Source organism: Bombina bombina, chromosome 3, assembly GCF_027579735.1.
Source record: "Bombina bombina isolate aBomBom1 chromosome 3, aBomBom1.pri, whole genome shotgun sequence".
NCBI classification, from domain to species: Eukaryota; Metazoa; Chordata; class Amphibia; order Anura; family Bombinatoridae; genus Bombina; species Bombina bombina.
The window spans coordinates 1,086,109,320-1,086,253,498 of record NC_069501.1 but is presented as its reverse complement, the minus strand read 5'-3'; the positions used below and the strand labels follow the sequence as shown (position 1 = coordinate 1,086,253,498).

General features: G+C 38.5%; 1 protein-coding gene across 3 annotated transcripts; it reads left to right on the top strand.

Moving 5' to 3' along the window:
* Positions 1–48,037: 48,037 nt before the first annotated feature.
* Positions 48,038–131,157, top strand: LOC128654468 (fibrinogen-like protein 1). 3 transcript variants are annotated; one of them, XM_053708391.1, is made up of 9 exons: positions 48,044–48,090; positions 75,359–75,509; positions 78,092–78,177; positions 81,971–82,187; positions 100,147–100,306; positions 117,861–117,958; positions 118,912–119,000; positions 126,051–126,241; positions 126,733–131,157. In XM_053708391.1, exons 3-9 carry the CDS (start codon positions 78,115–78,117, stop codon positions 126,911–126,913), a joined length of 999 nt encoding a protein of 332 aa, XP_053564366.1. In that variant the 5' UTR covers positions 48,044–48,090; positions 75,359–75,509; positions 78,092–78,114; the 3' UTR covers positions 126,914–131,157. The 3 variants fall into 3 exon arrangements, with proteins under 3 accessions (XP_053564368.1, XP_053564366.1, XP_053564369.1); XM_053708394.1 differs by having other exon boundaries at positions 75,359–75,521; XM_053708393.1 differs by lacking the exon at positions 75,359–75,509 and having other exon boundaries at positions 48,038–48,090.
* The last annotated feature ends 13,022 nt before the right edge of the window (positions 131,158–144,179 follow it).

Genomic DNA, 144,179 nt, shown 5'->3' with positions numbered 1-144,179 from the left:
TGCAGGTTATCATCTGAACTGCTTTAGGGTAAGAGCCTTAGCTTTGTTTATCTTTGTTTTTAAAAAAATCTAATGTAAACTGCTGCTTATCTCACAGTTTAAAAACAAGGCTCTGCTAATTGCAATAACGTTTTAGGGAACAACTTGAACACTGCTTTAAAGTTGCTCCTATAAACAAATGCAGGCTAGTTCCAGATTTCTGTCATGCATTGGTACAATATTTTTTTCTGCTTTGCAGGGGTTAAAGTTAAGCATTTTGTATGAGGGGGCCAATAAATAGGGCAGCACCAGTAGTTTCACAGCTCACTAAGTAAAGTTCCACATGGACCATCACTGCAAAGTACTTTGCCTATGATTGATGCTATCTCACAGAGAAGAGAAGGCAGATTCTTTCATCTAAATAGACAGAGGGCTGACTACAGCTGGCTTGTAAGACACAAAAGTCCTTTTAATCTTTCATCTCTTTTAGCATGATTGTTATAACTTTTATCACACACTTGATTCAGGGCTTTAACCCCTACTTGCTTGCCTCTGTCTACTTTTGGAAAAGTACCTATAAAATAGGACAAACAAATTAAATAAATAAGTAATTTAGGATGATGCAGAGTATGGATCTTGTTCTGTAGTCAAATATCTGTTTCAGTGCATGTAGGGTAATGTTTGTGTGGTGTGTGTGTGTTGCAGTGTTTGGTGTGTGATTCAGGTGTGTGTAGTGTTTGTGTGGGGGGTGTTACAGAGTTTGTGGTGTGTGAGACAGATGTGTATGTGCGCAGTGTTTGTGTGAGTCAGATGTGTGTGCAGTGTGTGAGTGAGATGTGTGTGTGCGCGCAGTGTTTGTGTGCGCAGTGTTTGTGTGAATCAGATGTGTTTGTGTGAGTCAGGTGTGTGTGTGAGTCAGATGTGTGTGTGTGTGCAGTGTTTGTGTGAATCAGATGTGTGTGTGTGAGTCAGGTGTGTGTGTGAGTCAGGTGTGTGTGTGTGTGTGCAGTGTTTGTGTGAATCAGATGTGTTTGTGTGAGTCAGATGTGTGTTTGTGTGCAGTGTTTGTGAGTCAGATGTGTGTGTGCAGCGTTTGTGAGTCAGATGTGTGTGTGTGCGTGCAGCGTTTGTAAGTCAGAAGTGTGTGTGCAGTGTTTGTGTGAGTCAGGTGTGTGCGCAGTGTTTGTGTGAGTCAGGTGTGTGCGCAGTGTTTGTGTGAGTCAGGTGTGTGTGCAGTGTTTGTGTGAGTCAGATGTGTTTGTGTGAGACAGATGTGTGTGTGTGCAGTGTTTGTGTGAGTTAGATGTGTGTGTGTGTAGTGTTTGTGTGAGTCAGATGTGTGTGTGTGCAGTGTTTGTGTGAGTCAGATGTGTGTGTGTGCAGTGTTTGTGTGAGTCAGATGAGTGTGTGTGCAGTGTTTGTGTGAGTCAGATGTGTGTGTGTGTGCAGTGTTTGTGTGAGTCAGATGAGTGTGTGTGCAGTGTTTGTGTGAGTCAGATGTGTGTGTGTGTGCAGTGTTTGTGTGAGTCAGATGTGTTTGTGCTCGTGCAGTGTTTGTGTGAGTCAGATATGTGTGTGTGCAGTGTTTGTGTGAGTCAGATATGTGTGTGTAGGTGCAGTGTTTGTGAGTCAGATATGTGTGTGTGGGTGCAGTGCTTGTGTGAGTCAGGTATGTGTGTGTGTGTAGTGTTTGTGTGAGTCAGGTGTGTGTGTGCAGTGTTTGTGAGTCAGGTGTGTGTGTGCAGTGTTTGTGTGAGTCAGATGTGTGTGTTCAGTGTTTGTGTGAGTTAGATGTGTGTGTGTAGTGTTTGTGTGAGTCAGATGTGTGTGTGTGTGTGCAGTGTTTGTGTGAGTCAGATGTGTGTGTGTGCAGTGTTTGTGTGAGTCAGATGAGTGTGTGTGCAGTGTTTGTGTGAGTCAGATGTGTGTGTGTGCAGTGTTTGTGTGAGTCAGATGAGTGTGTGTGCAGTGTTTGTGTGAGTCAGATGAGTGTGTGTGCAGTGTTTGTGTGAGTCAGATGAGTGTGTGTGCAGTGTTTGTGTGAGTCAGATGTGTGCAGTGTTTGTGTGAGTCAGATATGTGTGTGTGTGCAGTGTTTGTGTGAGTCAGATATGTGTGTGTAGGTGCAGTGTTTGTGAGTCAGATATGTGTGTGTGTATAGTGTTTGTGTGAGTCAGATGTGTGTGTGGGTGCAGTGCTTGTGTGAGTCAGATATGTGTGTGTGTGTGCAGTGGTTGTGTGAGTCAGGTGTGTGTGTGTGTAGTGTTTGTGTGAGTCAGGTGTGTGTGTGCAGTGTTTGTGAGTCAGGTGTGTGTGTGAGTTAGATGTGTGTGTGTGCAGTGTTTGTGTGAGTCAGGTGTGTGTGTGTGCAGTGTTTGTGTGAGTCAGATATGTGTGTGCACAGTGTTTGTGCGAGTCAGATGTGTGTGTGGGTGCAGTGTTTGTCTGAGTCAGATGTGTGTGCGCAGTGTTTGTGTGAGTCAGGTGTGTGTGTGTGCCGTGCTTGTGTGAGTCAGGTGTATGTGTAATGACTTTAAGGAAAAAATTGTCTCTTTATATGGCAAGTAAAAACATGATGGGGAGGGGCATATGAGGTGGGAGGGGCACCGGAAATGGGAGGGGCAATAGGGTAGGAGGTGGAGATGAGGAGGTAGGTAGGTGGAGCAAAGGGGAGGTGGGGGGCCCTGCCACACTTTTGCCCGGGGGCCCTTGTTGGTCTCAGTCCGTCCCTGTTGCAAACATATCAGTTTAGTGCTGATGCTGGAGTCACACATAGACGCATTCATAGGCAATAGGAAACACATAAATTGCCTTTGGTACTGTGCAGAAGGGGATCATGGGACATCTGTGTAAACCAGCCTCTTACGGAAGCTGGAATAAGCATAAGGTAATCTTAAAAACGAATTGAGCTTACACTTTATAGGAATTAACGTCACTATTGAAGGACCTATGGTTCTTATCTACTATCAAAATCTATATATGTTTCTATGTTAAATGGAATTGCAAGTCAAAATGTAACTTCCATGATTCATATAGAGCATGCAATTAAAACAATGCTTTCCAGTTTATTTCTATTATCAAATTTACTTTCTTATTGTGTCATTTAAAGAACATTCTTCCAAAGAAGGCGCGTGCACATTTCTTGAGCACTGTATGGCAGCTGTATTTATAACAATGTGTATACATATATTGCTCAAGGCACGTGCAAGCTTCTAAGTCTAACTAGCTAGTCTGTCATGGGCAGAAGCTAAGTTTCAACTAAGGATACTAAGACAAACAGGTACATTTGTACAAATAAATACATTGGAAAGCTTGTTTTCTTCAATTGCACACTCTGACTTATGAATGAATGTTTACTTTTGACTTCTGTGTCCCTTTAATGACAGTTGTAATTACATAAATTCAGAACTTTCTATGCCCCTTTAATATACATTTGCAGTGCTTTTGGGCCACTCACTTAACATGTCAGAACATTGGCCACTCTCCAGCCCCTAATCATAGTGGTGTATTTAGTTTGTGTACTGTGATAGGCGGTGCTCGGACAAAATTCCGACGGACAAAATGCCGAAACACATTCGTCCGTCAGACATATGTCCGAAATACACTGCTTCCGACTGCACGCCGAACAGCACAATCACGCAATCACGTAATTGCGTAATTGTCAACAGTAAAAAAGCGGAAAATTTAAATATATATTGTGGCTACTGAGGTAAAAAAACAACACAAACACTTAAATAAATAAATTTAAAAAAACATCAAATTAAAAAAATGGAGTTCATAAAGACGTGTAAAGGAGGAAGAAAAATGTTATATGAAGGTTATGCATACATTGTAGACAAAAAAAAAGAAAATGTCACATATTGGAGATGTGAAAAAAAAGGTTTTTGTGGAGGAAGGCTAAAAACCATTAATGATATAATTGAAAAAGATGCATCAAATCATTCACATCCCCCTAATGCAGCAAGAATTTTATCTATGAAAACAATTGAAAAAATAAAAGAAGTTGCTAAAAATTCAGAAGAAGTAACATCAAGCATAATACAAAATTGCACATCTAATTTCCCCCTTGAAGCAGCAGGAGCTCTACCTAAAAAAGAAACTCTTGCCAGAATGGTACATCGACATCGAACAACACCAAATGGAAACATTTTAAATGATGATTTAAGAAAAACAACCAGAGGAGAAGATTTCATCATGTACGAAAGTGAAAATTTAATCATTCTGTCTACTAAAAAAAATGTAGATCTTCTTTCAAAAAAACAACACTGGCTCTGTGACGGAACATTTGACTCAGCTCCTTTAGGTTTTCAGTTATATACAATACATGTTTTAATAGAAGATAACCATACCATACCATTAGTATACTGCATATCAAAAAATAAAAATCAGGAAACTTATAATTTAATTTTTAGTATTATAAAAGAAAAAAATCCAGATATCAATCCTATATCAATTACTGTAGATTTTGAAAGAGCAGCAATAAATTGCATGACAAATTTTTTACAAAATACAATAATTTATGGATGCTTTTTCCATTTTTCCCAATGCCTGTGGAGAAAAATACAATCTTTGGGCTTAAAAATATGGTATAATAATGAAGAAAATGCTCTGATCATAAAATGCTTAGAAGCATTAGCATTTGTGCCAGTGGAAGATGTAGTTGAAACATTTAATGACTGTAAAATCAATAGAAAAACAAAACCGTAACATTTTATCTGAATTTTTAAATTATTTTGAAAAAACCTGGATTGGCGAACTACAACAAGGTACAAGAAGAAAACCTACTTTCGATATTACGATGTGGAACACTTTTGAAAGAACAAAACTAGGGTTACCTAGAACAAACAACTCTCTAGAAGGATGGCACAGAGCATTTGACCAACGAATGTCTATAACCCACCCAAGCATTTGCAGACTAGTTTCAAAAATAAGAAAAGAACAAGCAGAATGGGAGTTAACAATTGAAAAAATTAATTCTGGAGTTGAACTGAGAAAACCAAAAAAAAAATATGAAATCATAAACAACAGGATAATGAAAGTTTTAGAAAAATACAGTGAATACTCAAGATTAGACTTTTTAAAGGCAATAGCACATAATATATAAGATTTACTTAAATAAATCAAGATACATTCGGCCGAGGGCAGATACGATCCAAAATTTTCTGTTACAATCAGTGACTCGGGCACCGCAACCGCCTCTGGGAACCTATCCATGGGTCCCTACCCTCACAATGTACTTTTAACACATAATATAATTATTATAATTATAATATTATAATTAATATGTTATATATAAATTGATTTAATTGTCTTTTGTCAGTCCACTATTAAAAATGTTATAAATGTTATATATAAGTTGATTTAATTGTCTTTTGTCAGTCCACTATTAAAAATGTTATAAAACCGTGATTTTTAAGCTTCATTCCCACCCAGCAGCCGGATAAATGTCTTTCGGAATATTGTCCGTCGGACAAATGTCCGTCGGACAAGCGTCAGTCGGATAACAGTCCGGCCACGGTGATAGGCACTGTTGCCTCCCATCTACCAACCAAAAACCTGTAGAACATATCTGCCTCATATATTTATTTTAACTTTAAGCTAGGGCTGCCTGGAGGAACACTAAACAGCTAGAGATCATTATTTTGTAATAAAACCAATAAATACAAAATTCAAAAAGCATATAAGAGAAAAGGAATAATACCATAACAGTAGCGGACTTACTCAACAAAGGGCCCTGGTGCAATTTTTTTGGGCCCCCCAAAAGTCACTCAGTAGTTAGTAATAGTAATTATATACATGCTGCCCTGTATAATCATATTGAGGATAGATAGATGTAGGGTTGCCAGCTTGACCATGTTTTCCTGGACACCTATGAGTTACACATGCTGCAGGGTGTGCAGAGGAGAACATGAATTGCACCCTTGGACAGCACACAAATAGTGATCCTGGACAGCACTATTCATGTTCCTCCCTGCACACTCTGCAGCATGTGTAACTCATACGTGTCCAGGAAAACATGGCTGAGGTGGCAACTCTAGATAGATGGACCTGCAACCTGCACTAATTTAAGGTTCCCTTGCATTAGGATTGTATACAGACCAGATGCTATGGCCCCCCTAGAACTTGGGCCCTGGTGCCACTGCACCTGCTGCACCAATGGTAGTTCAGCCCCTGCATTGGCCTGCACATACCTAGCTGGCTTTGGTTAAAATATGCCCCCTATGTATTCTAATCCATCTAAAAGCTATAACATAGAATTTGTAGCATCCAGTAAGGCCCATTTAAAAAACAAACAAACATGCAAATATCTAGAAAATATATTCTGTATTATCAGACAGCTACGCACAGTTGTTTGGCAACCAAAAACATAATATATATATATTTATTTATTTTTTACCTACTTAGATCTGAACAAATAATTTCTTTGAACATTATACATTGTCATAAAACTAAACTATACTGTATATTACAATCTCAAAATAATAACTGTCCCTTTAAATGATGTATTGAATTGATTGGTACTAGAAAGAAAAAAAGTGTATGAAATCTCTTCAGAAAGAAATGCTAAAAGCAGAAAAGTGTAAACAGAGGATCCCTCTCCCTCATAAAACAATGTTACACAATGGAAAATCCTAAAAGGAAAGATCCAAAAAGGAAAAAACACTGTAGCGCTGTACATGACAGAAATAAGTATATAATAAAAATGCAGTTAATCAGAGAGATCATAAAAAACAAAGCTAAAAAATCTCCTGGGATGAGGAGACCATAAATAAAACAACTAATTATGTAGTATTAAAAAAATAATACAATAAAATGAAACAGAAATTGGGGGCGGAGTAAGCCAGGCGTCTGAGCGGTCGCACATTGAGAGAGTTCTGCTCATATATTATCTTTAATTATTAACTAGACTGCTCAGTTTCGCCCAAGAATTTACAAAATTGTTCTCTAATGCTATGGAGATCAGTCCTACAAGACCCGAAGGAGAAGAAGGGATTTAAACTTGCCTATACGGAGCTTTCTTCTACCACCCACAACTCCCACACAACCCATCTAAGTTGCGGACATTTTGCAGACCGCGTGGAGCTCAGTGACCTAAGCGGACAGATTGTGACTGAAGGCTGCAGCAAATTTACTCTGCCTACTCCCTGGTCCCCAAGGATACCGGGATATACATACTACATGAATAGCGATCATTAAAGCTGAACACCCGAGTCTTACAGTGGAGCAACACATTTAATTGGCAACCAGGGTGTCCAGTCGTATCTCATGATGGCTGTCACAGTAGTGGACTTGCTACGACTATTGGCCAACAAAATGGAGAGACAGTTTGACTCTCTTGCGACAATCCTCAACGATAAACAGAGCGCTATACCCGCAGGAGACACAGAATATTTGTTGGCACAGGCTTCCTCCAGATTGCGTGATGCCATAGCAAGAGACAACCCACCAGCGAGAGTCCTGGAGGAACTAACTCCCACAGCTAAACAACATGTTAGTCTTACCTTGCAGGACCGGGTGAAGAAGTGTCAAGGCTGCAAATCAGAGTCAAGGGCTAGTAGTGACTTTTCAATGGATTCAATTAAACTGTCATCTGGTCTTCCGGCTATGCGGCCGATCGCTGGGGGACACCAGATTCAGTCTGAAAGTGAGCTGAATCCCGAAGCTAATGTATCCCTAGATATAGCCCATGTGTTCTCTAGCGCCTACTCAGATGCTTTGGCCGGTCGAGACAATAGATGGATCACAACTGCAGAATCCGGTCTGATACATCGCAGGTTTTCAGCCTTAACTCCTACCGACTCAACTATACTAGTCCTGTTGCCATACGAGAGCTGCCTAATATCGATGCAGTTGCGGTGTCCCCTGAACCTCCTGACAATCATACACTACATAAGATCCTCTATAGTTCCAAGAAGATGGAAACAACTACCTGTTCTAGGTGTGAGAGTCTCTGGTGCCATTCTGACCGTGTTCTGCTGTAGGTTGAGCATCAGGTAAAATTCCCAGCAACATCCCATCTCTCAGAAGAAGATCTAAGACTGAGACTCTATCTTTCCCTTTTTTCCAGGTTTTAAAAGTCCCTGTAGTAGCTCTATCCCATTTGGTGTTAAAGAAAAAATTCAGTTTGAAACAGTTAGATGATCTTGTTATTTCATTTTTTAGTTTTTAACTAATCATCTCTCTAGATGTTATAAGGCCTTATTAAATCTGTTAGACGAGATTTATTACACACAATATATAGCTGGTTTAATAAGAGCTAATTGAGATGGCTGATTTATTACTTCATTCCCCTGTTATATGATAAAGAGTGGTGTAAAGGTTCCCAAATATGCAATGAGGACTACTGTTACAATACGTAAATAGGGTTGTTTTCGCTGCACATTACTATGTATAAATTATATTTGTATAACTGCTTATGACTCTGATTGTGTCCCATTGTAAGTGCACACGTAGGGTCCAATATAGTTATTGGCAAGTTGAACGTGTATGTCACTGCGGCTGCAGCTCTAATGTCTTCGTACTAAGTGCCCTAATGTATTATAGCTGCTATAATGCTAGTTCAGAACACTCAGGCACCACTCGAACCCTTAGCGCTGCATATAGCTCTGATTCTTGTTTTTTTCTGCCAAATTTCAATTACAGCACAATAACTGGGGACTATTAGTCCTGTAAGCTTTAGGTAACCTCACCTCCTATATAATACAGATCTTCGGGACATGTTCTACACTACAATGTACCAACACAGTCTCTATAGCACCCTCTGGAATGATCATATAGGGTTACTTTCTTTTCACATCTGTCAGTATATTTATGAAAATCTTAGCAGTGCTATCCAAATAATATATATAAGTTTATGGCAGGGTTATAAACACAATACAAAGAAATAGAAACCCTTATCAACCATGCACCTACTAGACCATACAATTAATATAAATATCTGAATTCTTTTATTTAGTTAATATCCATAAACATATTGAACTATATTTGCAATAAAAGGAAACTAAATAAAAGTTTATATGCGTTAGAACCAACTCTTAAGATATGCTATTCTTCTTACAAAACCCAGAACAATATACCTTCACAATTCAGCCTTATTTATTTAACACAATGGGACTAAAAACCTTTAACATCCAAGCAATACAATTCTAAACAGTGTTTATAAAACAATAGGATAAAATATATATTCTGCTATTTAACTGCAATTTATCCTAATACAAAATTAACCGACAATATCAGAACTTGTATAGATGAGTTACTTAGCCAATTCAGACACAGATTTGAACAAAACCTAGGCTTATAACTACCAATTTAAAATACAATATACTTCACCAATTTTGAACCAATTCGTAGCGGTCTTTAGGTCATCTCATTTGAAAGAAGGTTTTTGCACAAATCAAGGATAAGTTTTAAGCTCCTTGCTGAAGTGAACTTTTTTTTTTTCAGGTATATCGCAGCCAAAATCAGATCACTAATTTTCAACAAGTTACAGACAACTCTCCCTTGTGCATTCAACACTCCCATTATATAATCATTGATGACATCATGTGGGTGGCACTACGGGAGCTGACCTTCCCATTGGTTATCTGGGAAGTCTAAATCGGATTGGCCCTTGGAAATTTCATTTTTAACAGCCAGAAAGAACCTTCTGGCTGTAGTTCTCGCAACATAACACCAGGTGGCAGCATACAGTACAACATAGCAATACAATACAGCATTTCTGACATTTTTAAGCAAGTTAATTTTTTTTTTATAAAATGGTTATTTAATCAGATCACACTCTCTGCATTAATCATATATAACCCCAATTACAGATGGTTAATATTAGGTTATTTTTTTCTGATTATTCTGATACCAAATATGTTATATTATTAACATTTTATTTTATTTAGGTAATTTAATACTGCTAATTATTAGTTTAAAATGCATTACAATTTTATCAGTATTCTGGCATTTCTTTGCAAATAACAGCTTATTTTTATATCTCCAGATTGGTAGTATTTAAAACTCCTGATATTTGCATTCACCCAGATATAGTATGTGACATTTCTGTGTATTTCTTCCTGAATACATAAATCCTGTTTATGTCGATCTGAAATAAAAATAAATGTTAATAATCACTTCTCTTCAGGTCCATAAACATCTATTCATGTTCTTAAACACACAGAGGCTAAGATATTCATGCCTTCAAAATATACATATATATATATATATATATATATCATTCAATCTTTTACTTTCCATATATATATATATTTAGATGTTAATATTTGATATCACATAAATATACATCTCATATCCATTAAAATATATATATTTTCCTGGCATTATATTTTATTTGAACTCTAAATACAGTTACTTTGAAATCATAATGTAAGTCATTTGTCTTCACTGTGTTATTCTAACCCCCGACACAACGTCTGTGTTATGTGTATTCTGATGTTATCATCCAAACAGCCTGAGTCACTCAACAAGTCTGTGCCAATTATCAGTTCCTTTGAAGAATGTTTGTATCTCTCACATTTCTTCAGACGGATCGGCATTTCTCTTGGAGGAAATCCATATATTTGCTGTATCCTGAAACTGTGTTAGTTTCCATTTCCTTTCAAAATTACTTCCCCCAACATTCCTCTAAGTGACTGTTCTGAAATTTGGCAGGCCAAATGTTCCATTGTCTCCCCCTGTGTGTTCAGCATAATTTTACATAATGAATGTGGGAGATCTCTTAGGAACAAACCTTTGTCTACAGACCATGTTCATATCCACAGATCTATTAAATAAAGACAAATATACCTCTATATATTATTTAATAATATTTCAAATACCTTGACATAAATCCCCCTTTCCAATTCAAAAATATGTAGGACACATGTATTTGAATTGGATCAAAGTCAGTGGTATTTGATGAGGATCAACCGTATACCTCATAGACAGTCTCTTATGAAGAAAGTTTGTTATTTTGAGCTTTCATGTTTATCAGTTAGGCATCTTTAAATTACAGTATGTCTTTAGTGCATTTGGGGATATGACACTTCATTCTCCCTCTATGACTTGTAGTTGGGATCTGGGATGACATGCCCGCAATTGATTGATATGTACCCATTTATCTATGAAACCTTCATTTTTGGGGATCCGTATTTTATAGGCCACTGGAGATATTTTGTCAGTAATGACGAAAGGACCTTTCCATGAGGGAAGAAATTTCTTCTCCCTAACCTGATCTCTTCCAAAGTTATAAAGATAAACTTTATCATTTATTTCATATTCCTTTTTGGATGTTTTGAGATCATAATAGGTTTTAGTGGCATTTGCGGCTCTTTCTAAATTCCTTTGAGCAAATGCAAAGGCATATTGCAGGTGCTTTCTTAAGTTTTCCACGTATTGATGTGTATTGGCAGCGTCTATCAAATTTTGGTCTGATGTACGGTACAGCAGATGCTGAGGTAGAACCATTCTTCTACCAGTCATCAGCTCAAAAGGTGACATCTTGGTAGCACTACTTGGAGTTGCTCTTAATGCCATTAAGACTAGAGGTAGTTTTACATCCCAGTCTTTACCTGTTTCACTCACAAACTTTTTGAGGATTTTAACAATAGACTGGTTGTAACGCTCTACACCACCACTTGAGGCAGCTCTATAAGCAATATGGAGCTTTCTTTTAACCCCTAGTATTTTCCACATTTTTGTCATTACTTCGCTAGTGAAGTGGGTCCCCCGATCTGATTCGATTCTTTGGGGCAAACCAAATCTGGAAAATACATGGTTGATGAGCAATGCTGCACATGTTTCAGCACTATTGTTAGGTGCACTAATGCACTCTACCCATTTAGTGAACAGGCATGTCACTGTTAACATGTACTTGTTACCTCTTGATGACCTTGTTACCGGACCAATAAAATCAATTTGTATATCTGACCATGGCATTACCATCCCCCTTTTCTGCAATGGCGCTCTATGCGTTGGTGCAGTGGGTTGGAACTGTGGGCAGATTAAACACCCTTGACAGTAGGTTTGAACGTCTTTCAACATGTGTGGCCAAAAAGCGTAATCACGCAATATTTCATACGTGAGTTTGGCACCACGATGACCAGATGTGGGAGCATCATGGGCATGTTGAAGCATTAGACCCCTGAACTTGGTGGGTACTACCCACTGCTGGATGCCAGTTTTGGAGGTTCTAATTAACAAACCATCCTGTAACTTGAATTGTGATTTAGATTTTATTAAGATTCTCAGATCTTCTTTGCCAATACAATCATCTTTTGAGATGGGGTTGCTTTCAGGATCTTCTATGTGTTTATAGAAGATGCCTACAATGGGGTCTTCTTTTTGACTAGTGATCAGGTCCTCACTAGGAGAATCCTGACTCCATTGTACCAAGTTAGGCTCACTCTGTTGTTTTGCCTGGTTTCTGGTAATGGCTTCTACCTGAATTGCACCCATTAAGTGGTCAATATTAAGGAGTTCTCCAGTTATGGCTCCTTGTTTGGCTAATGAATCCGCAAGGTCATTGCCTTCCTTATCCGGACCTAGAATTCTGGAATGACCCTTGGTCTTTTTCCAGTGTATGGTTAAATCATTGGATACTACCAGATTATCAATCTCGCAGAACAACTTGCCATGCTTGACTGGTTTGTTATTGCTTTTCTGCATGCCATTTCTTTTCCAAGTTGGCAGGTATTCAACAAAACTGTCACGCACATAATTTGAGTCAGTTATGATCACAAATTCATGAATACCATGTTCAATAGCCATTTCAATGGGTTTGAAAACAGCAGTTAGTTCTGCAACTTGACTGGATCTTGGTCCAATGTTGAAACCTACAGATATATTTGGGAATCCATTTGCCCCCGTTATACCAATGCCAGCGACTAATCTGCGCTCATTATCAATAGTGGCATGGTAAGAACAACCATCAACATATACCCAAGGTAATGTTTGACAATGGTCCTCATTGTACATTTTATATGGGGAAAGCAATTGTTCTTCCAGAAAATCATCTTCTGATAATTCTTCCCCAGGATCTCTAGCAGTACAGTCGTGGAGCTCAGCAAGCCCTTGTGCGACTGGATTCTTTTTATTCTGCTTGTAGCGAATTTCTAATGGCCAGCCTTGCAAGGAAAGAGTCCATGCTGTTATGCGGCTATTAGACAAATTCCCATCTCTTATTCTCTCACTTTGCAAATATAGCAAAGGCTGGTGGGCCGTTTCCACAATAATTTTCTCGCCCTGTATATAGCTGCGGAAATTTTGTAGAGCCCATACAGTAGATAAGAGGGCTTTTTCGCAATCGCTAAATTTTATTTCTACTGGGGATAGATTTTTGCTTGCATAAGCAATGGCTTTGTTCAAATTATCCTGCTTTTGGTATAACACAGCACTCATGCTTACATCTGTGTACCCTGTTTCTAAGTAGAAAGGTTTACCACCTTCAGGGTACGCTAAGCAAGGTGCTTGAGTGAGTTTTCTCTTCAGCTCTCTGATGGCTGTCTCTTGAGACTCACTCCAGTGCCATTTCACATCCTTCTTTAGAAGAAGTAGTAGTGGTTTAGCTAATTCCGCATAATTATCAATGAATTTGCGAGAATAATTCGTCATACCCAGGAATGATCTCAATTCCTTTAAGTTAGTTGGGTTTTTAGAATTCACTATAGCTTCCACCTTTTTCTTCTGGGGATTTAATCCATCAGAGGTAACTTCATGTCCCAAGAAGTTTACACGAGTGCGGCACCATTGAGCTTTTTGCAGGGATAATTTGACACCTGCCCTTTTAAGTTGGCTGAGGACATGTTTAAGCTCTGCGAGGTGTTTTTCAAAGTCTGTGCTTTTGATTAAAACATCATCAACATAAGATAAGGTCCCCCTTTCCAGTGCATCAGGCATAGCCTTATGCATGAATACAGCAAATTCATGTCCAGAATTTATGTATCCAAATGGAAGTCTCTGGAATGCATATTGGACCTTTTGGAAAGAGAACGCTAGCTTATATTGGTCCTCTTCATGTACCTTTATGGTCCAGTATCCCTGTGCACAATCAATGGCAGTGAATATTTTGGATCCCTGCATTTGTGCAAGGCACTGGTCAATGTATGGTACAGGCCAACCAGACATGTACACTCGTTTGTTTAGCTGTCTTAAATCAGCACACAAACGCCATTGTCCATTGGGTTTAAGGACACCTAGATTAGGGTTATTATAAGAGCTGTGCACCTGTCTGATAATACATCTTTCTTCCAAATTCCTTATGATCTCTGCAAGAGAATCATATGAGGCTAAGGGAAGTCTGTATTGTTTGACAAATACAGGTGGCGCATTAGGATCTGTTTGTATTCTTGCAATGTGCAAGTCTGTGGTACCACAGTCATAAGAGTCCTTAGCGAAAATATCCTTGTATTCCATTAGGAGTTCTCGCAGCTGTTGGCGTTCATCATCGCTGGAACAGCCATTAGCTAAGGATATTTGCTCTTCGACTATTTGCTGAAATCCTGGAAAGATTTCAGGCTGTCCTATTTCATAGGCTTCTTCCAGTCTAGAGGTGAGATCCCCTTGATTATAATTTACATTGCTCCCATGACTCTGGGTATTGGGGTAATCTTGCTGTTTGATTGGCTGATCAAACACTAGAGAGGCTTCTTCAATTTTACAGATGCCTTCCTCTGAGCTGAAGGGATAAATAGACTGAATATTAAATAGACCCTCTGGCATAGATGCAAAGGATTGTTCTATTAATTGTTCTTCAGTTAGGTATCCTTCAGGTATTAGCCCAATTACATTATTCTGGAATCCAAAAGTGTAATAACTTGATTCCAGTGCATATCCTAAGGTAGTTCCCTTGGATAATGTTATATCCTGTGGGGTCATGTTATGCACAATAATATGTATTGGAACAGTTCCAATATTCACCATAGGAGTGTAGGTTACTGTGACACCCAGATTTTGTATTCTATGGGAGAGGCAAATCAGTGTTTCAGAAGTTTTTAATTTCTGACCTCTCTTTACCTGTAAGGGTAACAGAAATTTATCAGCCCCAGCAGGAATTATAACATCGCTAGATACCTGCATATTCACAGCATATGGCAATTGCTGGTTTGATTTCAGGGCTGCATTTTCATCCTGAAATACTTCAGGGTCCCCCTTTAACCTGCTCCAGAGGCAAGAATTAATCAGATCTATTTGTATGGCATATCTATGTAAGATATCATTGCCAATGTATATTTGATTATGGGGAGTATTTAAAACTAAAAACAGGTGCTTCACTGACTTATTACCAAGAGAGATAGATAATAAGCACTTAGCTGTGATGTTATAGCTTTCAGACCTGTCATCCAGGCCGTTGACACAGTGGTCTTGGGGAGAAAGATATTTAATCACTTTAGGTTCAGCTATTTGCTCTAATAAACCTTCGCTTATATAGCTAGCTTCCTGTTTTAAGTTTATTTTAGCATACTTGGTTTTACCAAGGTCATGTACTTGTATAGGGATAAATAGATCCTCTTTAACTCTCTCAATCCCTGTGAGGTATTGAGCATGGTCTCCCCCTTTAGGGATTTTAGGATCCCCCTTGTGGAGTGATATGGTTAATATATCGCCATCTAGGGAGATATTCGCTATCTTTCCAGGCGATATTTTAAAAGTATTACCATCAGAGCCACTAAAAGGAGTCTGATCATCTATTTGTAGAATAGTGATTTCAGGTGTAGAGTTATTCCTGAAATGAATCTCCACAGCATCTGGTTTCTCTTCCACCACGTGACAGCTGTGTCGGGTGCGAGATGTACCAGATTTTTCATAATTGATAGGCCGTTTAACTTGCGACCAAATTACATTATTTATGCAATCAATTATGGTGCTTAATCGCTTCAGGAGATCACTACCAATAATTAAACGATCAGTTGGCAGATCCACTATAATGACAGGGTGTCTTATGACCCTGTTCCCCAATTTAAATTTTAACCAGGCAATACCGTAGACTTTTAGGGAATCACCCCCAACACCTATCAGAGAACCGTCAAATTCTTTTATTTTAGGTTTGTGGGGTGTTAGCTCATTTAGCTGTGTGTAGTATCTGTGGGATAAGATAGTTGCCTGTGACCCAGTGTCAATTAATCCCCTGATAGGGTTGGAGACTGAATCTTGCAGCTCAACTAGTACATAATATCTTCCTGCAGTTTCTATCATTTCACACATAAAATTTGAATTCTCATACATTTGTGGGCTTCGCCACGTATTACCTGAGTTTGCCATGCTTTCCGATGCAGAAGAAGCTTCATACCTACCTGTTTCCTCTATGACAGGGTCGGCTGGATTCTTTTGTACTGCATCTGTGGAAACAAGGTTAAGAGAGAGCTGCAAAGGAAGAGATTTGTTAACTTTTCCCGGATGAGGTTGCTTGTCATCACGGCCAAATCGTCCGTTTCCGGTCTGTGGGGAGATAACATGATTAGTATCATTGATATTTATTATTACAGTTTGTATATCTCTACCCTCCCCTTCAGGTGATACTGCAGTATTTATGACTGTGCCTGTGGTCCACTGCTGACCACTGGCTGTACCCCTAAAAAAGTATTGTTCGGTTGCTGAGCCGTAGATTTTTGACTCATATTAGCGATTTGTTCGCTCAACCGATTTATTTGGGTAAACAGCATATCTACCTGATTGTACAAGTTACCTCTACCCCTGGGCCTATCTCTTGGTGCCCCATTGTACTGATTCCTGGACCATTGGGTTCCCTCAGAATCAGGGCCACTATTTCTATTCTGGCGTGGTTGCCCCTGGGGTTCAGCTTGTTCAGTATTAATATTTTGGGAAGCATTATATACCTGGGGTGTCTGGTTACCCTGAGAATATCTTCGCCGTTTATTGTATCTACCCTTGCGCGGATACCAATTATTTGGTGAGTATTCTCTTTGTGAGTAATTATTCACCTGATTATGTCCCCCACTTTGGCTATAGTCTCCCTGCGCCTCAACCTGTGTAGGGGGAGGGGCAGAATTAAACCTCTGTGGAGATGGCCTGTTTTGACTGGCCACCTCTGCATAAGTCCTCTTGTTAGACTCCAAATTGAGGGGGCTAGGTGACACCCTAGTTTCTGCCACAATTTTGGGTTTTGACTCCTTTTTAACCCCCTGTTCACTGGATTGCTGAATAGAGTATAATTTTGTACTCTCTTTGATCAGCCATTCCAATGAGCAGTCCTCATCAAAATCTCTAGCTAAGTTAATTTTGATGGGTGTAGGTAGTGCTTCAAAAAATAAATTTACAAATTCTGAGCCGTCAAATTTGGGATTATCTTCAGCCATACTGTACGCATTTTTCAATACAGAAAGGAATTCGATTGGACTCTGATTCGCACGACACTTTAAACCATATACCGCTATCTTTGCGGCAGTTTTAGTGCGATATTGCCCGAATTCTTTTCTGCATTGTCGTTTTACCCCATTCCAGGAATGAATATTCATATCCTTTAGTGAAGCAAAGAATTTGTGATGCTTACTGTCAAATACCCAAGGCAGAAATTCAATTTTCAATTTCTCACTTGTAACATTCATTATAGCTAACGCATTTTCAAAAGCCTGTAAATGATCAATTACAGATGTTGTTCCCTTATTGGAGAATATAGGTACTGCGCGTTGTACGAAGGTGATTATTTTATGGGAATCATAGACTTTATCAGACTTATTTTGGGATTCTCTGTTAGAGTTTCCCTCCCCCGCATCAGCTGCGCTACAGCTGTCCTCTGGATTTACATCCTGAGGGGATTGTCTATTTGGGAAATCTACTTCTGACCCGTTAGGGGTCATTTGTCTATGTTGTTCTATATATTTTCGTACCTCGTCCCTGACGCGTTCGCTAAAGGAGTTAGCATTATCTGTATTATTCTCATTGCTAATATAGGGGTTTTCATTATGGCGATATGACCTTTTTAAATCGCTTAGTTCTCTCTGGCTTTGCGCAAGCTGTTTATTTAAATCTTGTATCTGCGCGATTAAGTCCATATTGTGCTTATCTAAGGTGGCTAGGTTTTGGGCAAATTCATCCATTTTATTTTTGGCTATTTTTAAACCCTCTTCGCGTCTGCGCGAGGAACGAATACTATTTTCTAGCTCCTGTATTTGCAATCGTTTGTCTGTGACACAAAACGACATTTCGTCAATTATGCATATTAAAAGGGGCCAGGATTTTAGTATTAGTTCGTCTCGCTTTTTGGGAGCTTCGCATTGATTAATCATTAATAATTCCTGGAAGAATTCATTCTCTTCATTCCACATATTATTATTAACGGTAATATTTTTAGCCCTAGTTTCAAGCATATCCATAAAATCATTTAATTCACCCGCAATATTAAACTTCCCTTTAAGGTAACTTAAGATATCTTTCTTAAGGACCTGACCTTTAGTAATAGGTATGGTTATGGGACCAATTTCATTGCTATGTATAGAATTAAATGAGTCACTTCTGGCTACAGACATTATTATATTGGTTTAGTACTTAGTTAAACTAAAACGCTAATACAATTTTTGCCAATAAAAAGAGAGAAGGAAAATTTTTATATTTCAAAAAAAAAAAAAAATATTAATTTTGAAATATGAAAAATTAATATTCCGAAATATGAAAAATTAATATTTTTGATTAACTTTGAAAATATGAAAAATTAATATTTTTGACTAATTTTGAAATATGAAAAATTAATATTTTTATTAATTTTTCAAAATTAATCTTTAATAATATTTCAAGATATTAATGTCAATCTCGAAATATGAAAATTAATATTTCAACTTTTCAAAAAAAAAATATATCTTCAAAATATTAATATCGAAATATGAATTTTTTTTTTTTTCTTTTATAATAATTTCTGTTTATTTACAAATATATTATATCAATTATGATGGATATTATTAAATCTCAGCAGTGCCTCCAATTATTATGTCAGTATATTTATGAAAATCTTAGCAGTGCTATCCAAATAATATATATAAGTTTATGGCAGGGTTATAAACACAATACAAAGAAATAGAAACCCTTATCAACCATGCACCTACTAGACCATACAATTAATATAAATATCTGAATTCTTTTATTTAGTTAATATCCATAAACATATTGAACTATATTTGCAATAAAAGGAAACTAAATAAAAGTTTATATGCGTTAGAACCAACTCTTAAGATATGCTATTCTTCTTACAAAACCCAGAACAATATACCTTCACAATTCAGCCTTATTTATTTAACACAATGGGACTAAAAACCTTTAACATCCAAGCAATACAATTCTAAACAGTGTTTATAAAACAATAGGATAAAATATATATTCTGCTATTTAACTGCAATTTATCCTAATACAAAATTAACCGACAATATCAGAACTTGTATAGATGAGTTACTTAGCCAATTCAGACACAGATTTGAACAAAACCTAGGCTTATAACTACCAATTTAAAATACAATATACTTCACCAATTTTGAACCAATTCGTAGCGGTCTTTAGGTCATCTCATTTGAAAGAAGGTTTTTGCACAAATCAAGGATAAGTTTTAAGCTCCTTGCTGAAGTGAACTTTTTTTTTTTCAGGTATATCGCAGCCAAAATCAGATCACTAATTTTCAACAAGTTACAGACAACTCTCCCTTGTGCATTCAACACTCCCATTATATAATCATTGATGACATCATGTGGGTGGCACTACGGGAGCTGACCTTCCCATTGGTTATCTGGGAAGTCTAAATCGGATTGGCCCTTGGAAATTTCATTTTTAACAGCCAGAAAGAACCTTCTGGCTGTAGTTCTCGCAACATAACACCAGGTGGCAGCATACAGTACAACATAGCAATACAATACAGCATTTCTGACATTTTTAAGCAAGTTAATTTTTTTTTTATAAAATGGTTATTTAATCAGATCACACTCTCTGCATTAATCATATATAACCCCAATTACAGATGGTTAATATTAGGTTATTTTTTTCTGATTATTCTGATACCAAATATGTTATATTATTAACATTTTATTTTATTTAGGTAATTTAATACTGCTAATTATTAGTTTAAAATGCATTACAATTTTATCAGTATTCTGGCATTTCTTTGCAAATAACAGCTTATTTTTATATCTCCAGATTGGTAGTATTTAAAACTCCTGATATTTGCATTCACCCAGATATAGTATGTGACATTTCTGTGTATTTCTTCCTGAATACATAAATCCTGTTTATGTCGATCTGAAATAAAAATAAATGTTAATAATCACTTCTCTTCAGGTCCATAAACATCTATTCATGTTCTTAAACACACAGAGGCTAAGATATTCATGCCTTCAAAATATACATATATATATATATATATATATATCATTCAATCTTTTACTTTCCATATATATATATATTTAGATGTTAATATTTGATATCACATAAATATACATCTCATATCCATTAAAATATATATATTTTCCTGGCATTATATTTTATTTGAACTCTAAATACAGTTACTTTGAAATCATAATGTAAGTCATTTGTCTTCACTGTGTTATTCTAACCCCCGACACAACGTCTGTGTTATGTGTATTCTGATGTTATCATCCAAACAGCCTGAGTCACTCAACAAGTCTGTGCCAATTATCAGTTCCTTTGAAGAATGTTTGTATCTCTCACATTTCTTCAGACGGATCGGCATTTCTCTTGGAGGAAATCCATATATTTGCTGTATCCTGAAACTGTGTTAGTTTCCATTTCCTTTCAAAATTACTTCCCCCAACATTCCTCTAAGTGACTGTTCTGAAATTTGGCAGGCCAAATGTTCCATTGTCTCCCCCTGTGTGTTCAGCATAATTTTACATAATGAATGTGGGAGATCTCTTAGGAACAAACCTTTGTCTACAGACCATGTTCATATCCACAGATCTATTAAATAAAGACAAATATACCTCTATATATTATTTAATAATATTTCAAATACCTTGACACATCACAATTTAGATTATTTCACTAATCCGTACATGCATACAAACATTGCTTCCCTCCCTTATCTTCGTATAGCAAACTTCTTATACCCAGCAAGCTTCAAAATAGTCAGTTCATTCTATTAGCCCTGTTATGTACCGCTATGACAATGGTGGCCCATTAGTTGTTACCTATTACTTCCTGAGCCCTCCATCAACATATAGAAAATACTTTACTCTAATAAGGAAATATACTTGCTTACTTTCCACTCACATAGTTTAAAGGTCCAAAAGTAGTTACCAGTCTAGTATCCTAACTAACTCTGCTCCCCCCCTTTCCCCCATCTCGAGCGGCTCTTGCCCCCTGCATTTCCCCTCCCTCAAAAAATCAAAAAAGCTAACCCCCCCTTGCTCCATTCCTAGATAACCTAATAAATGTTTGTCATAGCAATGAGGGGTCTATTCCTCTTCTCCATATAACACAAAAATGAGGCTCCATTAAACCATCCATGAAACCACAATAGACATACTAGTTTGAAGTCCTTCAGACCACCACTTTCATCTATTAGATCCATATCGTAAAGTCATTTATCATCTTCCAGGATGATAGAATAATAGTTTAAGTTATAACCTATACAGGCGCAGTGTTTATACTTTCTCAAAAAAAAAATTGGGATTTCATGTCTGGAGTTTATATTGCACTGCAATATTGTTATGTCTATAGACTATGAGTGTCTGTTTTATCATATTGTTATTCTCGCGTCTGTGTGAATATCTTATGCAACGTCTTTCACAACCTCAATAAAAATATATAAAAAAAAAAAATTAAACAGAAATAAAATATATGCAATAAAAAACAATCACATACAATCCAAAATACATAATGGGTTAAAATAACAAATTAGAACAAATAAAGTTCATATCCACAAAAGGGACAAATCCCACAAAAGGAGGCTTGAATGTGGTGAGCAGACTCCAAATGTTAGGAAGATGCTGAAATTGTAAAGAAGATCCCAATCAAAATTGGCAGAAAAACATAATTTATGTAAGAACTTACCTGATAAATTCATTTCTTTCATATTAGCAAGAGTCCATGAGCTAGTGACGTATGGGATATACATTCCTACCAGGAGGGGCAAAGTTTCCCAAACCTCAAAATGCCTCTAAATACACCACTCACCACACCCACAAATCAGTTTAACGAATAGCCAAGAAGTGGGGTGATAAGAAAAAAGTGCGAAGCATAAATATAAGGAATTGGAATAATTGTGCTTTATACAAAAAAATCATAACCACCACAAAAAAAGGGTGGGCCTCATGGACTCTTGCTAATATGAAAGAAATGAATTTATCAGGTAAGTTCTTACATAAATTATGTTTTCTTTCATGTAATTAGCAAGAGTCCATGAGCTAGTGACGTATGGGATAATGACTACCCAAGATGTGGATCTTCCACGCAAGAGTCACTAGAGAGGGAGGGATAAAATAAAGACAGCCAATTCCGCTGAAAAAAATCCACACCCAAAAATAAAGTTAAATCTTATAAAGAAAAAAACTGAAAATATAAGCAGAAGATTCAAACTGAAACAGCTGCCTGAAGTACTTTTCTACCAAAGACAGCTTCAGAAGAAGAAAACACATCAAAATGGTAGAATTTAGTAAAAGTATGCAAAGAAGACCAAGTTGCTGCTTTGCAAATCTGATCAACCGAAGCTTCATTCCTAAACGCCCAGGAAGTAGAAACTGACCTAGTAGAATGAGCTGTAATCCTTTGAGGCGGAGTTTTACCCGACTCGACATAAGCATGATGAATTAAAGATTTCAACCAAGATGCCAAAGAAATGGCAGAGGCCTTCTGACCTTTCCTAGAACCGGAAAAGATAAGACTAGAGACTAGAAGTCTTTCGTAAATTCTTAGTAGCTTCAACATAATATTTCAACGCTCTAACTACATCCAAAGAATGCAATGATTTCTCCTTAGAATTCTTAGGATTAGGACATAATGAAGGAACCACAATTTCTCTACTAATGTTGTTGGAATTCACAACCTTAGGTAAAAATTTAAAAGAAGTTCGCAACACCGCCTTATCCTGGTGAAAAATCAGAAAAGGAGACTCACAAGAAAGAGCAGATAATTCAGAAAACTCTTCTGGCAGAAGAGATGGCCAAAAGGAACAAAACTTTCCAAGAAAGTAATTTAATGTCCAATGAATGCATAGGTTCAAACGGAGGAGCTTGAAGGGCCCTCAGAACCAAATTCAAACTCCAAGGAGGAGAAATTGACTTAATGACAGGTTTTATACGAACCAAAGCTTGTACAAAACAATGAATATCAGGAAGATTAGCAATCTTTCTGTGAAAAAGAACAGAAAGAGCAGAGATTTGTCCTTTCAAGGAACTTGCAGACAAACCTTTATCCAAACCATCCTGAAGAAACTGTAAAATTCTCGGAATTCTAAAAGAATGCCAGGAAAAATGATGAGAAAGACACCAAGAAATATAAGTCTTCCAGACTCTATAATATATCTCCCTACATACAGATTTACGAGCCTGTAACATAGTATTAATCACAGAGTCAGAGAAACCTCTTTGACTAAGAATCAAGCGTTCAATCTCCATACCTTTAAATTTAAGGATTTGAGATCCTGATGGAAAAAAGGACCTTGCGACAGAAGGTCTGGCCTTAACGGAAGAGTCCACGGTTGGCAAGAGGCCATCCGGACAAGATCCGCATACCAAAACCTGTGAGGCCATGCTGGAGCTACCAGCAGAACAAACGAGCATTCCTTCAGAATCTTGGAGATTACTCTTGGAAGAAGAACTAGAGGCGGAAAGATATAGGCAGGATGATACTTCCAAGGAAGTGACAATGCATCCACTGCTACCGCTTGAGGATCCCTGGATCTGGACAGATACCTGGGAAGTTTCTTGTTTAGATGAGAGGCCATCAAATCTATTTCTGGAAGTCCCCACATTTGAACAATCTGAAGAAATACCTCTGGGTGAAGAGACCATTCGCCCAGATGTAACGTTTGGCGACTGAGATAATCCGCTTCCCAATTGTCTATACCTGGGATATGAACCGCAGAAACTAGACAGGAGCTGGATTCCGCCCATACCAGAATTCGAGATACTTCTTTCATAGCCAGAGGACTGTGAGTCCCTCCTTGATGATTGATGTATGCCACAGTTGTGACATTGTCTGTCTGAAAACAAATGAACGATTCTCTCTTTAGAAGAGGCCAAGACTGAAGAGCTCTGAAAATTGCACGGAGTTCCAAAATATTGATCGGTAATCTCACCTCCTGAGATTCCCAAACCCCTTGTGCTGTCAGAGACCCCCACACAGCTCCCCAACCTGTAAGACTTGCATCTGTTGAAATTACAGTCCAGGTCGGAAGAACAAAAGAAGCCCCCTGAACTAAACGATGGTGATCTGTCCACCACGTCAGAGAGTGTCGTACAATTGGTTTTAAAGATATTAATTGAGATATCTTTGTGTAATCCCTACACCACTGGTTCAGCATACAGAGCTGAAGAGGCCGCATGTGAAAACGAGCAAAGGGGATCGCGTCCGATGCAGCAGTCATAAGACCTAGAATTTCCATGCATAAGGCTACCGAAGGGAATGATTGTGACTGAAGGTTTCGACAAGCTGATATCAATTTTAGACGTCTCTTGTCTGTCAAAGATAGAGTCATGGACACTGAATCTGGAAACCTAAAAAGGTTACCTGTGTCTGAGGAATCAATGAACTTTTTGGTAAATTGATCCTCCAACCATGATGTTGAAGAAACAACACAAGTCGATTCGTATGAGATTCTGCTAACTGTGAAGACTGAGCAAGTACCAAGATATCGTCCAAATAAGGAAATACCACAATACCCTGTTCTCTGATTACAGACAGAAGGGCACCGAGAACCTTCGTAAAAATTCTTGGAGCTGTAGCTAGGCCAAACGGCAGAGCCACAAACTGGTAATGCTTGTCTAGGAAAGAGAATCTCAGAAACTGATAGTGATCTGGATGAATCGGAATATGCAGATATGCATCCTGTAAATCTATTGTAGACATATAATGCCCTTGCTGAACAAAAGGCAGGATAGTCCTTACAGTTACCATTTTGAATGTTGGTATCCTTACATAACGATTCAATATTTTTATATCCAGAACTGGTCTGAAGGAATTCTCCTTCTTTGGTACAATGAAGAGATTTGAATAAAACTTCAGACCCTGTTCCAGAACTGGAACTGGCATAATTACTCCAGCCAACTCTAGATCTGAAACACATTTCAGAAATACTTGAGCCTTCACTGGGTTTACTGGGACACGGGAAAGAAAAAATCTCTTTGCAGGAGGCCTTATCTTGAAGCCAATTCTGTACCCTTCTGAAACAATGTTCTGAATCCAAAGATTGTGAACGGAATTGATCCAAATTTCTTTGAAAAAACGTAATCTGCCCCCTACCAGCTGAGCTGGAATGAGGGCCGCACCTTCATGTGGACTTAGGAGCTGGCTTTGATTTTCTAAAAGGCTTGGATTTATTCCAGACGGGAGATGGTTTCCAAACTGATACCGCTCCTGAGGATGAAGGATCAGGTTTTTGTTCCTTGTTGTGACGAAAGGAACGAAAACGATTATTAGACCTAAATTTACCTTTAGATTTTTTATCCTGTGGTAAAAAAGTCCCTTTCCCTCCAGTAACAGTTGAGATAATAGAATCCAACTGAGAACCAAACAATTTATTACCCTGGAAAGAAAGGGAAAGCAGAGTAGACTTAGAAGACATATCAGCATTCCAAGTTTTAAGCCATATACCTGACATCAACTCTAATGATATCAAAGATGGCATCACAAATAAAATTATTAGCATGTTGAAGAAGAATAATAATGCTATGAGAATTATGATCTGTTACTTGTTGCGCTAAAGCTTCTAACCAAAAAGTTGAAGCTGCAGCAACATCCGCTAAAGATATAGCAGGTCTAAGAAGATTACCTGAACACAAGTAAGCTTTTCTTAGAAAGGATTCAATTTTCCTATCTAAAGGATCCTTAAAGGAAGTACCATCTGCCGTAGGAATAGTAGTACGCTTAGCAAGAGTAGAGACAGCCCCATCAACCTTAGGGATTTTGTCCCAAAACTCTAATCTGTCAGATGGCACAGGATATAATTGCTTAAAACGTTTAGAAGGAGCAAATTATTCCATTCCCTGGAAATTACTTCAGAAATAGCACCAGGGACAGGAAAAACTTCTGGAATAACTACAGGAGATTTAAAAACCTTATCTAAACGTTCAGATTTAGTATCAACAGGACCAGAATCCTCAATTTCTAATGCAATTAGGACTTCTTTAAGTAAAGAACGAATAAATTCCATTTTAAATAAATATGAAGATTTATCAGCATCAACCTCTGAGACAGAATCCTCTGAACCAGAAGAAACATTATCAGAATCAGAATGATGATGTTCATTTAAAAATTCATCTGAAAAATGATAAGTTTTAAAAGACTTTTTACGTTTACTAGAAGGAGGAATAACAGACATAGCCTTCTTAATGGATTTAGAAACAAAATCTCTTATGTTATCAGGAACACTCTGAGTATTAGATGTTGACAGAACAGCAACAGGTAATGTAACAGTACTAAAGGAAATATTATCTGCATTAACAAGTTTGTCATGACAAACAGTACAAACAACAGCTGGAGGAACAGATACCATAAGTTTACAGCAGATACACTTAGCTTTGGTAGCTCCAGCACCAGGCAGCGATTTTCCAGAAGTATCTTCTGACTCAGTTTCAACGTGGGACATCTTGCAATATGTAATAGAAAAAAACAACATATAAAGCAAAATTGATCAAATTCCTTAAATGACAGTTTCAGGAATGGGAAAAAATGCCAGTGAACAAGCTTCTAGCAACCAGAAGCAATAAAAAATGAGACTTAAATAATGTGGAGACAATAGTGACGCCCATATTTTTTAAGCGCCAAAAATGACGCCCACATTATTTAGCGCCTAAATGCTTTTGGTGCCAAAAATGACGCCACATCCGGAACGCCGACACCTTTGGCGCAAAAGAACGTCAAAAATGACGCAACTTCCGGCGACACGTATGACGCCAGAAACAGAATTTTATTTATTTTTTGCGCCAAAAAAGTCCGCGCCAAGAATGACGCAATAAAATGAAGCATTTTCAGCCCCCGCGAGCCTAACAGCCCACAGGGAAAAAGTCAAATTTTAAGGTAAGAAAAAAATTGATTTATTCATATGCATTATCCCAAATATGAAACTGACTGTCTGAAAATAAGGAATGTTGAACATCCTGAGTCAATGCAAATAAATGTTTGAATACATATATTTAGAACTTTATAAAAAAGTGCCCAACCATAGCTTAGAGTGTCACAGAAAATAAGACTTACTTACCCCAGGACACTCATCTACATGTTGTAGAAAGCCAAACCAGTACTGAAACGAAAATCAGCAGAGGTAATGGTATATAAATAAGAGTATATCGTCGATCTGAAAAGGGAGGTAAGAGATGAATCTCTACGACCGACAACAGAGAACCTATGAAATAGACCCCGTAGAAGGAGATCATTGAATTCAAATAGGCAATACTCTCCTCACATCCCTCTGACATTCACTGCACGCTGAGAGGAAAACCGGGCTCCAACCTGCTGCGGAGCACATATCAACGTAGAATCTAGCACAAACTTACTTCACCACCTCCATAGGAGGCAAAGTTTGTAAAACTGATTTGTGGGTGTGGTGAGGGGTATATTTATAGGCATTTTGAGGTTTGGGAAACTTTGCCCCTCCTGGTAGGAATGTATATCCCATACGTCACTAGCTCATGGACTCTTGCTAATTACATGAAAGAAAAGCAAATCTAAGGTGCTTTAAAGTACTTACACCAGGAGGATTTGATTTCAGTTTGCAACAGGTAGTCCTTTGAATCAACCGGCAAGGATCTGAAAGCGTCCGTATATGCTGTCTCAATAGCGTGCAGGAAGTGGTCTTGTACAAAGTATCCGCTATGTTGCGGTTTTGGAATTACCACAAAGTTACAGGACTACGGATGCCGGTAAGGGACAATAAAATAGGAATAAAGAGCAACGCATTTCAGCTGTTCACAGCCTTTTTCAAGCTCTACAGATAATGCGCCCATGGTGCTTTATGTACGCGCACATTACTAATGCAGATGGGAAAGAGGACGTGGGGGTACTTTGGATATACTCCAATAGAAAGAAAAGGGATTTATGTGCCGTATTTCTTGGAGCTGGGGCATATTATTAACAAACATTTGATATAGCCAAACATAAATTTTAATACTTAAACAGGGCAATTTGGATATAATCCAACTTGAAGGGGGATTTATGTGCCGTATATCTTAGACTAGGGCGCATTATTAACAAACTTTTGATATGACATGACATACATTTTAATACTTCAATCTGGCAATAATAACAATACTGGAGAATAGTAACTTAGAAATGGAAAAGAAATTAAAAAGAGAAAAAGTGGAAGATCGGTGCCTATGAAGTGCGCAAGTAATAAAACTAGTAAATTAATTTATATAGATTTTCACATAATAGGAACTTCAATATAATAAACTCATATAACTTGTGAACATAATATCTGAATATCTACTAGATGTAGAATATTTGGGTGTAACGTGGCCTATTACATGAGTGAACTAATTATATATACAAACATATTTGAACATATATCCAAAGTCGATTTAATATTCTTCGCATAACGTAGTAACGTGATAAAAAGAAAAAGTGACAAAAAAGAAAAAAAGGTTTTAAGTGAATTAATCATTTAAAAACAATTAATATCGAAATCAATATTTAAACCATTAGGTTGAAGTGTTTTTAACTGAAAAATCCACTTTCCTTCCTTTCTAAGAAGTTCCCTATGTGTATTGCAGCCCCTCCAGTGTCCTTTATGTTTGCCTATCCCCATATAGGTGAAATGGTTCATGTTGGCATTGTTGCATAATGCAAAGTGTTTAGGGACAGGTAAGTCTTTTTTTTTTTACAAAGTATGATTCTCTATGGACCAAATGTGCTCTTGGATTCTGTCCCTTAGGGGTCTCTTCGATTCCCCCACATATTGTTTCCCACATTTGCATTGTATCATATATACAATGTTTTTATCATTGCATCTGATAATATCCCTAATTTTATATGTTTGACCTGTCACATTTGAGGTAAATTTTTCTGTTTTCTGGAAAAACGGCAAGATTTACAATTAGTACATGGAAAAAAACCCTGTATATTTGCTCCATGTAGATCTTTAAAAGTGCCTTTATTTTTCTTTTTTAACTCTGTAGGTGCTAGAATTGTTTTTAAATGTCTTGCCCTTTTGAAAACAACTTGAGGTCTTTTAGACAGAAGTGTTCATCTTGTTTCAGGAGTCCCCAGTGTTTTTTAAGTATTTTCTCTACTAGATGTTTGTTACCACTAAAGATAGTAATAAAAGGAACAAAAACAGTATAATTAATTAATTAATGTATCTGTTGGTGAACATGGTTTATCTTGTAATAGTGATTATCTCTTTACTTTACATACTTATTTTTCAACAGTTCAGATTGATGTTTAAAATCTTCATTATGGGTGCAGTTTTTTTAATACATAAAAAACATAATTTATGTAAGAACTTACCTGATAAATTCATTTCTTTCATATTGGCAAGAGTCCATGAGCTAGTGACGTATGGGATATACATTCCTACCAGGAGGGGCAAAGTTTCCCAAACCTCAAAATGCATATAAATACACCCCTCACCACACCCACAATTCAGTTTAACGAATAGCCAAGAAGTGGGGTGATAAGAAAGGAGCGAAAGCATCAAACAAGGAATTGGAATAATTGTGCTTTATTCAAAAAAATCATAACCACCACAAAAAGGGTGGGCCTCATGGACTCTTGCCAATATGAAAGAAATGAATTTATCAGGTAAGTTCTTACATAAATTATGTTTTCTTTCATGTAATTGGCAAGAGTCCATGAGCTAGTGGCGTATGGGATAGCAGATACCCAAGATGTGGAACTTCCACGCAAGAGTCACTAGAGAGGGAGGGATTAAATAAAGACAGCAAATTCCGCTGAAAAAATAATCCATAACCCAAATCAAAAAGTTTTAATCTTAATATGAAAAAAACTGAAATTATAAGCAGAAGAATCAAACTGAAACAGCTGCCTGAAGTACTTTTCTACCAAAAACTGCTTCAGAAGAAGAAAAAACATCAAAATGGTAGAATTTAGTAAAAGTATGCAAAGAAGACCAAGTTGCTGCTTTGCAAATCTGATCAACAGAAGCTTCATTCTTAAAAGCCCAGGAAGTAGAAACTGACCTAGTAGAATGAGCCGTAATCCTTTGAGGCGGGGATCTACCCGACTCCACATAAGCATGACGAATCAAAGACTTTAACCAAGATGCCAAAGAAATGGCAGAAGCCTTCTGACCTTTCCTAGAACCAGAAAAGACAACAAATAGACTAGAGGTCTTCCTGAAATCTTTAGTAGCTTCAACATAATATTTCAAAGCTCTAACTACATCCAAAGAATGTAAAGATCTCTCCAGAGAATTCTTAGGATTAGGACACAAAGAAGGGACAACAAATTTCTCTACTAATGTTGTTAGAATTAACAACTTTAGGTAAAAAATTAAATGAAGTCCGCAACACTGCCTTATCCTGATGAAAAATCAGAAAAGGAGATTCACAAGAAAGAGCAGATAACTCAGAAACTCTTCTAGCAGAAGAGATGGCCAAAAGGAATAAAACTTTCCAAGAAAGTAATTTAATATCCAGAGAATGCATAGGTTCAAACGGAGGAGCCTGTAAAGCCCTCAGAACCAAATTAAGACTCCAAGGAGGAGAAATTGACTTAATGACAGGCTTAATACGAACCAAAGCCTGTACAAACAATGAATATCAGGATGATTAGCAATCTTTCTGTGAAAAAGTACAGAAAGAGCAGAGATTTGTCCTTTCAAGGAACTTGCAGACAAAACTTTTTCCAAACCATCCTAAAGAAACTGTAAAATTCTAGGAATTCTAAAAGAATGCCAAGAGAATTTATGTGAAGAACACCAAGAAATGTAAGTCTTCCAGACTCGGTAATAGATCTTTCTAGACACAGATTTACGAGCCTGTAACATAGTATTAATCACTGAATCAGAGAAACCTCTATGACTAAGTATTAAGTGTTTAATCTCCATACCTTCAAATTTAATGATTTGAGATCCTGATGGAAAAATGGGCCTTGAGATAGAAAGTCTGGCCTTAACAGAAGTGTCCAAGGTTGGCAACTGGCCATCCGAACGAGATCCGCATACCAAAACCTGTGTGGCCATGCTGGAGCCACCAGCAGTACAAACGGACACTCCATTAGGATTTTGGAAATCACTTTTGGAAGAAGAACTAGAGGCGGAAAGATATAAGCAGGTTGATAATTCCAAGGAAGTGACAACGCGTCCACCGCTTCCGCCTGAGGATCCCTGGATCTGGACAGATACCTGGGAAGTTTCTTGTTTAGATGAGAGGCCATCAGATCTATTTCTGGAAGTCCCCAGATTTGAACAATCTGAAGAAATACCTCTGGGTGAAGAGACCATTCACCTGGATGTAACGTCTGGCGACTGAGATAATCCGCTTCCCAATTGTCTATACCTGGGATGTGAACCGCAGAAATTAGACAGGAGCTGGATTCCGCCCATACAAGTATACGAGATACTTCTTTCATAGCCTGAGGACTGTGAGTCCCCCCTTGATGATTGACATATGCCACGGTTGTGACATTGTCTGTCTGAAAACAAATAAACGATTCTCTCTTCAGAAGAGGCCAGAACTGAAGAGCTCTGAAAATCCAAGTTCCAAAATGTTGATTGGTAATCTCGCCTCCTGAGATTCCCAAACCCCCTGCGCTGTCAGAGATCCCCATACAGCTCCCCAACCTGAAAGACTCGCATCTGTTGAGATCACAGTCCAGGTTGGACGAACAAAAGAGGCCCCTTGAATTAAACGATGGTGATCCAACCACTAAGTCAGAGAAGATCGAACATTGGGATTTAAGGATATTAATTGTGATATGTTTTTATAATCCCTGCACCATTGGTTCAGCATACAAAGCTGGAGAGGTCTCATGTGAAAATGAGCAAAAGGGATCGCATCCGATGCAGCAGTCATGAGACCTAGAATTTCCATGCACAAAGCTACCGAAGGGAATGATTGAGACTGAAGGTTTCGACAAGCTGAAACTAATTTCAGACGTCTCTTTTCTGTTAGAGACAAAGTCATGGACACTGAATCTATTTGGAAACCCAAAAAGGTTACCCTTGTCTGAGGAATCAAGGAACTCTTTGGTAAATTGATCCTCCAACCATGTCTTTGAAGAAACAATACAAGTTGATTCGTATGAGATTCTGCAGAATGTAAAGACTGCGCAAGTACCAAGATATCATCCAAATAAGGAAATACCGCAATACCCTGTTCTCTGATTACAGAGAGAAGGGCACCGAGAACCTTTGAAAAGATCCTTGGAGCTGTTGCTAGGCCAAACGGAAGAGCAACAAACTGGTAATGCTTGTCTAGAAAAGAGAATCTCAGAAACTGATAGCGATCTGGATGGATAGGAATATGAAGATATACATCCTGTAAGTCTATTGTTGACATATAATGCCCTTGCTGAACAAAAGGCAGAATAGTCCTTATAGTCACCATTTTGAATGTTGGTATCCTTACATAACGATTCAATATTTTTAGATCCAGAACTGGTCTGAAGGAATTCTCCTTCTTTGGTACAATGAACAGATTTGAGTAAAACCCCAGACCCCGTTCTAGAACTGGAACTGGCACAATTACCCCAGCCGACTCTAGGTCTGAAACACATTTCAGAAACGCCTGAGCCTTTACTGGGTTTACTGGAATGCGTGAGAGAAAAAATCTTCTCACAGGTGGTCTTACCTTGAAACCTATTCTGTACTCTTGTGAAACAATGCTCTGAATCCAAAGACTTTGAATCGAATTGATCCAAACATCTTTGAAAAATCGTAACCTGCCCCCTACCAGCTGTGCTGGAATGAGGGCCGCACCTTCATGCGGATTTGGGAGCTGGTTTTGACTTTCTAAAAGGCTTGGATTTATTCCAGACTGGAGAAGGTTTCCAAACGGAAACTGTTCCTTTAGGGGAAGGATCAGGCTTTTGTTCCTTATTCTGACGAAAGGAACGAATACGATTAGCAGCCCTATATTTACCTTTAGATTTTTTGTCCTGAGGCAAAAAGGCTCCCTTCCCCCCAGTAACAGTTGAAATTATTGAATCTAACTGAGAACCAAATAATGTATTACCTTGGAAAGAAAGAGAAAGCAACGTTGACTTAGAAGTAATATCTGCATTCCAAGACTTAAGCCATAAAGCTCTTCTAGCTAAAATAGCTAAAGACATATACCTGACATCAATTCTAATGATATTGAAAATGGCATCACAACCAAAGTTATTAGCATGTTGAAGAAGTTTAACAATGCTATAAGCATTATGGTCTGACACTTGTTGCGCTAAAGCCTCCAACCAGAAAGTGGAAGCTGCAGCAACATCAGCCAAAGAAATAGCAGGTCTAAGAAGATTACCTGAACATAAATAAGCCTTCCTTAGAAAGGATTCAAGCTTCCTATCTAAAGGATCCTTAAAAGAAGTAGTATCTGCCATAGGAATAGTAGTACGTTTAGCAAGAGTAGAGATAGCCCCATCAACTTTGGGGATTTTTTTCCAAAACTTTAATCTATCAGATGGCAACGGGTACAATTTCTTAAACCTTGGAGAAGGAGTAAATGAAGTACCCAGACTATTCCATTCTCTAGAAATTACTTCTGAAATAGCATCAGGAACTGGAAAAACTTCTGGAATAACTACATGAGGTTTAAAAACTGAATTTAAACGCTTATTAGTTTTAATATCAAGACCACTAGACTCCTCCATATCTAATGCAATCAATACTTCTTTAAGTAAAGAACGAATAAACTCCATCTTAAACAAATATGAAGATTTCTCAGTGTCAATATCTGAGGCAGAATCTTCTGAACCAGATAGATCCTCATCAGAAATAGATAAGTTAGAATGATGGCGGTCATTTAAAAATTCATCTGATATATGAGAAGTTTTAAAAGACCTCTTACGTTTACTAGAAGGAGGAATAACAGACAGAGCCTTCCGTACAGAATTAGAAACAAACTCTTTTACATTAACAGGAACATCCTGAACATTAGATGTTGGAGGAACAACAACAGGTAATGGATTATTACTAATGGAAATATTATCAGCGTTTGATAGTTTATCATGACAACTAACACAAACTACAGCCGGAGGAACAGTTACCAAAAGGTTGCAACAAATGCACTTAGCTTTGGTAGAACCGACATCAGGCAGCGTCTTTCTAGAAGTAGATTCTGATCCAGGGTCAGGTAGTGACATCTTGCAATATGTAATAGAAAAAACAACATATAAAGCAAAATTATCAAATTCCTTAAATGGCAGTTACAGGAATAGGAAAAAAATGCAAAACAAAACAAGCCTCTAGAAACCAGAAGCAACTAAAAAGTGAGACTGAAATAATGTGAAAAAAACTGGTACCAAGTATGACGCCCACATTTTTTGGCGCCAATAATGACGCCCACATTTTTTGGCGCCAAAAACTACCGCAACACACATGTGTCAAAAAAATGACGCAATTACGTGAAAACTTCTGGCGTCAACTATGACGCCCGGAAATGACGAAATTTTTGTGCCAAAAAAGTCTCGCGCCAAGAATGACGCAATAAATTGAAGCATTTTTTGCACAGCCCGCAATTTAGAAAAAAAGTCAATTGAAAATTGAAATTTTTAAGGTAACAAAAAATATAATTCATATGCATTTTCCCAAAAAAATTAAACTGACTGTCTGAAAGGAATACTGATTATCCTGAATCATGGCAAATATAAGTTTAACACATATATTTAGAACTTTACATATAAAGTGCCCAACCATAGCTTAGAGTGTCATGAATAGAAATAAGACTTACTTACCCTAAGACACTCATCTACATATAGTAGATAGCCAAACCAGTACTGAAACGAGAATCAGTAGAGGTAATGGTATATAAGAGTATATCGTCGATCTGAAAAGGGAGGTAGGAGAAGAAATCTCTACGACCGATAACAGAGAACCTATGAAATAGATCCCCTAGAGGAAGACCATGGTATTCAAATAGGCAATACTCTCTTCACATCCCTCTGACATTCACTGCACTCTGAGAGGAAAACCGGGCTTCAGCCTGCTGCGAAGCGCATATCAACGTATAAATCTAGCACAAACTTACTTCACCACCTCCATGGGAGGCAAGGTTTGTAAAACTGAATTGTGGGTGTGGTGAGGGGTGTATATATAGGCATTTTGAGGTTTGGGAAACTTTGCCCCTCCTGGTAGGAATGTATATCCCATACGTCACTAGCTCATGGACTCTTGCCAATTACATGAAAGAAATTGACCTTTCGGGATATTTTCCTTCCATTTGTGATGGTGGCAACTCATTCTATGAACCTAACTGTTGGCATCAACTTTTTTGAAGTGTGTTTTGGCATTTAGTTTTTTGTCTTAACAAAAATTTCCAAATCCAAGAAATTTATACTTGATTTACTTGTCTCATAGGTGAAATTCAGGTTACATATATTGTCATTCATTGATACAACAAAATCCTCAAAAGATTTTTCTGTCCCGCGCGCGCGCCATACTATTAAGATATCATCTATATATATATATATATATATATATATATATATATATATATATATATATATATATATATATATATATAATTTTATTTTTAAATACATTTTTATTCAGTTTAAAGGTTAAAAGTAACAATTGGGGACACGCAGGACCCCTGATCTGAAAGACATAAACGTGAAATTCAAGTACACATGTCCAAGAATAATGAACGTAGATTCAGCACATACAGGTATATCCATATATAGAATCATAAATACCCACTCAAAAAGATAAACAAGTTAATTCTAGTCAATGGGAAAATTATGTTCCTGTGAAATGAGAGGGTTTGTGGCGAAAATAGTCCGCCTAATTTGAACCCTGGTAAGGGCTCTATAAATGGGGGGGGGGGAGGTGAACTAGTACGGAATATCCAATGTGAATAAACATAAAGGTGAATAGGCATAACACAGTATAAGAATTAAAAATAAGTGTTACTTGTTCTAAACATAATATTGTTTCCTTAGTTTACCTTCAGGTATAACGTGCCCTAGAGTAAAATAGATAACATAGCACTGGGCATCTTGCAGAGTCTAGGACCCATCTACCATACTATGGGGGCTTGCCGTATAACATCATTAGACTAAATAGTTTAAGTTTACATCTATCTTGTGGGAATAAGTTGTCTCTTGAGTATTACATCCCTCAACTATAATGTAGAATTCCTATGTTAGTGAAATCCACTTCCCTACGTAGCCCTTCTCCTTGCTGTATATAAGAGTTTATATTAATTGATCATAAGTTGGCGTGTTCGTGGGTTAAACTTCCTTTATGTGGACTCCCTCCAGGCCCTGGCCACTGGTCCAGAAGGAGGAACACATATTATATAAGGATTGTCTCAAGCAATAGTGAAAAGATAATGATACATAAAAATACAATGGCAATATATACTTGTCCCTATCGAGGGACCCCTCAAATCCCCAGACTGGACAGACGTATATACAGGGTTTATCAGTATAATTGAAGGTATTGTATCAGTGACCCACGCACAACACGGCTGTTATGTAACTGCTGTGACATTTGTTTCACATACATTTGTGCAAGTGTCTTTCCCGGGGCTCCCCACTAACCCACAGGCGAGGTGTAAAGACAAGATGTCCACAGCCATTAGTATAAGAGCCATCAGCCAACCACATAATAAAAGCAAGTAGCGAGCTAAGGTAGCATTAAGGACCCACAGCATTGTTAACAAGATTGTCTTTAAACGTCTCTTATAGCAGTCTCATTGGAACTACAAACATTAGGGTAGTGGAATGACCTAGACTATAAAATTGGAAATGTGATATACCTGATTTTGGGCGCTTGATATTAGAAAACCATAATATATAAAAATGTAAACATTGGCTTATGTACATTGTGAAGTAGAACAAGAGAGCACTCACTGTAGGTATGGAATATACTATGCTCTACCAATAACTTCAAAATAGATGATGTAAAAAGGTTAGCCTTAGTGGCCGCTTAACACTAAACAAGATCATGGCAAAAGATATGGGTGTGTGATCATTCACATTCTTCAAGCAATCAAAGAAAAAACAAAGACAGGCTTCTATCTTGTTAGTAATATTTGTCCCATGCAACTTGAGAAGTGTTGAGATTACATGAGTCTCTTCTAGGCATCTAACCTAACCCAACCAAATCGCAAGTGACAACAAGAGAGGCCACTTCCCCTACTCCGGACAGTCTCTGCTGTTCAGGGTATCTGCTAACGTGGGTCGGGTTATACAAAGACACAGCAAGGAGCAAAGGAGCGGGTCCATTTTGGTTGGGGGTTGACTAGAGGTCATGGCCCTATTCCACAGGGGGATACTATGTTCCATCAAATACATGAATGTATCAGAGCCTAGTCTCTCTACCGTCACCTTCGGGCCTCGTAGAGTGAAATTCAGCCAAGTTGCGTATTCTCCAGGATCTATATCCGCTGGGCCGTCTCTCACATCCACTATCTCAGAGGCCAAAGAAGCAGGTACCTCCAAATCAGGAGCAATGTTCACACTAGAGAGCACATCCAATTGTTCTGAAGTATCGTCCGGTAAGTCTCCGCCACAATCCAGGGCAATAGATTCAGCCGCTCCAAAGCCTCGTGTGACCAATAGATGTAAAATACGAAAATGAGCATCAAGTAAGGTAAGTATTTCTGTGTCTCTCAAAGCCAACGCCATGGTCCCAGAGCAAATGGCTATATTGTTTATACGTCGTATGTGCCGGGAGTTGATTCAGCTCTGCTCAGTACTCTATAGCTGTGATCTGTTCCTTTGCAGTAGAGGCCTCACATTCAACCTTTAGTCGGAGCCTCAGATTTAGTGCGCTGTGAAGTAAAATAAACATGTCGTTGTGGTTGTGGGATCTTCACACATTAGCCCCATATCAGGATTTCACACTCCAGGACGGATTAAGGCACAATATCACTGAAAGCACCCAGTATATTGTGGGAGCCTCAGTGTAATGCGGCCACAGTATATTGTGGGAGCCTCAGTGTAATGCGGCCATCATGGTCGGCCGTTGGCACTGCCCCCAATATATATTTTATAGGTTACCAGGTTTGCTCCAAGTGGAGAAGTTTGTAAAAAAAAAAAAAAATCCCAAAAGCCCATAAACAGGTTGGCATAGCTTAGAGCAAACCTGGTACCCATAGCTGTCCCTCTTTTTTGATTGAAAAATTGTTAATTGAAGGAATTTTTTTTTTAGTCAAAATGAAATTTATGGATTTGACAATAAATTCCTTTTGTTCAGCTTCAAGTAGAACGTCCTGTTCAAGATAGTATTTGACTACTTTTAGACTATCATGATCACATGCAGCAAAAATAAAGTGGTCTTCCCATTCTAGATTATCAATAAGCCTCAGATCGTCATTTGAATCTTTTAGGAAGGAAGGTAACACTTTAACATATTTTTGCAGAAAGATATCTAAATACTGAGATAAATTAGCAGTGAGGGACGGGACCCAATCCCTGAAATAATAGGCCTTCCCGAGAGTTCTACTAGGGATTTGTGTATCTTGGGAAGACAATACAGTAGTGGTATTTTGGGATTTTTTTTTAGAAAATAGGCTCTTTCTTTAGTTGTAAGTATTCCCTCTTCAGTGGCCAAATCCAAAAGATTTTTGAGTGCAGTAGTATAACGGTTGGTGGGATTGTCCTTTAGTTTCTTATATGTGTGGATGTCTTTAAGGATATTTTCACACATATTATTGTTTTGATTTTTTATCTAAAATGACAATCCCAACCCCTTGTCAGCTGGTTTGATGATGATGTCATCATTTTGTTCTAGTTCTTTAATGATTTTAAGTTGATTATTTGACAGGTTATTTTTGATTTTGGTTTTCTCTATATGGAGCAAATATACAGTTTTTTTTCCATGTACTACTTGTAAATCTTGCAGTTTTTCCAGAAAACAAAAAGAATTTACCTCAAATGTGACAGGTCAAACACATAAAATTAGGGATATTATCAGATGCAATGATAAAAACGTTGTATATATGATACAATGCAAATGTGGGAAACAATATGTGGGGGAATCGGAGAGACCCCTAAGGGACAGAATCGGAGAGACCCCTAAGGGACAGAATCCGAGAGCACATTTGGTCCATAGAGAATCATACTTTGGAAAGAAATAAAGACTTACCTGTCCCTAAACACTTTGCATTATGCAACAATGCCAACATGAACCATTTCTCCTATATGGGAATAGACAAACATAAAGGACACTGGAGGGGCTGCAATACACATAGGGAACTTCTTAGAAAGGAAGGAAAGTGGATTTTTCAGTTAAAAACACTTCAACCTAATGGTTTAAATATTGATTTCGATATTAATTGTTTTTAAATGATTAATTCACTTAAAACCTTTTTTTCTTTTTTGTCACTTTTTCTTTTTATCACGTTACTACGTTATGCGAAGAATATTAAATCGACTTTGGATATATGTTCAAATATATTTGTATATATAATTAGTTCACTCATGCAATAGGTCACGTTACACCCAAATATTCTACATCTAGTAGATATTCAGATATTATGTTCACAGATTATATAAGCTTATTATATTGAAGTTCCTATTATGAGTCTATGATATACGGCACATAAATCCCCCTTCTATTTGGATTATATCCAAATTGCCCTATTTAAGTATTACAATTTATGTTTGGCTATATCAAATGTTTGTTAATAATATGCCCCAGTTCCAATAAATACGGCACATAAATCCCTTTTCTATTGGAGTATATCCAAAGTACCCCCACGCCCTCTTTGCCATCTGCGTTAGCAATGTGTGAGTACGTAAAGCACCATGGGCGCATTATCTGTAGAGCTTGAAAAAGGCAGTGAATGGCTGAAATGCGTTGCTCTTTATTCCTATGTTATTGTCCCTTGCCGGCATCCGTAGTCCTGTAACTTTGTGATAATTCCAAAACCGCAACATAGAGGATACTTTGTACAAGACCACTTCCTGCACGCTATTGAAACAGCATATACTGACTACCTGTTGTGAACTGAAGCCAAAACCTCCCAGTGTAAGTACTTTAAAGCACCTTATATTTGCTTTTTCTTTCAATTTTGATTGGGATCTTCTTTCTAATTTTATTGTCTTCCTAATATTTGGAGTCCGCTCACCACATTCAAGCCTCCTTTTGTGGGATTTGTCTCTTTCGTGGATATGAACTTTATTTGTTCTAATTTGTTATTTTAACCCATTGTGTTTTCTGGATTGTATGTGATTGTTTTTTATTGCATATATTTTATTTCTGTTTCATTTTATTTTATTATTTTTTTGATACAACATCATTAGTTGTTTTATTTATGGTCTCCCCATCCCAGGAGATTTTTTACCTTTGTTTTTTATTATCTCTCTGATTAAATGCATTTTTATTATATACTTATTTCTCCAACATAGGTGTGTCCGGTCCACGGCGTCATCCTTACTTGTGGGATATTCTCTTCCCCAACAGGAAATGGCAAAGAGCCCAGCAAAGCTGGTCACATGATCCCTCCTAGGCTCCGCCTACCCCAGTCATTCTCTTTGCCGTTGTACAGGCAACATCTCCACGGAGATGGCTTAGAGTTTTTTAGTGTTTAACTGTAGTTTTTATTATTCAATCAAGAGTTTGTTATTTTAAAATAGTGCTGGTATGTACTATTTACTCTGAAACAGAAAAGAGATGAAGATTTCTGTTTGTATGAGGAAAATGATTTTAGCAACCGTTACTAAAATCCATGGCTGTTCCACACAGGACTGTTGAGAGGAATTAACTTCAGTTGGGGGAACAGTGAGCAGTCTTTTGCTGCTTGAGGTATGACACATTCTAACAAGACGATGTAATGCTGGAAGCTGTCATTTTCCCTATGGGATCCGGTAAGCCATTTTTATTCAGACAGTAAATAAGGGCTTCACAAGGGCTTATTAAGACTGTAGACATTTTCTGGGCTAAATCGATCATATTTACACATATTTAGCCTTGAGGAATCATTTAATCTGGGTATTTTTTGTAAAATAATATCGGCAGGCACTGTTTTAGACACCTTATTCTATAGGGGCTTTCCCTAATCATAGTCAGAGCCTCATTTTCGCGCCGGTATGGCGCACTTGTTTTTGAGAACAGCATGACATGCAGCTGCATGTGTGTGGAGCTCTGATACATAGAAAAGTCTTTCTGAAGGCATCATTTGGTATCGTATTCCCCTTTGGGCTTGGTTGGGTCTCAGCAAAGCAGATTCCAGGGACTGTAAAGGGGTTAAATATAAAAACGGCTCCGGTTCCGTTATTTTAAGGGTTAAAGCTTCCAAATTTGGTGTGCAATACTTTTAGTGACAGTAACGGTTTTATTTTAAAACGTTTTTTGTGCTTTGTTATCAAGTTTATGCCTGTTTAACATGTCTGAACTACCAGATAGATTGTGTTCTGACTGTGGGGAAGCCAAGGTTCCTTCTCATTTAAATAGATGTGATTTATGTCATAAAGAATTTAGTAAAATGATGCCCAAGATGATTCCTCAAGTGAGGGGAGTAAGCATGGTACTGCATCATCCCCTCCTTCGTCTACACCAGTCTTGCCCATACAGGAGGCCCCTAGTACATCTAGCGCGCCAATACTCCTTACTATGCAACAATTAACGGCTGTAATGGATAATTCTATCAAAAACATTTTAGCCAATATGCCCACTTATCAGCGAAAGCGCGACTGCTCTGTTTTAGAAAATACTGAAGAGCATGAGGACGCTGATGATATTGTTTCTGAAGGGCCCCTACACCAGTCTGAGGGGGCCAGGGAGGTTTTGTCTGAGGGAGAAATTTCAGATTCAGGAAAAATTTCTCAACAAGCTGAACCTGATGTGATTACTTTTAAATTTAAGTTGGAACATCTCCGCGCTCTGCTTAAGGAGGTGTTATCCAATTTGGATGATTGTGATTATCTGGTCATTCCAGAAACACTATGTAAAATGGACAAGTTCCTAGAGGCCCCGGGGCCCCCCGAAGCTTTCCTATACCCAAGCGGGTGGCGTACATTGTTAATAAAGAATGGGACAGGCCCGGTATACCTTTCGTACCTCCCCCCATATTTAAAAAATTGTTTCCTATAGTCGACCCCAGTAAGGACTTATGGCAGACAGTCCCCAAGGTCGAGGGGGCGGTTTCTACTCTAAACAAGCGCACCACTATACCCATAGAAGATAGTTGTGCTTTCCAAGATCCTGGATAAAAAATTAGAAGGTTTGCTAAAAAAGATGTTTGTTCAGCAAGGTTACCTTCTACAACCAATTGCATGCATTGTCCCTGTCACTACAGCCGCGTGTTTCTGGTTCGATGAGCTAGAAAAGGCGATTATTAGTAATTCTTCTTCTTATGAGGAGATTATGGACAGAATTCGTGCTCTTAAATTGGCTAATTCTTTCACCCTAGACGCCACCTTGCAATTGGCTAGGTTAGCGGCGAAAAATTCTGGGTTTGCTATTGTGGCGCGCAGAGCGCTTTGGTTAAAATCTTGGTCAGCGGATGCGTCTTCCAAGAACAAATTGCTTGACATTCCTTTCAAGGGGAAAACACTGTTTGGCCCTGACTTGAAAGAGATTATCTCTGATATCACTGGGGGCAAGGGCCACGCCCTTCCTCAGGATAGGTCTTTCAAGGCCAAAAATAAACCTAATTTTCGTCCCTTTCGCAGAAACGGACCAGCCCCAAGTGCTACGTCCTCTAAGCAGGAGGGTAATACTTCTCAAGCCAATCCAGCCTGGAGACCAATGCAAGGCTGGAACAAAGGAAAGCAGGCCAAGAAACCTGCCACTGCTCCCAAGACAGCATGAGATGCGGGCCCCCGATCCGGGACCGGATTTGGTGGGGGGCAGACTCTCTCTCTTCACTCAGGCTTGGGCAAGAGATGTTCTGGATCCTTGGGCGCTAGAAATAGTCTCCCAAGGTTATCTTCTGGAAATGATTCATCCTGTTCCATTAAAAGAACGAGGGATGGGGTTCTACTCCAATCTGTTCGTAGTTCCCAAAAAAGAGGGAACGTTCAGACCAATCTTAGATCTCAAGATCCTAAACAAGTTTCTCAAGGTTCCATCGTCCAAAATGGAAACCATTCGAACAATCCTTCCATCCAGGAAGGTCAATTCTTGACCACGGTGGATTTAAAGGATGCGTATCTACATATTCCTGTCCACAAGGAACATCATCGGTTCCTAAGGTTCGCATTCCTGGACAAGCATTACCAGTTCGTGGCGCTTCCTTTCGGATTAGCCACTGCTCCAAGGATTTTCACAAAGGTACTAGGGTCCCTTCTGGCGGTGCTAAGACCAAGGGGCATTGCTGTAGTACCTTACTTGGACGACATTCTGATTCAAGCGTCGTCCCTTCCTCAAGCAAAGGCTCACACGGACATAGTCCTGGCCTTTCTCAGATCTCGCGGATGGAAAGTGAACGTGGAAAAGAGTTCTCTATCTCCGTCGACAAGAGTTCCCTTCTTGGGAACAATAATAGACTCCTTAGAAATGAGGATTTTTCTGACAGAGACCAGAAAAACAAAACTTCTAAACTCTTGTCGGATACTTCATTCCGTTCCTCTTCCTTCCATAGCGCAGTGCATGGAAGTGATAGGTTTGATGGTAGCTGCAATGGACATAGTTCCTTTTGCGCGCATTCATCTAAGACCATTACAACTGTGTATGCTCAGTCAGTGGAATGGGGACTATACAGACTTGTCTCCGAAGATACAAGTAAATCAGAGGACCAGAGACTCACTCCGTTGGTGGCTGTCCATGGACAACCTGTCACAAGGGGTGACCTCCCGCAGACCAGAGTGGGTCATTGTCACGACCGACGCCAGTCTGATGGGCTGGGGCGCGGTCTGGGGATCCCTGAAAGCTCAGGGTCTTTGGTCTCGGGAAGAATCTCTTCTACCGATAAATATTCTGGAACTGAGAGCGATATTCAATGCTCTCAAGGCTTGGCCTCAGCTAGCGAGGGCCAAGTTCATACGGTTTCAATCAGACAACATGACGACTGTTGCGTACATCAACCATCAGGGGGGAACAAGGAGTTCCCTGGCGATGGAAGAAGTGACCAAAATCATTCAATGGGCGGAGACTCTCTCCTGCCACCTGTCTGCAATCCACATCCCAGGAGTGGAAAATTGGGAAGCGGATTTTCTGAGTCGTCAGACATTGCATCCGGGGGAGTGGGAACTCCATCCGGAAATCTTTGCCCAAATCACTCAACTGTGGGGCATTCCAGACATGGATCTGATGGCCTCTCGTCAGAACTTCAAGGTTCCTTGCTATGGGTCCAGATCCAGGGATCCCAAGGCGACTCTAGTAGATGCACTAGTAGCACCTTGGACCTTCAAACTAGCTTATGTATTCCCGCCGTTTCCTCTCATCCCCAGGCTGGTAGCCAGGATCAATCAGGAGAGGGCGTCGGTGATCTTGATAGCTCCTGCGTGGCCACGCAGGACTTGGTATGCAGATCTGGTGAATATGTCATCGGCTCCACCATGGAAGCTACCTTTGAGACGAGACCTTCTTGTTCAAGGTCCGTTCGAACATCCGAATCTGGTCCCACTCCAGCTGACTGCTTGGAGATTGAACGCTTGATCTTATCAAAGCGAGGGTTCTCAGATTCTGTTATTGATACTCTTGTTCAGGCCAGAAAGCCTGTAACTAGAAAAATTTACCACAAAATTTGGAAAAAATATATCTGTTGGTGTGAATCTAAAGGATTCCCTTGGGACAAGGTTAAGATTCCTAAGATTCTATCCTTCCTTCGAGAAGGATTGGAAAAAAGGATTATCTGCAAGTTCCTTGATGAGACAGATTTCTGCCTTGTCTGTGTTACTTCACAAAAAGCTGGCAGCTGTGCCAGATGTTCAAGCCTTTGTTCAGGCTCTGGTTAGAATCAAGCCTGTTTACAAACCTTTGACTCCTCCTTGGAGTCTCAACTTAGTTCTTTCAGTTCTTCAGGGGGTTCCGTTTGAACCCTTACATTCCGTTGATATTAAGTTATTATCTTGGAAAGTTTTGTTTTTGGTTGCAATTTCTTCTGCTAGAAGAGTTTCAGAATTATCTGCTCTGCAGTGTTCTCCTCCTTATCTGGTGTTCCATGCAGATAAGGTGGTTTTACGTACTAAACCTGGTTTTCTTCCAAAAGTTGTTTCTAACAAAAACATTAACCAGGAGATAGTCGTGCCTTCTCTGTGTCCGAAACCAGTTTCGAAGAAGGAACGTTTGTTGCACAATTTGGATGTTGTTCGCGCTCTAAAATTCTATTTAGATGCTACAAAGGATTTTAGACAAACATCTTCCTTGTTTGTTGTTTATTCTGGTAAAAGGAGAGGTCAAAAAGCAACTTCTACCTCTCTCTCTTTTTGGATTAAAAGCATCATCAGATTGGCTTACGAGACTGCCGGACGGCAGCCTCCTGAAAGGATCACAGCTCCTTCCACTAGGGCTGTGGCTTCCACATGGGCCTTCAAGAACGAGGCTTCTGTTGATCAGATATGTAGGGCAGCGACTTGGTCTTCACTGCACACTTTTACCAAATTTTACAAGTTTGATACTTTTGCTTCTTCTGAGGCTATTTTTGGGAGAAAGGTTTTGCAAGCCGTGGTGCCTTCCATTTAGGTGACCTGATTTGCTCCCTCCCTTCATCCGTGTCCTAAAGCTTTGGTATTGGTTCCCACAAGTAAGGATGACGCCGTGGACCGGACACACCTATGTTGGAGAAAACAGAATTTATGTTTACCTGATAAATTACTTTCTCCAACGGTGTGTCCGGTCCACGGCCCGCCCTGGTTTTTTAATCAGGTCTGATAATTTATTTTCTTTAACTACAGTCACCACGGTATCATATGGTTTCTCCTATGCAAATATTCCTCCTTAACGTCGGTCGAATGACTGGGGTAGGCGGAGCCTAGGAGGGATCATGTGACCAGCTTTGCTGGGCTCTTTGCCATTTCCTGTTGGGGAAGAGAATATCCCACAAGTAAGGATGACGCCGTGGACCGGACACACCGTTGGAGAAAGTAATTTATCAGGTAAACATAAATTCTGTTTTCTGTCATGCATAGCTAATTAAGCTGCCTTGTACAGCGCTACAGCATTTTTTCCTTTTAGGATCTTTCCTTTTAGGATTTCCCATTGTGTAACATTGAATTGATTGGTTGCGTTGGTTCTCCTTGCTGAGAAACAGCTCAATGTCATTGTGGATTAACTACTGAAAATTATCCTACTGATGATTGAATACTTACCTGCTATAACTATCTGCAACATTAATAGATTGAATGACTTGTACTGCAGTAAGATTGGAAAACTATTATAGAGAATTCATTTTAGCAAATTGCATAGGATCTGGTCCTGCTTTATAAAATGACAACACTTTAATTGTGCAACACCATGCTATCTGCAGTTTGTATGACTGATACCTCTTTAGCCATCCTGCTAAACGCTTGCAAAATTCTTCAGCTGCACCTGGGAAATTACAACTCCCACATGAGAGCAGTGAATAATAAAAGGCGCAGACAGCATGGCACTTTTATATTAAAGCAAGTGCAGACAGTATCAATAATTATTAGTTTGTATACACATTGCCATCAGTTTCTACCTCTCCTGTGGGAGAGGCAAATATTTGCAGCCACCAATCAGCAGCTAGCTCCCAGCTCCTGAGCCTACTTAGGTATGATTTTCAATCAAGGATACAAAGAGTACAAAGCAAATTAGATAATAGATGTAAAATGGAAAGTTGTTTAATATTGTATACTCTTTTTAAATCCCTTTAGGGGCGAAACTACAGGGGATGCAGAGGTCGCAATTTTTTTTTTTTTTTAACAATAAAAAATGTTGACCTGCCACTGCCTGCACTGATATAATGTGAGTGTGACATGATGCTTCACTAGTGTCTCTGACTACAGGGGTTAGTGTTTCTGTTTTACCCATTGGTGTTTATGTGTGTGTTTGTGTGTGTATGTATGTATGTGACTGTGTGTGCATTTATGCATGTATGTGTGTGTATGTGTGTATGTTTGTGGAACCAGCAAATTACAGACCTTGTTACTACAGCATGGGGGGGGCAGGGGTAAACAGTGTCACTATACAGTACCACTATATACAGTACGGGGGGCTGGACCATGTCACAGACTACTGTGGTCACTTTATAAAGTACTGGGGCAGGTAGAGTCAGGGCAGCCATCTCACCGACAGATTACAGACTGTGTCACTGACTCACTATATACAGTACTGGTGGGATAAACAGTGTCACTATATACAGTAATAGGGGGTTAGACCATCTCACAGACTGTGGGCACAGGGTACCTCCTTTTGCATACATGTAATCTGATTCACATTTTTTTCTGTGTTTTAATTATATATATATATATATATATATATATATATATATATATATATATAAAAGATATATATCAAATTCACTTTTTTTGGGGGGGGCACTTTAGTATCACTTTAGCATCAAAATTTACATTTACTTTAAGCATAAAACATATCACAAGCAATCAAGATAATATTTTAGAAGACTATCACTAATTTAAGCACCCATTGTGAAAACTGTGTGCTGTCCCCTGTTGTACAACAACATTTACAAGCTAATAGTTACATTGACATATGAAACATGCGTGTATCACTGGTCATATGTAAAATTAGACCATCTGTGTTCTTAGCGCTTACTTGCAGCATATAAAGAATAATTGTACTCACCCACAGTTTAAAAAAATGTGACCCTTGGGTGAAACAAATACATTTCCAGAATTTTTTTATTCACTACATGAGAACATAATATAAAACATCTGGAAAGCTTAGTGATGCAATCCCTCTATTATTAACAGAAAGTGTGTACTGTGCTTAGTCTGACACAAAAAAGCAAAGACGGCAAAAGGTGTACGGTATGTAACTTCCTTTCTTTATGCTGTTATTAGTGCTACAAGTTATCCTTAATTGTCAAATATGTCATTATTTGAATGACTTGTTTTCTAGGATTTATCTTTTATTATTTAAATAAGTTTCAGCTTTTTTTCTGCCATTTCTGCTCTTGTGCACAAGATGAAAGTTAAACCTTGTTTATACCAACATTTCGTCATTCTTCTACAGCTGCTGTGACTATACTGTATGTGTATATATATATATATATATATATATATATATATATACAGTATATATATATATATATATATACAGTATAGTCATAGCAGCTGTATAGTCATAGCAGCATATATATGAGGGAGAATTATATTTATCTATCATGATGTACTTGATCATTTTCTGCAAAGTACCAGTATAATTTCCTGTTACCAATGTATGTAATCAATTGAGAGAAAGACGAATCTCAATACATTTCAGCCCCTGTGAGTTATAATTCAGGCAGAGTATCCACACTCAGCGGAGCACAATTAGTTAAATAGTAAACTTCTATCCATCCTGAAAATATACAATGTAGCAGTATATGATTGAACAGTGGATAAATGTAAGAAATAGCAACCTCTAACAGCCCAACAGTTTATTCGTTGTGGCTGACTGCCTTACTCATAGCTGCTCACTTCAGGCGTAGGCACTTCAGGAGTAGACATGAAACACAGCTCATCCAATTTAATAATGTTGTCCCTTAAAGATAAAGGGACATTGTACTGTATAATTGTCTCCTCTTTAATGTGTTTTCAAAGATTAATTTTATCAGCTGGTATATTCAATTGTTTACCTTTATTTTGACATTTGAAATAGGTAATTTTGGCTGATAAAGCCACCACCTATACTAAAAATATGAATTATTTTGTATACTCAAAAGAAAAGCTATGTAAAGAAGAATAATCAGCAGCCCAGTGGGGGTGGGGGGGGGGGCAGATACTAAAGTGTTCATTTTCAATTGCTCTCCGTAAGGGCCTGATGATCTAAATGCTCTCGGTTCTAGCGAGATTAACTGATCAGTCCCTCAAAGTATTTTAGAAAGGCAAATTTTAGCTTGAGAGCTGTTTATCTAGCCCTGCAGGGTTCTAGGTGTGAAGGAAATACACCAGCATTGCCATATATTACTCAATAAAAGCTGCCAAATATGTTTCATGCTGGTTCTAAGTATCAGCCTTTGTGTATATGCAAATAAGATAAGGTAAGGAGGCATGTGTGTATAGAGAAATAGATAACATAATGATGATTATTTAACTGGTTTGTGTTTTCAATTAGAAAAAATGCCTATTTAATATACAAAAATAAACCTAAAGGAGCAGTTTCCGATAAACTTTGAAACTGTTATAACTAATCATTGAAAACATAGTAAGGGGAAAGCAATTTTACAGTACAAGGTCCATTTAAGTAACTTAAAGGGACATAAAACCTCATTTTTTTTTCTTTCATGATTCAGAAACATCATACAGCAATGCACTACTGGGAGCTAGCTAAGCACACTGGTAAGCCAATGAAAATAGGTATATTTGTGCAGCCACCAATCAGCAGCTAGTTTTCAGCTTCTGAGTCTACCTATATATGCTTTTGAACAAAGGATACCAAGAGAATGATGCACATTATTAAAAACAAGGGCACTTTAATTAATCAAAATTGACATTTAAAGCGTTTTCTTAAAAAACTTACCTTTTAATCCTGAAAGCTGCTCCATCGATTCCCCCGCTTGTTGGAAGCCTCTGCTTATGTCAGAAATGACGAATCCGGCTTCTTCCAATCACAGCGTTCCCCCTGAGGGGATCATGGCCTTAGGGAACGCCGTGATTGGATGAAGTCGGATTCGTCATTTTGGACCTGCTTAGAGGACTTGCGACGGGCGGAGGAAGCGCTGCTGCGGCTTTTAGGATTAAAAGGTACGTTTTTGAAGAAAATGCTTGAAATGTCAATTTTGATGAATTAAAGTGCCCTTGTTTTTAATATAATTATTAAAAACTGGGCACTAATTCGGCAAAATTGACCTTCACTTTAAAGCAACAATGCAGTATATGAAACATATGAAGTACACATCAAAATCATATTGTTAATATTAGATAAACACCTCCCTGGGTGCTTGCTTACCTCTCCTGTAGACTCTGGGCATCATACTTCTGCAAATATGTTTTTTTGTAATGTGTTATCAGACCGAGGATAGGCACAGACAAAGGCTGTGGCGGACATTTTCCAAAGTACAGACCTTAGTGAAGGACACCAAGGTACAGTTGAAATGAAAAACATTATTTTATAGTGCTTGGTATTATTATACTGATGCAGATACCACTGATCCTATAACCAGCCCTCCTCTGGCTATACCCATGAGCCAGTGTCACTTCTGTGTCTTTGTATAGTGCTTGGTGTTATGGTACTGATGCAGATACCACTGATCCTATAACCAGCCCTCCTCTGGCTATACCCATGAGCCAGTGTCACTACTGTGTCATTATATAATGCTGGGTGTTATTATACTGATGCAGATACCACTGATACTATAACCAGCCCTCCTCTGGCTATACCCATGTGCCAGTGTCACTACTGTGTCATTATATAGTGCTTGGTGTTATGGTACTGATGCAGATACCACTGATCCTATAACCAGCCCTCCTCTGGCTATACCCATGTGCCAGTGTCACTTCTGTGTCTTTGTATAGTGCTAGGTGTTATTATACTGATGCAGATATCACTGATCCTATAACCAGCCCTCCTCTGGCTATACCCATGTGTCAGTGTCACTACTGTGTCATTATATAGTGCTTGGTGTAATTATACTGATGCAGATACCACTGATCCTATAACCAGCCCTCCTCTGGCTATACCCATGTGCCAGTGTCACTACTGTGTCATTATATAGTGCTGGGTGTTATTATACTGATGCAGATACCACTGACCCTATAATAACCAGCCCTTGTCTGGCTATACGCATGTGCCAGTGTCACTACTGTGTCTTTGTATAGAGCTGGGTGTTATTATATAGATGCAGATAAACATCCAGTATTTCACTCAGGCTTTATTTATTCCATAACTTATCACCCAATATCGCTAGCAGTCTCTTGACAAGCCACTAACTTTATTCACGCTACATTTTTTTTATTCCTATTATTTACTCAGAAAGGAAAGATTTACTAAGGTGGTGGCGGACATTACAAGGGCTAGTCACGGACACCTTGCCTATCTCTGGTTATTATACTGAAGCAGATACCACTGATCCTATAACCAGCCCTCCTCTGGCTATACCCATGTGCCAGTGTCACTACTGTGTCATTATATAGTGCTGGGTGTTATACTGATGCAGATACCACTGATCCTATAACCAACCCTCCTCTGGCTATACCCATGAACCAGTGTCACTACTGTGTCTTTGTATAGTGCTTGGTGTTATTATACTGATGCAGATACCACTGATCCTATAACCAGCCCTCCTCTGGCTATACCCACAAGCCAGTGTCACTACTGTGTCTTTGTATAGTGCTTGGTGTTATTAATTATACTGATGCAGATACCACTGATCCTATAACCAGCCCTCCTCTGGCTATACCCATGTGCCAGTGTCACTACTGTGTCATTATATAGCACTGGGTGTTATTATACTGATGCAGATACCACTGATCCTATAACCAGCCTTCATCTGGCTATACTCATGTGCCAGTGTCACTACTGTGTCATTATATAGTGCTGGGTATTATTATACTGATGCAGATACCACTGATTCTATAACCTGCCCTCCTCTACCTATACCCATGTGCCAGTGTCACTACTGTGTCATTATATAGCACTGGGTGTTATTATACTGATGCAGATACCACTGATCCTATAACCAGCCCTCATCTGGCTATACCCATGTGCCAGTGTCACTACTGTGTCATTATATAGTGATGGGTGTTATACTGAAGCAGATACCACTGATCCTATAACCAGCCCTTGTCTGGCTATACGCATGTGCCAGTGTCACTACTGTGTCTTTTTATAGAGCTGGGTGTTATTATACAGATGCAGATACGCATTCAGTATTTCACTCAGGCTTTATTTATTCCATAACTTATCACCCAATATCGCAGTCTCTTGAAAAGCCACTAACTTTATTCACACTACATTTTTTTTTATTCCTATTATTTAATCAGAAAGAAAAGATATACTAAGGTTGTGACGGACACTGCAAGGACTAGTCACGGACACCAGTACCCGTGTATGGACACCTTGACTATCCCTGTATCAGACTATACAGCCAATCAGGGCATGTACTGCCATCCCATTGTAAATAAGCAGAACAAGCTTCCATAATCCTAAATTTGCATTACTGCAGTATGATTTCCCATGGATGCAAGGCAGAAGGTACAGCCTCTAATTGGCTGTTATCATTGTCTACACAATTAACCCCTCTTTCAGTTGAAGGATTATAGGTCAAATCAACAATCACAACAAATCTCCAGTATTTCTTGAAGGAGCTATGATTCTAATGAAGGGTGTAACTACAGGGGTCTCAGAGGTCTCAGTTGAGACTGGGTCCACACAATTAAGGGGACCAATCTGGCCTTGAAATACGTTGTGGCATCACTCCATCTGCATCAGATCTGGACCCACTATGTGCCACCTGCAAAATAGGGCTGGCAGAGTAAGGGAAGTGTTTGGATTTGCCTTTAATATGGTAAAAAGGAAGACAATATACAGAGGTGCAAGATGGAAAAACACACACAATATTCTGTACAAATGAACTAAGAACTGATACTCTCCTTTAGGTCAGACCGCAGCCTTCTTGCAGTCTCTCCCTTGTGACTGTGTATAGATAGATAGTAGTAGTAGATGGCTCTGGTCTATTGAATGATTTTCTCTAGTAAGTGCAGAGAAAAAGGCTTGATGCATATATTGAATCCAATTAATATGGGGGCAGTATACTCACTCCATAAGATGAATATTTACAATAAGGAGATTCCAGCTCAGCACAGCAAAACAAGATCTTGACAATCTTTCAACAAAGGATAAAAGGTTTTATCCTTTGTTGAAAGATTGTCAAGATCTTGTTTTGCTGTGCTGAGCTGGAATCTCCTTATTTATGGAGTAAGTTACTAAAAAAATTTCAATTATACACTGGATACTTTTGTCATTTGGGTCTCTATTCATTTATAGTCCACTTTTGGATAAACCTGAAAATTCAGTATTTGACTCCAGGAACCTGTGGACTCTTGCCATCTGACGCTACATTCCCTTTCAGCTGTAAAGATTCATCTTATGGAGTGAGTATACTGCACCCATATTAATTGGCTTCAATATATGCATCAAGCCTTTTTTCTCTTCACTTACTAGAGAAAATCATTCAATAGACCAGCGCCATCTACTACTACTATCCGCCTTTAATATGGTGACAGGGTTTCCAAGATGGCCACCACAGTGCATAACTAACGAGGGGGAAAGGATGACTCCCAAACACAGAGAATCATCTTCTCTTGCTCCTATGTGGTACCGAGGCAGGTTTTGCTGATTATAAATAGCTAGAAAAGGTGCTGTTAAAATTGGGCCTGTAACAGCCTTTGCCCCTGGAGCCCAGTGAGGTTTAGTTATTCCCCTGATTTTAATTAACAGTTTTGTTGGCACCACAGAATTACATCTACAAGACAAAAGTCACAGTCACAAGAATGGTGCATGCACAATTGTTGCCTGATTTTTAAATTGTTGAATGATGGAAATAACATAATTTATGTAAGAACTTACCTGATAAATTCATTTCTTTCATAGTGGCAAGAGTCTATGAGCTAGTGACGTATGAGGAGGGGGCAAAGTTTCCCAAAGCTCAAATGCCTATAAATACACCTCCCACCTCACTCATACCTCAGTTTAACGTATAGCCAAGTAGTGAGGTGTAAAAAAACAAGTAGTAAAAAGCATCAAAAAGAAGGACTGGAAAAATAATGTGCTTTATACAAAAAAATCATAACAACAAAAAATAGGGTGGGTCTCATGGACTCTTGCCACTATAAAATAAATTAATTTATCAGGTAAGTTCTTACATAAATTATGTTTTCTTTCATGTAAGTGGCAAGAGTCCATGAGCTAGTGACGTATGGGATATAATACCCAAGATGTGGAAGTCCACGAGTCACTAGAGAGGGAGGGATGAAATAAAAAACATAATTTATGTAAGAACTTACCTGATAAATTCATTTCTTTCATATTGGCAAGAGTCCATTAGCTAGTGATGTATGGGATATACAATCCTACCAGGACGGGCAAAGTTTCCCAAACCTCAAAATGCCTATAAATACACCCCTCACCACACCCACAATTCAGTTTAATGAATAGCCAAGTAGTGGGGTGATAAAGAAAGGAGTAAAAATAATCAAAAAAAGGAATTTGGAAATAATTGTTTATCCCAATGCTGTTCAACAAAGGAATTTTTTTAAAAAAAACAAACTTGTATCCTAATGTTGGAGGTTCACGTGATGAAGTGTGAAAAGTTCTCTCTTGGTGATGAGAATCTAGTATTCCTCTTTAGACTTGAGTGGATTCTAAGTTATCCATCCTGAGTGGAAATCTGATGCCCTATAAAAATACAAACAAATGGTGCAGAACGTCTAGAACAAAAGTAGATAGATTGAAATTATGCTTACCAGCTGCTTGTCAACGCGTTTCGGCCAAATACTTGGCCTTTATCAAGTCTTGATTCTTCAAAAACTTACCTTTTAATCCTAAGAGCCGCAGCAGCGCTTCCTCCGCCCGTCGCAAGTCCTCTAAGCAGGTCCAAAATGACGAATCCGACTTCATCCAATCACGGCGTTCCCTAAGGCCATGATCCCCTCAGGGGGAATGCCGTGATTGGAAGAAGCCGGATTCGTCATTTCTGACATAAGCAGAGGCTTCCGACAAGCGGGGGAATCAATGGAGCAGCTTTCAGGATTAAAAGGTAAGTTTTTGAAGAAAACGCTTTAAATGTCAATTTTGATTAATTAAAGTGCCCTTGTTTTTAATAGGATTATTAAAAACCGGGCACTTATTCGTCAAAATTGACCTTCACTTTAAGGTTAAGGTTTAAGGTTAAAATAATAATTAAAAAAAAAATCTGAATTTAATTCCAAAGTTTTTATTTAGTAAAAATACTTTTCATGAATTTTCATGAATCCACTAATTTTACTCTGAGTCTGATTATAGTTGATACTGCCCCCTGAGAAGCTGTAAATGTCACCCTGCAGAGCTCAGGCAATTACTATGTAGAATATTGGAGAGTTTGAGTTCTGAACGGTGTAGAACACATTTATATCTGTTTAAATCTAATTATAGTAGAGGAGAGGTAATTCAAAAGGTGTGATTTTTAAAAAGAAATTAAGAATTAAGGGCCAGAATATAAGTGGAGTGCAATGTATCGCTTTCATTAATGTGCACTGGTATTACAAGTTAGGTGCAATGCGAACACAACATCGCGTTCGTATTACACAGAAACAATTATTTCCAAATTCCTTTTTTTTATTATTTTTACTCCTTTCTTTATCACCCCACTACTTGGCTATTCATTAAACTGATTTGTGGGTGTGGTGAGGGGTGTATTTATAGGCATTTTGAGGTTTGGGAAACTTTGCCCGTCCTGGTAGGATTGTATATCCCATACATCACTAGCTAATGGACTCTTGCCAATATGAAAGAAATGAATTTATCAGGTAAGTTCTTACATAAATTATGTTTTTTATTTCATCCCTCCCTCTCTAGTGACTCGTGGACTTCCACATCTTGGGTATTATATCCCATACGTCACTAGCTCATGGACTCTTGCCACTTACATGAAAGAAAACATAATTTATGTAAGAACTTACCTGATAAATTAATTTATTTTATAGTGGCAAGAGTCCATGAGACCCACCCTATTTTTTGTTGTTATGATTTTTTTGTATAAAGCACATTATTTTTCCAGTCCCTCTTTTTGATGCTTTTTACTACTTGTTTTTTTACACCTCACTACTTGGCTATACGTTAAACTGAGGTATGAGTGAGGTGGGAGGTGTATTTATAGGCATTTGAGCTTTGGGAAACTTTGCCCCCTCCTCATACGTCACTAGCTCATAGACTCTTGCCACTATGAAAGAAATGAATTTATCAGGTAAGTTCTTACATAAATTATGTTATTTCCATCATTCAACAATTTAAAAATCAGGCAACAATTGTGCATGCACCATTCTTGTGACTGTGACTTTTGTCTTGTAGATGTAATTCTGTGGTGCCAACAAAACTGTTAATTAAAATCAGGGGAATAACTAAACCTCACTGGGCTCCAGGGGCAAAGGCTGTTACAGGCCCAATTTTAACAGCACCTTTTCTAGCTATTTATAATCAGCAAAACCTGCCTCGGTACCACATGTACCTGAGAGTCTGGAACTGGATGCCTCAGTACCACTGCCAGTGGGATCCCCTGTTCTAAGAGAGGTAAGCATAATTTCAATCTATCTACTTTTGTTCTAGACGTTCTGCACCATTTGTTTGTATTTTTATAGGGCATCAGATTTCCACTCAGGATGGATAACTTAGAATCCACTCTAAAGTCTAAAGAGGAATACTAGATTCTCATCACCAAGAGAGAACTTTTCACACTTCATCACGTGAACCTCCAACATTAGGATACAAGTTTGTTTTTTAAAAAAAAATTCCTTTGTTGAACAACATTGGGATAATTTGCATTTGGATTGTGACACTGACTGCTACAAGTGTGTGACCATTAGGATACAAGTCTGTGTTCAAACATTTTTATTATCCTTTGTTGAACAACATTGGAATAATTTGCATTTGGATTGTGACACTAACTGCTACATGTTCACATTGTTCATTTGGATTGTGACACTGACTGTTATTTCCACTTTGTTTTATCTAAGTGTGTGACCATCTTTATTTTTGTGACCCTCACAGGACAACACAGAAAATAATTTTTCATATTTTTGATTTTTATTTTTATATTATTTCATTTCACAATTTTTCAGTCCACTATTTGTCAGATTTTTATTTTATGCACGTGCATCTATTCACTGCTTGTTCATTTTTGGTGTACCCACACATTCACCATTACTCTCCCTTTGTGTAAAATCAGTGTTATTATTGCATTACCATTTGGGGCATATCTCACTTGTTCAACCCTATATTGTTTCAACTTAATATTTGTTTTAACATAATATTGTTCTAACAGAATATTGTTTTAACAGATATTGTTTCAACATAATATTGTTCTAATAAGCTAAGATTTGGTAGCTACCCATTTTACTGTTTGTACTTAATTTTGCTGTATTTATTTTATTTATACTTATATAGTGTGGACACACACTATAGTGTGTCAGGAATAAAGTCCTTGACTTTTAACACATATATATATATATATATATATATATATATATATATATATATATATATATATATATATATATATATATATATATATATATATATATATATATATATAGATTACCTTGCCTGATTGGCGCTTTGAACACACCACATCTTGTTGTTATACTGATGCAGATACCACTGATCCTATAACCAGCCCTCCTCTGGCTATACCCATGAGCCAGTGTCACTACTGTGTCATTATATAGTGCTGGGTGTTATTATACTGATGCAGATACCACTGATCCTATAACCAGCCCTCCTTTGGCTATACCCATGAGCCAGTGTCACTACTGTTTCTTTGTATAGTGCTTGGTGTTATTATTCTGATGCAGATACCACTGATCCTATAACCAGCCCTCCTCTGGCTATACTCATGAGCCAGTGTCACTACTGTTTCTTTGTATAGTGCTTGGTGTTATTATTCTGATGCAGATACCACTGATCCTATAACCAGCCCTCCATTGGCTATACCCATTAGCCAGTGTCACTACTGTGTCTTTGTATAGTGCTTGGTGTTATTATACTGATGCAGATACCACTGATTCTATAACCAGCCCTCCTCTGGCTATACCTGTCATGAGATGCAGAACATATGCAGGACACAGCAATGATGGTACAACTCTATTTTATTACAGAGCATAGAAACATACATCTAGTCAGGTTGATTTCACTAACTAACTGCGACACAGACTACCGGACCTAAGCCCCGCCCCCAACTAATGACATCACATACTGCTCTCATCACATCTTCCCCTGTTTCAAAGGCGAAGCATACATTTGAATATAACAAATAACAAGGTATACGAACAGAGTATACAACAACATTTTTTTCTCAAACAATATATAAACAAATAGGTTCGGAATATATAAACACATAAATTACATCCTGACTTGGACATCGGGGTAGACTACCCTAGTCCACAGTGACCATGGGATTATTCTGCCCATACTTCCGGTCACTGTTCTAGCTAAAGTCAGTCCCTGTATCGGGCCGGAAGTCTCACCACTCTTCCGCTTGATGTAACTTTGCATGAACTGTCCTCTGATACAGAAGATGGTGAATTAGAGTCCGCTGGAGGCAAAGATATATCCCCGCTGTGATCTTGCTGAGGGAAGGGCACCTCTCTTAGAACAGGGGATCCCACTGGCAGTGGTACTGAGGCATCCAGTTCCAGACTCTCAGGTACAGGCTGAAGATGTCTTTGGTTACGGCGTGTAACCGTCCCTCCCTCAGTAAGGACTGTATAAGACCTTGGTTCTGGAGAGCGGCCAACTACCGTAGCAGGCATCCTCCATTTCTTCTCATCATCCAGTTTAATTCTGACAGTTTCCCCCGCATTCAGTTCCTGTAAGGGCCTGACAGAATGTCACCTGTCGTAGAAGAAACGATAACCCTTTTTGGCCTCTTCATCCCTCCTAAGGACTTCGTCCCGAGGAACAGGGCCAGGCGGCTTGAAGACACCCACTGAGGGTAAAGTGGTGCGAATCTGGCGTCCTAGCATCAGCTGTGCCGGGCTAAACCCGGTAGCTTGAATGGGCATCGCCCTGTATGACAAGAGGGCTAGGTACGGCTCAGATTGCTTTAGAATGAATTTTGTTGTTTGAACTGCCCTTTCAGCCATTCCGTTGGCCTGCGGATAATGTGGACTTGACGTGGAATGTACAAAGTCATATTCCCTGCTGAAAGCACTGAACTCTGTAGAAGCGAACTGCATACCATTATCACTCACCAGCTCCATTGGAATGCCCCACCGGGCGAACAAGCTCTTCAGGCGAATGATAATGGCTTGACTTGTGATATCATTCAGGGGTGCAATTTCCAAATACCTGGAATAGTAGTCGATCACAACAAGGAACTTTTTTCCGTGCAGTTCACACAAATCAGCAGCTATTTTCTGCCACAGCCCCGCAGGCAGCGGAGTAGAAATCAAGGGCTCCCTTCTCTGAGTAGGCCGGCGTTCCCGGCAAAAGGCACATTTAGACACGTGATTTGCAATGTCGGAGCTGATCCCAGGCCACCACACAGCTGTAGCTTCCCTTTTTCTGCACTTTGTAATGCCTAAGTGGCCATCGTGAATCCTGTTTAACATCTCCTTCCTCATGCTGACAGGAATTACAATGCGGTCTTGGAACAGCACCAACCCCTCCAGCTCCGTGAGCTGCGATCTCTCTGGCTGGTAAGCCCTTAAAGACATCCAGGCTGCCCGGCTCTCGGGCCAGCCTTCTTTTATGTACTTTATAACCTCTTGCAGATCTGTGTCCAAATATGTCTCTTTCTTTATTTCCTCCAGTTTCCTTGAAGAAATGGACTTAGAGGCCAGAACTGAATCAACATACACTTTCACATCAGATTCTGTGGAGGATTCTTCAGCAGCAGCCAGTGGGAGCCTGGATAGTGTATCCGCCACAACCAGTTATTTCCCCCGCACATGCACTGCCTGAACATTGAACCTGAGCAGTCTCATTAAAAGTCTCTGGCATCTCAAGGGTGTTTTGTCAATGTCATAAGAGTTGATTAGAGGGACTAGCGGTTTGTGGTCAGTTTCCAGACTAAATTTCTCCAAAACCACTAGATAACGCTGAAAGCGCTCACAGGCCCAAACTGCAGCCAGGCACTCTTTCTCAATTTGAGCATATTTTGACTCCGCAGCCGACAGTGTGCGGGAACAGTAGGCGATGGGCTGTAGTTTATTTTCATTTAACTGCAGCCCCCAACCCATAACTGCTTGCATCGGCACTAACCACAGTCTTTTTTGAAGGGTCGTAGAACCCCAGCACTGGGGCAGACCCCAGCAAGGACTTGGCCTGCAGAAAAGCTTTTTCTTGTGAAGGTCCCCAGACCCAGGCAACGTCTTTCTTAAGCAACTCTGTGATAGGGTGTAAAACTGTTGATAAATCTGAAAAAAACTTGCCCACGTAATTTACAAGGCCCAATATCTGTCTCAGCTCATGTACATCAGAAGGAATTTTCATCTGTTCAATAGCACAAATTTTCTCGGGGTCTGGCTTGATGCCATCCCCGTTGATGATATGCCCAAAGTAACATAATTCAGTTTTCCTAAAATGACATTTTTCTTTATTCAGCTTCAGCCCAGACTCTTTGATAGGCTGTAGCACACAACTTAAGCGCTGATCATGCTCCTCCACTGTAGACCCATACACTAGAATGTCGTCCATGACGACCTCTGTGCCCACGTGGTCACTCAGGAGAGAACTCATTTCCCTTTGAAAGATTTCAGGAGCGGAGGATATCCCAAAGGGGAGTCTGCAGAAGCAGAACCGACCTACCGGTGTGATAAAGGTAGTCAGTTTGCGGCACTTTGGATCCAGGGGGATCTGCCAAAAGCCGCTAAAAGCGTCTAATGTGGAAAAGAACTTCGCCCCAGCCAACTTTGGAGCTATATCTTCCAATGTCGGCAGCACAAATCTCTCTCTCTTCACTGCCTCATTCAACCTTTTCAGGTCCACACAGATGCGCACCTTTCCGTTTTTCTTTGCAACTGGAACAATGGGGGCACACCAATCAGTCGCTTCAACAACCTCTTCAATAACCCCCATAGGCTCCATGCACATAAGCTCTTTCTCCACTTGAGGCATGAGCGGGAACGGAATTCTACGGGGAGTAGAAATACTGTATGGGACTGCGTTACTTTTAAGTGCTATACGGACTGGTTTGCAATTCAGTAGGCCCAACTCGCCAAACATATCTTCGGAAATCTCATTCACTCTGGCCACGAGGCCCAAGTCACAGGCTGCTTTTCTGCTCAATAAATTGTTAACACACAGACCTCGAATCACATGCACCCACATGGTGAACTTTCTTTGCTTGTACTCACAGCTAGCTAGCTGGGCCTGTCGAGGCAGTTTCATAAATTCAGCAAAAGACATTACAGTGATATCTGCTCCCGTGTCAATCTTAAAATCAACTTTGGCTCCCATTACAGTAAAAGTAACTTTCCAATCTTCCTCTGAGCTTGGCCGTTCCACAACGGACCCCACAAAAGACACTTCCTGACCCCCCTGGTCACTGTCCACCTGCATCTCCTTAATGTATTCAGTTTTACACACCACTTCAAAATAGCCCATTCTGTTACATTTTCTGCATCTTTTATCTCTGGCCGGGCATATAACACTCTGATCATGGGCACGGTAGCACCGTGTGCATCGGGCATGTTGCGCCCATCCACTTCTAGGCCTTTCCATTACTTTAGATCTACCGCTCACACTGTGCCTTTCACTAGCAGTTTTCCTGGACTGTTGCACTTCATCCACAATACTCTCAGACCTCAGATCAGCACTCTGCTTTTTCACCAGTTCACTCTGGCGGGCCATCCTAATAGCCCCATCTAATGTTAAATCAGGCTCTAACTGCAGCTTCAGTGAGACTTCAGCATCTGCAATTCCAATAACTATTCTGTATCTGATTTGCTCTTCTTTAGCAACACCAAACTCACAGAATTCAGCTAGTTCATACAGGCTGCGCACAAATGACTCCACAGATTCTCCCACACGCTGATTACGTTTGTGAAAACAAGCTCTCTCATGAATCACATTTCTTTTGGGCACAAAGTGGGCACTGAGTTTATCCATAACTATATCAAAGTTAAATTATTCCCCTTCTTGGAAAGTAAAAGCATTGAACACTGGCTCCACATCTTTCCCCATAGAGTATAAAAGAAAATTAGCTTGTACATCACCACTCTCTTTGTTCAGTTTGGAAGCAATCCTGAAGCGCTGAAACCGCTGACGCCATGTGGGCCAAGCTGCAGGCTGAGAGAAGTCAAAAAGCTCAGGTGGGGTAAACTTTGACATTGCAATCGATCAGGAACAGAAGCGCAGGCCAGAACTTCTGACACCATGTCATGAGATGCAGGACATATGCAGGACACAGCAATGATGGTACAACTCTATTTTATTACAGAGCATAGAAACATACATCTAGTCAGGTTGATTTCACTAACTAACTGCGACACAGACTACCGGACCTAATCCCTGCCCCCAACTAGTGACATCACATCCGGCTCTCATCACAATACCCATGAGCCAGTGTCACTACTTTGTCATTATATAGTGCTGGGAGTTATTATACTGATGCAGATAATACTGATCCTATAACCAGCCCTCCTCTGGCTATACCCATGAGCCAGTTTCGCTAATGTGTCTTTGTATAGTGCTTGGTGTTATTATACTGATGCAGATACCACTGATCCTATAACCAGCCCTCATCTGGCTATACCCATGTGCCAGTGTCACTACTGTGTCTTTGTATAGTGCTTGGTGTTATTATACTGAAGCAGATACCACTGATCCTATAACTAGCCCTCCTCTGGCTATACAAATGTGCCAGTGTCACTAGTGTGTTATTATACAGTGCTGGGTATTATTATACTGATGCAGATACCACTGATTCTATAACCAGCCCTCCTCTAGCTATACCCATGTGCCAGTGTCACTACTGTGTCTTTGTATAGTGCTGGGTGTTATTATACTGATGCAGATACCACTGACCCTATAATAACCAGCCCTTGTCTGGCTATACGCATGTGCCAGTGTCACTACTGTGTCTTTTTATAGAGCTGGGTGTTATTATACAGATGCAGATACGCATTCAGTATTTCACTCAGGCTTTATTTATTCCATAACTTATCACCCAATATCGCAGTCTCTTGACAAGCCACTAACTTTATTCACACTACATTTTTTTTATTCCTATTATTTAATCAGAAAGAAAAGATATACTAAGGTTGTGACGGACACTGCAAGGACTAGTCACGGACACCAGTACCCGTGTATGGACACCTTGACTATCCCTGTATCAGACTATACAGCCAATCAGGGCATGTACTGCCATCCCATTGTAAATAAGCAGAACAAGCTTCCATAATCCTAAATTTGCATTACTGCAGTATGATTTCCCATGGATGCAGGGCAGAAGGTACAGCATCTAATTGGCTGTTATCATTGTCTACACAATTAACCCCTCTTTCAGTTGAAGGATTATAGGTCAAATCAATATTCACAACAAATCTCCAGTATTTCTTGAAGGAGCTATGATAGGAGGATTCTAATGAAGGGTGTAACTACAGGGGTCTCAGAGGTCTCAGTTGAGACTGGGTCCACACAATTAAGGGGATCAATCTGGCCTGGAAATACGTTGTGGCATCACTCCATCTGCATCAGATCTGGACCCACTATGTGCCACCTGCAAAATAGGGCTGGCAGAGTAAGGGAAGTGTTTGGATTTGCCTTTAATATGGTGACAGGGTTTCCAAGATAGCCACCACAGTGCATCACTAACGAAGGGGAAAAGATGACTGCCAAACACAGAGAAGCATCTTCTCTTGCTCCTATGTGGTACCGAGGCAGGTTTTGCTAGAAAGGGTGCTGTTAAAATTGGGACCGTAACAGCCTTTGCCCCTGGGGCCCAGTGAGGTTTAGTTATTCCCCTGATTTTAATTAACAGTTTTGTTGGCACCACAGAATTACATGTACAAGACAAAAGTCACAGTCACAAGAATGGTGCATGCTCAATTGTTGCCTGACTTTTAAATTGTTGAATGATGGAAATAACATAATTTATGTAAGAACTTACCTGATAAATTAATTTCTTTCATAGTGGCAAGAGTCCATGAGCTAGTGACGTATGAGGAGGGGGCAAAGTTTCCCAAACCTCAAATGCCTATAAATACACCTCCCACCTCACTCATACCTCAGTTTAACGTATAGCCAAGTAGTGAGGTCTAAAAAAACAAGGAGTAAAAAGCATCAAAAAGAGGAACTGGAAAAATAATGTGCTTTATACAAAAAAATCATAAAAACAAAAAATAGGGTGGGTCTCATGGACTCTTGCCACTATAAAAAAAATTAATTCATCAGGTAAGTTCTTACATAAATTATGTTTTCTTTCATGTAATTGGCAAGAGTCCATGAGCTAGTGACGTATGAGGAAGGGGCAAAGTTTCCCAAACCTCAAATGCCTATAAATACACCTCCCACCTCACTCATACCTCAGTTTAACGTATAGCCAAGTAGTGAGGTCTAAAAAAACAAGGAGTAAAAAGCATCAAAAAGAGGAACTGGAAAAATAATGTGCTTTATACAAAAAAATCATAAAAACAAAAAATAGGGTGGGTCTCATGGACTCTTGCCACTATAAAAAAAATTAATTCATCAGGTAAGTTCTTACATAAATTATGTTTTCTTTCATGTAATTGGCAAGAGTCCATGAGCTACTGATGTATGGGATAGTAATACCCAAGATGTGGAACGCCACAGAAGAGTCATTAGAGAGGGAGGGATAAAAATAATAACAGCCATTTTCCACTGAAAAAATTAATCCACAACCCAAAATATAAGTTTATTCTCATAAATGAAAAGAAAAAACTTAAACATAAGCAGAGGAATCAAACTGAAATAGCTGCCTGAAAAACTTTTCTACCAAAAACTGCTTCCGAAGAAGCAAATACATCAAAACGGTAGAATTTAGTAAATGTATGCAAAGAAGACCAAGTTGCTGCTTTGCAAATCTGATCAACTGAAGCTTCATTCTTAAAAGCCCACAAAGTGGAGACTGATCTAGTAGAATGAGCTGTAATTTTCTGAAGAATGAGCTGTAATTTTCTGAGGCGGGGCCTGACCCGACTCCAAATAAGCCTGATGAATCAAAAGCTTTAACCAAGATGCCAAGGAAATGGCAGAAGCCTTCTGACCTTTCCTAGAACCAGAAAATACAACAAATAGACTAGAAGTCTTCCTGAAATCTTTAGTAGCTCGAGGTTCATGTTAGGGTGTTAGGTGTAGACATAAAAAGTATTTCCCCATAGGAATCAATGGGTCTGCGTTAGGAGCTTTACGCTGCTTTTTGCAGGTGTTAGGTTTTTTTTCAGCCGGCTCTCCCCCATTGATTCCTATGGGGAAATCGTGCACGAGCACGTTTTATCTGCTCACCGCTACCGTAAGCAGCGCTGGTATTGAGGTGAGATGTGGAGCTAAATTTTGCTATCCGCTCACGTTTCTGCGGCTAACGCCAGGTTTGTAAAAACCCCGTAATACCAGCGCTGTCTGTAGGTGAGCGGTGAGCATAAACTGCTCGTTAGCACCGCACCCCTGTTAACACAAAACTCGTAATCTAGGTGAGTATTTTTATATATAGTGAGTCCTCAAGTCCATGAACCTATAAGTTCCTGGTTCTATCAATACAAATTCTATCTTTCGATATACACAATTGGATTTATTATTTGATATCCAATAATATTTTTATATCAATATATTTCAATAGTACGTAAAATTATAACTCAGACATTTAGGCAACAGTGCCAAGTGTACACACACTGAGACCCTTTAACTACTGAGTATAAAAATTACATGCCCAATAAGGTTTATATCATTAAGGCACCCTGATTATTAGATATACTGAGTACAAAATCGTATGCCCAATAGGAGTTATTCCACTGAGGCAACCTGATTATCAAATATATCAGTTCAATAAGGGAATATAACGATTAACCTTATACTAACTAGCTAATAAATACGGCCTCACTGAATTGTACCAATAATTTGTCTATAATCAAGACCATACCTCCTATAGTGCAGAAGGAATACTTCGACTATGCAACTCTGAACCCTATTTGTGTTTTTAATTACACACATTTTTGTCTTAACATTTTATATTAAAAGTTATATTTTAAGTCTATTCCTAGACCATTACCCCTTAGAAATATGATGTCCTCAATATAAGGGGAGACAGAAGTGCTACCATAGTGCATCTTTTCCAGTCAATTCTTTTTTGACTTAACTTCACAAAGAGTTGGATTCCGCCCAAGAAAATATCAGAGATACTTCTTTCATTACTAAAGGACTGCGAGTCCCCCATTGATGAATGACATATGCCACTGTTGTTATATTGTCTGATTGAAAATCAATGTAAAGTTCTCTCTTCAATAGAGGCCAAGCCTGAAAAGCTCTAAAAATAGCACAGAGTTCTAAAATAATGATTGGTAACCTCGCCTCTTGAGGATTCCAAACCCCTTGTGCTGTCAGAGATCCCCAGACAGCTCCCCAACCTGTAAGACTTGCATCTGTTGTGATCACAGTCCAGGAAGGACGCACAAAGGAGGCCCCTTGAACAATAAGGTGATGGTTTAAACAACAAAACAGAGAGAGTTAAGTGTTGGGATTTAATTATATCAACTGTGATATCTGAGTATAATCCCTGCACCATAGGTGCAACATGCAAAGCTGTAGAGGTCTCATATGAAAATGAGCAAAGGAGATTGTGTCCAAAGCTGCAACCATGAGACCTAAAACTTCCATGCACATAGCCACTGAAGGGAATGATAGAGAATGAAGGTTTAGACAAGCTAAAACCAACTTCATTCGTCTCTTGTCTCTAAGAGAAAAAATCATCAACACTAAATCTATCTGGAAGCCTAAGAAGGTAACCTATGTCTAAAGAATAAAGAAACTCTTTGGTAAATTGATCCTCCAACCATGTCTAGAAGAAACAACATTTAGTTGTTTCGTGTGAGATTCTGCTAAATGAAAAGATTGAGCTAGTACCAAGATGTCGTCCAAAATACCACAATACCCTGCTCTCTGATTACAGAAAGAATAGCACCGAGAACCTTTGAGAAAATTCTTGGTGCAGTTGCTAGACCAAAAAGAAGAGCGACAAAATGGTAATGTTTGTCTAAAAAAGAGAATTTCAGAAAACGATAGTGGTCTGGATGAATCGAAATGTGAAGATAAGCATCCTGTAAGACTATTGTGGACATAAAATTACCTTACTGAACAAAAAGCAGAATAGTCCTTATAGTCGCCATCTTAAAAGTTTGGGGACTCTTACAAAACAATTAAAATTTTCAGATCCAGGATTGGTCTGAAAAAATCATCCTTCTCTGGGACAATGAATAGATTTGAATAGAAACCCAATCTCTGTTCCTGCTGAGGAACTGGTACAAACAACACCGAAAACTCTAGGTTTGAAAAACACTTCAGAAAAGCTTGAGTCTTCACAGGGTTTGTTGAAACATGAGTAAAAAAGAATCTTCCCATGGAAGGTCTTATTCTAAAAAATCTATTCAAAACCATTGAGAAACAATATTCTATGGATTTTGGATTGAATCTGTCCAAATGTCTTGAAATAACTTAATCTGACCCTCACCAGAGGAACTGGATTGAGGGCCGCACCCTTATGCAGACTTAGGTGTCGTATTTGGTTCCTTATAAGGCTTGGATTTATTCCAATTCGGAGATGGTCTCCAAATAGAGCCAGAGGCCTTAGGGGAATGATAGGTTTTCAGTTCTTTATACAGACGAAAAGAACGAAAACAATTGATAGCTTTAAATTTACCCTTACATTTCTTGTCTAGGGCCAAAAAAACTCCCTTACCCCCAGTAATAGAGGAACCAAACAAATTATTTCCCTGAAAAGAAATAATAATTTAGATTAGGACACTATGTCAATATTTCAAGATTTAAGCCATAAAGCTATTCAAGTCAGAATAGCTAAAAATATAGATTTGACATTAAACTTCAATTACATTAAATATAGCAACATAAATAAAAAGATTGTATGTTGAAATAAAAGAACAATGTTATATACTTCAGGATCTGATAACTGCTGCGCTATGAAATAAAAGAAAAATGTTATATACTTCAGGATCTGATAACTGATGCGCTAAACTGTCCAACTAGAAAGTTGGAGCAGCAGCATCCTCAGTCATAGAAATAGCCGGTCTAAGAATATAACCAGTATGAAAATATGCTCTTTTAAGGAAAGATTCAGGCTTCCTTAAAGGATCCTGAAAAGAAGTACTATCTTCCATTGAAATAATAGTACGTTCCCAAAACTCTAAACTAGCCATAAGTAAAAGATACAACTTCTTAAACCTAAAAGAAGGAAAAAAAAGGTACCAGGTTAAGACCATTCTTTAGCAATCATATTACCTATAGCATATGGAATAGGAAAAAAACTTCAGGAGCAACATCAGAAGTCTTAAACACAGAATTTAAATGATTATTAGCTTAGCTCTTAGGAGGACTAGACTCCTTAATACCTAAAGTAAACAATACTTCCTTAATAGAGAACAAATATGTTCAATTGTAAAATAAAAAAGATTAGTCAATTTCTGTCTCTGATGCCGGATTCTCTGAGTCAGAGGAACCCTCATCAGTAGAGAATACTTTAGTATACTTTCGGTCAGTAAAAAATTAATTAAATCTATGACAAGTTTGGAAAGACCTTTTATGTTTATTTGAAGACACAATAGCAGTCATAGCCTTCTTATGGCTGCATTAATAAAAATTTTCATATCTGCAGGAGTATCATGTACATTAAACTGAGAAAGAATAACAGTAGATGTATTTGTACTCATAGAAACATTATCAACATGTAATAAACAAGTCCCACTTAATTGAGCTGAAGAAATAAAATCAGATTATTTACAATAACACACTAAGCTTTGGTAGAATTGTGTGCAGGCAGATTAGTTCCTCTAGTAACATCAGAGGCAGGATCTGTTTGAGACATCTTGCAAAATGTAACAAAAAAGAGAGCAGCGAGTAAAAGAGGGAGAGACTTAAAGGGACACTCAAGTCAAAATGAAACTTTCATGATTCAGATAGAGCATGCAATTTTCAACAACTTTCCAATTTACTTCCATAAACAAAATGTGCACAGTCTTTTTATATTTAAAATTTTTGAGGCACCAGCTCCTACTGAGCATGTGCAAAAATTCATAGACTAAAACGTATATGCATTCATGATTGGCTCATGGAAGTCACATGGTACGTGTATGCATTTGTGATTGGCTGATGGCTGTCACACGGTACAGGGGGAGTGGAAATAGACATAACTTAAAATTGTCAGAAAAAAAATCTACTACTCATTTGAATTTCAGACTAAGTGCTATTGCATTGTCTTGTTATCTTGCATTTGTTGATTATGCAAATCTACTGTGTTGACTGGTCCTTTAATATAACACATTTTTGGCGCCAAAAAATGACACAAACAAAGATGACGCAAATGCAGAGGAAAAAACTTTTGGCGCCAAATCTAACACAATGAAATGACGCAACTCGCGTCATAACAGGCTCCAAAAAAAATCCGTTCACAAAGACGTAAGAAATAACACAACTCGCATCACAACAGGCGCAACTTGGCACCAAAAAAATTTGCTCTAAAAATGACGCAATAAATAATAGTATTTTGCGTCATCGCGAGCCTAATATGCCCACGAAAAATTTGAAAAACAGACTCTAAGTTACAACTAACTGGAACCCCAGATAAGAAAAAAAAAACTAAATTCTCCCATAAACATAATCTCCATGCTGAAACTGTTAGACTGCAAAGGGAAATATACACAGACCTGACTCATGGCAAATATATGCAATATATATTAACCCCTTAATGACAACAATGTACCCTGTGTGTCACTGGTTGTTAAGGTTTTTTTCTGGGCATAATAGCACAAGTCTAGCAAGAACACGCTATTAATTCCCTCCCTCCAGCAGGCTTTGTGGAATAGAGCAGTCTCAACGCTGGTGGAAAGACCGCGCTATAAAACAATCAAGTCCCAAAAAAAGGCCAGTGACATACAGGGTACGTCGCTGGTCCTTAAGGGGTTAAAAACTTTATAATATAAAGTGCCAAACATAGCTGAGAGTGTCTTAAAAAATGATATATACTTACCAGAAGACATCCACCCACATATAGCAGACAGCCAAACCATTACTGAAACATATCAGTAGAGGTAATGGTAGAGGAGTATAATGTCGATCTGTAAAGGGAGGCGGCAGATGAATCCCTGCGACCGATTACAGAGAGCCCTAGAATAGATTTCCCATAGGTGAAAACATGGCATCATCAGGCAATACTCCCTTCACATCCCTCAGACAAACACTGTACTTTGAGAGGAACTGGGCTTCAAAATGCTTAGAAGCGCCTTTCACTGAAGAATTCAAACACATCATGTTTCACCAACTTCCAAGGAGGCATAGTTAGTAATACTGAGGTATGAGTGAGGTGGGAGGTGTATTTATAGGCATTTTGAGGTTTGGGAAACGTTGCCCCCTCCTGGTAGGAATGTATATCCCATACGTCACTAGCTCATGGACTCTTGCCACTTACATGAAAGAAATAGTGTTAACCCCTTGGGCGAACATCCATAATTTCTGAAACAATAGATTTACCTATTTTCCAGTTCCATTTCCCAAGCTAAACCATTCCCAGAAACACCTCAAACACATCTGCCCCTGATTACCATCTCCTTGGCATTTTTCCTTCAAGCTTCTTGTCCCTAGGTTTTAATCTTAAAATGTGAAGGATTCAGTGCAATGTCATCTAATTGTTGCATTGTGGTTCTAATTTGTATTTATGTAATTTTTGTTTTAAAGAGAAATACAAAAAGAATTATGTTGCATTGTGAAAAGGCTTAAACACTAAACACCAGGGGGCACAAAAGAAACCTCAATTTCAGGTGTTTTCAGATCTGAGCAACTTGGAGGAGTTGTGGGAAACAATAGCAATCCTTAAAGGGGCATAGAAATCTGAAGCTAAACGTTAAAGAGACATAAAACCCAAAACATGTATTTCATGATTCAAACAGATCATGTAATTTTAAACAACTTTTCAATTTACTTCTATTATCTAAGTTGCACTACTAGGAACTAGCTGCTAATCAGTGGTTGCACTTGTATGTCTGTTGTCATTGGCTTAGCCAATGTGTTCAGCTAGCTCCCAGAAGCACATTGCTGCTTCTTCAAATTGTCTGCTCTATCTGATACAGAAAAGAACAAAAAATTATATTCATTTAAGGATTAACATAGAGCATGCAATAAAAAAAAAGAAAGAAAACTTTCCAATTTATTATTAAAGGGACATGAAACCCATTTTTTTTCTTTTGCAATTCAAATTAAACAGGCAATTCTAAACAACTTGTATGTATCTTTTGTTGAAAAGCTCAGGATTGTGCACGTGTCTGCTGCACTATATGGCAGCAGTTTCACAAGAATGTGATCTATTTGCAAGAAGGCAACACTATTTCCTGCCATGTAGTGATCCAGACATCTGCCTAGGTGCCTCCCACTCTCTTCAACACAGAATATCATGGGAATAAAGCAAATTTTATAATAGTAAATTGGAACCTTTTTAAAAAATAATGTGTGCTGTGTTTGAATCACAAAAGAACATTTTTGAGTTCCATACCCCTTTAAATGTACCTCTTTCAGGGCGTCCACTGGGTCCATTTTGCTCCCGAGTGGCGTATCAGTATCTCATCCACAACACATTGTAGATGCCTTTGCAGACTTCTACGGGAAACTTTACAACGGTAACAAAGTAACACACACACAACAGATAACATCCCAAACCACATCATTCTTAGAGGAAGCGGAACTGAACTCTCTATCGAAAGAAGACAGTGATAGTTTAAATGCACCAATAACGAGAGCAGAAGTTATGGGTATTATAAAGGACCTTAAGTCGGGGAAAGCAGCAGGGCCTGATGGGTTCACCAGTGAATACTACAAAACATTCAAAGACATACTAGTTCCCCACCTTACCGACTTTTGCAACTACATACTAGAGGGTCACAGTATCCCAAGCGACCTCTTACAAGCTAGAATTGTGGTAATCCCAAAACCTGGTAAGAATCATAAATTGTGCTCTAGTTACCGCCCCATCTCACTTATCAACCAAGACTTAAAAATTTTAACAAAAATTCTGGCCAATCGACCAAAGCATATCCTCTCAGGTCTGATCCATATGGATCAGGTGGGTTTTGTCAAGGACAGAGAAGCGCCAGATAATGTGCGCAGGATGGTGAGCATTATAGATTATGTGGGGAAAGTTCGGATGCCTTCTCTGCTCCTGTCACTGGACGCGGAGAAGGCATTCGATAGAATAGATTGGGACTACATGAGAGCGGTTTTATTCCAGATGGGATTTGGAGGGGCCTTTATTAAAGCATTAAATATGATATATTCAACCCCTTCAGCTCACGTTTCTGTCTCAGGATATAGGTCCAAATGTTTCCCTATACTAAACGGAACAAGACAGGGGTGCCCGTTATCCCCTCTTATCTTCGCACTCTGTATAGAACCCTTAGCAGCTAAAATTAGACAGACACAAGATATTTCAGGAGTAATGATTAAAGATCATGAATACAAATTAACACTCTTTGCGGATGACATCCTTTTGACACTAACCAAACCTCTTATATCATTACCTAATCTATATAAAATCCTAGATCGGTTTTCCCAAATCTCGGGGTATAAGATCAACCTTGACAAATGCAAAGCATTATCACTGGGTCTCCCACACCACAAAACTTATAGAAGCCAATTTTGACTTGAAATGGGCCGCACATTCCCTTAAATACTTAGGGATACACCTGACTACCCAAACTAATCAGCTACACAAACATAACTACAAACCCATGTATAGAGAAATTAGGAAAAACATACATAAGTGGAAGACATGTACTTTCTCCTGGATGGGCAGACTCTCGGCAGTGAAGATGACTATCTAACCCCACATACTATATTTATTCTAGACGCTCCCCATAGAGGTCCCGACCGCCGAGTTAAAAACACTACAATCAGAACTAGTCGCATTCATTAGGGGGAAGAAAATGGCCAGAATCTCTTCTACACTTATCACACAGCATAGGACTCTGAGAGGGGTGGGAGCCCCATACCTGCTAGAATACTATAGAGCGGCGAGACTGGCTCAGACTTCACTCTTGGGAGGGGGTTGAAGGAGAGTCCTTTGGACAAGGTTGGAAGCTGACTTAAGGGGGTCCACTCATACGGATGATATTCTGTGGAGCAAAAGCGCTACAGGAGTTGCACTCAACAAAAACCGGTCCCACATCCTGGATAATACCATTCACTTATGGACTTTATTGACTAAACAATAGAAATGATTACCTAATCATACACTACTGTGCCCAATTAGATACCTTCTCTCTAGAGACATTCAGATTCTAGCTGACAAATGGGCAAACAAGGGGTTGTACAGGGTGGCGGACTGGATGGAGGGGAAAAAACCTAAAACATTCACCCAAGTACAGAACCAAATAGACCCGATAAGGCTACAACGGTTCCATTATCTCCAAGTCAACTCAACAATTCAACAGTACCTTAAGGAACCCCGACCCAGCTTACCCACAGCCCTAGAAAATTTATTAAGCACTACACATAGACCTAAACAGGCGATATCTAGAATATTCCTAGAGATCCAATCGCTAAATAATAAAACTAAACCCAATATACTCCTAAAATGGGAAGACGATCTAAATATGACCAAAGATAAAAAATGGTTGGACGGTGTCTACCACTCGGCCTGCTCAGGCCTCTTGAGTGCAGACCTCAGGGAGAACACGATTAAAACCATGTTCAGATGGTACCTAACTCCAGTTAAAACTCAGCATATATCCCCCGCTAATAATAGACTTTGTTGCAGAGGTTGTGGAGAAATAGGCTCATACTGCCATATGTGGTGGGACTGCGTCATTATACAACCAATATGGGCTCAGTTGTACTCCCTTCTGGGATCTGTGCTAGAGGAACAGATTCAACTGACTCCCTCACAGGCTCTCCTACATGAACCCATATACCGATTCAACAAATATATAAACACATTTATCAAGATCACTTGTACGGTCACCAGAATGAGCATTGCAAAATACTGGAAAACTAAAGCTCCCCCATGGGAGGAGGTGAAGAATAAACTATCACTGACCTATCGAATGTACGAATCTGCCTCTAAAATCCTGGATACACAAACACAATTTGAGAGAGTTTGGTTTTATTTGACACTTAATGAGAATTCAGATACATAGACTTTATAAAGTCTAGTCTCAAAGATAGAAGCAGGTAGTTTAATTACCGGGGGGGGGGGGGGGCATGGCATCTTACTTCATTCTACTCTACTTTACCTAACTAATCAAAGAGCTGTCTAAATAGCTTGCATGTCGATTACTAGTAGGTATTTTCTTCATTACTATTTTTCCTCTTTTCTTCTCTCTTTTTCTCTTCCCTTTTGATATACTATTATCGTTATATGGTTCAAAATGTATGTTTCTTTTCGATAAGACACAATCTGGCTTACTCCGTGAAAGGACATAGATAAAGATAGAGACATTATTTGTACCCCAGAACCTGCTCTGAACAGTACCCTCCCAGCAATATATGACTCTAGAAGGGAGCAAGGATTTTGGGAGAAATGACGCATACTGTGTTTTATTTTATATACTGTTGTTATCAGGCCTGATGTGTTTACTGTAATATGGTGGACCAATGTTATATCTATATTTCCTTCTTTTATACTAATAAAAACGATTTAAACATAAATGTACCTCTTTCTCTTAGTATCCTTTGTTAGTGTCAGAGCAATTTAAAAGCAAAGCAATTATGACAAATGCCAGAATTTAAATCACCAATCAAATGTTAAAAAGTAAGTAAATTCTTTAAATATTATATAATATTATTAAATTCTGTAGGTGGGTAAATGAGGGTGCTGTATGTGCAGTGACAGTGAAGATCTGTGTGTGGTGATTGCGGTTAAAAAAGTTTATCATAGAAAACATTTTTATCCTGACTGTTGTCCTTGTTACAACACTGCCATCTACCATTTAATTTCAGAACTTTTCAGTTTTATCAGGTGGACATGTTGTTTTAACCATAGTGGCATACGTAAAGGGACAGTCAATACTAAAATTGTAATTTTTTAAAAAGTTAGATAATAACTTTACTATCCATTCCCCAACATTGTTATATTAATATACTTTATAACATTTAATCCTCTAAATTTCTGCCTGTTTCTAAGCCACCACAGACAGCCTCTTATCACATGTTTTTTTTATTTGCTTTTCACAACAGGGGAGTGCTAGTTCGTGAGGGCCATACAGATAACATTGTGCTCATGCCTGTGAAGTTGTGGACAACCCAGCACTAATTGGCTAAAATGCAAGTCAATAGATAATAAATAGCCATGTGATCAGGGGGCTGTCAGAAGAGTCTTAGATACAAGGTAATCACAGAGGTAAAAAGTATATTAATATAACCACGTTGATTGTGCAAAATTGGGGAATGGGTAATAAAGGATTATCTATCTTTTTAAACAATAAACATTTTGGAGTTGACTCTCTCTTTAAGGTAGTAAGAGGACATCCTGGATGAAATATTAAAAAGACAGTGACAAGAGTTAGCAAGGAAGGGGATAGGTCTGGTGCAGAGAGGTAGATTTGGGTGTCATCAGCATACAAACGATATTGAAACTCATTAATGAACATAAGGATGGCTTATAAATTAAGAAGAGAAGGTGTAAAGGATTGGAAAATGTTTCTTGATTCAATGAACAAATAATTAATCAAACAAACAAACAGTTAATGTATTAGCAGTTTGTATTAAAACTTTGTTCTTTAGACACAAAATATATACAGTATGCATACATATATAGTATTGCACATATATTCATATATATCACATAAAAACACTAATATACCTTTAAGAGAAATGCCTTTAAGAATACACTGGTATTTCACTCTGCTGTTATGTTCCCAAACAGTGGTCTTATCTAAAAAGAAGGGGTGTCACATTCCAATGAGAGGCACCAGTGTTAGAATCTTTTCCTTGTTCTTAGGGGTAGCACAGACAGGTCTATTTAATAAGTGAATGAGCAGTTAGTACCTATGGTCTATGATTAATGATTACGGCACAATGTACAGCCGAAACGCATCAGTCTTGACGCTTTCTTTTTAAATTATCTAAATAAAGTTGGAATTTTATTATCTTTTTATACGCCTAAAAAGGAATCTTTTCTACTTTTGATGCTGTGTGTGTGTAGTGTTTGTGCTGTGCATGTCTAGTGACAGGATGCTGTGTGTGCTAAGTGACATAAGAGGGTGCTGTGTGTGCAGTGAAAATGCAATGAAAATATAGGAAAAGGCCTATTTTATTACTTGTGCTCTGCAATTTCTAACTAGTCCAGGACTAGTGGAGAAGCCACCATGTTCTAGATTTGCTTGATGCTTTTCTGCCATCTTTAATAATGTTGGGAAGTGCCATTATGTACGAGTGATTTTACTATTAAAGATGTCCCCAGAGTAAACAAAACACTTGGTGGTCATGAAGGAAGTTGGCAGTATTCGTCTTGGAATGCATGTTGCTTATATATATATTATTATATACAGTATTGGTTCTGTTTGAACTAGGTACTAAGATGATGCCTCAAACATTTAAGAGTTCCAATTTGCCACATGTTTGGGAAAATTACATTACAGGAAGCTGAAGTATGCATGAGTATGACTAAGGGCAGGCGACACAATATATATATATATATATTATATATATATATATATATATTGTGTCGCCTGCCCTTAGTCATACTCATGCATACTTCAGCTTCCTGTAATGTCATTTTCCCAAACATGTGGCAAATTGGAACTCTTAAATGTTTGAGGTATCATCTTAGTACCTACTTCAAACAGAACCAATACTGTGAATGAAGCATGATGATATTTTAGCATATGCCAACAGTCAACAGCACTTTAGAAGATAAAATTACCTTTATTGCAAACTTGACTCAATTTTGCAATAAGGGTCACTCTTCAGATGACAGTAATATTCTAAAGGTAATCATTTTGTAGGTTTACCAAGACTGGAAATGAAAAAAAAATTCACATCAACCGGCAATCTAATAACTATTGATTATCATTTACCAATTATCTGCTATGACTATAACTTCATAGGGTTGCAAGCTAATATCTGTACATCAATTAAAATAATTAGTGTGACTGATTAGATGTGAACAAAGTGTAGAAAAACAAACAAACATAAAACAATACCACAAAGTAGTGCACAATACATCAGTCAATAGTTAAAACCTTACTGTTTATTAATTATCAAAAGTAAAAAAAAAAATCTTGTGAGTAGCAAGTTCTCTGACACCTCAGTGTAACCTGATGCGTTTCACCTCAGCACACCTCATAAGGTTTTACCTCTTATGTGATTGCCATTGTTGATTAGATGTACTGTGCACTACCTTATGGTTATGGTGATTTTTTTTATACTTTGTTCACATATAATCAGTGACGCTAATCCTTTTTATTAGTATACATGTACCACCTACATTAGTTTGTAACATGGAGATTGCGGCTTAGCGGGTCAAGTCGAGTGGTTTGATTTATCTTGTTGAACTGTCATCAAGTACAGTACATAAAAGATGTAATTTCTATCATTTTGATGCTAGCTGATATCCACAAAAATACAGATAAATTACATGACACTACAGCTGCTGTAAACCACATCACATCTGAAATCAGATCATGCCTCAGTGGCTGCAGCGCTATAACTTGGGTAATTACCAATCCAGATTTCCCCTGCACAGTACTGATATTTAGATTTGTGGTCACCTTTATTAAGAACTGCAAATTTTATGGTCTAGACTAATCCCTGAATCAAGCCAGTAATAAATAAAACATGATATATGGAAATAGTAAAGATTATAAAACCAGATGTATAGGACCAAAAGAGTTGTTAGTACTTACTATGATCTATTTCATAAACTAAATATGATTAACACCACGTATTTGTATTTTTGTCTACCTCCAGGTCTCCTGCAAACAACAGCAGTTATGCTTTGGATATTTCTGCCTTTTTGCTTTCCACGCTATGGTTTAGCAGCTCCAAGACTTAATGTGAGTAAACTAATTAAATTAGTTAACCCACTGGCTACCAGAGACATTTGCAAAACAGTGTAGGGAAGTATATTACAAACCTCTTTGGTCACCAAAGGTTAAAATAGGATGTGTCACATTTTAAGTGTACTAAAGGTGAACCTGGCGCCATTTTATAAAATCATGTCAATGGTGATGCTCTTGTCATTTATGATATTATCAACATACCTGTGGAGCTCAAAGCTATTATGACATTACAGAGATATAGCTATATTATCTAAATAATTTATTTCACAAATTTGAAATATGTAAAAAATACCTGATTCTAAAAAAACGTTTTAACTTTAAAGTGAAGGGCAATTTGGATGACATTTCACTCCTTTTCTTCAAAAACTTACCTTTTAATCCTGTCAGCCGCTGCAGCGTTTCCTCCGCCCATCGCAAGCCCTCTTTGCGGGTCCAAAATGACGAATCCAGCTTCCTCCAATCACAGAGTTGCATCAGGCCATGATCCCCCCGGGGGGAAACCGTGATTGTTGAGTTGTTTAAATGTATGCTCTGTCTAAATCATGAATGTCTACTTAAGACTTTACTGTCCCTTTAATTCCGCTTCTTTTTTAAAATAATTGTTTCTCATAATCCCCTCCTCTCCAGTCTTTATTAAAAAAATAATCAGAATTAATTTAACCTGGAGGGGATAAATGCAGAAATTGACATAAGCTCTTTTATGTGACTGGTTATACTACTTCACCTACATCTTTAAAAAGTCTTCTTTTTAAATGAATATTTTTGGTATTGTTCTCTAATTTGCATTTGCCCTATCTGTTAGATATAATTTTTCTACTAAGAGGAGAAAATCAGTCCTTTACTTTGCGTCAAAAAAGAAGGATAAGGCCAGTGCAAAGGTCAAAGCACAATTTCAATGTTCAATCCTCAGGCTTATTAGAGGGTCAGGCAGGTAGTGTAATTCAGAAAACTAGCCAGGATCAAGATCAGTGAAACAGGCTAGGAACAAGAAGCTTTAGTCTCCATACAAATAACCAAGCACTGAATGGTCTTAGATGACCTTTTAACACCTCCCATTCAGGGTTGGTGCCAGGAAGAAGGGCGGCCAATCTAATTTCCAGGTAAAAGGATATAAAAAGTGCTAAAGATAGTGCATAGGCAAATGAAGAATGCATAGTACATTCATTAATTAGAGCATCCAGATTGCTAGCTGCGTTAATCCGACATCACTTGGTGTGGCCCCTGGCTCTGACAGCACCAGATCCTCTTCCAGCTGCGCTTTTGTTGATTCCATCCTTCACAGCAGCACGGCACCAGCCACCCACAGGTACCCGGCCCTCAGTAAGTATAGCATGGTTCCGACTAAGCATGAGAACCTGACAAGGGGGTACTGTGTGGTCAGGGTTAATTGGAGATGAGGGGAGTCATGGTTATGTTTAATAGTAGTTGAGGGAGCCTCTGAAAGATTAGAGTTTAATTGTTGTGGCTGCCCATTGGGATTAAGGTCAGTTGCAGTGGGGGAGTTCTCAGTTTGGGTTAATAGAGGTGTTCTTGCAGAAGAAGGCGGTGCAAAAGGCATATCAGGTATTGATAAATTATGTGAGGACTGCAATGCCAATAGAAAATGTATTTGCTCTCCCCATAGAAAGTAATGCAAGTTTTTAGTGACCATTTGTTTTTTTCTATACATTTTTTTCACAGGGATTTTTATTAATCACAAATTGCCAGATCTAGTACTGCATATCTAGATATAACAGGATTAAGATCTAGTCCTGTGTTTCTAAATATAATTGTAAATGACTGAAAAAGTTATTTTCTATTGATTGCTTTTCTGATGATTCATACAGTACACAGGCAGCAAAGCATAAGTGCACATCTCTGCTTAGAGGGACATTGTAATAACGTAAAATGTGATTTGTCAGGTTATAAGCAAAGCACAGCCCAGCAATATCTCAACTTCAAAACAAGACCTGTCTGAGAAGTATTGAAGATGTCTGATCTTGCCCCATAGGTTTATAAGTGAGTAATGATTCTATATCAGGTAGAAGAGAAATTGTGGGAAAGTTTATTTGTAAGAGGTGGTATAGTTATTATCTCACCACTCATATTACAGTCTGGTAAAACGATGCTCCCACTCATATTACAGTCTGGTAAAATTATGCTCCCACTCATATTACAGTCTGGTAAAACTATGGTCCCACTCATATTACAGTCTGGTAAAACTATGCTCTCACTCATATTACAGTCTGGTAAAACTATGCTTCCACTCATATTACAGTCTGGTAAAACTTTGCTCTCACTCATATTACAGCCTGGTAAAACTATGCTTCCACTCATATTACAGTCTGGTAAAACTATGCTCCCACTCATATTACAGTCTGGTAAAACTATGCTTCCACTCATATTACAGCCTGCTAAAAATTTGCTCTCACTCATATTACAGCCTGCTAAAACTATGCTCCCACTAATTTTACAGCCTGGTAAAACTATGCTCCCACTAATTTTACAGCCTGGTAAAACTATGCTCCCACTCATATTACAGTATGGTAAAACTATGCTACCACTCATATTACAGTCTGGTAAAACTATGCTACCACTCATATTACAGCCTGGTAAAACTATGCTCCCACTCATATTACAGCCTGGTAAAACTATGCTCCCAAAACTATGCTCCCACTAATTTTACAGCCTGGTAAAACTATGCTCCCACTCATATTACAGTATGGTAAAACAATGCTACCACTCATATTACAGTCTGGTAAAACTATGCTCTCACTCATATTACAGTCTGGTAAAACTATGCTCCCACTCATATTACAGTCTGGTAAAACTATGCTCCCACCCATATTACAGTCTGGTAAAACTATGCTCTCACTCATATTACAGTCTGGTAAAACTATGCTCCCACTCATATTACAGTATGGTAAAACAATGCTCTCACTCATATTACAGTCTGGTAAAACTATGCTCCCACTCATATTACAGTCTGGTAAAACTATGCTCCCACCCATATTACAGTCTGGTAAAACTATGCTCCCCTTATTAATGTTGCTCAGATGGTATCTGTTAATACATAACAGCTCCTCACCCTGCTGGGTTCTCATGCGTGCCACCTCTGGGGGCCATTCAGCTATATGTTCCCTATCTTTCCAAAAATAATTTCACAAGCTTTCAGTTATTAAAATGTATTCATTACACAGAGACTAAAGTGACTGTACACATTTACTTCATGGAATAGAATTGCTCATTGGCTTTAATTTAGGTTTGCTTTCATTCAACTTATCATAACAGAATGGAAAGAAAAACCTAACACATTTTATAATACCCTCTTTTACACATAGTAAAGGAAAAAATTACTTCAGTGTACCTAAAACTTTGCAATATATTGACATACTAGGTGAGTGAATGCATTAACACCTAATTTGCTGCAATTGTTTTTCAATATCCAAACCTATCTGACACTTGCCTTATTTGAAGGAGCCAATCAGCACTTGTTACTGGAGTAAACACAACAAGCCACTGTTATTTTGTTAGCAATCATATTGTTTTGCAGTTCCTTCTCTAATCATTAGGACAATTTTGAACAGATATGTGACAAGGTTAGGCTTGTTAAGTCTGCAGTGTGCACTACCCCTTCTCAGAATAGGGACAACAACCCAGACTTAAAATGGCAAAGGGGAAAAAATAAACAATGAAAGTATGTTGCAAAGTTGTTTTACTATGCATAAACAAAGCATTATTGTCCCTACACACATATTGTCTTTTTGTTTATGTCATTTTAACCTTTATCTATTAATTGTTTTTGAAGGATACAGATATCTGCCGGATAGATAATGACAAACTGAAGCACAGCATAGGAGTGCTACAGGATTTACTTAGGTTGGGTGAACTACAGCTGCTGGACCTGACACAGAATACCTATCACTCTGTGAAGAGCAAAATCTATAAAACTAAATTGGATAGATTTAGAATAGCACATGTACCATTGCCCCCAACCAGCGGAAATCTCATAGTATATGACGAAGGTGAGTATATACCATTTTTAAAAAATAAAAAAATAAGAAAAAAAAGAAAGAAAAAAATAGTCTAGATGTTCATAGATTTCTTATTCAGAGTATGAGCATCCACAGGGTGGGGAGGGGCTGGATCTTTCTTTATGTAAGAACTTACCTGATAAATTAATTTCTTTCACATTGGCAAGAGTCCATGAGCTAGTGACGTATGGGATATACAATCAGACCAGGAGCGGCAAAGTTTCCCAAACCTCAAAATGCCTATAAATACACCCCTCACCACACCCACAATTCAGTTTAACGAATAGCCAAGTAGTGGGGTGATAAAGAAAGGAGTAAAAAGCATCAAAAAAAGGAACTTGGAAATGTAATTGTGCTTTATACAAAAAAATCATAACCACCATAAAAGGGTGGGCCTCATTGACTCTTGCCAATATGAAAGAAATGAATTTATCAGGTAAGTTCTTACATAAATTATGTTTTCTTTCAAGTAATTAGCAAGAGTCCATGAGCTAGTGACGTATGGGATAGTAATACACAAGATGTGGAACTCCACAGAAGAGTCACTAGAGAGGGAGGGATAAAAATAATAACAGCCCTTTTCCGCTGAAAAATTATTCCACAATCAAAAATATAGTTTTTTTCTCATAGTTGAAAAGAAAAAAATGTAAACATAAGCAGAGGAATCAAACTGAAACAGCTTCCTGAAGAACTTCTCTACCAAAAACTGCTTCCGAAGAAGCAAATACATCAAAACGGTAGAATTTAGTAAATGTATGCAAAGAAGACCAAGTTGCTGCTTTGCAAATCTGATCAACTGAAGCTTCATTCTTAAAAGCCTACAAAGTGGAGACTGATCTAGAATAATAAGCTGTAATTCTTTGAGGCAGGGCCTGACCCGACTCCAAATAAGCCTGATGAATCAAAAGCTTTAACCAAGATGCCAAGGAAATGGCAGAAGCTTTCTGACCTTTCCTAGAACCTGAAAAGACAACAAAAAGACTAGGGGGCCTAGTTATCAAGCCGTCAACCTCAAATACGCTGGAATTCCGCAGCGTATTTGTGGCGAGGCTGATTCGCCTTAGTTATCAAAGGCTAGAGACCAGCAAAAGTAGAATTTTGTGACGTAAACTTCGATCCGCCGGACTCAGTCCGACACAGATCGATTCTTACGTCACTCCAGATGTTCCGCACACAAGTGCGGCACAATCTGACTACTTTTGCTAGTTATCAAAAAACTAGCAGGTACGCTCGGCACTTTTCCGGCCCAGCGTACCTGGTTTTCAATCCGCCACCCTGGAGGCGGCGGATCCCATAGGAATCAATGGGAGCCTGACCATAGCGAAAGTACAAGTTCGCTGCTGCCAGACATCCCATTGATTCCTATGGGAGATGTCTGCACCTAACACCCTAACATATACCCCGAGTCTAAACACCACTAATCTGTCCCCCTACACCGCCGCAACTAAATAAAGTTATTACCCCCTAAACCGCCGCTCCCGGAGCCCACCGACACTATAATAAATATGTTAACCCCTAAACCGCCGCTCCCGGAGCCCACCGCAAGCTACTCTATACATATTAACCCCTAAACCGCCGCTCCCGGAGCCCACCGCCACCTACATTATACCTAGTAACCCCTATCCTGCCCCTCCTATACCGCCGCCCTCTATAATAAAGTTATTAACCCCTATCCTGCCGATCCTGCACCTCGCCGCAACTAAATAAATAGTTAAACCGCCGCTCCCGGACCCCCGCAACCTATATTAAATTTATTAACCCCTATCCTGCCCCTCTACACCGTCGCCACCTATAATACATTTATTAACCCCTATCCTGCCCCCCCTACACCGCCGCCACTGTAATAAATTTATTAACCCCTAAACCTAAGTCTAACACTAACCCTAACAACCCCCTAACTTAAATATTAATTAAATAAATCTAAATAATATTTCTATTATGAACTAAATTAATCCTATTTAAAACTAAATACTTACCTTTAAAATAAACCCTAATATAGCTACAATATAAATAATAATTACATTGTAGCTATCTTAGGATTTATTTTTATTTTACAGGTAACTTTGTATTTATTTTAGCTAGTTAGAATAGTTATTAAATAGTTATTAACTATTTAATAACTACCTAGCTAAAAGAAATACAAAATTACCTGTAAAATAAATCCTAACCTAAGTTACAATTAAACCTAACACTACACTATCTTTAAATGAATTAAATAAATTAACTACAAATAACTACAATTAAATACAATTACATAAACTAACTAAAGTACAAAAAAAAGCTAAGTTACAAAAAATAAAAAAAATAAGTTACAAACATTTAAAAAATATTACAACAATTTTAAGCTACTTACACCTAATCTAAGCCCCCTAATAAAATAACAAAGCCCCCAAAATAAAAAAATGCCCTACCGTATTCTAAATTAAAAAAGTTCAAAGCTCTTTTACCTTACCAGCCCTTAAAAGGGCCTTTTGTGGGGGCATGCCCCAAAGAATTCAGCTCTTTTGCCTGTAAAAGAAAAATACAACCCCCCAACATTAAAACCCACCACCCACATACCCCTAATCTAACCCAAACCCCCCTTAAAATAACCTAACACTAATCCCCTGAAGATCATCCTACCTTTAGTCGTCTTCACTCAGCCGAGCAGCGATAGAACCAAAGAGGAGACCCGGAGCGGCAGAAGTTATCCTCCAAGGGGCGCTGAAGAAATCTTCCATCCGATGAAGTGATCATCCAGTCGGCGCTGAAGAAGTCTTCCATCCGGGCGATGTCATCTTCCAAGAGGCGCTGAAGAAGTCTTCTATCCGGGCGATGTCATCTTCCAAGCCGGGTCTTCAATCTTCATCCTGCCGACGCGGAACATCCTTCTTTACCGATCGACTACCGATGAATGAAGGCTCCTTTAAGGGACGTCATCCAAGATGGCGTCCCTTCAATTCCGATTGGCTGATAGGATTCTATCAGCCAATCGGAATTAAGGTAGGAAAAATCTGATTGGCTGATTGAATAAGCCAATCAGATTCAAGTTCAATCCGATTGGCTGATCCAATCAGCCAATCAGATTGAGCTCGCATTCTATTGGCTGTTCCGATCAGCCAATAGAATGCGAGCTCAATCTGATTGGCTGATTGGAAACATGTCAGGAACGTTAAAGCAATGGTGAGGAGTCTTTGAGCTCCTGTATTTTAGACAGCCTCAGGGTGCCTTTTCTAGTTCGTTGGTAAAGTTATCATACAACTACTTCTGTTAATCAATATAGTAAATACAACTCTTACAGTGTGGTTTTTAGATTTAACTACCTAGGGTCTGTCTCTATCCATTCTGACAAGTTCGCCAATAATCTGACCTATATAGTTAGGGTCTGATCGAGGGCTGACATTAGGTACACGTCTCTCACTGAACTTACCGATCAGAGGTAAAGGTTACAGTACTTAGAAGAATACAATAGTGATTTATATTTTATATATTTACCTGTACTGACCATACGAGAGGACAGACCTACACTATAAATATGAAACTAGACTAAATTTAATAAGTGTTGCTGACCGCACTGCCAATAGTTCTATCACACACTAAGAATTATCTTGAATGCTATTTTTAAGCTGAACCGGATATATGAATATTTGCTCAATGTGCATAGGTGCTATTTATACCGCTACTAGCAACAATAATTTTTCAAAAAAAGAGTTTCATGTTGTTCAGAACTTAATCTTATATATGGACAAAAACAATTTTAATAATATTCAATGTTTCTGTGACCTAAGTGCAATTAACTGTCAAGCTATTGCAAGTAACCGTATTATTGGATAAGTAAAAATTGGTTTTGTTAGTTAAACAATTTGAACACACACTTTTGGCTGTCTACTAACCCCATCAGGGGATACATTAGTTGACGCTGATATTTACAGTAATTTTTATGTTTCTTCTTCAACATACTGTGTGGTATTGAGTACATAGACTTTATTTATGCTTACCTAATCTAAGGGAGTCACTTTACAACCCTTATGTTTAATATATAGTTATAAAGCTCCTAAGGCATACTAGCTTTGGTTGTTATTTTAGTAGTGCTGCATTTATCAGTTAAAAGGTCACATAGTAGCTCTATTTAATTCACAGAGCGTATACTTAACCTCTGTGGGTGGGCACCTCCCACCAGCCACGGACAATTAATATACTACACTCAAGCCGAGTATACAGCGTTACTATTTATACCCGGTGGATAAACAATTTAACTTACAGACACATCGCATTGAGAATAGAATTCAGTTTCTGAATATATAGGCAGTTTCACTACTTAGCAGGACATTTATATAATATTACATATTTTTATGTAACCAACCACAACTAGGTCACTTGACTGCTATTTGGCTCCTGAGAGTGTTTTTAACCATGTATTTTCTTATGTTTTATGTGTGAACTTCATTAAATAAAAGTTATGTTTTAAACGTTTAGCAGTAACTGCTCACTTTCTGAGTACAGTTATCTCTCTCTTTGCAATTCAATCTTGCCAATCAATAAAAGTTAATTTATGACTTATTAACACTTTGAGTGCTATATATGTAGTCTTTCTTTCCAAGCGAGAGCCCTCTGCCTCTCTTGGGCCCAATTTTCTTTATCCAAACAATCCTGAAGGAACTGTGAAATTTTAAGAATTCTAAAAGAATGCCAGGAGAATTTATGAGAAGAACACCATGAAATATAAATCTTCCAAACTCGATAATAAATCTTCCTAGAAACAGATTTACGAGCCTGTAATATAGTATTAATCACAGAGTCAGAGAAACCTCTATGACTAAGCACTAGGCATTCAATTTCCATACTTTCAAATTTAATGATTTGAGATCCTGATGGAAAAATGGACCTCGAGACAGAAGGTCTGGTCTTAAAGAAAGTGGCCAACGTTGGCAACTGGACATCCGGACAAGATCCGCATAGCAAAACCTGTGATGCTGGAGCAACCAGAAACACAAACGACTGTTCGATGATCTTGGAGATCACTCTTGGAAGAAGAACTAGAGGCGGGAAGATATAAGCAGGTTGGTAACACCAAGGAACTGCTAACGCATCCACTGCCTCTGCCTAAGGATCCCTGGACCTGGACAGGTACCTGGGAAGTTTATTGTTTAGATGGGAAGCCATCAGATCTATTTCTGTAAGACCCCACATCTGAACAATCTGACAAAACACATCTGGATGGAGCGACCACTCCCCCGGATATAAAGTCTGACGGCTGAGATAATACGCTTCTCAATTGTCTACACCTGGGATATGAACCGCAGAAATTAGACAGGAGCTGGATTCCGCCCAAGAAAGTATCCGAGATACTTGTTTCATAGCTTGGGGACAAACCCCTTGTGCTGTCAGAGATCTGTAGACAGCTCCCCAACCTGAAAGACTTGCATCTGTTGTGATCACAGTCCAGGTTGGACGAACAAAAGAAGCCCCTTGAACTATACAATGGTGATCTAACCACCAAGTCAGAGAGAGTCGAACATTGGGATTTAAGGATATTAATTGTGATATCTTTGTATAATCCCTGCACCATTGATTCAGCATACAAAGCTGGAGAGGTCTCATATGAAAACGAGCAAAGGGGATCACATCCGATGCTGCAGTCATGAGACCTAAAACTTCCATGCACATAGCTACTGAAGGGAATTATTGAGATTGAAGGTTCCGACAAGCTGAAACCAATTTTAATCATCTCTTGTCTGTTAGAGACAGAGTCATGGACACTGAATCTATCTGGAAACCTAAAAAGGTGACCCTTGTTTGAGGAATAAAGAAACTTTTTTGGTAAATTGATCCTCCAACCATGTCTTTGAAGAAACAACACTAGTTGATTCGTGTAAGATTCGGCAGAATGTAAAAACTGAGCTAGTACCAAGATATTGTCCAAATAAGGAAACACCGCAATACCCCGTTCTCTGATTACAGAGAGTAGGGCACCGAGAACCTTTGAAAAGATTCTTGGAGCTGTTGCTAAGCCAAATGGAAGAGCGAGAAATTGGTAATGCTTGTCTAGAAAAGAGAATCTCAGAAACCGATAGTGGTCTGGATGAATCGAAATATGAAGATATGCATCCTGTAAGTCTATCGTGGACTTATAATGACCTTGCTGAACAAAAGGCAGAATTGTCCTTATAGTCACCATCTTGAATGTTGGCACTCTTACAAAGCGATTCAAAATTTTCAGATCCAGAACTGGCCTGAATGAATTTTCTTTCTTTGGGCAATGAATACATTTGAATAAAACCCCAGACCCCGTTGCTGAAACGGAACTGGTATGATTACCCCTGAAAGCTCCAGATCTGAAACACACTTCAGAAAAGCCTGAGCCTTTATTGGATTTGCTGGGATGCGTGAGAAAAAAAATCTTCTCACAGGAGGTCTCACAGGAGGTCCTATTCAATACCCTTGAGAGACAATACTCTGAATCCATTGATTTTGGACAGAATCTGCCCAAATGCTTTGGAAAAATCTTAATCTGCCCCCTATCAGCTGAGCTGGAATGAGGGCCGCACCTTCATGCAGACTTGGGGGCTGGCTTTGGTTTCTTAAACAGCTTGGATTTATTCCAACTCGAAGAAGGTTTCCAATTGGAACCAGATTCTTTGGGGGAAGGATTGGGTTTCTGTTACTTATTTTGTCGAAAGGAACGAAAACGGTTAGAAGCTTTAAAATTAACCCTTAGGTCTTTTATCCTGAGGTAAAAAAATGCCCTTCCTCCCAGTGACATTTGAAATAATTGAATCCAACTGAGAACCAAATAAATTATTACCTTGGAAAGAAAGAGATAGTAATCTAGACTTAGATACCATGTCAGCATTCCAATATTTGTGCCACAAAGCTCTTCTAGCAAAAATAGCTAAAGACATAGATCTAACATCAATTTTGATGATATCAAAAATGGCATCACAGATAAAATGATTAGCATGTTGAAGCAAGCGAACAATGCTAAACAAATCAGGATCCATTTCCGGTTGCGCTAAACTTTCCAACCAAAAAGTTAATGCAGCTGCAACATCAGCCATCGAAATTGCAGGCCTGAGAAGATAGCCAGAATATAAATAAGCTTTCCTTAGATAAGATTCAAGTTTCTTATCTAAAGGGTCCTTAAAGGAAGTACTATCTTCCATAGGAATAGTAGTACGTTTGGCAAGAGTAGAAATAGCCCCATCAGCTTTGGGGATCTTTTCTCAAAACTCCAATCTAACTGCTGGCAAAGGATACCATTTTTTAAACCTTGGAGAAGGGATAAAAGAAGTACCAGGCCTATTCCATTCCTTAGAAATCATATCAGAAATAGCATCAGGAACTGGAAAAACCTCTGGAGTAACCACAGGAGGTTTATAAACAGAATTTAAACGTTTACTTTAGTATCAAGAGGACTAGTTTCCTCAATATCCAAAGTAATCAACACCTCTTTTAACAAGGAACTAATATACTCCCCTTTAAATAGATAAGTAGATTTGTCAGTGTCAATATCTGAGGTAGGATCTTCTGAATCAGATAGATCCTCATCAGAGGAGGATAATTCAGTATGTTGTCGGTCATTTGAAATTTCATCAACCTTATGAGAAGTTTTAAAAGACCTTTTACGTTTATTAGAAGGCGGGATAGCAGACAAAGCCTTCTGAATTGAATCAGCAATAAAATCTTTTATATTCACAGGGATATCATGTACATTAGATGTTGAAGGAACAACAGGCATAGTACTAGAACTGATGGATACATTCTCTGCATGTAAAAGCTTATCATGACAACTATTACATACCACAGCTGGAGATATAATCTCCACAAATTTACAACAGATACACTTAGCTTTGGTAGAACTGTTATCAGGCAGTAGGGTTCCAACAGTGGTTTCTGAGACAGGATCAGATTGAGACATCTTGCAAATGTAAGAGAAAAAACATAATTTATGTAAGAACTTACCTGATAAATTCATTTCTTTCATATTAGCAAGAGTCCATGAGCTAGTGACGTATGGGATATACATTCCTACAAGGAGGGGCAAAGTTTCCCAAACCTTAAAATGCCTATAAATACACCCCTCACCACACCCACAAATCAGTTTAACGAATAGCCAAGAAGTGGGTTGATAAGAAAAAAGTGCGAAAGCATATAAAATAAGGAATTGGAATAATTGTGCTTTATACAAAAAAATCATAACCACCACAAAAAGGGTGGGCATGGACTCTTGCTAATATGAAAGAAATGAATTTATCAGGTAAGTTCTTACATAAATTATGTTTTCTTTCATGTAATTAGCAAGAGTCCATGAGCTAGTGACGTATGGGATAATGACTACCCAAGATGTGGATCTTTCCACGCAAGAGTCACTAGAGAGGGAGGGATAAAATAAAGACAGCCAATTCCTGCTGAAAATAATGCACACCCAAAATAAAGTTTAATGAAAACATAAGCAGAAGATTCAAACTGAAACCGCTGCCTGAAGTACTTTTCTACCAAAAACTGCTTCAGAAGAAGAAAACACATCAAAATAGTAGAATTTAGTAAAAGTATGCAAAGAGGACCAAGTTGCTGCTTTGCAAATCTGATCAACCGAAGCTTCATTCCTAAACGCCCAGGAAGTAGAAACTGACCTAGTAGAATGAGCTATAATCCTTTGAGGCGGAGTTTTATCCGACTCGACATAGGCATGATGAATTAAAGATTTCAACCAAGATGCCAAAGAAATGGCAGAAGCTTTCTGGCTTTTTCTAGAACCAGAAAAGATGAAAAATAGACTAGAAGTCTTTCGGAAAGACTTAGTAGCTTCAACATAATATTACAAAGCTCTAACAACATCCAAAGAATGCAATGAATTCTCCTTAGAATTCTTAGGATTAGGACATAATGAAGGAACCACAATTTCTCTACTAATGTTGTTAGAATACACAACCTTAGGAAAAAATTCAAAAGAAGTTCGCAACACCGCCTTATCCTGATGAAAAATCAGAAAAGGAGACTCACAAGAAAGAGCAGATAATTCAGAGACTCTTCTGGCAGAAGAGATGGCCAAAAGAAACAAAACTTTCCAAGAAAGAAGTTTAATGTCCAAATGAATGCATGGGTTCAAAAGGAGGAGCTAGAAGAGCCCCCAGAACCAATTTCAAACTCCAAGGAGGAGAAATTGACTGAATGACAGGTTTTATACGAACTAAGTCTTGTACAAAACAATGAATATCAGGAAGATTAGCAATCTTTCTGTGAAAAAGAACAGAAAGGGCAGAGATTTGTCCTGTCAAGGAACTTGCGGACAAACCTTTATCTAAACCATCCTGAAGAAACTGTAAAAAATTCTCGGAATTCTAAAAGAATGCCAGGAAAAATGATGAGAAGACACTAAGAAATATAAGTCTTCCAGATTCTATAATATATCTCTCTAGATACAGATTTACGAGCCTGTAACATAGTATTAATCACAGAGTCAGAGAAACCTCTTTGACCAAGAATCAAGCGTTCAATCTCCATACCCTTAAATTTAAAGATTTGAGATCCTGATGGAAAAAAGGACCTTGCGACAGAAGGTCTGGTCTTAACGGAAGAGCCCATGGTTAGCAAGAGGCCATCCGAAAAAGAATCCGTCCATGCTGGAGCTACCAGCAGAACGAGCATTCCTTCAGAATCTTGGAGATTACTCTTGGAAGAAGAACTAGAGGCGGAGAGATATAGGCAGGATGATACTTCCAAGGAAGTGATAATGCATTCACTGCCTCCGCCTGAGGATCCCGGGATCTGAACAGATACCTGGGAAGTTTCTTGTTTAGATGAGAAACCATCAGATCTATTTCTGGAAGTTCCCACATTTGAACAATGTGAAGAAATACCTCTGGGTGAAGAGACCATTCGCCCGGATACAACGTTTGACAACTGAGATAATCCGCTTCCCAATTGTCTATACCTGGGAAATGAACCGCAGAGATTAGACAGGAGCTGGATTCCGCCCAAACCAGAATTCGAGACACTTCTTTCATAGCCAGAGGACTGTGAGTCCCTCCTTGATGATTGATGTATGCCACAGTTGTGACATTGTCTGTCTGAAAACAAATGAACGACTCTCTCTTCAGAAGAGGCCAAAACTGAAGAGCTCTGAAAATTGCACGGAGTTCCAAAATATTGATCGGTAATCTCACCTCCTGAGATTCCCAAACCCCTTGTGCCGTCAGAGACCCCCACACAGCTCCCCAACCTGTAAGACTTGCATTTGTTGAAATTACAGTCCAGGTCGGAAGAACAAAAGAAGCCCCCTGAACTAAACGATGGTGATCTGTCCACCACGTCAGAGAGTGTCGTACAATCGGTTTTAAAGATATTAATTGAGATATCTTTGTGTAATCCCTGCACCATTGGTTCAGCATACAGAGCTGAAGAGGTCGCATGTGAAAATGAGCAAAGGAGATCGCGTCCGATGCAGCAGACATAAGACCTAAAATTTCCATGCATAAGGCTACCAAAGGGAATGATTGTGACTGAAGGTTTTGACAAGCTGATATCAATGTTAGACTTCCCTTGTCTGACAAAGACCGAGTCATAGACACTGAATCTACCTGGAAACCTAAAAAGGTTACCCTTGTCTGAGGAATCAATGAACTATTTGGTAAATTGATCCTCCAACCATGATCTTGAAGAAACAACACAAGTCGATTCGTATGAGATTCTGTTAAATGTGAAGACTGAGCAAGTACCAAGATATCGTCCAAATAAGGAAATACCAATACCCTGTTCTCTGAATACAGACAGAAGGGCACCAAGAACCTTTGTAAAAATTCTTGGAGCTGATGCTAAGCCAAACGGTAGAGCCACAAAACTGGTAATGCTTGTCTAAAAAAGAGAATCTCAGAAACTAAAAGTGATCTGGATGAATCGGAATATGCAGATATGCATCCTGTAAATCTATTGTAGACATATAATGCCCTTGCTGAACAAAAGGCAGGATAGTCCTTACAGTTACCATTTTGAATGTTGGTATCCTTACATAACGATTCAATATTGATAGATCCGGAACTGGTCTGAAGGAATTGACCTTCTTTGGTACAATGAAGAGATAGAATAAAACCCCAGCCCCTGTTCCAGAACTGGAACTGGCATAATTACTCCAGCCAACTCTAGATCTGAAACACATTTCAGAAATGCTTGAGCCTTTGCTGGGTTTACTGGGACACGGGAAAGAAAAAAAATCTCTTTGCAGGAGGCCTTAACTTGAAGCCAATTCTGTACCCTTCTGAAACAATGTTCTGAAACCAGAGATTGTGAACGGAATTGATCCAAATTTCTTTGAAAAGAATGTAAACTGCCCCATACCAGCTGAGCTGGAATGAGGGCCGCACCTTCATGGGGACTTAGGAGCTGGCTTTGGGTTTCTATAAGGCTTGGATATATTCCAAAGTGAAGAAGGTTTCCAAACTGATACCGCTCCTGAGGATGAAGGATCAGGCTTTTGTTGTGATGAAAGGAACGAAAACAATTATTAGACCTAAATTTACCTCAGATTTTTTATCCTGTGGTAAAAAAGTTCCCTTCCTTCCAGTAACAGTTGAGATAAAAGAATCCAACTGAGAACCGAATAATTTATTACCCTGGAAAGAAAGGGATAGCAAAGTTGACTTAGAAGACATATCAGCATTCCAAGTATTAAGCCATAAAGCTCTTCTAGCTAAAATAGTTAGAGACATATACCTGACATCAATGCTAATGATATCAAAGATGGCATCACAAATAAAATAATTAGCATGTTATAGAATAATAATGCTATGAGAATTATGATCTGTTACTTGTTGCGCTAAAGCTTCTAACCAAAAAGTTGAAGCTGCAGCAACATCCGCTAAAAATATAGCAGGAGTAGAGACAGCCCCATTAACCTTAGGGATTTTGTCCCAAATTCTAATCTGTCAGATGGCACAGGATATAATTGCTTAAAACGTTTTAAAAGGAGTAAATGAATTACCCAAATTATTCCATTCCCTGGAAATTACTTCAGAAATAGCATCAGGGACAGGAAACACTTCTGGAATAACTACAGGAGATTTAAAAACCTTATTTAAACGTTTAGTTTTAGTATCAAGAGGACCAGAATCCTCTATTTCTAATGCAATTAATACTTCTTTAAATAAAGAACGAATAAATTCCATCTTGAACAAATACAAAGATTTATCAGCATCAACCTCTGAGACAGAAACCTCTGAACCAGAAGAAACATTATCAGTATCAGAATGATGATGTTCATTTAAAAATTCATCTGAAAAAAGAGAAGTTTTAAAAGACTTTTATGTATACTAGAAGGAGAAATAACAGACATAGCCTTCTTAATGGATTTAGAAACAAAATCTCTTATGTTATCAGGAACACTCTGAGTATTAGATGTTGACGGAACAGCAACAGGTAATGTAACAGTACTAAAGGAAATTTTATCTGCATTAACAAGTTTGTCATAACATTTAATACAAACAACAGCTGAAGGAACAGATACCAAAAGTGATACACTTAGCTTTGGTAGCTCCAGCACCGGGCAGCGATTTTCCTGAAGTATCTTCTGACTCAGTTGCAACGTGGAACATCTTGCGATATGTAATAGAAAAAACAACATATAAAGCAAAATTGATCAAATTCCTTAAATGACAGTTTCAGGAATGGGAAAAAAATGCCAGTGAACAAGCTTCTAGCAACCAGAAGCAATAAATAATGAGACTTAAATAATGTGGAGACAAAAGTGACGCCCATATTTTTTTAGCGCCAAATAAGACGCCCACATTATTTGGCGCCTAAATGCTTTTTGGCACCAAAAATGACGCCACATCCGGAACGCCGACACTTTTGACGCAAAAGAACGTCAAAAATGACGCAACTTCCGGCGACACGTATGACGCCGGAAACAGAAAAAAAAAATTTTTGCTACAAAAAAGTCTGCGCCAAGAATGACGCAATAAAATGAAGCATTTTCAGCCCCCGCGAGCCTAACAGCCCACAGGGAAAAAGTCAAATTTTTTAAGGTAAGAAAAAGTGATTGAATCAAATGCATTATCCCAAATATGAAACTGACTGTCTGAAAACAAGGAATGTTGAACATCCTGAGTCAAGGCAAATAAATGTTTGAATACATATATTTAGAACTTTATAAAAAAGTGCCCAACCATAGCTTAGAGTGTCACAGAAAATAAGACTTACTTACCCCAGGACACTCATCTACATGTTTGTAGAAAGCCAAACCAGTACTGAAACAAAAATCAGCAGAGGTAATGGTATATATATAAGAGTATATCGTCGATCTGAAAAGGGAGGTAAGAGATGAATCTCTACGACCGATAACAGAGAACCTATGAAATAGACCCCGTAGAAGGAGATCATTGCATTCAAATAGGCAATACTCTCCTCACATCCCTCTGACATTCACTGCACGGTGAGAGGAAAACCGGGCTCCAACCTGCTGCGGAGCGCATATCAACGTAGAATCTAGCACAAACTTACTTCACCACCTCCATAGGAGGCAAAGTTTGTAAAACTGATTTGTGGGTGTGGTGAGGGGTGTATTTATAGGCATTTTAAGGTTTGGGAAACTTTGCCCCTCCTGGTAGGAATGTATATCCCATACGTCACTAGCTCATGGACTCTTGCTAATTACATGAAAGAAAACAACATATAAAGCAAAATTATCAATTTCCTTATATGGCAGTTTCAGGAATGGGAAAAAATGCAAACAGCATAGCCCTCTGACATAAAAATAGGCAAGAGGCATATAGGAAATGGGGTTTTAAATAATGAAATTATTTGGCGGCAAGTATGACGCACAACGCGAAATGAAATTTTTTTGCGCCAACAACATCCGGAAATGACACACTCGCGTCATTGCAGACGCAATTTTTTGCAAGAAAACTCGGCGTCAACTAAGACGCCGGAAATGGCGAATTTGCGTCATCGGACGTACCTTCGCGGCAAAAAAAATCCCGCACCAAAAATTACGCAATAAACATCAGCATTTTGCAACCTCGCGAGTCTAATTTTGCCCGCGAAAATTAAATTAGAAAGCAGTTGATTTGAAAAAAGACTAAACCCCAGGTAAGAAAAATATTTTCCTGAATATGTTTTTTCCCAAATATGATACTGATAGTCTGCAAAAGGAAATATAAATAAACCTGACTCATGGCAAATATAAGTACAATACATATATTTAGAACTTTATATTAATACATAAAGTGCCAAACCATAGCTGAGAGTGTCTTAAGTAATGAAAACATACTTACTGAAAGACACCCATCCACATATAGCAGATAGCCAAACCAGAACTGAAACAGTATTAGTAGAGGTAATGAAATATGAGAGTATATCGTCGATCTGAAAAAGGGAGGTAGGAGATGAATCTCTACGACCGATAACAGAGAACCTATGAAAAGATTTCCCGCAAGGAAAACCATAGAATTCAATAGGTGATACTCCCTTCATATCTCTCTGACATTCATAGTACTCTGAGAGGAATCGGACTTTAAAATGCTGAGAAGCGCATATCAACGTAGAAAATCAAGCACAAACTTACTTCACCACCTCCATAGGAGGCAAAGTTTGTAAAACTGAATTGTGGGTGTGGTGAGGGGTGTATTTATAGGCATTTTGAGGTTTGGGAAACTTTGCCCCTCCTGGTAGGATTGTATATCCCATACGTTACTAGCTCATGGACTCTTGCCAATTACATGAAAGAAAAGACAATTCAATGTCCGTTTTTTTCTTTTAATTCCCCTGTATGTAGGTCCATTTTATAGGAAGAAGCACAGTATGCTGGGAGTTACATAGCATTCTGGTATTTGTAGTATACTATTTCCCTCTCTGTATTTTGCCACTGCAGTTCTGGGACCAGATTACATATATGGCACAGGCTTCAGCGCAAGCGCTGCAACCCGTGCCACCCGTAATTTCACCTTGCACACCGGGGTATGCAATAAACCCTGCCAGCAGTTCATAAAGTGCCGTAAGTCAGATAAACTAGCGATGTCCAGAAATGAGCGTAAAATACAAATTTCTGGAGTCGCCAGTGACTTACTGCACTTTAGAAACTGCGGGCGCCTAAGAAAAGTAAAAAAATATATCAAATCTCCCTTAAAAGTCTAACATGCCTCCCAAAAATAAGCCCAACACGTAAAACCCCTATATTCGCCATCAAACCCACATCGGAACTAATAAAAGTATTAACCCCTAAACCGCCCCCCCCCCCCACAATGCAATAAAACTATTTAAACTTAACTAAACTGTTAACCCCTATTTCCACAATCAAACCCCCACCACAAGTAATAACAAAACTATTAACCCCTAAATCCACCAACCCCAACATTGCAAACTACCTAGTAAAGTATTAACCCCTAAACCGCCAAAGCCCACAACACAATAAACCTATCAAAGTATTAACCCCTTAACCGCCAAAGCCCTCAACGTAAATAAATAATTAAATTACTAAGCCCCCTAACCTAATACCCCCTAACCTAACACCCCCTAAATGAACCCAAATTACCTAAATTTCAAAATACTAAAGTTACTATTAAAATAAAAAAAACTAACACTACTTAAAAAATAAAAAATAAACTAAGTATAAATTAAAAGGACAGTCTAGTTAAAATTAAAATTCTGGTGTAGACTGTCCCTTTAAGCTACAATTACAGAAAATAAAAAAATTCTAAGATTACAGAAAATAAAAAACAAAATTATCAAATTTTTAAAAATTATACCTAATCCCTATGAAAATAACCCCCCCCCCAAAATAAAAATACCCCCTACTCTAAGAATAAACTACCAGTAGCCCTTAAAAGGTCTTTTGCAGGGCATTGCCCCAAGATAATCAGCTCTTTTACATTAAAAATACACCAAGTCCCCCATAACAGTAACCCCCACCCACCAAACCCCCAAAATAAAAAGCCTAACACTAAAAAAGGGCATTTGTTGGGCATTGCCCTTAAAGGGACATTTAGCTCTTTTATAAAATGCCCACCCTAATCTAAAAAAAAAAACTATGTCTAACCCTCAGGTTGGTACTCACCATTCCTGAAGTCCGGTGGGTGGGCATATGCCCAACAAATGCCCTTTTCAGGGCAATGGGTAGTTTAGGTTTTTTAGTGTTAGGTTTTTTTATTTTGGGGGATTTGGTGGATGGGGTGGGGGTTACTGTTAGGGGGGGACTTTGTCTATTTTGTAATGCAAAAGAGCTGATTATCTTGGGGCAATGCCCTGCAAAAAGCCCTTTTAAGGGCTACTGGTAATTTATTCTTAGAGTAGGGGGTGTTTTTATTTTCATAGGGATTAGGTATCATTTTTTAATATTTGATAATTTTGTTTTTTATTTTCTGTAATCTTAGAATTTTTTTATTTTCTGTAATTGTAGCTTAAAGGGACAGTCTACACCAGAATTTTAATTTTGACTAGACTGTCCTTTTAATTTATACTTGGTTCATTTTTTATTTTTAAAGTAGTGTTAGTTTTTTTATTTTAATAGTAACTTTAGTATTTTGAAATTGAGTTAATTTGGGTTCATTTAGGGGGTGTTAGGTTAGGGGGCTTAGTAATTTAATTATGTATTTGCGTTGTGGGCTTTGGCAGTTTAGGGGTTAATACTTTAATAGGTAGTTTGCGTTGTGGGCTTTGGCGGTTTAGGGCTGCTGAACCAAAAATGGCCCGTCTCCTAAGCTTACATTCCTGCTTTGCCAAATAAAGATACTAAGAAAATGAAGAAAAATTAATAGGAGTAAATAAGAAGGTTGCTTAAAATTGCATGCTCTATGTAAATCATGAAAGAAAAAGATTGTGTTTCATATTCCTTTAATATCCAGCAATACTCTTACTTTGGACTAAGTCTCATGATTTTTGCACATGAGTATTTAAGTTCTGAATATTAAAGCCATATAGTACCTTTTCTAAATAAATAAAACTTCAAGAGCTTAATTACAAGGTCTATGGTATGGTATTCCTGCCATCACTTGTGTCACTTGTATTTACTTCTGTTATGAAATCTACTTTAATCTCTCTGTATCCTTTGTTAAAAAGCATACCTAGGCAGGCTCAGGAGCAGCAATGCAGTACTGGGAGCTAGCTGCTAATTGTTGGCTACACATATATGTCTGTTGCCATTTGCTTACCAGGTGTGTTTAGCTAATTGCTAGTAGTGCACTGATTTTAGTTTTGCCGAGGTTTAAAAACATAACTATACCCAAGCAGTGATTCAATAATAAAACCCTCTCACACATTAAAGCATTTTATTTTTGTGTTTTTATGTACCTTAGTGTTCTTCTAAACATTATTAGAAGACAACCAAGTACACTCGACTGTTTAAAGGAGAAAAAATATAAAAATATACAGGTAGCACTCAGTTTACACCGGGATTAGGTTCAAGAAGGAATGGTTGTAAATCGAAACCATTGTAAATTGAAACCCAGTTTATAATGTAAGTCAATGGGAAGTGAGGGAGTTAGGTTCCAGGCCCCTCTCAAAATTGGCATAAGTAACACCTAATACATTATTTTTAAAGCTTTGAAATGAAGACTTTAAATGCTAAACAGCATTATAAACCTAATAAAATAATCACACAACACAGTGACTTTACTTGTATTTTTCTGCAAACAGTTCTTTCTATGCATTCCAATCTGGACTGATTTATAGACAGGAAGATCTTGTTCCTTTGCAAGCTGCTCGATAGCTCAGGTCTGGTTAAACTGATTAATTTTAGCTTGCTTGGCTTGCATATCTTTGCTGCAACACAAGCGGACAGCTCCACTTACTGGCTATTTTAATCAATGCACTGCTTCTCAATGCTTTTCAATAGCAGTCACATGACTGAAAAAAAGGTTGTTATTCTGAAACGGTGCAAATTGAACCGTTGTAAACCGAGGGCCACCTGTATAAGATGTATTGTTTTTTGAAGTAGGAACAAAATACAATTTTAAGGTTAATTGATATAATTTGATTTTCGCAGATTGTTCCGCAGTATTCGACAGTGGAAAAAAAGAGAGTGGATACTTTCGTGTAAGGCCAAAACCTGAGAATGAGCCATTCCTTGTGTACTGTGATATGTCTGATGGTGGAGGTTGGACTGTTATCCAGCGCCGCAGCAACGGCAATGTACATTTTAATAGGTATAGCACAATATATGTGCGTTGAGGTTTAAAATGGTTGTTTACATTTAACATTATTGTTGTAATAAAAAACACGCCAAGCATTGTGTTATACTTAATAGAAATAATTGCAATATGTATTATCAGTTAAAAATTATTTCACTTTTTTTTTTTTTTTTTTTTTTAAATTGTTCATTTTGCATCAACATTAGTCCAGAAACTAATTATGGGATCAGTAAGTTACATTACTCCACTATACTATATAAGTTTCTCTGAAATAATTTTGGATACTAAGATATATGTTACATATGCTGAATATATTCAAAAGTATGCTTAAAGTGATAGTAAACTTTAACTATTCAAATGCCCTATATGTAATCTTTGCCATTTTAAAAGTATATGTATACCTTTTTTTGTTTTTAATCCATCTGTGAAAGTGTTAAAATATTTTATATAGTAATGCTTCTATAGCAAAGTTATGCCGGCCCACTTGGAAGAACTCTTTTCTTTCATATAGGTGGCAAGAGTCCACAAGCTTGTTACTGATGGGATATATTCCTACTAGAAGGGAGCAAAGTTTCCCAAACCTCAAATGCCTATAAATACACCTCTCACATTGCTCATACCTCATTTTAAAAACTTTGCCCCGTTAGGAGGTGGTGAAGCATGATGTGCTTGATTTCTTCAGTGAAAGGCGCTTCTAAGCATATTGAAGCCCAGTTCCTCTCTAAGTGCAGTGTTTGTCTGAGGGATGTGAAGGGAGTATTGCCTGATGATGCCATGTTTTCGCCTATGGGAAAGCTTTTTATAAAGCTCTCTGTAAATCGGTCGCAGGGATTCATCTGCTGCCTTCCTTTATAGATCGACAATATACTCTTCTACCACTACCTCTGCTGATATGTTTCAGTACTAGTTTGGCTTTCTGCTATATGTGGATGTGTGTCTTATGGTAAGTATATATCTTTCTTAAGGGACACTCTCAGCTATGGAACGGCACTTTATTTTGTAAAGTTCTTAATGTATATGTGTGTATATATATATATATATATATATATATGTGTATGTATGTATGTATATATGTATATATATTGGCCATGAGACAGGTTGTTTTTATTTTCTTTTAAGTGGCATGATATACAGTATCAGTATTGGAAATGTTGCTTAGAAATTTGAATGTAAGTTTTTTTAAATTAAAAATGCTAACCTTTAGGCCCTTATTACCTCTGCATTCTCGGAGGTTCTTTTTTCATTTTACGTTATTTACATCATCATAATGCGTCATCATTTTGCACCTTTTTCGCACTTTTTTCTAGTTTAAAAAGGCGCTCCCAGTTTACTCTGTGCTCTCATATTTTTTCAGAGAGCTATAACGCTTGTTTTTATTCATCATTGATATTAACTATAATGTTTTTTTAAAAAGCATTGTTTCCCATTCCTGAAATCTGCTGGAGAGTGTGATATTTTGCAACTAATGTTATTTTTCATTTTTGCTTGTTACAATTTTATTGCCATGATGTCTCAAACTGAACCTGCCTCTGATATTATCATAGAAACTGAGTTGCCTGAACATATTTCTACCAAAGCTAAGTGTGTTTGTTGTAAAAAAGCTGATCTAAATTCTTCAAGTTGTGGCTTCTGTTTTGATAAATTATTACATGCTGAAACTATTTCTATGAATACAAATGCATCCACTGTTGTTCCATCTCAGTCTAATGCAAAAGGCATTCCTGCAGAAATGAAAGATTTTATTGCTGCAGCCATAGAGAAGACAATCGGGTAGATTTATCATACCCCGGGCAGACATGATTCGCTATAGCGAATCATGTCTGCCCTGCAACACTGAATGCCGACAGCATTGAACTGCTTGTGCAATGCCGCCCTCTGCAGATTTGTGGCCAAACGGCCACTAGCAGGGGGTGTTAATTAACCTGATTGTATTCAATCGAGTGGATTGATGTCCGCAGCCTCAGAGGAGGCAGACGAGTTAAGGAGCAGGGGTCTTAAGACCACTGCTTCTTAACTCCTGTTTCTGGCGAGTTTGAAGGCTCACGCGGAAACGGGGCTCTACGGCCCCAGTCGGGCCGTTATAAATCGGCCCCTATGACTGCTATTCCACCTTCAAATAATCATAATAGGACTTTACAAACGTTTCCTTAGTCTAGGGAATTATTTACTGACCAACAGCATACTGATGTATTTTCTACTGATGAGGGTTCCTCTTATTCAGAGAATCCTACATCAGAGACAGAAATTGATAAATCTTTTTTATTTAAAATTGAACATATTCGCTCACTTTTGAAGAAAGTTTTATTTACTTTGGGTATTAAGGAGTCTAAACCTCTTGATGATAAATCTTGTAATTGTTTAAATTCTGTATTTAAGACTACTGTTATTACACCTGACGTTTTTCCTATTCCAGATGCTATCTCTAATGTAATTGCTAAAGAATAGTCTAAACCTGGTACCTCTTTTAACCCTTCTTCGAAGTTCTAGCTTTAAAAAATGGTATCCTTTGCCTGTTGCTAATTTGGAACTTTATGAAACAGTCCCTAAGATGATGGGGCTATTTCCACTCTTGCTAAACGTACTACCATTCCTATTGAAGAGAGCACTTCTTTTAACCCTTTGAGAGCTAACGACGGCTCTGAGCCGTCACAAATTTTCCTAGTCAGGTGCCGACGACGGCTCAGAGCTGTCGTTAGCACTCACCCACCTTGAGAGCAATCTGGGGGCTCCCATCGACTCCCACCCCGGCAATCGGGCCTGTATAGTGACAGGCATCGCCGGGGCTTCAGGTTTTGATGTGATGACATCACCGTGCAACTTTATTTAAAAATTACAATGGACAGTATAGGGAAATGGGAGCATGCTGCTTAGAAGCCTGTATCTCAGGTATCTAAGCAGATACAGACCCCCAAATTACCTAACCTTTCAAACAATATAAGTGTTGGGGATCTGAATTTTTATTAAAAAAGTTAAAAAAAATATATATTTAAAAAACAAACAAACAAACAACCCCCCCCCCTCAAATCCAGCTTAGCACCCAGGTGGGAAATTGCTTAGCACTCAAAGGGTTAAAGACCCTTTAGAGGGGAAGCTTGAATCTTATCTTAGAAGGGCATATTTACATACTGGCTATATTCTCAGACCAGTTTTATCTATGGCTGATGTTGCTGCTGCTTATACTTTTTGGTTTGACGGTTTAGCTCAGCAGTTGTTTTCAGACCCTGAATTATCTAACATTATCCTTTTACTTCAACACGCAAATCATTTTCTTTGTGATGCTATTTTTGATGTTATGAAAATCAACATCAAATGTATGTCTAGCTATTCTGACTAGAAGAGCATTATGGCTTAAATCTTGGAATGCTGACATGGTGTATAAAACTAGATTATTATCTCTCTCTTTTCAAGGTAAAAATCTTTTTGATTCTCAATTGGATTCTATTATTTCAACTATTACTGGGGGAAAGAGAGTTTTTGTTCCCCAAGACAAAAAATCTAAAGGAAAATTTAAAGCTACTAATCATTTTCGTTCCTTTTGTCCCCTAAAGCCTCTGGCTCTAATTGGAGACCATCTCCAAATAGGAGTAAATCCGTCCCCTAAGCCTGAATGGAGGTGCGGCCCCAATCCAGTTCTTCTGGTGGGGGGCAGACTAAAGCTATTTCAAGAATTTTGGGCAGACTCTGTCCAAAATTAGTGGATTCAGAATATAATTTCTCAGGGGTATCGAATTGGATTCGGAATAAGGCCTCCCATGAAAAGATTCTTTCTCACCCATGTACCTCAAAACTCAGTAAAAGCCCAAGCATTTCTATACTGTGTTTCAGATCTAGAACTCTTGGGGGTAATTGTCCCAGTTCCTCTTCAGGAACAGGGGTTGTTTTTTTTTCAAATGTTTTCATTGTCCTGAAGAAGGAAAATTTGTTCCGACCAATTTTGGATCTGAAAACTTTAAATCGATTTGTAAGAGTCACAACTTTCAAGATGGTGACTATAAGGACTATTCTGCCTTTTGTTTAGTAAGGTCAATTTATGTCCACAATAGACTTACAGGATGCTTATCTTCACATCCCAATCCACCCAGATCATTATCAATTGCTGAGATTCTCATTTCTAGAAAAGCATTACCAATTTGTCGCTCTTCCATTTGGCCTTGCAATAGCTCCGAAAATATTCTCAAAGTTTCTCAGTGCCCCTCTATCTGTTATCAGAAAGCCAGAAAGCAGAGTATTGCGGTGTTTCCTTATTTAGATGACATCTTGGTACTAGCTCAATCTTTTCATTTAGCAGAATCTCACACGACACAGCTATTGTCGTTTCTTCAAAAAACATGGTTGGAGGATCAATTTACCAAATAGTTTCTTGATTCCTCAGACAAAGGTCACCTTTTTAGGTTTCCAGATAGATTCAGTGTCCATGACTCTATCCCTAACAGAAAATAGATGATTGAGATTGGTTTCAGCTTGTCTAAACCTTCAGTCTCTATCATTCCCTTCAGTGGCTATCTGCATAGAAGTTTTAGGTCTCATGATTTCAGCATCAGATGCAATCCTCTTTGCTTGTTTTCACATGAGACCTCTTCAGTTTTGCATGTTGTACCAATGGTGCAGGGATTACACTTGGATATTACAACTGATATTCTTAAATCCCAAACACTCGGCTCTCTCTGACTAGGTGGTTAAATCACCACTTTATTATTCAAGTGGCCTCTTTTGCTCATCCTATCTGGTCTGTAATCACTACAGATGCAAGTCTTACAGGTTGGGGAGCTGTCTGGGGGTCTCTGACAGCACAAGGAGTTTGGAATCCTCGAGAGGCAAAGTTACCAATCAATAGTTTGGAACTACATGCTCTCTTCAGAGCTCTTCAGGCTTGGCCTCTATTGAAGAGGAAACCTTATATTAATTTTTAGACAGACAATATCGCTTCAGTGGCATATGGCAATCATTAATGGGGGACTCACAGTTTCCTAGCTATGAAAGAAGTATCTTGCATACTTTCTTCGGTGGAATACAATTCCTGTATAATCACAGCAATTCACATCCCAGAAGTAGACAATTGGGAAGGGGATTATCTTAGTCGGCAATCTTTACATCCTGGGGAGTGGTCTCTCCACCCAGATGTATTCTAATGAATTGTACAGATGTGGGGTTCTCCAGAGATAGATCTGATGGCCTCTCGTCTAAACAAGAAACTTCCCAGGTACCTTTCCAGGTCCAGGGATCCTCTGGTGGAAAAGATGGATGCTTTAGCAGTTCCCTGGTCTTACCAGCCTGCTTAAATGTTTCCCCCTCTGGTTCTTCTTTCAAGAGTGATCTCAAAGATCATAATGGAACAATCTTATGTGTTTCTAATAGCACCAGCGTGGCCTCACAGGATTTGATATGCAGACCTTGTCCGAATGTCCAGTTGCCAGCCTTGGCCTCTTCCACTAAGACCAGATATTCTCGTCTCAAGGCCCATTCTTACATCCAGATCTCAAATCTTTAAATTTGATGGCATGGAAATTGAACGTTTAGTCCTCAGTCATAGAGATTTCTCTGACTCCGTGATTAAAACTATGATTCAGGCCCGTAAGCCTGTTTCAAGGAAAATATACCACACGGTATAGAAAAACTATATTTCTTGGTGTTCTACACATGATTATTCCTGGCATTCCTTTCGGATTCCTAGGATTCTCCAGTTCCTTCAGTATGGTTTAGATAAGGGTTTGTCTGCCAATACTTTGAAAGGACAATTATTTGCTCTGTTTTATTTCACAGAAAGATTGCTAATCTTCCTGATATTCAATGTTTTGAATTAAACCTGCTTTTAAATCTATTTCTCCTCCTTGGAATCTTAATTTGGTATTAAAGATTTTGCAGACTCCTCCTTTTGAGCCTGTGGGGCCGATTTATCAAGTGTCTGTCCGACATGATCCGCTCAGTGGATCTTGTTCAAAAGACATTGATGAATGCCGACAGCATTCGCTGTCAGCATTTAACATTACACAAGCAGTTCTGGTGAACTGCTTGTGCAATGCTGCCCCCTGCAGATTTGTGGCCAATCGTCCGCTATCAGGGGGTGTCAATCAACCCAATCGTATATGATTGGGCGGATTGATGTCCGCAGTCTCAGAAGAGGCATACGAGTTAAGGAGCAGCAGTCTTAAGACCGCTGCTTCTTAACTGCTGTTTCCGGCAAGCCTAAGGGGCTTGCGTGGAAACAGCTGCATTTGGGCTGATTGACAGCTTGTTAAATCAGCCCCAATGCATTATTTGGACATTAAACTACTTTCTTGGAAAGTGTTATTTCTATTGGCTATCTCTTCTGCTAGAAGAGTTTCTAAATTGTCTGCACTCTCTTGTGAGTCTCTTTATCTGATTTCTCATCAAGATAAAACAGTTTTGCGGACTTCTTTCAAATTTTTGCCTAAAGCTGTGAATTCTAACAACATTAAAAGGGAAATTATTGTTCCTTCCTTGTGTCCTAATCCTAAGAATACTATTGAAAGATCTTTGCATTATTCGGCTGTGGTAAGAGCTTTGAAATATTATGTTGATGCTACTAAGGATTTCAGACAGACTTCTAGTCTATTTGTTATATTTTCTGGTTCTAGAAAAGACCAGAAAGCCTCTGTCATTTCTTTAGCATATTGGTTGAAACTTCTGATTCACAAAGCTTATTTGGAGGCGGGGCAGTCTCAGCCCCAGATAATTACAGCTCATTCTACAAGATCAGTTGCCACATCTTGGGCTTTCAAGAATGACGCATACCTTTAGTAAATTTTACCATTTTGATGTTTTTGCTTCTTCAGAAGAAACTTTTGGTAGAAAGGTTCTTCAGGCAGCTGTCTCTGTTTGATTCTAGTGCCTATAATTTGTTTTTTCAATTTTAAAGAAACGTAATTATTTTTTAGATTTAATTTCTCAGCGAAAATAGCTGGTTTTCATTTTACCCCTCCCTTTATTGTTACAAGTGGACTTCCACATCTTGGGTATTATATCCCATCAGTAACAAGCTCATGGACTCTCGCCACCTATATGAAAGAAAACATAATTAATATAAGAACTTACCTGATAAATTAATTTCTTTCATGGTGGCGAGAGTCCACGAGGCCCACCCATTTTTTGGGGATATGATTTTTTGTATAAAGCACATTATTTATCCTATTCCTCTTTTTTATCCTTTTACTCCATATAAACCTCACCAATTTGGCTATACGTTAAACTGAGGTATGAGTGAGGTGGGAGGTGTATTTATAGGCATTTGAGGTTCGGGAAACTTTGCCCCCTCCTGGTAGGAATGTATATCCCATCAGTAACAAGCTCATGAACTCTCGCCACCATTAAAGAAATTAATATATTAGGTAAATTCTTACATAAATTATGTTGTTTTTTAATGATACTAACAGTGAACATCCCATCAACATGTGTGTCATATGAAAATCTTGAAGTTCAGCCCCTTTAAAGCCTTTAGAAAGCCAGAGTGGGTGGGACTGCTCTATACATCACAGCCCAGCCAAAAGAAAAATGCTGTGTGTTAAGGACACGTTTATGCTCCTGAGCTTATTTTAGTCTACCTAGGATACCTAAAGCGCAAAGCATGCTTTATTTGAATAATTAAATGCTCACTACATACCTCTATTAAAAAAAAAGTTAGTGATGCTTTACAGAGATTTAGAATCTAGTAAATTACTTAAAATTATGGTAAATTTCAGACTATAAGAATGTTGCAATGAAAAATATATTAATTTGCAAGTAAAAACACATAATTATTTTTTTAAAGTGTATATAAAATGTATAACAAACGCTTTATAATCCTAATTGGTATTGTCTGTTCCTCTGCCTCCCTTCATAGAAACATAGATTTTGATAGCAGATAAGAGCCATAGGCCCAGAAAGTCTGTCCAATATTTCCTAAAAGTATAAACTTACCTAGTTTGTAGGATAGCCGAATGCCTGGGATAAGCATAAGGCTACCCTACAAATTAGATAAGTTTGTATTTTTAGAAAATATCGGGCAGACTTGCTGGGCCTATGGCTCTTATCTGCCATCAAAATCTATGTTTCTATGAAGGAGGGCGGAATATAAGCCTAAAGATGAGCTTAAAGGATCAATAGTTGAATGTTTTCATTCCTTGCGTCAGAATAAGAAGCAGAGAAAGTACCTGGAAACCAAATCCAATCTGGAACAAGAACAAGCAGAACAAGAAGTCGGTCTCTGACTCCAAGATCGCATGAAGGGGCGACCCCCAACTTGAATTCAAGCCAGGTGGGCAGATGAAGCCTGTTTCAAGGGGTTTGGGCTTTGTCCAGTCAGGAACCTTGGGTTCAGGACATTGTCTCTCAAGGGTACAGAATAGGTTTCCGTTCTCAACCACAGAGAGGCAGGTTTATTTTGTCTTTAATGTCAGGAAGGCCAGAAAAGAGAATAGCCTTACTGTGTTGTGTAGAGGATCTGGAATTCATGGGTATTATAGTCCCCATCCCTCATGGAGAGTGGGAAAGGGTTTTTTATTTGAACCTTTTCATTGTTTCAAAAAAAGAAGGAACCTTTCGACCCATTTTAGACCTGAAGTTTCTCATCAAATTTGTATGGGTCCCATCATTCAAAATGGAGACAATAAGATCAATCTTCCCCCTAGTTCTTCAAGGACAGTTCATGACTACAATGGATTTGAAGGATGCACACCTTCATATTCCGATTCATAAGGATCATTATCAGTACCTCAGATTTGCCTTTCTGGACAAACATTACCAGTTTACAACTCTACCCTTCGGTTTGGCCACAGCTCCCATAGTCTTTACAAAGGTTCTGGGGGCTTTACTTACAGTAGTCAGACTGCAGCGCATTACGGTGGCTCCATATTTGGACAACATATTGGTTCAAGCTCCATTTTTACAATTAGCAGTTGATCACACAGAAAAGTTATTTTTGAATCTTCAGGCTCATGAATGGAAGGTAAATCTAGAAAAGAGCTCTCTTGTTCCTTGAATGAGAGTGAGTGTCTAGGCATCATCATAGACTCAATGGTCATGAAAATTTTCCTAACACAAAAACGCAGGATAAAACTGCAGTCTGTCTGTCAAGTTCTTCAGTCTACTCTTCACCCTTTTGTGGCACAATGTATGGAAGTAATAGGTCTGATGGTAGCTACTTTGGACGCAATAACATTTGTTTGATTTCATTCGCGACCTCTACAGTTATGCATGCTCAAACAATGTCTTAAGTGATTATCTGGACCCGGTATCAAGGAGTTCTCTTTCTTGGTGGATGTCACCCAAACCCATTCTTCAGGGTATGAGCTTCATATGCCCATCCTGGGAAATTATAACCATGGATGCAATTTGTCAGGTTGGGGAGCTGTAAGGGGCAATCAGAGAGCTCAGGGAGTATGGTGAGCATGGGAAGCATATCTTCCCATAAACATCCTGGAACTCAGGGCCATCAGTTGTGCCTTGGTGACATGGCCCCACTTATGTTCCGTCCATTCTATTTTAATCAGACAACATCACTATGGTGGCTCCTCCATGGCATCTTTCTCAGAGACTAGACCTTCTACCTCAAGGACCTTTCTTTTATCAAAATCTAAATTCTGTGAGACTGACTGCATGGAGATTGAACAACTGATATTGGCTCAGATAGGATTTTCTGAGTCTGTAATTGATACCCTTATTCAGGCATGAAAGCCTGTCACCAAGCGTATATATCATAAGATCTAGGAAGGGAGAAGGGAGAGATGGGGAAGAGAGAATGGCACTACTTAAAGGTGACCCAATACTCTATTGAACACTGGTAAATGTGTTGATTCTGGTTGGGGGTGGGTGCCGAGTGTCTTCATTGTATAGGGACCTATCCTGCTATCATTAAGTGTTTACACACCTACTTAGGTTTATTTTATTGCTTGTAGTGCTTCAGCACATCAGATATTTGTGGTATCCATGGTGAGGAGTGCTAATTTGTATACACTTCTATAGTTGGTTTCACCACTATATTTTTTGTATATATCATAAGGTATGGAAGGTGTACTTGTCTTGGTGTGCGGAACATGGTTTTTCCTGGTACATAGTGAGAATTCCACATATTCTTCAATTTCTACAAGAGGGACTGAAAAATGGCTCTCGGCTAGTTCTCTTAAGGGCCAGATATCGTCTCTTTCTGTTTTATTACATAAAAAGTTGGCATGTTTGCCCGATGTTCAATCCTTTGTTCAAGCTATAGCTAGAATTCGACCGGTTTTCAAACTTATTGCCACTCCTTGGAGTCTTAACCTTGCTCTTAAAGTTTGAGCCTATTGATATTAAGTTACTATCTTGGAAGGTGTTATTTTTACTGTTGATATGTTCTGCATGAAGAGTTTCAGAATTGTCTGCCCTTCAGTGTGAATCCTCTTATCTGGTGTTTCACCAGTATGAAAACAGGTTTTCTACCTAAAGTGGTTTTGATGACTAACATAACTTAGGAAATTGTTCTGTCCCTTTGCCCTAATCCGGTTTCTTCTAAGGAGAGATTATTACACAACCTGGATGTGGTTAGGGCATTAAAGTTTTACCTTCATGCTACCAAGGAATTTACATTAATCGTCATGCCTAGTTGTACTGTTTTCTGGCAAGAGCAAAGGTCAAAGGGCCACTGCTGTTTCTTTGTCTTTCTGGCTGAGAAGTCTTATTCGCATGGCTTACTCAGAGGCGGGTTAGCAGACTTCAGTTCGTATTACTGCTCACCTGTGCGGTGTCAACACCTTAGGCTTTCAAGAATAAGACTTTGGTTGAACACATATGCAAGGCTGCGACCTGGTCTTCTTTATATACCTTTACAAAGTTTTATCAGTTTGATTTTTTTGCCTCAGCTAAGACTTCATTTGGGAGAAAGGTTCTTCAAGCAGTTGTGCTTAGCAAATAGAGACTGCCTTACCTTTTAATCCCACCCTAAATTCTTTGTGGACTCCACAGCTTGGGTACAGATTCCTATATGTAAGAATAGGAATTTGTCGACTCTCACTACCATTCGGAACAAAATAAAATGTATTCTTACCTGATAAATTCTTTATTTTCTTGTTAGTGAGAGTCCAGGAACCCGCCCTGGCTATTATTTTTCGTGGTAGCAGTCTACTTGGAACCCCTTTATCTCTTTTACTTTTTCCCTGTTCTCAGTTTAAACTACTGGGAGGCTAGGGGAAGTAAGAGGGATACTAATGTGTTTAGAGAAATTTAAGGGCTTTCTGGCATTAAAGCCAAGTGCTGAATTGGGCACTATTAGAATAATAAGTAGTGGGATTAAAATATAACACTTTATTTAACAAATATGCTGAGACAAACAAAGTTACCAAAATGGATCATATTTATGAGGTGGGTAATCATCATCCACTTCTAAGTATTCATTTTGATATGATCCAACTAGGTTAAAAACAATAAAGGGCTGTGTGCCCTGGAGGCGCTGCTGCTGAACCACAGGAAAATTCAAAAAGTGGAAAACAGCACACCTAAATCTTTCTCTTATGGGGCATGGAGCAGCAGACTTGCCAGGTCCACAGCACTATCACAAACTTCAAAAAACTCCAGCCACCATATCAGTTAAAAGACCTTTATTTTCTTATCCTGGGTCCAAACATACAACGTTTCAAGCCAATGTGGCTCTTAGTCATGTACATGACTAAGAGCCACATTGGCTTGAAACGTTGTATGTTTGGACCCAGGATAAGAAAATAAAGGTCTTTTAACTGATATGGTGGCTGGAGTTTTTTTAAGTTTGCTGAACCACAGGAGACAGAGTGAAAGTGTATTAAGCAAAAAATATGGAAAATAGATAGACAGGGATTTGAAACCTCACAACCAACACACAGACTATGCGCTCAAAGGCATCCTCCTGCCTGCGTACTGCTGGGATTAAACCCAGTCAGCCAATTGCTAAATAAGTGCCCTGTTTCTATTCATCACACTCATACCAATGAATTTACTTAATCTGCATGCTGCATAGCACGCTACTTTTATCATAATATGCTCATCGTTCACTCAAATAGGCTTGCAAGGATATGCAAACAGATATACTGTGTCACCAACTATCACTGTGTAACACCACAATTCGTAAATAATAAGTCTGTTTGCTTAATTTGTATCTCTTTAGAATATAGCAAACGATCAGTGACGTGCGGTGAGGTCAGAGGCTGGTGAGGCACTGGCCATGATACGCCTGAGAAACACTCTAGAATTTAGATAGACCATGCAATTTTAAACAACTTTCCAATTTACTTCTATTATCTAATTTGCTTTGTTCTCTTAGTATCCTTTATTTTAAAGCATACCTAGGTAGGCTCAAGAGCTGGGGAACTAGCTGCTGATTGGTGGCTGCACATATACACCTTCAGCCTATGGCTTACCATTGTTTTCCGATAGCTCCCCACAATGCATTGCTGCTCATTTAATAAAGGATACCAAAAGAATGAAGCAAAATGTTAATAGAAGTAAGTTGAAACGTTTGAAATTGTATGCCGTTTATAACATATGGCAGCACTATTTTACCATTAAAAAGAGACATGAAAAAGGTGTATAGGGTCTATAGTCTTATGCAACATGGAGCAAAATGAATGGAATAACTGAAAGAAAGAAAAACACTCCCTCAAACACACATTCTCTGTCACACTCCAAAACACACACTCTCCCCCACCCTTTCTCTCACATAGACATACTCTCTCACACACACAAACTCACTGCCTCACAGTTCACTTACTTACACAAAAACACACAGGCACTCTCCCTCACACACACTCTCCCATAATATATAATATTGCCATTTTCATCCCCCCTAGCATTATACATGCTGTACTGTGATTGGCTGATATGTGCTGTGGCTCATTTATAAATGTTCCTAATTGGCCATATAAAAGTAAATAAACTTTCAGGAGTATTTTCTAGGGGTGTGTACATGGACTGTAAAATAATTCAGGTTTTTCTAACAAAATGATAGCTTTCATATGACTGACAGACCTCAATTGTAACTTATATGGTCATCATCACTGACACTGTTTAGAGAAGAGATTGAGAATAGTAATTAAATATACCCATTACCCAGTCCCTCCCTGTGCATTTATGAGATCATCTTTGAGATTCTGTGTGCTATAGGGGCACCAGCATCAAAGATCAAGTAACCCAGCATTGCTTTTCACCCTCACACTTTTTTTATATTTTTTCTAATAAAGCAATATGTATCTACAATTAGAGACTATTTACTGATAAAAAAAAGCAATTTATTAAGTACTACAACTACCTGCACAGTGAGAAGCCACTCAAAAAGTATGTAATAGTTAGGTTATCTTATAAATCTAAATGATCTTAAACTCACTTTGCACAAATCATCTAATGGATTAGGCCTCAATACATAAAAATGAAATTAATTTTGAGTTCAAAAACTGTCAGCCAAGGCTCAGAAGTGAAAGTGTTAAAATGTAGGGTTTTTTATCATATGAGCCACTTTCTCATACTTCTCAACTGTCCCTATTTTGCTAGGACAATCCCAGTATAATGGCTTCCTATCTGTTAGTACAATTGTCCTGGAAGTAAACATCTGCCCTGAGGTATGGACTTGGTAATTAAGTATAAAAAATGCATCAGCAAAGGGCTGAATATAGGCTCAGAAGTAAAATGTTGAAACACTTTATTCATACTTATAAACTGTCCCTAGTATTTTCCTGGGAACATTCCAGTTTCTGATGTGCTATTTACAATAGGTGTTTAGAGGTAGAGCAGATTAGGTAAAGCTTTGGAAACATAGTACTCCAATAAACTGCTTACTTGTCTGTTCTACTATAACTGCTCTACTGTAATGTGCTTTTTTTTACAGTGATACTGAAATTGCTGCCATATTGCAAGAAATAATAGCACACACAGAATGTTAAAAAAAAGTGTGAGGGTGAAAAGCAAACCTGGGTTACTTTTTCTTTGATGCTTGAGTTAGTGATAGCATCAGAGGCATTATAAGCTGGAGGTTCCCTTTCTTGTGGTTATGGAATGACCAGCAAATAAAAGCCTGTGCTGTAACTCCAGCTATTCTGCACTAAACCTTACCACATATACTGTTGCATTTGTTGTTACATATGGCAGACTGGCAAGGATGCAGTAGGGCAAAATGCAGAAAGAACCTGGTTATGTGTTTTCTGCATTTGTTTTCAAATGAAATAAATTGTGATGTGTGTTGGGAGGGGGGTAGCAGCACAGCATGTATAAAAATGCATTTCAGTGGGAATTTAACTTACATTATTTAGTGCTGTTAATTTAAGTTAAATTCCCACTGAAATGCATTTTTATACCTGCTGTGCTGCTGGGGCCCCCCCCCCCCCCCCCCAACACACATCACAATTTATTTCATTTGAAAGCAGATGCAGAAAACACATAACCAGGTTCTTTCTGCATTTTGCCCTACTGCATACCTGCCAGTCTGCCATATGTAACAGTGCAATATGTGTTTAGTGCAGAATGGCTGGAGTTACAGGCTCACTCACACCCCATTCTGAGGCTTCCTGGCACAATCAATCATAGCAGATTTGCAGTGTCTCAATACTAGGCATTTAACACCACCTGCAAAATATGTCCCATGCTGCAGGAAGAAAATAACTGTTAGTGCGGCCAGCCCGGTATCACATGAGTGACAGCTGCTCCACCGGTCCCCCTATAATAGCGCCGCCGCTGCCCCTGCCACATTTTATGAACTTACCTGAGAAAGAATCCGGTCAGGTCGTCAGTGTCACACTGACTGTCTCACAGGCACCCACGTGGCACTGGCTCCGCTCCTCCGTCCACCATCATCCTCCTCCTCAGTCCTCTGAGTCTCCTCCAGGCTCCAGGCAGCACAGTCCTGTCCTCCAGGGCAGCCCTCCTCCACAGACAGCCACAACACAAGGCCCATAGTTAGTTAGTTAGCTAGGCTGCGGCAGCTGCAGCACCGGGTCTTCCCGCCAGTCTGATGTATCGGCGCTACGTCATGACCCAGTCCCACACCTGTCAATCAGCAGCCCAGCAGGCACGCCTCCCCGCAGTGCTGCTGAACTCCTGATTGGCTCATGTGATGTAGCTCATCATGGAGGCGGTATTGATAACCGCCTCCAATGGAGCTTGTGTGACAGCCCGGTAAGTCACCAGCGGGTGGCGCAGCTCTGTAGTGAGCAGCAGACAGTTATTTAGATCCATTGTTGCGCAATTAATGGAGGGCAGCAGACCGGCTCACTGCCTCCTAATTGCGCAACAATGGATGTTGAATTTGCAGCGCAAGCGCACACCGCATAGTAACTACATTAATGAGTAATCACCATCGGGGGTGGGGGGGGTACCCTTGGGGCGAGGGTGGGCGTGACCAATAAATTAATAAGATGAAAAAACACTTTTTTAAAAAAAAAAAAATATTATTTGAAAACATTTTTTCCCCTCATTGGACAGGGGCGGCACTGCCTCCCCTGCCTCCTATTACTGCACGTCACTGCAAACGATTGTCTAATCAATATACGCCCGGTATGTGGATATCCTATATCTCGTGTGCTCTATGTCCAAGCATATATTGTGCATACTGAGCCAATACCATATAGGGTTTAAATTGTATATTAGATCTAAATCGCTATTGCAACAAATATTTAGACTAAAGAGACAAGCCATGACTCCTATTCACAGCAACAAGCGCCACCTAGACACGCCCACCGACGCGTTTCGTCACTGATACGTGACTTCGTCAGGGTATAGGGGCGGCCCAGCCGTTCAGTCCGTATAATATGCTGTTTGGTTGCCATAGCAACAATTTCTGTATGCAGAAGTGTTTACCGCACTCATCTGGCGATTGTATCCATTACAGATTTTGTCTAAATATTCCTAATATCATAGGTACATGTGTCCACCTCACACAATAATCAGAAAAAGTTATCTAGTCTGATTATATTAATAACTGAATTAGCCAAAATTATGTTTATTTTCGTTACACGCAATTGGTATGTTCTTACCTTATATACACTGTAGCAATATGTTAAATTTATATCGGGGAGATAGTTATCTAATATAAACATTGACAAGATAAAAACGGACATTCCGTATTCTGATATTCAGTGTATTTTGCTGTTGCCATAGAGATGGCTTATATTAGAATACCATTCATCAATTCAATTATTCTTGTATCTATTATATTTTACTGATGTTAATCTTATATAGATGGGATATTCTTCCAATTCTACTTAAGCATTTCGTGATTTGTGCACAATATTTGGTGATTATAACATGTTGAATCAACATACATTGCTAACAATATATACACATCTAGTCTATAGCGTTGATTTTTAAAGAGATACAAATTAAGCAAACAGACTTATTATTTATGAATTGTGGTGTTACACAGTGATAGTTGGTGACACAGTATATCTGTTTGCATATCCTTGCAAGCCTATTCGAGTGAACGTTGAGCATATTATGATAAAAGTAGCGTGCTATGCAGCATGTAGATTAAGTAAATTCATTGGTATGAGTGTGATGAATAGAAACAGGGCACTTATTTAGCAATCGGCTGACTGGGTTTAATCCCAGCAGTACCCAGGCAGGAGGACGCCTTTGAGCGCATAGTCTGTGTGTTGGTTGTGAGGTTTCAAATACCTGTCTATCTTTTTTCCATATTTTTTGCTTAATACACTTTCACTCTGTCTCCTGTGGTTCAGCAGCAGCGCCTCCAGGGCACACAGCCCTTTTATTAATTGTTTTTAACCTAGTTGGATCATATTGAAATGAATACTTAGAAGTGGATGATGATTACCCACCTCATAAATATGATCCATTTTGGTAACTTTGTTTGTCTCAGCATATTTGTTAAATAAAGTGTTATGTTTTAATCCCACTACTTATGAAGTAAGAGGGATAGTTGAATGCTCTGCTTGGGGTGTCTTTGCTGCCTCCTGGTGGCCAGGTAATGTATTCCCATATGTAAAAATAGAAATTTGTGGATCCTCACTACCAAGAAAAAAAAGAATTTATCAGGTAAGAATACATTTTATTTTTATGTATGTGACATTTGGTTAATGATATAACATTTTGTAACTTCAAATGAATACGTTTGTTTTAACAAAATGCCTTAAAATTAGGGTTGTCAGAGTTAAAATCAGGGAGGCTCACAATGGAATTTTTTCACTTGCTGTACCAGGTGTAAAAAAAACCCAATAGACATAATTTGTATCAACAGAAAACTACTCTTCAATAAAAAAAACTAAAAATATAAATATATATATATTTATCAAGATAAATCCAAGATACTTTGAAACCACACACAGAGAATGTAAAAGAGACAGCTTTAGGTAAGGTTGAATTGTTGCAAACAAGTAGATGTAGTAGGTTATTGCCCCCATGCATTAGGCTGAATAAACCTGCTTTAAACTACACTATTTAGTGGAATTATTAGGATGGTGCATTTGTATACATGTAAGATGCTTAGGTATTTTAATATTGTAAAATAATACAGTTTATGAGCAAATGTTTAATATAAACTCTTTTTTATTATACCACTGAAATGACTGAACCAAAAAATCAAAGTACCACACTGTTTGTGGAAAGTTACATTTTTTCTTCTGCTTTCCAGGAAATGGAATGATTATAAGCAAGGATTTGGTCTCTTTAAAGGAAAGAATGATGAACACTGGCTTGGAAATAAACACATCTATGATCTGCTAGACAACAGTGAGTGTGCTGCCCTTTATATTAATCCTTTTTTCTTTTAGACGTACTATGGGAAAAATGTATCAAGCCCCGAAAAAAATGCGCCTAAAAAGTTGCGATTATTTTCGCAATAGTTCGCAATGTGTGAAGTCAAAAATGTCGCCAGTATTTATCCAAATTCTAGAGACATTTTTGGGGCAAAACTTTTTGCGATGTCAAGCGAATGGCTGATCCTAGTTTTCTTGTGAAAATGTAATTTTCACTTTATTTATCAATCTTAATTTTAGACACCGGTAAATGGTTTATTGTTTTAATCAAGTGATTGTTTAAAAGAATGTTATTTCTTATATATTAAAGTTAGTTTTATTTTGCCCCTTCTTTGGCTCTCTTTCATTAAGGAAGGTTGCCCGTTTTTTGGAGCTCATCTTCGTTCTTTTTAATACACTTATTTCAATTGCACTTAAATTATTTTACTTTTTTATAAATGTGGGTATACCTTTTTGTTAATTCATTATTAATATTATTCAGGTTCTGCGCCTTGTTGTGGGCAATTTCTAACCCTAGATACAGCAAGAAAAAGACATATTTCCCTTTTCCATCCAGACAAACAACAATATCGCTCTTTATTTTTCACTCCTCGCAACCTACAAATTGGCGAGATGTAAATCAGTGAATATGACATGCACCACTTTTTATAAATATATGAGAACTGCGAATATATACGGGCATTTTAAAATGCCAATAGAGATTAATACAAGAATTAGGCATTTCCAGACAACATAAGACTTGCGAATGGTTATGAGTCAGTTTGTTCGCACATATGAAAAGTTGCGACTTTATTGGCGCATAACCTTTCATAAATATGGTGATATCATTTGTGAGGTTTTTTTTGACGACAAATGTGAGAATTTTCTTATTCTCACTTTGATAAATCTTGCCCTATGTGTAAACAAATGATTTTTATATTCCTCCAGGGGAAATGTCACTGCAGATCGATCTGATGGACTGGAAAGGAAACAGGAGGTATGCAATCTATGAAGACTTCAAAATTACAAATGAACAGGTCAGAGAATTGAGGTTTTTAAGTATAATATGACAACATCCCTTTAAAACTGTGTGTTCAATAATATTACACAATTGTTTAACATTTGTGTGCAGGAAATGGTCTCCTGCCAATTTTTATCGCTAACAACCAATTCCATATCCTTCTCCCCTCTTTAATATGTGTAGACTTAATACATGTTGGAGAGCAATCCCAACTTGATCCCACCGCTGTGGATGAGTCCAGCAAGCAGTATAGAAAACTTCTGGTCAAATGAACTGGGGATGGTGGTGGTGGGGAGTGCTTCTGTGGAATTATGCCTTAGTTATATCCACATTTTAACTCCTGCCTTCAGCAAAACATTACCAACACCCTGTAGATCATAATGCTGTTGATTCAGCTTGAAGTGATGCCTGTTCCATCTCCCTCCACATGGTACACTCTAAATTACCCCCCCCCCTAAAGGTGTCACATGGGCCTCCACACCTGACTGGTTTTGGTAAATAGCTCAAGGAAACTCTAGGGGTTTGCCCATCCAAATATATATATTACATACAGATTGGAATTGGTTTAGGATGTGGGTCAGAACCACATTCAGCAAGCATCTAGCAAATAGGTTAGCTTAGGGTGCAGGTTCATATGAAGAACATTGGAATGTGAAATATTAACGCCTTAATGACCACATTGTACCCTGTAAGTCGCTGGTCGTTAAGGGATTGTCTGGGTATAATAGCCTCAGGCTTGCTAAAATAGCACTGTGCTATTGAAAAAGACACCCCCATAGAAACACCAGCAACTTACAGGGTACGTCACTGGCCATTAAGGGGTTAATATTTTCATTTTGGGTTAGTGCACTTGAGAAAACTCAAACTAGATTTCTGAGGATATTATTAGTGGCATTCCTGCTATTAACATCTATGGTTGCGTGAAGTGCCAAATTTTTGATATCTTGCACATCAAACAAGAACAGCTAGCTGTCAGGGTTTTATCCCTGTTTTGTTCGCCATGTGCTGCTGGCAGCCATTTTACTCACCTCTCTTGCTGACTATGGTGCATTGTGGGGGATGCTGCTCATTTCCTGCACTTCCTTTTATGGCCAAACTGGTGTGCATCACCTGTGTGAGACAGGATGCAGTCTCAGAATTGTGATGTCATCACTTATTATTTAAAGGGCCTCTGTTCAGTATGCTTTGCCTTTGCGTTGTCTCAGACCTGTTTGTGAGAGTTCCTGTGTATTACCTGGCTGTCTGACGTCCTTCCTGGTTCCTGATCCCTGGCTTGTTCCTGACTCTGCTGTTTTCCTTGTTCCTGATTCCGGCTTGTCTGACTATTCGCTTTGGCTCCTGACTCGGCTCGTCTGACTACCAACTCTGGTTTTGACTCCTGGCTTGTTATTTGACTTGTGGACTTTTTATTATTTTTTTGTTATTAATAAAGGTGTGATTATTTTTGCACTTCTCGTCTCAGTCTGATTCCTGGCACCCTGGCATTATGCAAAGGCCATGAATCCTGATGGTGCTAATAATCCACCTTTACCTGCCATCATTTCCAGGATGGATGAACAGGATCACCGCTTGGATCAATTTGCACTAGCCCTGCAAACCCTGCTGACTCGCACTGCACATTTGGACCAAAGTGTCCCACAAGTTATGGCTGCTCCTGTTTCCGCTGCTGCACCTAGTCCTACCAGGAGCATGTCTGGTTCTGCACCTCTACCTCAGCGATATGGAGGTGATCCTATTCAGTGCAGAGGGTTTTTGAACCAGGTGGGCATTTACTTTGAGATGTTACCTCAGGCATTTCCCTCTGACAGAGCTAAGGTGGGATTTCTCATCTCGTTACTCTCTGACACAGCTCTTGCCTGGGCTAATCCCTTGTAGGAGACTAATAAACCTGTGATTTCAAATTACCCTAAATTTGTGGCCTCCTTTCGAAGGGTATTTGATGTTCCAGCTTGCTCCTCCTCTGCTGCTAAACGACTCATGTCAATTCAGCAAGGTACAAGATCTGTTGCTCAGTATGCTATTGAGTTCTGTATGCTTGCCGCAGAGGTTGGTTGGAACAATGAAGCCCTTGTTGCCGCCTTCTTTCATGGGTTCTCTGATGCAATTAAAGACAAAGTTTCTGCAAGAGATTTACCAGAGGATCTCGAGGCATTGGTGTCTTTTTTGATCCTAATCGACATTAGACTCAGAGAGAGGCCCTCTTTCAAGGAGCGTTTGCGGAAGCCTCCTGTACCGTTGTCTCCTAAGTGTTCGTTCCCACCCATGCCTCCCTCTCCTCCCATGCCTCCTGGTCCCGAGTCACCAGGTACTGCTGAACCGATGCAGTTGGGATTCATGCGTCTCTCCGTGGCAGAGAGGGCCTTTAGGAGGAGGGAGGGGCTCTGCCTCTATTATGGGTTATCCTTACTGGTCTTACAATTGTGCCATAGACCTGCATTCCTCCTCGGGGCCGGGTTTACCCTCTGTCTGTTGAGAATTGTGCTATGGAGGAGAATGTTGCCGATGCTCTGTCACGGGGGATCATCCGCAAATCCTGCTCTCCTGCAGGGGCTGGCTTCTTCTTTGTGAAGAAATAGGGTGGCGAGTTAAGACCATGCATCAATTATAGGGGTCTTAATCGTCTTACCATTAAGAATGCTTACCCTATTCCGCTCATTACGGAACTCTTTGACCACCTCAAGGGAGCTACGGTCTTTACTAAACTTGATTTGAGAGGAGCATACAATCTCATTAGGATCAAGGAGGGCCACGAATGGAAAACATCGTTTAACACCAGGAGCGGGAATTAGGAGTATCTTGTAATGCCCTTTGGCCTATGTAATGCCCCTGCTGTTTTCCAGGAATTTATTAATGATGTCCTACGAGATATGTTGAAACAGTGTGTTGTGGTGTACTTAGAGGGGCTACGGTCCAGAGGAGCGTTCTTGGGTTCCCTCCTCTGATGTTCATGCTCCCGCCCTCCTCCGTGCCTTCCATGCCCGTTTACCCAATAAGCCTTTTGTCCTCCCGTGGGGGAGGGGTCGTTGAGGGGAGGGTACTGTCAGGGTTTTTTCCCTGTTTTGCCATGTGCTGCTGGAAGCCATTTTACTCACCTCTCTTGCTGACTATGGTGCATTGTGGGGGATGCTGCTCATTTCCTGCACTTCCTTTTATGGCCAGACTGGTGTGCATCATCCGTGTGAGACAGGATGCAGTCTCAGATTTGTTATGTCATCACTTATTATTTAAAGGGCCTCTGTTCAGTATGCTTTGCCTTTGCGTTGTCTCAGACCTGTTTGTGAGAGTTCCTGTGTATTACCTGGCTGTCTGACGTCCTTCCTGGTTCCTGATCCCTGGTTTGTTCCTGACTCTGCGCATATACACTTAGATTACAAGTTTTGCGCTATACTGAGGGTGTAAAAAACGCAAAAAATTGAGCGGTATCGCACTCTCCATAGCACTCTAATTACGAGTTACTGAAAAGCCTCCTTGTGCTATGCGTTTTGGTGCATTAAGCTCCATACCGCACAAAAGCCAAGGGCTGAGTTAATGTGTTTGTACACGCTTTCCCCCATAGACATCATTTAGAAAAAAAACTAAACCTGCAATTGCAGAATGGCAAATCGCTGTAACGCAACCCCATTAATGTCTATGGGGAAAAGAAAGTTACGTTTAAACCCAAGATAAACCCCTAGTCTAAACACCCCTAATCCGCCGCCCCAACATCACAGACACTAAATAAAATTATTAACCCCTTCATTTTTTCGTAGTATTTGGTTTATTTAAATTTGTAATTTAGGTTTTTTATTTTTTCGTAGTGTTAGTTTTTTTTTAATCATGTAATTTAGTATTTTTAATTGGTAGTTTATTTTATTTTATTAGAATAGTTATGTTAATTTATAGTTTAGTTTTAGGATTTTTTTTATTTCACAGGTAAGTTTATATTTATTTTAAGATAGTTATATTGTAACTTTTAATTTAAAGTTAGAGGGGTGTTAGGTTTAGGGGGTTAATAGTTTAATTTAGTTTTTTTGCAATGTGGGGGGGGCCGAGGGTTTAGGGGTATTAAGTTTATATAGTGTTGGCGATGTGGGTGGGCGGCGGATTAGGGGTTAATAGGTTTATTTAATAGTCTCAATGTGGGTGGGTGGCGGATTAGGGGTTAATAAATTTAATATAGTATTTGTGATGCAGAAGCGTGGCGGTTTAGGGGTTAATATGTAGTTTATGGGTGTTAGTGTACTTTGTAACATTTTAGTTATTAGTTTTGTGAAACATTTTTAATTTGCAAAATCCATAAATACTGGTCTCAGATCACGGAATGAATCGTGTCGATATAGGCTGTAACGTCATTTTTTGAATGCGGAATGGACATTGCATTACAGGCTAAAATGCTTGCGGTATAGCTATACCGCCGCGACTTGTAATATGCGTTACCTGCCATTTCACGTGCAATGGCCAATTTGTCAGCGATATAGCCGTACTGCACCATAACGCAAAACTTGTAATGTAGCCCAATGTGAGCAGAGGTTATAAACAAGATTTGCTAAAAGCTTACATACATAATCTAAATTCTAGTGATAGTGCTTAGCTTTTATTAGCATTGTTTCTTTAAAAAAAAAAGCTCAAATGAAAATGATTATAGACTGTATGATGTGATAATTTTGCATTAGTTTTTGTTTTGTTTTTTATTGTCAGATACATTGCTGTCTTTATTCAATATCCCCTAATTTGTATGTATATTACCCTTTATTCACGTGAAAAGTATCACAATAATTCCATCTATAATGAATGGAGAATATGCACATTCGTATAGTGTATTTTAAAGTGTTAAAGCCCTATCTCTACGTTAGCAGCATAATAAATAATTCAGTGTGGAAATTCTTCTTAAACATTAATAATGCATAACACTTTTGTTTCTTTTATATATATTCTGATAAAATAAAATGTTTGCATACCATATTTCATAGAATATATATATATTTTTATTTATTTTTTGCTGCTGGCATATTGTTTTCAGCCCATGTATTTTGAATATCTGCTGATTTAGATACTTTTACCTTGTTTATTCATGTTTGAGTATTTCTACAACCAGGAAAGACTATGAACAATAAATGTGTGATACTATTAATTGTTAGAATTTGTTAAGAAGTTTCCCAAACTGATGTTGGGGATTTACACACAAGATTTACATTTGTAATGAGAATATGTGCTGATACTTAGTTTATACTAGCATTGTGTTGCAGTTTTATGACAGTGTGACACTAGATCTTGCTATTACATTATGAGATCAGAAAATAATGGCTAACATAAAAATGGGATCTCATTATGTTCCCACTTGGCCTAATGCATTTAAACAAACACTTTTGTAGTATTACAGTGTAACCAAGTATCAGTACATATTCGTATTACAAAAATGAGCAAATCTTTTGTGTAAACCATCAAGAAAATGGCAGTTTGAGAAAACTGTATATGTTTGGAGCAGTAGTTGGTAGCAGTTTTGCATCAATTCTTTTAGCAATGTTATACATTGTGCAAAAAGTGCTGCCATCTAGTGCTCAATGTGTATAAAATTGCATGGATTCAAAATTGCTACCACAGACCTCCCAACTGTCTCTATTTGACAGGGACAGTCCCTGATTCTGAGCTCTGTCCCTCTGCCCTTCTAAGACAGCCATGTGCCCCTCTTTACAGAATTTCCCTTAGCCCCCACCCAGAAACACTCACAAACGTCCCTGACACAGCCACAGACCACCCAGAAACATCCTAAATCACGCTCACTAACCACCCATGATCTTTCCCCTCCCAAAATGGCTCCACCCACAAAATGTTGGTGGGCTCCTATCAACCTCCTGTGTCCCTCATTCTCAGCCACAAATGTTGGGAGTTATGCTACCATAAAGACATTTTCATAACTTGTAAAACAAAACTTGTAGCTCAGATAGTAATTTGCTTCATGGTTTCTATATAAAATATTGTGAGTTTCAGTAACCCCTTATCTATTGGTTGCAAGTGAACAAGGGTATCTTTATGTCTCATCTATCTAGCCTCCTGCACCCCTTTCTATATCATGCAGCAAGAACGGTAAACAAGTTATTTTAAAATGAATATTGTTTCTGGCTACTTTGAAATGGCTGCCAAGCTCTACCCACTGATGACATAGTAATTGGGGGTGCATATGGCGTCTAATCACAAAAGGCTCACTAGTTGGATTCATCATACTGTCAATGCTATTCAGCAGAGATGAGGCGCTAGTGACAAACCCTAAGTATTATCCGATTGGTTGTACATCCGGTGACCTCACAGAAGACACGGGCCAATCAGATCATACATTAATGCACAAGGGCAGATATGCTCCAGAGAGTTCTGTTCTAAACAGAGCCTTGGGCGCCTCAACCGCCTCTGGGAACCAAACCATGGGTCCCATCCACCACAACGTGCTTTTAAAGGTTCTTGGACAGAATGCGTGTGCGACGGATAATAATCTGACAGACAAATATCCATCGGATAACAGTCCGGTCTGTCAGAGAACCTTTAAAAGCATGTCGTGGGGGGTGGGACCCAGGGTTAGGTTTCCAGAGGCGGTTGTGATGCCTGAGGCTCTGATTAGAACAGAAATCTCTGGAGCATATCTGCCCTCGGGCATTAATGCATGATCTGATTGGCCCTTGTCTCTGTGAGGTCACCGGATGCACAACCAATCAGATAATGCTTAGGGTTTGTCGCTACAGCCTAGTCAGCACAGTGCCTAGATTGTGATGTCATCAGTGGGCAGCCATTTTTAAACTGGTCAGAAACAATATTTATATTAAAATAACTTTTTTACCATTCCTGCTGCATGATATAGAAAGAGGATGAAGAGTTTCTCAGTAAGGCAATACAAGCTAGTTGCACTTGCATGCAGCATTTACTGAGGAAGGGGCAGTTTAAGTTTCAGATTTTGATTAAGAAACAGCAGAAACATGGAAATATAAGCTTAAACTCTTGTCTTTTACAGTAATCTAAGTTGTACAAATATGTACATATATTTATATAAAAACCTACAGTGCTTGTCTAAAATCTCTTGTAACATTTTATTTTTCTGCAGGACAATTACAGGCTATGGGTGAGCTTTTACTCTGGAAATGCTGGTGATGGTCTGTCTGGTGGGAACAACTTTGAACAGCAATGGTCAGCATCACTCAAGGGCATGCCTTTTAGCACATCCGACAAAGACAATGACAGGTTTATTATGGGAAACTGTGCAGAGGAAAACAAGAGTGGTTGGTGGTTCAATAGGTATGTAAACCGTCTTGGGGCTTATAACCTATAGACGTAGAACACATATTTATATGATACTATTGAACAGTACAATAAAAATGTGTAACTATCTGATATCAACCAATGGGCACTGGTAAAAAGTACCAAACAGCCAATGAGCCTTAGTAAGAAGTACAAGTACTAGTTTGAATTAAAATTTAAATATTTGTTGTGTAAAACGGTTAAATGCTGTTCTTTCATATATTTCAGTACAATTTCCCCTTTAAGTGGAAAATTGCCTTCATTCATTACTATATGACCTATAGGAATATAATTTCATGAATATCCCTCGGATTTTTTTAGTAGACAAGAGAGACTAATTATATTAGATAGAACTGTGTACTTATTTGTTTCTTAGTTGATTATAACTATTGAACACTGATAAACATACATTTCTAAAGTAATGCATAAAACACTTCCATACATCAAATTATTTCTTAAAGCATTTTCTTCTATTTTGTTATCTTCAGGTGCCATGTTGCCAATTTAAATGGATTTTATTATAAGAATGGAAACTATACCGGAAAGCATGATAATGGTATTGTCTGGTCCACTTGGCATGGATTGTGGTACTCACTAAAATTCACTGTAATGAAGATCAGACGTCCAACGTTTCTCAATGTGGGGAGTGGAAATGGGATGATTGGTTAACTGAAGTGTAAAATACCAGTCCATTTTTAATAAGCCAAAAAATCATTGTCAAGTCCTGGCTATATCAAAAGTGGATTTCTACAACTATATTCAGATGTTTCACCTTTAGGGCCAGAATACAAGTGGGTTGTTATGTAATGCTCCCGCAATAAGTGCGCTAGAAGTACACTTTTTGCGCATGTCAGGTGGCATTCGTATTACAAGCTTGGTGACGCGCGTAAAAAGCCAAACTTACAATATCGTTTGCGCGATAATGTATTCCCCGCTAGAATTCAATAGAGCAAAAAAAGTGTATCAAATTAATTAGTTCCATACAGACCCCCACTTTGAGCTAGATTACAACTCTTTTTATAACTCCCGATTGCATATCAACTATCTGCTAGAAGAAAGCTTTTTTGCACGCATCGGGTAGTGGTCGTATTAGAAGTTGAAAGGAAAAAGTTTTCTCTCACACAAAAACCAATACTTCGAATATCGCGATCGCGTTAACGTATTCTCCCATAAAAGTCAATGGAGCAAGAAAACTGTAAACAAAAACCTAACACTCTACTCGCACGCAAACATGAACGCATATTCTCAAGTGTGCTAACCCGACATCAAAATATTACTATTTCACATTACAATGTTCTTCACAGAATATGAATATGTTCTATTTATTCATAAATACATATTTCTATATATCTGATGGTATTTTGGTACAATATATATATACTGTGGTGGCAAAAATTGTGGACACTTTTTGAAATTTTTATGTTTTGCAACAATGCAGGCTTATAGGAAATTATATTTTGCACCAAATGCAAATGTTAATATGTTAATTTAAAGACAATTTAATGCTGAATTTAATGCAAAAATCAGAATGCAAATTATATGCAGTAGAAAAAAAGTTATGCAGGGAATACTGCAATCATGCTGAATATACTATAATGCACTTATGGTTTCAATGAACTATCAGTATTTAGTAGGGTAGCCTTTATTCTTTAAAAACGCATCACAGCAACGTCTCACTGAGCCAACAAGTGTTTGAAGCTCTGCCTTCGTTATTACGTGGTGTCAGGAAGCAATTATAGCCTCAATTAATTATATATATACAATATATTCTATGTGCAGAACACTGGAATGTGAAATATTTACAGTAAATACACAGTACAGTATAACACTTTATTAAATATGAATATTGTATAAATATTGGTACAATATATGTTTTCAGCTACTTAACTGAAAAGGGCTCCAGTGCGCATCTATCTATCTATATACTATATTTATATTTATGTCTATATATGTTTTCATATGTATTTGTGTTTATATGTGTATATATGTCTGTAAATACATAAATACACATATAAATACATAAATACATATGTACACACATATAAATATATATATATATATATACATATATATACACATACAGTATATAATATACATACATATATAAATAGTTAGACATGTACTGTATATGTATGTATCTCAATGTTAAAGCCCTTTACCTGCCTTTTTTTATCCAACACCTGAGACCTCATTTCTTTGAACCCTTATAACTCTTTTTTGCAATATTTTTTAATAATTTTTATTAGACAGTGTTATTATGAGTGTAACTGTACTTTTACATGTAATTTTGATGTGTTTTGTGACACTTTTTGTTTTGGGAAACAGTTAACCATAGCTCTGAGGTTGCGCTAACCTGACGCGTGTTAACTTGAATTGCGCTCAAGCAACAGTGTTTACTTTCAACTTTTAATATGAGTGGGAAAAAAAACAACATGCAAAAACAGCCGCGATAAACCCCTTTTCGCTCACGCATAACTGTTAGCGCTCCACTCATAATCTGGCCCTTAACAGGTACACACATATCACTTTAAATGCTCACTGCAAGATACTGATCAAACACTCTTCAACACACTGTTCAGCACTCTGGAAAGCGCTTGTTGATTGGTGGCTACATTTAGCCACCAATCAAGCAAGCGCTACCCAGGTTCTGAACCAAAATGGGTAGCAATGATTATTTGATATAATAATACCAAAAAATAAATATAAATAAGAACAAAAAACTGAAGCAATGATAAAATTGTGTCAAGCCTTGACCCAAGTTTGGTATTGAGACTGGTCGTATATGGGCCAACACATGTTTGTTATAATGTTTACTATATTTTTGTTTAGATTTTTGTGGCTGCAAATTTCACCCACTAACTAATGGTGCGGTTCCAGTTATCGGTTCCAGATATTGGCCAGGAACACCAGGTGGTGGAATGCAGTAGCGGAGCTTTACCTTTCTTACTAGTGAGGCAATGTTTAGTAGCTTTTGAGAGAATAACTGTTTTGTTTATTTTAATATCCTCATAAGCAAATGGATTCTAAAGCTTAAAATTAAAAAGTTTTAACAGAAAAAAAGAGAGTTTGTACACTAAACCCTTTCTTCTCTTTGCTCTTTATATTTTTTAGGATTGTGATATAAAGGAGTCATAGCACCAAGCTTATTTTTTAAAGGGACAGTCTACACCAGAATTTTTATTGTTTTAAAAGATAGAAAATCCCTTTATTACCCATTTCCCAGTTTTGCATAACTAACACAGTTATAATAATATACTTTTAACCTCTGTGATTATCTTGTATCTAAGCCTCTGCAAACTGCCCCTTTTTTCAGTTCTTTTGACAGACTTGCAGTCTAGCCAATCAGTGCCTGCTCCCAGATAACTTCTCGTGCACGAGCACAGTGTTATCTATATGAAATATGTGAACTAACACCCTCTAGTGGTGAAAAACTGTTAAAATGCAATCTGAAAGAGGTGGGCTTCAAGGTCTAAGAAAATAGCATATGAACCTCCTAGGTTAAGCTTTCAACTAAGAATACCAAGAGAACAAAGCAAAATTGGTGATAAAAGTAAATTGTTTAAAATTACATGCTCTATCTGAATCATGAAAGTTTATTTTGGCCTAGACTGTCCCTTTAAGCCTAAACTCTGATAATATTCTGTACACAGAGCCAGTATTTACAAAAATATGGACTGTGAGTATTTTTCCATTTAGTAATTATATCACCACTTAAAGGGATATGAAACCCAAACATTTTCTTTCATGATTCAGATTTTAAACAACTTTCTACTTTACTTCTATTATCAATTTTCTTTGTTCTCTTGGTATGTTTTGTTAAAAAGCAGGGATGTACACTTAGGAGCTGGCCCTTTTCTGGAGCACTATATGGCAGAAGTTTTGCAAGAATGTTATCCATTTGCAAGAGCACTATACGGCAGCACTATTTCCCGCCATGTAGTGCTGCAGATGCCTACCTAGGTATCTCTTCAACACAGAATATCATGGGAACAAAGCAAATTTGATAATAAAAGTAAATTAGAAACCTTTTAACGATTGTATGTCTGAATTTACAATAGAACATTTTTGGGGTTTCATATCCCTTTAAGTACCTCTTTTCTAACATAATCAGACCATCTTTGGCTAAACTTATAGCTTAAAGGGACACTGAACCCAAATTTTTTCTTTTGTGATTCAGATAGAGCATGCAATTTTAAGCAACTTTCTAATTTACACCTATTATCAATTTTTATTCGTTCTCTTGCTATCTTTATTTTAAAAAGAAAGCATCTAAGCTATTTTTTTTGGTTCAGACCATGGAAAGCACCTTTTTATTGGTGGGTGAATTTATCCACCAATCAGCAAGAACAACCCAGTTTGTTCACCATAAATGGGCCGGCATCTAAACTTACATTCTTGCATTTCAAATAAAGATACCAAGAGAATGAAGACAATTTGATAATAGGAGTCAATTAGAAAGTTGCTTAAAATTGCATGCTCTATCTGAATCACAAAAGACATAATTTGGGTTCAGTGTCCCTTTAACTCATTTATTCCCCTTATTTGTTTTGTAGCCATTTTCTGGAATCATTATAGTTCTATTTTTTTAATAATTGACCCCAAACCCTCTATTGTATACTCAAGGTGTTACCAGGGATTTATTTAGGGACTGAATTATGTGAATTTAATAATGTTAAAAACATGAAATAACTGCATTTGTATACTAAAGGCTTCAATCATAATATTGAAATGTAGATCATATCAAACAATGTGAATACTATTGTTGTAAAGATGCTATATAATGTGCAATCCACATTAAATATTTACTGTCTTGTTTGCTTCTGATTGTCATATTTTTTAAAAAAAATGTAAAGCACAAATATAACAAAATACAGTGAGAAACAATAAAATACATTTTTTATATGTTGCTAGTATATGTTGTTTTAACTCATTTTTGTAGAATTTTGCACCAAACAAATGAATATGTCAATAACATTAAAAATGAAGATAATGATCAGGCAATCAAAAAGAGACATACAAATATAAATGACTTTTAGTATATGCCTAGGAGTTATATTAACTGTTATTAATCAGTTATATATAAACTAAAGCTGAAGAATAATTTTATGACATTCACAGAAGACTGTGCCCCGGAAATTAGATAAACAAAGTGAAATACAACTTAGCAAAGTAATGGGGCTTATAAAGAGAAAAAAAGTAAATTTTTACAGCTTTGCGACTGGTTAAAAAAATTACAGCAGGGAAACAAAGAACGGAGGCTGCAACTTTTCCTCTGCTGACTTTTCTCTAGCCAGTAATCTATAGTGATATTTTTTATTTGCATAGGGGCAGCAATAAAGGTTGCTCAAATTAAATTTCAATCACCTAGATTACAAGTTTTGTGTTGCGGCTTGTAACGCTGAAAATATGGCATTTTCAGCGTTAAAACAGCAGCGCAGCTATTACAAGTGTTGTCGGTATAGGTGTACCGCACACCTTTTAGCCTGTACCACAATGTCAGTCCCGCACACGTAAAAATGAAGTTTTTTCATGGGATTCCCATAGCGCCGGTATTACGAGTTTTGCGGTATGCCTAAAAAGTGAGCGTTACAGCCTAAAACGACAAGATCTGTACCCCCATCTAAAGTCAGTAGTTATGAGTGTTACGCTACAAAGCTGTAGCATAAAACTCATAACTAAAAAGTGTTACAAAGTACACTAACACCCATAAACTACCTATTAACCCTTAAACCGAGGCCCTCCCGCATCGCAAACACTATAATAAATTTTACCCCTAATCTGCCGCTCCCGACATCGCCGCCACTAAAATATATGTATTAACCCCTATTCCGCCGCTCCCCGACATCGTCACCACTATACTAAAGTTATTAACCCCTAAACCGCTGCCCTCCTGCATAAAAAAACACTATTTAAATATTATTAACCCCTAATCTGCCGTCCGCCCACACCGCCGCTATAATACGATATATACTAAAATAAACTATTAACCCCTAAACCGAAAGCCCCCCCACAACGAAATAAACTAATTTAAACTAGTAACCCCTAAATCTAACAACCCCCTAACTTTATATTAAAATTACAATTTCCCTAGCTTAAATTAAATTAAAACTTACCTGTCAAATAAAAAAATAAAAAAATTTAAACTAACAATCAAGCTATTATAATTATTAAACTAAAATTAAACTAACTACCAAGTAAATAAAACTAAGCTACCAATAAAAAAATCCTAACACTACTCTAAAAATTACAAAAAGTATCTAATTACAAAAAATAAAAACTAACGCCTAGATTTAGAGTTCTGCGTTAGCCGTCAAAACCAGCGTTAAGGGGTCCTAACGCTGCGTTTGGCCGGCCGCTGGTATTTAGAGTCAGTCAGGAAAGGGTCTAACGCTCACTTTCCAGCCGCGACTTTTCCATACCGCAGATCCCCTTACGTCAATTGCGTATCTTATCTTTTCAATGGGATCTTTCTAATGCTGGTATTTAGAGTCTTGGCTGAAGTGAGCGTTAGAACTCTAACGACAAAACTCCAGCCGCAGAAAAAAGTCAGGAGTTAAGAGCTTTCTGGGCTAACGCCGGTTCATAAAGCTCTTAACTACTGTGCTCTAAAGTACACTAACACCCATAAACTACCTATGTACCCCTAAACCGAGGTCCCCCCACATCGCCGCCACTCTAATAAATTTTTTTAACCCCTAATCTGCCGACCGCACACCGCCGCTACCTACATTATCCCTATGTACCCCTATTCTGCGGCCCCTAACATCGCCGACACCTACATAATATTTATTAACCCCTAATCTGCCCCCCCCAACATTGCCGCTACCTTACCTACACTTATTAACCCCTAATCTGCCGACCGGACCTCGCCGCTACTCTAATAAATGTATTAACCCCTAAAGCTAAGTCTAACCCTAACACTAACACCCCCCTAAGTTAAATATAATTTTTATCTAACAAAATAAATTAAATCTTATTAAATAAATTAATCCTATTTAAAGCTAAATACTTACCTGTAAAATAAACCCTAATATTGTATCTATTTTAGAATTTATATTTATTTTACAGGCAACTTTGTATTTATTTTAACTAGGTACAATAGCTATTAAATAGTTATTAACTATTTAATAGCTACCTAGTTAAAATAATTACAAAATTACCTGTAAAATAAATCCTAACCTAAGTTACAATTAAACCTAATGCTACACTATCAATAAATTAATTAACTAAACTACCTACAATTATCTACAATTAAATCAACTAAACTAAATAACAAAAAAACCCCCCACTAAATTACAAAAAATAAAAAAAGATTACAAGAATTTTAAACTAATTACACCTACTTTAAGCCCCCTAAAAAAATAACAAATCCCCCAAAATAAAAAAATGCCCTACCCTATTCTAAAAAAAAAGTTAACAGCTCTTTTACCTTACCAGCCCTTAAAAGGGCCTTTTGCGGGGCATGCCCCAAAGTAAACAGCTCTTTTGCCTGTAAAAAAAAAATACAATACCCCCCCAACATTAAAACCCACCACCCACATACCCCTAATCTAACCCACCCAAACCCCCCTTAAAAAACCTAACACTAAGCCCCTGAAGATCTTCCTACCTTATCTTCACCCAGCCGGGTATCACCGATCCGTCCAGAAGAGGGTCCAAAGTCTTCATCCTATCCGGACAGAAGAGCTCCTCCAGAGAGTCCGAAGTCTTCATCCTATCCGGGCAGAAGAGGACATCCGGACCGGCAGACATCTTCATCCAGGCGGCATCTTCTATCTTCTTCCATACGGAGCGGAGCGGGTCCATCTTGAAGCAGCCGTTGCGGAGCCATCCTTCTTCACCAACGTCCTAAGCCCAAATGAAGGTTCCTTTAAATTACGTCATCCAAGATGGCGTTCCTCGAATTCCGATTGGCTGATAGGATTCTATCAGCTAATCGGAATTAAGGTAGGAAAAATCTGATTGGCTGATTGAATCAGCCAATCAGATTCAAGTTCAATCCGATTGGCTGATTGGATCAGCCAATCAGATTGAGTTTGCATTCTATTGGCTGATCGGAACAGCCAATAGAATGCAAGCTCAATCTGATTGGCTGATTGGATCAGCCAATCGGATTGAACTTGAATCTGATTGGCTGATTCAATCAGCCAATCAGATTTTTCCTACCTTATTTCCGATTGGCTGATAGAATCCTATCAGCCAATCGGAATTCGAGGGACGCCATCTTGGATGACGTCATTTAAAGGAACCTTCATTCGGACTTAGGACGTCGGTGAAGGATGGCTCTGCGTCGGCTGCTTCAAGATGGACCCGCTCCGCTCCGGATGGAAGAAGATAGAAGATGCCACCTGGATGAAGATGTCTGCCGGTCCAGATGTCCTCTTCTGCCCGGATAGGATGAAGACTTCGAACCCTCTGGAGGAGCTCTTCTGCCCGGATAGGATGAAGACTTCGGACCCTCTTCTGGACGGATCGGTGATACCCGGCTGGGTGAAGATAAGGTAGGAAGATCTTCAGGGGCTTAGTGTTAAGTTTTTTAAGGGGGGTTTGGGTGGGTTAGATTAGGGGTATGTGGGTGGTGGGTTGTAATGTTGGGGGGGGTATTGTATGTTTTTTTTACAGGCAAAAGAGCTGTTTACTTTGGGGCATGCCCCGCAAAAGGCCCTTTTAAGGGCTGGTAAGGTAAAAGAGCTGTTAACTTTTTAATTTAGAATAGGGTAGGGAAAGTTTTTTATTTTGGGGGGCTTTGTTATTTTTTTAGGGGGCTTAGAGTAGGTGTAATTAGTTTAAAATTCTTGTAATCTTTTTTTATTTTTTGTAATTTAGTGTTTTTTTTTTTTGTAATTTAGTTTAGTTGATTTAATTGTAGATAATTGTAGGTAGTTTAGTTAATTAATTTATTGATAGTGTAGTGTTAGGTTTAATTGTAACTTAGGTTAGGATTTATTTTACAGGTAATTTTGTAATTATTTTAACTAGGTAGCTATTAAATAGTAAATAACTATTTAATAGCTATTGTACCTAGTTAAAATAAATACAAAGTTGCCTGTAAAATAAATATAAATCCTAAAATAGCTACAATATAATTATTCGTTATATTGTAGCTATATTAGAGTTTATTTTACAGGTAAGTATTTAGTTTTAAATAGGATTAATTTATTTAATAAGAGTTAATTTATTTTGTTAGAATAAAATTATATTTAACTTAGGGGGATGTTAGTGTTAGGGTTAGACTTAGCTGTAGGGGTTAATACATTTATTAGAGTAGCGGCGAGGTCCGGTCAGCAGATTAGGGGTTAATAAGTGTAGGTAGGTAGCGGCGACGTTGGGGGGGGCAGATTAGGGGTTAATAATTATAATGTAGGTGTCGGCGACGTTGGGGGCAGCAGATTAGGGGTTCATAGGGATAACTTAGGTGGCGGCGGTGTCCGGAGCAGCAGATTAGGGGTTAATTGTATAATGCAGGTGTCAGCGATAGCGGGGTCGGCAGATTAGGGGTTAATAAGTGTAAGGTTAGGGGTGTTTAGACTCGGGGTACATGTTAGGGTGTTAGGTGCAGACTTAGAAACTGTTTTCCCATAGGAAACAATGGGGCTGCGTTAGGAGCTGAACGCTGCTTTTTTGCAGGTGTTAGGCTTTTTTTCAGCTCAAACTGCCCCATTGTTTCCTATGGGGATATCGCGCACAAGCACGTTTTTGAAGCTGGCCGCGTCCGTAAGCAACGCTGGTATTTAGAGTTGAAGTGGCGGTAAATTATGCTCTACGCTCCCTTTTTGGAGCCTAACGCAGCCCTTCAGAGAACTCTAAATACCAGCGTTATTTAAAAGGTGCGGGGGAAAAAAAACACGCGTAGCTAACGCACCCCTTTGGCCGCAAAACTCTAAATCTAGGTGTAACTAAATTACAAAAAACAAACACTAAATTACGAAAAAATAACAAATTATCAAAAATAAAAAAGAATTACACCTAATCTAATAGCCCTATCAAAATAAAAAAGCCCACCCAAAATAAAAGAAACCCTAGCCTACAATAAACTACCAATGGCCTTTTGTGGGGCATTGCCCCAAAGATATCAGCTCTTTTACCTGTAAAAAAAATACAAACTTCCCCCCAACAGTAAAACCCACCACCCAACCAAACCCCCAAATAAAAAAACTATCTAAAATAACCTAAACTACCCAATGTCCTGAAAAGGGCATTTGTATGGGCATTGCCCTTAAAAAGGGCATTTAGCTCTTTTACTGCCCAGACCCTAAAAAAAAAAACCCCACCCAAAAACCCCTTAAAAAAAACCTAACACTAACCTCCGATGATCCACTTACAGTTGTTGAAGTTCCGCTTGAAGGATCCATCCAGCCGGCGAAGTCATCATCCATGCGGCAAGAAGTCTTCATCCAGGTGGCCTCTTCGATCTTCATCCAGCCGGCACGGAGCGGGTCCATCCTGAAGACATCCGGCGCGGAGCATGCTCTTCATATGGTCGCCGCTGACTCTGAATCTTCAATGCAAGGGACGCGATTCAAGATGGCGTCCCTTGCATTCCTATTGGCTGAAAAATTTGAATCAGCCAATAGGAATTAGAGCTGCTAAAGTCCTATTGGCTATTCAAATCAACCAATAGGATTTTAGCAGCTCTCATTCTATTTACAAAAAGATATTGTTTTTTGGTGCGCAAATCCTACTCCTGCACATACACTAATCTGTACCCATAAACAGATATAGAAAAGACAAGGTAAAATGTAGAAAGACGTGTATATGCGCTAAACAGCAATGGGGATATGTGGATAAGGAGGATATTTGAAATAGGTATCTATTAAAATGAATTATCTATGTACATAAGTTAAAACACTATACTAAAAACAGTATAGAGGGGGGGCGGAGCTAACCGCCGAGGTGGATGGCTGCATTTTTACAGAGCTCCTGACCCAAGACTCACAAAAAGAGATTTAACTACCTAATTCTCCTGCCTGAAGTAATTAATGTATAGTCTTACCTAGAGGGGATACTGAGTGACCGATTTTGGGAGCATACAAAGCCTCTTTTCTGCTAATACAAGACTTAAAATGAGGAACGAGTAATCCATGAGGGGAGCATGGAGTCAGAGACATTAAACATGGCGGCCTAAGCAATAAACAGATTTGAGCAGAGAGACTGCCGGAATAGGTCTGAGCGAATCTGACAAAGAAGAAAGCTGCAGAAAGGTGTGGTGGAGCTGCCGCCCGCACTGAAGCACCATTTGAGCGGATTCGCGCACCTAACAGGAGAAATCGCTGCAACAAGTTTATGAAAATCCTCCAGGCATACGCTGTCTCATAATGCCCAGTGGGGGCTATAGAGCACCGCCACCCAACATGGAAACCCAAGTACCCTACACCATTTTCAGGGACCTGCTGGTGGATTATGGGAGGAGGATCTGCGAGAGGCTTGATGCCTTTATTAATATTGTTCAAGCGGCATGCACGCAGTATGACAGTGTGGGAGAAGAGCGCACAGAAGCACAGGAGCCGCAGAGAGACATGGTGCCTGCAACTTACCAGGTGCGTTCCTCGCCATTGGCGCTAGTAGATTTAGGCCTCGAGTCGGAGCTTTACTCTCTCCCAGCCGACACAAGTGGACTGCACGCATGGAGGGGGATAAAATACATCCGCTTGCACATGGAAGCAGGCATCACGGAGTGCTATAGCGCGCCCGCATCTCCAGACTCTCCCCTATCAGTCAGCAGCATGGCACTATTGTTACAGCTTCCCTGCAGGGAGTGCCGCCAGGCCCTACGGCTGCACCGGGCTATGTGTCACTATTCCCCCTGGGATCCTGGGACCGGTGTGCGGGTCAAATATGGATTACCACGATCACTTAGAGAAGGTGTTGGATGAACTGGGGATACAGTCTGCTCAGACCTAGAGTAACATACTGGCCTTAATGTGTACCCCGCAGTGAGTCTTGAATATTGTGACTTCTGGATGAACTATTACAGTCGAATATCCTTAACTCTTCTGTTTTCCCACCTTCTATATGTATAGATTGGTATATAGCTACTGGGGTATCAGTTAATGCCTATGTGGGGGGAATCTGTATGTATGAAGCCATGTGGCCTGAATTTAGACAGGTTCCCTATGTTTATCTTGGTTCGAAATTCATGTTATGCTGTTTATTTTAAATAATATGTTTATGTTTACTCACTTCAAAACTGTACGGGACTGCTCAGGTCTGTTCAACTTAAACCTCTGAATTTATCATTTGCATTTACAGATAGAGATGGGGAGCTAGAGTTTAATAGGACCTGTATGTTACCTGTGAACCATTTACTAACTTGCACTATAAGTTTATTATTTAGCTATGATATCTTTTGACTGCTGTTCCACACCTGTCAGACTTTGCAGAGGTTTATGAGTAACTGTTTGTGGGTGGCGTGCTTAGTGGCTCAACTGGGGACCCCGCCATGACTCACTAGCTAACCCCCTGAATGGATATACTACTGCATCCCCCGCACTTACATGTTTTAACTGTTTTAAACTTTGCTCCTGATATTTGCGAACTCCCCCCCCCCCCCCTTGCCCTCCCCCCACCACTTACTGGTATGATAGTTATATGCCTCCTGCCTCCTTAACACGAGAGCTTTAAATAGATGATATTAATTAGTATATGGGTCACGACATACCTTCTCAGACTGAATTAGAGTGTATGTTAATAGCTATGCCAACCATGTGTAACCTGCTTAGTTGGTTGGATGATACCAGAATGGGAGTGTTATGCTACATACAACATCTAGAATAAAGGTGAAGTATACATGCAAACGTATCTAACAGTGAGATTAATGACACCTATAGGAGTTGTAACTATATTCCCCTTCACCTGTTCAGCCTCTGCCTAATCTGAAGAACCAGCAACAAGTTTCTCCTATACTCTTTAGACTGGTTATTTAGGCCCTAATACAAGCAATTTACTGTGTCTACAATTTTCTGGTTATTCGAAGACTGCCTGGGCTAAAAGTTTCATTATTGTGCATGTTATTACTAATGTTCAGTGTTTGTATCCAACTATGTTTGCAGAGGTAACAGAGGCCTGCTTCAATATAACACCTCTACCAGTTTATCGTGTTTGATGCTAAATTACATTAACTACGAGTAAATTAAGTACACTGCTGTACTTCTATATTTTGTTATTGTTTACAGTTTCCCAATTTTGCCGCTATTTTATACACATTGACACTGGACTCATTGAAATCAGCTTTGTCTATGGGTCCTCAGTGACTGACTAATGTTCCTGGTCCCTTAAGCGGACCTGTTTGCCTGGAGGTCACCACGATCTAACAAACTCAAAATATTGTAAATGTATGATGTTTTTTCATGATAGCATTGTGATAATTTTTGATGCTTATATATATGCTTTCGTGTATTCTATGCGATAGTTATCTACAGACCCAAAAGCGGTCTGTATCTTACTAATCCCCTCAGTTAGTGTGAAGTGAAATCGAGGGTCCAAAAGTGGCCTGAGCATTTATGGAGGGGCAAAAATAGAGGGTGGTGGTGAGGTTACTCCCCAGTTTGCCTATTATACTGTGAGATATTCATGTCAATTGTTTTATATGTATATGTTTCATTGAGTAACCTGTATGCTGTATACTTTATTACCCTCAATAAAAAATATTTAATAAAAAAAAAAAAAAAAAAAAAAAAACAGTATAGAGAGTAAATAAAGATAAGTTGTATCTTAAAGGAAAAAAACATTTATTATGATACAAACATGTTCCTAAAAATGCATATATATGACCGGTCATAAACAAGAAAAATATATTAAAACCTCATAGGTATTTGTGCAAATAAGTGTATAAAAATACGTGTATACACATACAATATCTTATTATTGCTATTGGGACTGCTGGTCCCTATAAACTTCAAAAGTCAAAAATGGAAATGAATAAGGCAATATCTTAGTATACTCGGTGGTTCACTCTTTTTCTCACTTGGTGTATGCTATTGTTTATATTCTTATTACCAGTCCTGAATACAAAAGGTTAATATTCCATATGATTTTTTGAACTGGTTCCTGGCAGTTACTTTTACAGATGTCTCAAAGTTCGTCAAATAGCACTAAATAATTCCTTGCTTTGTGAAGAGCCGTGTACGTCCACCGCACTACCGGGCTGCTACACCTCTAAGTGCCTACCTGTTCTTCTGTGGGTATGTTCCGTCCACTCCCGGGATGGCACAGGTGTCTGTGCAGCTCTCGTGTAGCCGGTGATGTCACACGCAACGTCAGTGGTCCCAAACAAAGTAGATCCGTCCGGTGTATTGATCTACAACTCTGCGCGTCAACGCGTTTCGCCACTTCTCATGATCTTCATAAAGCCACGAGAAGTGGCAAAACGCGTTGATGGTGATGCACAAAGGACATCCAGAAGTCTCCCAAGCCATATTTACCTAAAGGTACAAAGGATTAATAAGGATCCTAAGTGGAACTACTTCCAGTATCCAAATACTCTGCGCAGAGTTGTAGATCAATACACCGGACGGTTCTATTATGTTTGGGACCACTGACATTGCGTATGACGTCACCGGCTACACGAGAGCTGCACAGACACCTGTGCCATCCCGGGAGTGGACGGAACATACCCACTGAAGAACAGGTAGGCACTTAGAGGTGTAGCAGACCGGTAGTGCGGTGGACGTACACGGCTCATCACAAAGCAAGGAATTATTTAGTGCTATTTGACGAACTTTGAGACATCTGTAAAAGTAACTGCCAGGAACCAGTTCAAAAAATCATATGGAATATTAACCTTTTGTATTCAGGACTGGTAATAAGAATATAAACAATAGCATACACCAAGTGAGAAAAAGAGTGAACCACCGAGTATACTAAGATATTGCCTTATTCATTTCCATTTTTGACTTTTGAAGTTTATAGGGACCAGCAGTCCCAATAGCAATAATAAGATATTGTATGTGTATACACATATTTTTATACACTTATTTGCACAAATACCTATGAGGTTTTAATATATTTTTCTTGTTTATGACCGGTCATATATATGCATTTTTAGGAACATGTTTGTATCATAATAAATGTTTTTTTCCTTTAAGATACAAATTATCTTTATTTACTCTCTATACTGTTTTTAGTATAGTGTTTTAACTTATGTACATAGATAATTCATTTTAATAGATACCTACCGGTATTTCAAATATCCTCCGTATCCACATATCCCCATTGCTGTTTAGCTCTCATTCTATTGGCTAATTTGAATTAGCCAATAGAATGAGAGCTGTTTAAATCCTATTAGCTGATTTGAATAGCCAATAGGATTTTAGCAGCCCTAATTCATATTGGCTGATTCAAATTTTTCAGTCAATAGGAATGCAAGGGACACCATCTTGAATTGCGTCCCTTGCATTGAAGATTCAGTGTACAGCGGTGACCGTATGAAGAGGATGCTGCGCGCCGGATGTCTTCAGGATGGACCCGCTCCGCGCCTCCAGGATCAAAATAGAATATTGAAGAGGCTGTCTGGATGAAGACTGCTTGGATCAGGACTTCGCCGCCGGGATAAAGATTGAAGAGGCCGTCTGGATGAAGACTTCTCGCCGCCTGGATCAGGACTTCAACTCCGGAATGAAGATCGTTCAAGCAGGACTTCAAAAACTGTAAGTGGATCATCAGGGGTTAGTGTTAGGCTTTTTTAAGGGTTTATTGGGTGGGTTTTAATTTTTAGTTTAGGGTCTGGGCAGTAAAAGAGCTAAATGCCCTTTTAAGGGCAATGCCCATACAAATGCCATTTTCTGGTCAATGAGTAGCTTAGGTTATTTTAGAAAGTTTTTTTATTTGGTGGGGTTGGTTGGGTGGTGGGTTTTACTGTTGAGGGGGTGTTTGTATTTTTTTTTTTACAGGTATAAGAGCTGACATCTTTGGGGCAATGCCCCACAAAAGGCCCTTTTAAGGGCCATTGGTAGTTTATTGTAGACTAGGGGGGGTTTCATTTTGGGTGGTCTTTTTTATTTTGATAGGGCTATTAGATTAGGTGTAATTCTTTTTTACTTTTGATAATTTGTTTGTTATTTTGTGCAATGTATATTTTTAGGGGGTGTTATGTTTTTTTAGTAAAAGAGACGTTTATCTCAGGGCAATGCCCTACAAAAGGCCCTTTTAAGGGCCCCCCTAAAGGCCCTTTTAAGGGCCCTTGGTAGTTTGGGGGGGTTTGTATGGTGTTAGGGGGTGTTTGTATTCTTTTTGGAGCAAAAGAGCTGTTTATCTCAGGTCAATGCCCTACAAAAGGCGCTTTTAAGGGCCCTTGGTAGTTTATTCTAGAGTAGAATTTTTTATTTTGGGGTGATTTTTTTTAGGGTATTAGAATAGGATTAATCTTTATTTTTTGGATAATTTCGGGGGTTTTTTGTAATTAGGTTTTTTTATTTTTTGTAATGTTAGGTTTTAGTGTAAGGCAGGTTAGGTTTTATTTCACAGGTAAGTTTGTATTTATTTTAGCTAGGTAGTTAGTAAATAGTTAATAACTATTTACTAACTAGTCTATCTAGTTCAAATAAATACAAACTTACCTGTGAAATAAAAATAAAACCTAAGCTATCTACAATATAACTATTAATTATTTTGTAGCTAGCTTAGGTTTTATTTCACAGGTAAGTATTTAGTTTTAAATAGGTATTATTTAGTTAATAATTGTAAATTTAATTTAGATCTAATTTAATTATGTTAGAGTTGGGGGGGGGTTAGGGTTAGGTTTAGGGTTAGGTTTAGGGGTTAATATAGTTGTATTTAGCTTGTTGTGATGTGGGGGGCTGGTGGTTTAGGGGTTAATAGGTTCATTTAGTTAATAATTGTAAATTTAATTTAGCTATATTTTTATTATTTTAAAGTTAGGGGGTGTTAGGGTTACGTTAGGGTTAGGTTTAGGGGTTAATATAGTTTAATTTAGCTTGTTGCGATGTGGGGGGCTGGCAGTTTAGGGGTTAATAAATGTAGTATAGTGGCGGCGATATGGGGAGCGGTAGATTAGGGGTTAATAATTTTATTTACTTAGCAGCGATATTGGGAGCAGCAGATTAGGGGTTAATAACTTAGGCAGGCATCAGCGATGTTGGGGGCAGCAGATTAGGGGTGTTTAGACGTAGGGTTTATGTTAGGGTGTTAGGTTTAAACAGTTTTTTTATTTCCCCATAGACATCAATGGGGCTGCGTTACGGAACTTTCGTTTCCGCGATCGCAGGTGTTTTTTTTTTGGGCCGTCTCTCTCCATTGATGTCTATGGGGAAATCGTGCACGAGCACGTCTCAGCAGCACTCTGTTTGCGGTATGGAGCTCCACGCAACCATATCGCACGCAAAAGGCATATGTTTGAAAACTTGTAATGGCAGTGCTATAGAAAATTTAATTTGTTGCGTTCGTTAATTTCTCTATAGCGCTCAAAACTCGTAATCTAGGTGTATGTTATTTTATGGATCCACTGTCATCAAAATGTGCAACTTTCTCAAATACATTTTAATGAACAGAACCTTAGAAGACCATGTATCATACCTGCATCTAGCTAGACATCAGCTCTGATTCATATTTTTCTAAAGTAGGTTACAGACAAAACAGCCATTCAAAGCCCATAGCTAGCGTTCAAGCCATTATCTTCAATAGGATATTACCCTAAGTATTTGTGCCACTGTCCTTTATTGTTTAATTTCTTTTAACTTTCCCTCCACATAAGCACATGTTAAGTAAGTATCTCTGGATAGCTTTAAACTTTTATAAACATCAAAGCTTTACAAACATTTTTATTATCTGTGTCCAAATAGATTTTTCTGCAGGTCATAAAGGACAATTAATTTAAAAGGCATTTACACATATTTAATACTATCATTTAACAACTTATTTCTTCTTATGTTTCCCATTTGCTTGGACTTAACACTACATAGTATTAATATTTACTTTGCTA

Coding starts and splice junctions, on each gene's coding strand:
- LOC128654468 (XM_053708393.1), top strand. CDS start 78,115: ATGCTTTGGATATTTCTGCCTTTTTGCTTTCCACGCTATGGTTTAGCA. Junction 117,959..118,911: donor CTATGATCTGCTAGACAACA/GTGAGTGTGCTG, acceptor ATATTCCTCCAG/GGGAAATGTCACTGCAGATC. Junction 119,001..126,050: donor TCAAAATTACAAATGAACAG/GTCAGAGAATTG, acceptor ATTTTTCTGCAG/GACAATTACAGGCTATGGGT.